At 46.8% G+C, this 102,168-nt stretch overlaps 1 protein-coding gene across 4 annotated transcripts; it reads left to right on the top strand.

Annotated features, from left to right (window-relative positions):
- The first annotated feature begins 6,185 nt into the window (after window positions 1-6,185).
- NRTN (neurturin) lies at window positions 6,186-69,092 on the top strand. Of its 4 annotated transcripts, none has more exons than XM_058163729.1 (4): window positions 6,186-6,946; window positions 13,931-14,009; window positions 54,811-55,066; window positions 67,426-69,092. In XM_058163729.1, the coding sequence occupies exons 3-4, from the start codon at window positions 54,838-54,840 to the stop codon at window positions 67,872-67,874; spliced, it is 678 nt and encodes a 225-aa protein (XP_058019712.1). In that variant the 5' UTR covers window positions 6,186-6,946; window positions 13,931-14,009; window positions 54,811-54,837; the 3' UTR covers window positions 67,875-69,092. The 4 variants fall into 4 exon arrangements, 3 of the variants coding, with proteins under 3 accessions (XP_058019712.1, XP_058019714.1, XP_058019713.1); XM_058163731.1 differs by having other exon boundaries at window positions 54,966-55,066; XM_058163730.1 differs by lacking the exon at window positions 13,931-14,009.
- Window positions 69,093-102,168: the final 33,076 nt, after the last annotated feature.

Below are 102,168 nucleotides of genomic sequence, written 5' to 3' on the forward strand. Positions count from 1 at the left end.
GAATTGCCTCTCTGGGCCTCCTCCCGCAATAAAAACAAACAAACAAACCAGGAAGTTTGAATCCAGTTCTAACTACTCAAAGCGGTTCTTTCTTCCCCTAAATTCCATGGAAGAGCCAGAGGGGGGTTTCCCCACCGGCTTTTTCTCACTTCCCTTTCCACTAAGGTGACCTCGAGGGTGGAGACAGGCGAGCCCTCTACAAGCTGAGACCCATTCACCGATGGGTCTGTGGAGCCTGCATTGGGAGGAGCAGTCTACCTCTCAACGTTGGCCTGCTTGCCTTTAACTCCTAAAGGAGAGGGATGTTTTACCTGTGGGAGAAAGAGGCTGGCATCTCAAGGATTTATGCCAGAGGGCATCTGGGCACGTGCAGAGAGCCAGGCTTTACAAGTCCGCTGCCCACCCCTCCCTCCCGGCTTGATTCACCCTTCGTTCCCCACCTTTGCCTGCAGCCCGATCAGCATGTTGAAATCTGTTTTAAGGCCGATGAGTCAAGGACTGGAGCCAACCAGGGTCCGTAAATTTTTATTAATTAATTTTAAATGGGGTTTTAAGTTTATTGTATATTTTTACTTCTCAGGCTAATTTTAAAATAAGTTTTTTAATTGCATTTTAAATTGTACATTGTATTATCTGTTTTATTTTTGCCTGTACACCGCCCTGAGACCTTCGGGAGAAGGGCGGTATAAAAATCAAATAAATAAATAAATAAATAAAAAAGCCACGGTGGCACAGTGGTCAGAATGCAGCATTGCAGGCTAACTCACTGCTCTCTGCCAGCAGTTCAAATCTCACCAGGCTCAAAGCTGGCTCAGCCTTCCATCCTTCCGAGGTGGGTAAAAGGAGGAGCCAGATTGTTAGGACTTATAAGCTGACTCTCTAAACCAGGGGTCTCCAACCTTGATCCCTTTAAGAGTTGTGGACTTCAACTCCTAGAGTTCCTCAGCCAGCTTTGCTGGCTGAGGGACTCTGGGAGTTGAAGTCCACAAGTCTTAAAGGGACCAAGGTTGGAGACCCCTGCTCTCAACCGCTTAGTAAAATGAGGAGCCAAACTGAAGTCTTAGTACCGCATTACTTCAACGCTCTCTACATGGGGCTCCCCTTGAAGGGCATCCGGAGGCTGCAGTTGGTTCAGAATGCAGCTGCGCGGGTGATAGAGGGAGCCCCTCGTGGCTCCCATGTTACACCAATCCTGCGCAGACTGCAATGGCTACCTGTGGCCTTTCGGGTGCGCTTCAAGGTTTTGGTTACCGTCTTTAAAGCGCTCCATGGCATAGGGCCGGGCTATTTAGGGGACCGCCTACTGCCACCGATTGCCTCCCACCGACCCGTACACTCTCACAGAGAGGGACTCCTTAGGGTGCCGTCCGCCAGACAGTGCCGGCTGGCGACTCCCAGGGGAAGGGCCTTCTCTGTGGGGGCTCCCACTCTCTGGAACGAGCTTCCCCCAGGGCTGCGCCAATTTCCCGACCTCCGAACTTTCTGCCGTGAGCTTAAGACACATCTATTTATTTGCGCAGGGCTAGCCTAGGGTTTTAGTTTTAAATTTAGTTTTAATGGGGTTTTATATTATTTTAGCGATGTTTTAATTTCGGCCTATTTAATAAGTTTTTTAATTGTTGTTTTTACTTGTATTTTTCTATGTTTTTATTTGGCTGTACACCACCCTGAGTCCTTTGGGAGATAGGGCGGTATAAAAATTCGAATAAATAAATAAATAAATAAATAAATTATAAAATCCTTAGTAAGGCCACAGCTGGAATACAACATCCAGTTTTGGTCACCACGTTACAAAAAAAAGATGCTGAGACTTTGGAAAAGTGCGAAGAAGAAAGATGATGAGGGGGCCTGGAGGCTAAGATATATAAAGAAGGGTTGCAGGAATTGGGTATGTCGAGAAAAGAAGGACTGGGGGTGGGTGGGAGATGATAGCAGTCTTCCAGTATTTGAGGGGCTGCCACAAAGAGGGGTATGTGTGTGTGTGTGTGTTGTGTGTGTTGTGTGTGTGTGTGTGTCAAGTTTCCTCCCAAGCACCTGAAGGCAGGAGAAGAAGCAATGAGTGGAAACTAATCAAGGAGAGAAGCAACCTGGAATTAAGAGGAAACTTCCTAACAGTGAGGAAAATCAACCATTGCTTATACCTTTATATACTATATAACCTATCTGTATGATAGTTACATATATTGTTGTGACAAAATAAATAAATAAATAAATAAATAAATAAATAAATAAACCAATGCAGGAGTCTGCAAACTTGTCTCTTTTAAGACTTGTGGACTTCAACTTTGGGAGTTGAAGTCCACAAGTCTTAAAAGAGCCAAGTTTGCAGACCCCCTGAACCAGTGGAACAGCTTGCCACCAGATGTTGTAGGTGCTTCATCACTGAAGAGACTGGACAGCCACCTGTCTGAAATGGTCTTGGAGAACCTTCTCGGCACTGAGTGGCCAACCCGGAATGCGCGTGCATGTGTGTGCATGTGAATGCGCCGGAGCGCTGGAAACCTGCAGACCAGCTGGCTGTTGCACATGCGCACCGGCCAGCTGGTCTTTGGGTTTCTGGCACACGCATGTGTGCTGGCCAGCTGGTCTTTGCACGTGCTGGAAATCCAAAGACCAGCTGGTCGGCGCATACATGCCTGTTTTGGGGCCATTTTCAGGCCATTTTTTCAGCCGTTTTCAGGCAGTTTTTCGGGCCAAAAACGATTTGAAAAAATGGCCTAGAAAATGGCCCAAAACCTGCCTGCTCTTTGGCCTTTTTAGCCATTTTTCGAGCCATTTTCAGGCCCTTTTCTGGTGCTCCAGTGCCCGAGAAAACCAGCTGGCAATGGCACATGTATCCGCAGAGAGGGCTCTGTGTGCGATCTCTGGCACATGTGGCATCAAGGGTATAGGGTCTCCTGCTTGAGCAGGGGGTTGGACTAGAACAGGGGTCACCAACTGGTGGTCCATGGACCACCGGTGGTCCGTGAGAAAATTTTGGTGGTCCGCAGAAAAATTATTTGCATTTTTTATACGGCACTAAATCAGGGGTCCTCAAACTATGGCTCCTGGACCGGATATGTGCAATGAATGTTTGTGTTGCTGCAGAGAGTCTCCTCCTTTTTGTGTGGGTCGGGGGGGGTGGGGTAGAAATCCCAATTTGGAGTCTGCTTCAGCCTCCTGGTGCGGAGCTTTGGGCGAAGGCTGGAACGAAGAGCCGCTGATGGCAAGGAGCCGGAGAATCATGGCCTGGAACTGGCTGACCATCTCAGCCCGCTGAGCCTTCAGGAGACAGTATCTGGCCTTGCACAGGTCTTCCCTCTGCTTGGAAAGCCTATGCTCCTAGTCCTCAGTGAGGTGCTTCTGCTGAGCCTCCTTCTCAGTCAGATCCAATTTGAACTGAGCTGTTTTGCCAACTCTTTCTTGTGGTGGCGGCTTAGCTCCAACAATTGGTTCTTGTTGGGGCCCTAAGGAGCCCGGGTGGGGAGGCAAGGAGTGGCCGGGAGGGGAGGGACGAGTAGAAACTGGTGAGGTGTCCCTCGACGTGAGTGACATCAAGTTGACCCTGCCCACCCAGTCACATGACCATCTTGCCACGCCCACCCAGCCGGTCATTAGGCAGATCATATTAGTGGTCCACGGGATTTAAAATTATGAATTTAGTGGTCCCTGAGGTCCGAAAAGTTGATGACTCCTGGGCTAGAAGACCTCCTTTCCAGCTCTGTTCTGATTCTGATTTCTGATTTTGATTCTGATTCTGCATTCGATCCTGACCGGCTTAAGGTTGACTCAGCCTTCCATCCTTCGTTATTAAAATGAAGATCCAGATTGTTGGGGATTCTGTCAAACCTCTTAGAGAGGTCTATAAAGCCGTATATAAGTCTTAAGTTTTAAATTTAAATTTTAATATAGTTTTTAACTTGGGTTTTATTATTGTTTTATTAATTGTTTTAATGGAATTCGGCCTTAATTGGATTAGATTTTAATAACTACTTTTTAATTTATTGATGAATTTGTTTTATGATGGCTGTAAACCGCCTTGAGTCCTTCGGGAGAATGGCGGTATAGAAATTTGAATAAACTTATTGGGCCTCTGTGGCTCAGACTGGTAAGACACTCTGTTATTAACACAGCTGCCTGCAATTACTGCAGGTTCAAGCCCCACCAGGCCCAAGGTTGACTCAGCCTTCCATCCTTTATAAGGTAGGTAAAATGAGGACCCAGACTGTTGGGGGGGCAATAAGTTGACTTTGTATATAAATATATAGGATGAAGACTATTGCTAACATAGTGTAAGCCGCCCTGAGTCTTCGGAGAAGGGTGGGATATAAATGCAAATAAAAAAAATAAAAATAAACTAAACTATAAACTAAAACTAAACTAAGTGCTATTGCTATAAGGCGGAGCTAAAAGTCCTTAATATTACTCCGGGATGTTTCACACACACCCAGCTGAGTGCCGGCACCACCAAAGCAAAGCCCTTGGCACACACCTGGCGTGCGCAAAGTGGAAAGTCCAGTTTTGTGGGCGATTCGGGAGGCCCGCGTTCGAAGCTTCCCGATTAGCGGGCGAGAGTCACGCAGCAGCCATAAAAAGGCTACATGAACTGACTCGGTAAGGGGTGTTGAGTGGCACCACCCACCAGGCCATGCCAATTGCTGGCTCTGGCTCTTTAATAAAATGTGTTCCTTGGAAAAGATGTTGAATCTCCTGTTTATTTGTTTATTTTTTTCCCCAGGAAACAAGGCAAGTCCTGGAAGAGCCTGCAAAAAATCCGGCTCCTCCCAAGCACATTAGCGACCGTTCTTGATGCTGGGCACAGGCTGGCATCTCCAGCTCGTAGGCCTCACACCTCCTGCGCCTTTATCAGTGGCATTTCTAGCGTGCCGTGACTTCACCGCCATATATATTGATTTATTAGTCATCTTCATGTGGCCGCAAAGTTAAAAGCCATAGATATCCTCATCAAAGATTAATTTGGGATTATAACCCAGGACAAGAGCTGAAGGTCTCCAGTTTGCTCCAGACAGCACAGCAAAACGGCAAAACGGGAGAAGTCTGCTGCCCACTCCCCAATTATTGTCACTGATTTAGGGTCCCCCCCCACTTTTTCCTTCTTGCAAATCACTTCTGCGCACATCCCAAGTGCCATGTTTTTCAATGCAACATGAACATATATTGCAATTGCAATGAAGAGCAACGAAGAAGATGATTAAGGGGCTGGAGACCAAAACATACGAAGAACGGTTGCAGGATTTGGGGTTTGGCCAGTCCAGAGAAAGGAAGAATTAGGGAGAGTGTGTATGTGTGTGTGAGACATGATGGCGGTATTTCAAGTATTTGAGGGGCTGCCCCAAAGAAAAGGGCAGGTCAGCTTATTTTCCAAAGCACCTGAAGACAGGACAAGAAGTGGAAACTCACCAAGGAGAGAAGCAACCAGGAACTGAGGAGGAATTTCCCGAAGAAGCAGTGGTGGGATTCAGCCAGTTCGCACCACTTCGGGAGAACCGGTTGTTAACTTTCTGAGCAGTTTGGCAAACTGTTTGTTGGAAGAAATCATCAGGCCAGAGAACCGGTTGTTAAATTACTTGAATCCCACCACTGGTGAGAAGTATTAACCAGTGGAATGACTCGCCACCAGAAGTTGTGGGTGCTCCCATCACTGGAGGTTTTTAAGGAGAGCCTGGACAGTCACATGTGTAAAATGCTAAGGTCTCCTGCCTGAGCAGGGGGTTGGGCTGGATGACCTCCAAGTTTCCTTCCGACTCTGTTATTCTCTTTACTCTGCATTGCCAGGAAAGGCGTGTGGATACATTTATAAAGCGCAGCAGCTCCCAAAGCCCCCTCTTTATCATCTACGCCCCCCCTTCCCCGCATGCCGCCTCCCCAAAGCACCCATTTTGGGGTGGAGGGTGGGGTGGGGTGGGGGCTTTCTCCCGCCTAGCCTCCGATCCCTGGAACTGCTCCGGCCGCACTGCCCCCCCTATTCCCCTCCCCACCCGAGAGGGGAAGAGCCCTGAGACCTAGTCGAATCAGAGAAGGCGTTCCTATACAGGAGTCCTGGGCGGAAGGGACTCTAGAGGTCATCTAGCCCAGCCCCGGCAATTCCGGCCGAACTGAGACCAGCCTTCGCTTTTGCCGGCTGGGTGGGATTGGGGAACGGGCTGCGTGTGTGTTTCAGGCTGCGACTCCTCGGAGACTTTTTCCTAACCTTCCCAGCGAATCGGATCTGGAGAGCCCCCCTCCATTTGCGGGGGCTGCGAAGGGCCGAGATGGAGCCTAGTGGGGTGGGAGGGAGAAGGGGCATCCCGGGACCCTCCCAACCCTTCTCGCAGGGCGCTTCCCGGAGCCTCCGCTCGGGCGAAACCCGACACCCGCAGCCCAGCGGTGGGACGGAGGTGGGGCCTTCAAAACCCCCCCCCAGCGCACAAGCCCCCCCCTCCCGTCGCATCTCGGCTGGCAGCGGACCCTGCCCCGCGGCTCCCGACGCCGCCTGCAGGGCGCAGAAGCTTCCTCCGCCTCGCTCTTTTCCCAGCGCCAGCAAAGAGAAAAGCGGGCAAGGGGCGATCCAGAGCCGAGCAGCGCAAAGCCCGCCGGGGGTGAGGTTGGGGGGGCTTGGCCGGGGCTGGGGCGGCGGAGAGCCGGCTCGGAGATTCCCCCCCCCAACACCCCCGCACTCCTCGTTTATCGCCTGGCCGGTCGCAGAAAAGAGAAACCCATCCCAAGGAGAAGATGCCCGGGCTCCGAGGCGCTTTGGATCCCGCGCGGCGACGGCGGAGGCGACGGCGGCTAAGCGCCCGGATCGGGTCCCCCGGGGGGGACATCTGAAGGCGGCCCGCCCGCCGAGCCATGACGCCCCCCGCCTGGGCGTGAGCCTGGCTGGCGCTCCTGGCGGGAAGCGATCCTAAGCGCTCGGGGGTCTGCCCGGGCGGAGGTGCGCGCCTCGAACAGCCGCCGGTGGGAGAAGGTAAGGGCGCGATCTTGCTCCAGCTCCGGGGAAGCAAGCAAGCAAGCAAGCGGGCGGAGGTCGTGGCCGCTGCTTTGGGAGGGAGACCCCAGCCGCCACCCGGCACATTTAGGGGCTGGGGACACTGGGCTCGCCCTCTGCTAGGTGGTCCAAATTGAGCGGAAAAGAGTCGGGGTGGGTAGGTGGGTTACACACACGAAACTTCTACGCAACGCCCCCTCCCCAAAAGGCATTTCCAGGAGGCTGTGGCTGCGTTCACACAAGATGCGGGTTGCAGGTCCTTTCCAAAAAGTGGGTTGGTTGTCTGGTCGACTTGCCTTGCGGATGGATCGCGATGGATGTGGGGGCCGAGCCAGGATTGGGGTGGTGGGTGGTGGGTGGGTGAACTGATCAGTTGGGGACGTGGTTTGCCCGTCCCTCCGACCTGGCTCTGGTGGGTGAGCTCCTCCTGGGGTCCTCCCGGGACTTCACACTCTCCCCCGGGGTGAAGTCCCAGCTTGACAGATGACCAAAGGGTTCCGAGACGTGGGGGGGGGGAGAGGAGGAGGAGGAAGGGGTTGCGGCTCCCCACTCCCAACTGCCCGCTTCCACGCGCGCCCCTCTTTCTCCCGGTCCCAAATAAAAAAAAAAGTTTTGCAAGAGCTCGTCAAATCTCACCTTGGCATTTTCCCCCACTCGCCTTTTCCTTTCCTTTCCTAGAAAATTGGGGTGGGGGGCGATGTGGGGATGGGGAGGAAGGCACAGCCGCTTTGGATCTGGGGAGGGGGGGAATCACTCTTGGATCTCCGGGTTTCTCTGCTGGCCAGACGTGGCTGGGTATAAACTGTTCCAGCGAAGATTCCCGACCGCAAATTCTTCCGGTATTAAAATGAATTCACTAATTACAAGGGTCCCCAAACTTGGCAGCTTTTAAGACCTGCGGACTTCAAATCCCAGAATTTCTCTGGAGAATTCTGGGAGTTGAAGTCCACAAGTCTTAAAAGCTGCCAAGTTTGGGGACCCCTGCACTAATTGAACTCAAACCCCGGATATTCCCCATCTGCGCAAGAGAGCAGGCTTGCAAGAGCAGGAATGAATGACGTTGCCCGCATACTTTCGCAAGATTAAACACACATGCAGGCGAAACCGCAGGCGTAAAATTGTCAGCGTTAAGGCTAATTTTTGTTTTGTGTGGTGGTGGTGTTGTTGTTGTTAAAGAGCTTCGGGGCCCCGAGGATAGAGGTGCTGCTGGAGCTTAGAACTTGCCTCCCTAAATTAAAAGAACCCAGTTTACCAATCAAAATAGAATAGAATAGAATTTTTTATTGGCTAAGTGTGATTGGACATACAAGGAATTTGTCTTGGTGCGTTTGTCTTGGTGTGGAGCTGGAAGGGACCTTGGAAGGTCTTTTAGTCCAACACCCTGCCCAAGCAGGAGGCACTGTACCATTTCAGACAGGTGGCTGTCTAATCTCTTTTTTAAAAAAAACCTCCAGCAAATGAAGCACCTACAACTTCTAGTGGCAAGCTGTTCCACTGGTGAATTGACCTCAGGGTTAAGAAGCTTCTCCTTAATTCCAAGTTGCTTCTCTCCCTGATTAGTTTCCACCCGTTGCTTCTTGTCCTGCCTTCAAGTGCTTTGGAAAATAAATTGACCTCCCCCCCTTTTCTTTGGGGCAGCCCCTCAAATACCAGAATAGTGCTGTCTTGTCACCCCTAATTCTTCTTTTCTCTAGACCAGCCAAACCCAAATCCTGCAACCGTCCTTCATGTGTTTTAGTCTCCAGGTCTTTAATAGTTGCTTTTCTCTGCACTTTTTCCAAAGTCTCAACATCTTTTCTGGAACGTGGTGACCAAAACCCGATGCAGTTTTTACTAAGGCTTTATAAATTTTATTTATAATATATCACTCAATTTTCTGGACTTTTGTTTTCCTTCTGTTTCTCCGGAACGATGGATTTTTTTCCCTGGAAGGCTACTGGCTTTCTGTTTATAACAAAGGAGTTGTGATTACAAAAGGAAACTAAAAATATTTGGGTTTTCGGAAATCCACTTTACAGTGGTTCTTTGGAACTTACAATTCCTGTGCGGTATATTAGTTGGGAGGGATGGGACTGGAAGGCCACTGAGTTCAGAATTCAGGTCGTCCATGACTTACGACCAACAACGGAGCACAGAATTTATGTTGCTAAGTGAGACACTTTGTTGAGTGAGTTTTGGCCCCTTTCACGGCCCTTTCTTGCCCCATTCGTTAAGTGAATCACTGCGGGTGTTCCATTAGTCACACGGTGGTTAAGTGAATCTGGTTTTTCCGGGGACTTCGCTTGAACCCCGTCGTAAGTGTGAGTCAGTCGCCATGCATCTGAATGCTGATCACGTGACCGTGGGGATGCTACAATGGTCATAAGTGTGAAACATGGTCCTAAGTGACTTTTTGCAGTCCCGTTGTAACTTTGAAATGTCACTAAATGAACTGTGGAGTGGAGGTCTACCAGTAATGCAGTTCTGGAGTAGCTTCTCTCCACCCCCCCCCACCTATGCCGCGTAAAATAGGGGAATGTTTTTCCATTTTAAGACCTGTGGACTTCAACTCCCAGAATTCCCCAGGCTGGCTAGGGAATTCTGGGAGTTGAAGTCCATAGGTCTTAAAAGTTCCTTAGGTTGAGCAACACCTGGTTGGCAGAGGGAAGTCGGGATTCCCTCGCCCCAAAATGCCCGCCAAACCCCAAATCCAGCCCCCCCCCTCCCCTCCAACCCACCGGTAGAATCAGGTCAGATGGAGTCTGCAGATGAGCCTTTGCAGCCCAGCTCCAGCCGTTGGAAAACAAAACTATTCAAATTGTTTAAGGTTTTGTCTCCCAGGGAGAGGAGAGGAGGGCAGCCAGCGAAGGTTTTGTGAATCGGAAGATTCTCCTTTTCAAGCCTTTCTCCCTCCCTCCCCCTCCCTCCCTCCCCCTCCTCCGTCCCTCTCCCTCCCTTCCTCCTTCCCTCTCTCCCCCTCTCTCTACCTTTCTCCCTCCCTCTCTCCCTCCTCCTCTCCTCTCCCTCCCCTCCTCCCTGTCTCCGTCCTCTCCTCCCTCTTTCTCCCTCCCTCTCCCTCCTTCCTCCCTCTCCTTTCCTCCTCCTCTCCTCCCCTCTCTCCCTTCCTCCTCCCTCTCCTTTCCTCCCTTTCTCTTTCTCTCTCTCCTCTCCTCCTTCCTCTCCTCCCTTTCTCTATGTCTCGCCTCCTCCTCCTTCTCTCTCCTTCCTCCCTCCTCCTCCCTCCTCCCTCTCCCTCCCCTCTCTCCCCTTCCTCCTCCCTCTCCTTTCCTCCTTCCCTCTCTCTCTCTCTCCACTCCCTCCTTCCCTCTCCTCCTTTTCTCTACGTCTTGCTCCCTCTCCCTCCTTCTCGCTCTCCTTTCCTCCCTCCCTCTCCCTCCCCCTCTCTCCCCCTTCCTCCTCCCTCTCCTTTCCTCCCTCCCTCTCTCTCTCTCTCCTCTCCCTCCTTCCCTCTCCTCCCTTTCTCTATGTCTCGCTCCCCCTCCCTCCTTCTCTCTCTCCTTTCCTCCCTCCCTCCCTCCCTCCTTCCCCCTCCCTCCCCCTCCCTCCCTCTTTCTCGTGGATGGGGCTTCAGCTGTAAATAGCAGCCATTGCTCACTCAGTTCTCACTCTTGGGCACTGCTGATGTTTATGTCTGTGTATCATATAAACTTTTACTGCATTACGGTTTCAAGGGCCTCACAAAACGTTGGTGGACTCTTTGCCCAGCTAAAAGCTTTGCTGGGGGTGGGGTGTGTGTGTGTGAAGGGTCGGGGTCCCTGCTCCCACCGGGGGCCTGAATGCTCTTTACCCTCCTGGATGGGGCAGTTCTGAACTGCAGGGGGAGCCGGGCAAAATGAAGGAAAGGGGAAGAGCCAGCATCTGGCTGAATGTCCAGTCCTGCCTGCTTGGCCTCAGCTAAGCTCCGGAGATGAGTCTCTGCCCCACCGTAGAACAACGGCAGAATAACAGAAGCATTGGAAGGGACCTTGGAGGTCACCTAGTCCAGCCCCCTGCTCAAGCAAGACACCCTTTTACCCAGGGGCGAAATGCTCCCGGTTCGGACCAGATTGCCCGATCCGGTAGCGATGGCGGCGGGTGGTTTGGAGAAGCGGTAGCAAAAATCCCTGCCCGCCCCCCTCTGCAGCTGAGCTGCGCGATCATCAGAGTTTTTTGTTGTTGTTTTTTTTACTTTTAAAAGCATTTTTTCTTCGGCCAAAAAAATCTTTTAAAAGTTTTTAAAAAAAGCCTCTGATGATCATGCGGGCTTAGCTGGGAACGTCAGAACCCTTTAAAAGCCTTTTTCCCTCTGGCGATCCCAGCCGAGTTGCGTGATCATCACGGGCTTTTAAAAGCATTTTTTTTTACAACCTCTTCGGCCGAAGAGGGTTGTAGAAAAAATGCTTTTAAAAGTAAAAAAAGAAAGAAAAAAAGTTGGCCACGCCCACCCAGTCACATTACTCCCCCCCCACCAAGCCACGCCCACAGAACTGGTAGTAACAGATTTTACATTTCATTCCTGCTTTCACCATTCCAGACAAATGACCGTCCAGTCCCTTCGTAAAATCTTCTAGTGTTGGAGCACCCACAAACTTCTGGAGGCAGGCAGTTCCACTGGCTAATTGTTCTCAGGGCTGTCTTAACAGCATTGTGCCCCCCCCCCCCCAAAGCAGTCTGCTGGGGCCCCTATGACAACTACTCACAGGAACAAAAATGTAGAATAGAATAGAATAGAATAGAATAGAATTTTTTATTGGCCAAGTGTGATTGGACACACAAGGAATTTGTCTTTGGTGCATAAGCTCTCAGTGTACATAAAAGGCAACATATGTTGGTCAAGAATCATAAGGTACAACACTTAATGATAGTCATAGAATATAGAATAGAATAGAATAGAATAGAATAGAATAGAATAGAATAGAATAGAATAGAATTTTTTATTGGCCAAGTGTGATTGGACACACAAGGAATTTGTCTTTGGTGCATAGCTCTCAGTGTACATAAAAGACAACATATATTGGTCAAGAATCATAAGGTACAACACTTAATGATAGTCATAGAATATAGAATAGAATAGAATAGAATAGACTAGAATAGGAATATAGGAGAGGAATAGAATAGAATAGAATAGAATAGAATAGAATAGAATAGAATAGAATAGAATAGAATAGAATAGAATAGAATTTTTTATTGGCCAAGTGTGATTGGACACACAAGGAATTTGTCTTGGTGCATCTGCTCTCAGTGTACATAAAAGAAAAGATACGTTCATCAAGGTACAACATTTACAACACAATTGATGGTCAATATATCAATATAAATCATAAGGATTGCCAGCAACAAAGTCACAGTCATACAGTCATAAGTGGAAGGAGATGGGTGACGGGAACTATGAGAAGATTAATAGTAGTGCAGATTTAGTAAATAGTTTGACAGTGTTGATGTAAATGGTAAATGGTCGATAAAATTAAACATATATTTATTTAATTGGCACTTCCATGGTGTTGAAACATTAAAAACGTGCAGGCTTGTCTCATCATCTATGGGGGAAAAAAAATCAGTGTTAATTTATATGAATGCATGTTAGTAATTAATAAAAAAACATGCAGTCAAATGTTTTGTTCTCTTCCCTGCTGTGTTAAGAGAAGTGGGGCGTCACTTCCACTGTTCCCTTTTTGGGGAGGGGGGAAGTCTCCTCTTTTATCCACCATTGAGCCATTTCATCCCGAGCACCAGAAACCAAAATCAAAAACCAAAAGGACAACTACAGATTAGGCAAAACCCGACTTAAAAACAGGAGAGGGAGTCCCAATGGACGACTAGGTGGCTCAATGGCTAAGACACTGAGCTCGTTGATCAAGAGTCGATCAAGAGTCGATCAAGGTTTTATGTTAGTTTTTAATTTGATTTGGCCAAATTTTTAAATCGGTTCTTTAATAAGCTTTTAATGTTTGTTTATGTTTATGTTTTTATCTTTGGCTGTAAGTCGTTCGGGAGAAGGGCGGTATAAAAATCCAATAAATAAAATAAAATAAATAAATAAATAAGAAAGGTCGGCAGTTCGCCGGTTCGAATCCAGAGTCCAGGTCTCCTGCGGGAGCTGGGGGGTTGAACTAGATGACCTCTAAGGTCCCTTCCAACTCTGTCATTACTGTCAACATGAGCAAGCCGTGTGCGGCAGCAGCCATTAAAAAAGCTAATACGATCCTGGGTTGTATAAACCAAGGCATAGAATTAAAACCAGGGGGAGTATTAGTACTGCTTTATAAGGCCTTAGTAAAACCACACCTGGAATACTGTATTCAATTTTGGTCGCTATACTGCAAAAAAAAGATGAGACTTTGGAAAAAATGTGCAGAGAAGAGCAACTAAGATGATCAAAGGCCTGGAGGCTAAATATATATGATGGATGGTTGCAGGATTTGGGTCTGTCTAGTCTTGAGAAAATAAGGACTAGTGGGGGACATGATAACAGTTTTCCAGTATCTTGGGGGCTGCCCCAAAAAAGAGGGAGTCAAGCTATTCTCCAAAGCACCTGAGGGCAGGACAAGAAACAATGGATGGAAAATTAATCGAGGCGGAGAAGCCACCTGGAATTAAGGAGAAACTTCCTAATAGTGAGGACAATTAACCGGTGGAACAGCCTGCCACCAGAAGCTTCGTCACTGAGGGTTTTTAAGAAGAGACTGGACAGCCACCTGTCTGACATGGTAGAGGGTCTCCAGCCTGAGCAGGGGGATGGACTAGAAGACCTCCAAGGTCCCTTCCAGCTCTGTTCTGATTCTGATTCGCTTCACGATGTTTCCAGATCATGAGGACGCAGAAGGGGGCTCCTAAACCTTCCACGGTCACTTAGGGGAGGTGGGCGGCAGAGGGATCTAAATAAAATGGCATTATTTGGGCAGGGATGCCAGCGTGAACTGTTTCTTCTCCTTCCTTCCTTCCTTCCTTCCTTCCTTCCTTCCTTCCTTCCTTCCTTCCTTCCAGGAAATCCTTCGAGGCCTGGATTAGTCACACCCTTCACTCGCCTATCGCCCCAAAAGTGCCTATCTATGCATCGACCCAGGTAAGAAAACGGGGTTCAGACGTGGGGAGCAAGCTGCCAGGGGAGGGGGCTGCAGAGGGGAGGGGGCTGGAACCCCAGGGGTTGATTTGGAGGAAGTGGTTTTGCGTCGTTTTGGAGGGGTTGACAGCCCCCCCCACCCACAAGGCCTCACAAGAGGAGGAGGAGGAGGAGGATGTGTAAGTTTGGTTCTTAATGGACATTCAGCCTTTCCAATATCTTGTGCCCTTGTTTGGCTTTTTGGTTTATTAATGGGATTAGGAAGGAAGTTGTGCCTCTGACAGCAGCAATTTTCTTGGACTGAAAAAAAATATTCTCTCTCTCTTTATTTTCCTATCTATCTATCTATCAATCATCTATCTATCTATCTATCATCTATCTATCTATCTCTATATCATCTCCATCCATCCATCCATCCATCCATCCATCCATCCATCCATCCATCCATCCATCCATCCATCCATCCATCTATCTATCTATCTATCTATCTATCTATCTATCTATCTATCTATCTCTATATCATCTCCATCCATCCATCCATCCATCCATCCATCCATCCATCCATCCATCCATCCATCTATCTATCTATCTATCTATCTATCTATCTATCTATCTATCTATCTATCTATCTATATCATCTCCATCCATCCATCCATACATCCATCTTCTATATCATATCTATCTATCTATCTATCTATCTATCTATCTATCTATCTATCTATCTATCTATCTATCTATCTATCTATCTATCTGCTATCTGTCATATCCATCCATCCATCCATCCATTCATCCATCATCTCTGTCTGTCTGTCTGTCTGTCTGTCTGTCTGTCTGTCTGTCTGTCTGTCTGTCTGTCTATCTATCTATCTATCTATCTATCTATCTATCTATCTATCTATCTATCTATCTATCTATCTATCTATCTATATATCATCTCCATCCATCCATCTATCTTCTATATCATATCCATCTATCTATCTATCCATCTTATCTATCTATCTATCTATCTATCTATCTATCTATCTATCTATCTATCTATCTATCTATCTATCTATCTATCTATCTATCTATCTATCTACCTACCTACCTACCTACCTACCTACCTACCTACCTACCTACCTATCTATCTATCTATCTATCTATCTATCTATCTATCTATCTATCTATCTATCTATCTTTCTATCTCTCTATCAGCTATCTATCATATCCATCCATCCATCCATCCATCCATCCATCCATCCATCCATCCATCCATCCATCCATCCATCTATCTATGTATCTATCTATCTATCTATCTATCTATCTATCTATCTATCTATCTATCTATCTATCTATCTATCTATCTATCTATCTATCACCTATCTATCATGTCTGCCTCTCTCTTTCTAATCATCTACCTTGTCTGTCTGTCTCGCTTTCTCTCATGTGTCATTATCTATCTATCAAATTTAGAAACCGGCTGCCTCCCTCACTGTGCACAAATGTTAAAAACCTAAAAACTGAATATCAAAGTTTAAAATAGAGGCAAGGGGGGGTAAAAATCCCATGTTAAAAGTCAGGCAGCCTGCATGTGACCGTGATGTTAAAGGGGGCACCAGGTTGGGAAAGGCTGTGGGGGCCGGGTGGGGAGTCCCCCCCCTCTCCCTTCCCTTCCTCGCCAGATGCGGAGGGCCCTGACCTCCGAGAAGGAACAATTGGCAATCCGAATTAAGACGAAATCACGGAAGGAGCTAATTCAAACAAGAAGGGACAGAGGAATTTCATTTATGCCTCAAAGAGGAATCCAGACAGAGCTTCCAGGACATTGTTTGGGGAAACTGAAAGGGGGGGAACATGGACGACCAGCAGGCAATTGCTGTGGGGCTTAAAATATTGTGTGTGTGTAATAACTGCAGCGAGGATAGTATTTGTGCAGAGATGGAAAGCAGAGAAAATCCCTTCAGAGGGGGATGTAATTAACAATTATTTAGATGGTGCAGAAATGAATAGATTGACTTTGATAATTAAATAAATATGAGTCAGTTGCCCAGAGTTTGATCACGTGTCACAGGGGATGCTGCATCCGTCATAAGTGTGAAAAACTGTCGTAAGTCACCTTTTTTCCAGCCCCGTTGTAACTTCGAATCATCTCTAAATGAATGGTTATAAGTTGAGGACCGGCATCTATAACGGGCCTGAGATTTCAATGAATAGAGTCTCATCTAGGAAACCGACACAGTTTGCAAAGCCCCAAAAAAGCGTTCTCACAACCTATTCAGCCTGAATCAGCTCCTGAAGCAACAAGCTATTTTATCATGGCTTAGCAGCTGGCGCAAACCGGCTTTTGCTGCAGCTGAGGGTTTCCGGGTCCCCTGGGGTCTCAGCTGGGCCCCCTTTGGCCTTTGGGGGGGGGTGTTCTCCGTGGGGCAGATGACTCTGGGCATCCCGGTACCGGATGCCTGTAATGCCTTTTTGGCAGCAGCCAAAAAAGATAACGTGTAGTCCTCAACGGAACTACATCCACCTGGAGGGAAGTAAGCAGTGGAGTACCCCAAGACTCTGTTTTAGGCCCAGTACTCTTCAACATCTTCATCAATGACTTGGATGAGGGGATAGATGGGGAACTCATCAAATTTGCAGATGACACCAAGCTGGCAGGAATAGCCAACACTCCAGAAGATAGGCTCAAGTTACAGAAAGATCTTGACAGACTTGAACATTGGGCGCTATCTAACAAAATGAAATTCAACAGTGAAAAAAGTAAGGTTCTACATTTAGGCAAAAAAACCCCAAAATGCACCGGTACCATATATGTGGCACCTTGCTCAATAGTAGTAACTGTGAGAGGGATCTTGGAGTCTTAGTGGACAATCATTTAGATATGAGCCAGCAGTGTGCAGCAGCTGCTTTAAAAGCCAACACAGTTTTGGGCTGCATAAACAGAGGGATAGAATCAAGATCATGTGAAGTGTTAGTGCCACTTTATAATGCCTTGGTAAGGCCACACTTGGAATATTGCATCCAGTTTTGGTCGCCACGATGTAAAAAGGATGTTGAGACTCTAGAAAGAGTGCAGAGAAGAGCAACCAAGATGATTAGGGGACCTAGGGCTAAAACATATGGAGAACGGTTGCAGGAACTCGGTATGTCTAGTTTAATAAAAAGAAGGACTAGGGGAGACATGATAGCTGTGTTCCAATATCTCAGGGGTTGCCACAAAGAAGAGGGAGTCGGGCTGTTCTCCAAAGCACCTGAGGGCAGAACAAGAAGCAATGGGTGGAAACTGATCAAAGAAAGAAGCAATTTAGAACTAAAGAGAAATTTCCTGACAGTTAGAACAATTAATCAATGGAACAACTTGCCTTCAGAAGTTCCGAATGCTCCAACACTGGAAATTTTTAAGAAAATGTTGGATAACCATCTGACTGAGATGATGTAGGGTTTCCTGCCTGGGCAGGGGGTTGGACTCGAAGGCCTCCAAGGTCCCTTCCAACTCTGTTGTTATATAATACAATCCTGGGTTGTATAAACAGAGGCTTAGAATCAAAATCCCATGGAGTCTTAATACCGCTTTGTAAATCCTGAGTAAGGCCAACCTGGAATTCTGCACCCAATTTTGGTCACCGCATTACGAAAAAGGATGTTGAGACTTTGGAAAAAGTGCAGAGAAGAGCAACAAAGATGATCAAAGGCCTGGAGACTAAAACATATGAAGGACGGCTGCAGGATTTGGGGTTTGGCCAGTCTAGCGAAGAGAAGGACCCGGGGGGGACATGATAGCAGTCTTCCGGTATTTGAGGGGCTGCCCCAAAGAGGAGGGGGTTAATTTATTCTCCAAAGCACCAGAGGGCAGGACAAGAAGCAATGGATGGAAACTAATCAAGGAGAAGAAGCAACCTGGAATTAAGGAGAAACTTCCTGACAGTGAGGACAATTAACCAGTGGAACAGCTTGCCACCAGAAGCTACAAGGTGCTTCATCACTGGAGGTTTTCAATAGAGTAGAGTAGAGTAGAGTAGAGTAGAATAGAATAGAATAGAATAGAATAGAATAGAATAGAATAGAATAGAATAGAATAGAATTCTTTATTGGCCAAGTGTGATTGGACACACAAGGAATTTGTCTTTGGTGCATAAGCTCTCAGTGTACATAAAAGACAACATATGTTGGCCAAGAATCATAAGGTACAACACTTAATGACAGTCATAGAATATAGAATAGAATAGAATAGAATAGAATAGAATTCTTTATTGGCCAAGTGTGATTGGACACCCAAGAAAAATAGAATAGAATAGAATAGAATAGAATAGAATTCTTTATTGGCCAAGTGTGATTGGACACCCAAGAAATTTGTCTTTGGTGCATATGCTCTCAGTGTACATAAAAGAAAAGATACCTTCATCAAGAATCATAGGGTACAACACAGAATAGAATAGAATAGAATAGAATAGAATAGAATAGAATTCTTTATTGGCCAAGTGTGATTGGACACACAAGAAATTTGTCTTTGGTGCATATGCTCTCAGTGTACATAAAAGAAAAGATACCTTCATCAAGAATCATAGGGTACAACACAGAATAGAATAGAATAGAATAGAATAGAATAGAATAGAATAGAATTCTTTATTGGCCAAGTGTGATTGGACACACAAGAAATTTGTCTTTGGTGCATATGCTCTCAGTGTACATAAAAAGTCAAGATACAGTCCTCAAGAATCACAAGGCACTGGCACAGCCACCTTTCTGAAATGGTATAGGTTCTCCTGCTTGAGCAGGGGGCTGGACTAGAAGACCTCCAAGGTCCCTTCCAGCTCTATTCTATTCTAAATTCTAAACCTCCTCGGGGCCCAAATATCAGGCGATGCACTGCCACGGCTGGGCTGAGCCGGGGGAGGGGAGGGGGCTCTTGGTGGAGAACATCTGGAAGCAGCCCTTCCTCATTTGTTCAACAGATGTTTGAAACCTTCACGGTTCCTGTTTGCTTTGCCTCGTTATTGCTGTGAAACCAGCCATCTTTAGAGCAGGCCTGGGTGCAATTGGTGCTTGGGGGTGCGTAAAAAAATGCCGGGGAGGGGGAATGGGAATGGGGGGGCGGGCTAGTAGAAATAGGAAGAAGCAGCCAAGAGGGGACGGGCCGCAAGCAAATCCAGCTGCAGGGGTGGGGCACTGTTTTTTGGGAGAATAGAATAGAATAGAATTTTTATTGGCCAAGTGTGATTGGACACACAAGGAATTTGTCTTGGTGCATATGCTCTCAGTATACATAAAAGAAAAGATACCTTCATCAAGGTACAACATTTACAACACAATTGATGATCAAGGGCCCAAGGTAGGGGTGGGGGGGGTGGCGGTTGTCATTAAGGAGGATCTAGAGCCGAGGGAGACCACTGTTCCTCAGATTGCCGGCTGTGAATCCCTTTATGTACGGTGGGGCTATAGGAATCAGTTGGGCTTGGTGATCGCGTACCTGGCTCCTTGCTGCGTGACCACAGCCCTGCCTGAGCTGTTGGAGGTACTTGCCGCTGTGGCGGTTGAGACCCCCAGACTTATAGTCATGGGGGATTTCAACCTACCATCAGCTGGCTTGTTATCGACTGCAGCTCGGGAGCTCCAGGCTTCCATGACGGCCTTGGACTTGATTCGAGTAAATGATGGCCCTACGCACAAGGGGGGAGGCACGCTGGATCTGATTTATATCTCTGGACAGTGGTTAAATGATCTGGAACTAGATGCTTTAGTAACAGAACCAATGTCATGGTCCGATCATTTTCTCCTTCGCCTAGACTTCCGAACCGCCACTCACCATCGCGGGAGGCGGAACCTATCGTTGGTTCCGTCCCAGGCGCCTGATGGACCCGAGAGGTTCCTGATGGAGCTTGGGCCATTCCTGAGGATCTGGCCCACGGCACGACTGAGGAACTAGTCGTGGCCTGGGAACAGGCGCGGCTGGGGCCTTGGACCGTGTCGCGCCTTTGCGGCCTCTGACCCGGCGCAGATCTCGTCCGGCCCTTGGTTCTCCGAGGGGCTGAGGAGATGAAACGCCGGAGAAGGCGCCTAGAGAGCACCTGGAGGTCAGTCGTTCCGAGCTGATCGGACACTAGTTGGGTCCTATTCTAGGACCTACCTAGTGGCAATGAGGAGGCGGCGTTCTCGCCTCCACCCTCATTGCGTCGGCAGATAACCGCCCGGCCGCCCTGTTTGGTGACCGCTCCCTCCTTCATCAGGAGGTGCGGGATGACCCTTTGCAGGGGCAGCCGAGGAGTTTAGTGGTTATCTATACGATAAAATCGCTCAGCTGAGGGACGGTCTGGACCGAAATTGGGATGATCAAGCGAGGAGAGAGGCACGTCTTGTTGAGCCGGTTTGGGATGAGTTTGACCCTGTGGCTCCGAGGGCGTGGACAGGTTGTTGGGGAGGCTTCACGCCACGACATGTTTACTGGACCGTGTCCTTCCTGGCTGGTACTGGCCACTCAGGAGGTGACACGAGGCTGGCTCAGAGGATTATCAACGCTTCTTTGTTGGAAGGGTTTTCCTGCCGCCTTGAAAGAGGCGGTGGTGAGACCCTCCTCAAGAAGCCCTCCTGGACCCAGCTATTTTGGGTAATTATCGTCCAGTCTCCAACCTTCGCTTTGTTGCGAAGGTTGTAGAGAGTGCTGTGCGACAGCTACCCCAATACCTGGATGAAGCCGTCTATCTAGACCCGTTCCAGTCCGGCTTCCGACCGGATACAGCACGGAGACAGCTTTGGTCGCATTGGTGGATGATCTCTGGAGGGCCAGGGACAGGGTTACTCCTCTGCCCTGGTCCTATTAGACCTCTCAGCGGCTTTTGATACCATCGACCATGGTATCTTGCTGCGCCGGTTGGGGGGATTGGGAGTGGGAGGCACCGTGTATCGGTGGTTCTCCTCCTATCTCTCCGACCGGTCGCAGACGGTGTTGACAGGGGGGCAGAGGTCGGCCGCGAGGTGCCTCACTTGTGGGGTGCCGCAGGGGTCGATTCTCTCGCCCCTTCTGTTCAACATCTATATGAAGCCGTTGGGTGAGATCATCAGTGGCTTCGGGGTGAGATACCAGCTGTACGCTGATGACACCCAGCTGTACTTTTCCACCCCGGGCCACCCCAATGAAGTTGTTGAAGTGCTGTCCCGGTGTTTGGAAGCCGTACGGGTCTGGATGGGGAGAAACAGGCTCAAGCTTAATCCCTCCAAGACGGAGTGGCTGTGGATGCCGGCACCCCGATTCAGTCAGCTGCAGCCGCAGCTGACTGTTGGAGGCGAGTTATTGGCCCCAAAGGATAGGGTGCGCAACTTAGGTGTCCTCCTGGATGAACGGCTGTCGTTTGAAGATCATTTGACGGCCGTCTCCAGGAGGGCCTTCCACCAGGTTCGCCTGGTTCGGCAGTTGCGCCCCTTCCTTGATCGGGATGCCTTGTGCACAGTCACTCATGCGCTCGTTACCTCTCGCTTGGATTATTGTAATGCTCTCTACATGGGGCTCCCCTTGAGGTGCACTCGGAGGCTTCAGTTAGTCCAGAATGCAGCTGCGCGGGTGATAGAGGGGGCCACACGTAGCTCCCACGCAACACCGCCTCCCGCGCAGACTGCACTGGCTACCTGTGGCCTTCGAGTGCACTTTAAGGTTTTGGTTACGACCTTTAAAGCGCTCCATGGCTTAGGGCCTGGGTACTTACGGGACCGCCTGCTGTTACCACATGCCTCCCACCGACCCGCACGCCTCACAGAGAGGGACTTCTCAGGGTGCCGTCCGCCAAACAATGTCGGCTGGCGGCCCCAGGAAGGTCCTTCTCTGTGGGGCTCCCACACTCTGGAACGAGCTTCCCCGGTTTACGCCAAATACCTGACCTTGGACCTTCCGTGAACTGAAGACACATCTTTTCATTCGCGGGCTGGCTTAAATTTTATTGATTTTAAATTTTCTATTAATAATTTTAAATGGGGTTTTAGTTTATTATATATTTTAAATTTTTAGGCTAATTTATAAAATAAGTTTTTTAATTTGCATTTTAAATTGTATATTGTATTGCCTGTTTTTACTTTGCCTGTACACCGCCCTGAGTCCTTCAGGAGAAGGGCGGTATAAAAATCAAATAAATAAATAAATAAATAAATAAATAAATAAATAAATAAATAAATAAATAAATAAATAAATAAATAAATAAATAAATAAATAAATACAATATATCAATATAAATCATAAGGATTGCCAGCAACAAGTTATAGTCATACAGTCATAAGTGGAAAGAGATTGGTGATGGGAACTATGAAACGATTAATAGTAGTGCAGATTCAGTAAATAGTCTGACAGTGTTGAGGGAATTATTTGTTTAGCAGAGTGATGGCCTTCGGGAAAAAACTGTTCTTGTGTCTAGTTGTTCTGGTGTGCAGTGCTCTATAGCGTCGTTTTGGGGGTAGGAGTTGAAACAGTTTATGTCCAGGATGCGAGGGGTCTGCAAATATTTTCACGGCCCTCTTCTTGATTCGTGCAGTATACAGGTCCTCAATGGAAGGCAGGTTGGTAGCAATTATTTTTCCTGCAGAGAGCTGAGAAGAGAATATAAGAAGAATTGGAAGGGACCTTGGAGGTCTTCTAGTCCAACCCCCGGCTCAAGCAGGAAACCCTATCCTTTTCCAGACAAATGGCTGTCCATTCTTTTCTTGAAGACATCCAGTGTTGGAGTATCCACAACTTCTGGTGGCAAGTTGTTCCACTGATTAATTGTTCTCCCTGTCTCCTTAATTCCAGATTGCTTCTTTCTTTGATTAGTTTCCCTCCATTGCTTCTTGTCCTGCCTTCGGGTGCTTTGGAGAATAGGTCGATCCCCTTTTCTTTGGGGCAGCCCCTCAAGTAATGGAATTCTGCTATCATGTCCCCCCTAGTCCTCCTTTTCTCTAGACTAGCCGTACCCCAAATCCTGCAACCGTCCTTCATATGTTTTAGTCTCCAGGCCTTTGATCATCCTAGTTGCTCTTCTCTGCACTTTTTCCAAAGTCTCAACATCTTTTTTTGTAGTGCAGTGACCAAAATTGGTTGCCGTATTCCAGGTGTGGCCTTACTAGGGTTTTATAAAGCGGTACTAAGACTCCACGTGATCTTCAGTCTATCCCCGTTTATACAACCCAGGATCGAATTAGCCTTTTTTGGCTGCCGCCGCACACGGCTGGCTCATATTTAAGGGATCGTCCACTAGGAGTCCGAGGTTCCTCTCACCGTTCCTGTTTTTGGAGCCAGGTTTCGCCTAATCTGGATTTATACCTTTGGCTGTTCCTCCTAAAATGTAAAAAAACATTGCTTTTCTCCACATTAAAATTCACCTTGTTGGATAGGATCCATTGTTCGAGAGTGACAAGATCTTTTTCGGATCCTGACTTTGCCTTCTGGGGTTTTGGCTATTCCTGCCAGCGTAGTGTCATATGGGAAAAAACTCACAATGCTGCTGGATGAAGCGGTATGTTTTAGTTTAGTTTAGTTTTAGTTTTATTAGATTTTTTATACCGCCCTTCTCCCGAAGGACTCAGGGCGGTGTACAGCCAAATGGTAAAACCACACAATATACACATTAAAACAAAAACTTAAAAACAAGCATATACATTAATGGCCAAAATTTAAAACAATCAATTTAAAACCCTAAAATTCATAAATAACCCCAATTAAAATGAAATAAAACTTTTAAGCCAGTCCCGCTTGAATGAATAGATGAGTTTTCAGCTCACGGCGAAAGGTGTGTTTGTGTGTGTATGTGTGGAGGTGGACTGTCAGAATGTCAGACGTAAAGACCTTTGGGGCGGGGGGGGGCCCTCCGTCGTAACTTCGAACACCAAGCCACCTGTTGTATGCTGAGGATTAGCTGCTAACATCTGGAGGCCCACAGCGTGTCAGAAAAGCTTTGCAGCTTAGTTCTCATGGCCCTGGAGCAGGATGATGGGTCCTGGAGCAGGATGATGGGTCTTGGGATCCAAGAAGGGGGGGGATTGGAATGGCTGGGAATGCTGAGCCTTGCGTAGAGATGATATTAAAGGTTGAGGATATCTCTTGTTTGCAGAGGGTAGGAGAGGGAGTTTCGTCCTTACGTTGCAAAACGATCCAGAGCGCTCAGAAAACGTTGGGGAGTTTATTCCTGAAAGGACCTTGAGTTCCCCCTTTTTTTTTTTGAAGGGGGGGGTTTCAGTTTCAATTGGTGGCTGGACACCCCCCCCCACATTGTCCAGTCCCTGTCGTCCCCCCCTCACCCCGAATCACAACGGCTTTTCCGGCTCCAGGGTGAGAGAATCCATCCGTTCCAAGGGATTTTCTAATTTCCCACTTTTGCAAAAACGTCCATTTCCGTTTGTTGGATCCGAGGTGTTTTTTTTTAAAAAAAGGTTTGCAGTAAACATTGTGTGCTTTTTCTGGGCACGACACTCCGCCATCGGGTTTTTTTTCCCACACACCCCCCCCTTCTACTTTTCTTTGCGGCGTTCCCTTATATAGTGTGGTTTTTGTGCGTTGCGTCTCAGAAATTGGGTGCATTGTTGGCTGTTTCTTCGGTCGGTGCCCTGCCTGATTTTCCGACGCCTGGCCTGGTCATCGTAGGGACCTGCAGGGAAAGTGTCGGTGGAAGCAGCAGGAAATTAGAATATAAGCCACTTTCTGCTCGCCTCTGGGGCGGGAAAGGCTGCGCAGGAGAGGATTAAGTGGTTTATAAAAAGCATTTCGTTCCCCACCTCAAATCCTCAGTCACCGGGCAGGAAAAGCCCATCAGGAGAGCGATGGCTCAATCCGAGGAGATGAGATCTGGCCTGGGTCTGGGGGCTTCAGGGGTCCCTTGCCATGTGTCTTACTCCCTTCCACAGGGGTTGCTCCTGAAAGGTTGAAACCCCCAGTAATTAATTCCTTCTTCCCTTCCTCCCGCCCCCATTCTCTCTCTCCTTTCTTCCCTCCATCCCATCCATTCTCTCTCTTTCCTTCCTTCCTTCCTTCCTTCCTTCCCTCCCTCCCATTCTCTTGCTCTCTCCTCCCTCCCTCCCTCCCTCTCATTCTCTCGCCTGCCTGCCTGCCTGCCTGCCTGCCTTCCTTCCTTCCTTCCTTCCCTCCCATTCTCTCCTTCCATCCTTTCTTCCTCCTCCCTCCTCCCCATTCTCTTGCTCTCTCCTCCTCCTCCCTCTCATTCTCTCGCCTTCCTTCCTTCCTTCCTTCCTTCCTTCCTTCCTTCCTTCCTTCCTTCCTTCCTTCCTTCCTTCCTTCCTTCCCTTGCTCCCTCCCTCCCTCCCCATTCTCTCTCTCCTGCCCTCCTTCCCTTTCCCATTCTTTCTCTCCTTCCTTCCCTCCATCTCTTCCATTCTCTCTCTCCTTCCTTCCTTCCCTCCCTCCCTCCCTCCCATTCTCTCGCCTGCCTGCCTGCCTGCCTGCCTGCCTTCCTTCCTTCCTTCCTTCCTCCCTCCTCCTCCCTCCCTCCCCATTCTCTCTCTCCTTCCCTTTCCCATTCTTTCTCTCCTTCCTTCCCTCGGTCTCTTCCATTCTCTCTCTCTCTCCTTCCTTCCTTCCTTCTCTCCCTCCCTCCCTCCCTCCCCAAACCACAGCAAAGGCCTGTTTGCCACATAACATGAGGGATACAGCCAATTTCGACATACAGTCCTTGACTTACAACTGTCATGGAAAACTGTTGTAAACTAACTGCAACTTTTTTGCATATTGCTGTGGTCATTAAGTGAACCTCTGGTCATTAAATGATTCCATTGTTCGCCAGGATGCATTTTTGCTGAAAACCAGAAGTCAATGCTGGTTTTCTCCAAATATGTCACCAATTGTGGTCATGTGACAGGGGGACGCTGCAAAAGGTTTTCAATGTGAGTATCCTAAATGCAGTCGCATGTTGTGGGGGGGGGGAGCAGCTGACGGAACTTCAAAACTGGATTGTGAGTAACTTTTGGGGAGGCATCGGTCACTAAGCAACCAGTCATAAGTCGAGGACCTCACGTAAAGCAGGTTCTTAAGTTTCAATTTGAATCTGTTGGCTAGGCAGAATCTTGAGGACTAGAACCTTACCTGTTTCTAGAAGGGAGCATAACACGGCGGCCACTGTTTCCACTTGTCGAGCTGGACCATCAGCTCAATTCCTACCCGTTGGGTTGGGAGACCACAAGACCCAGAAGCCCCAACCAGAAGCCTGGCCGACCCTAAGGGAGCACTGGCTGATGGGTATCCGATTGGAGCGCCCACAGCAATCTCCACACCTACCTTCCTTCAATTTTATTTCTCCCTTCAATTTCTTTCTCCCTTTTTATTTTAATTATCCCCACCTTTGCCCCGCCGCCCATAAACACAGATTCCCTGGCAGAAGAACGGACGTGGTCTATGCGTGAGGCAGGGTTTAAAATATGACAATTATTTTTTCTTCGGGGGGGGAGAAGAAGAAAACAGACTGTGGATCGTTTTAAAAATGCAAGTTATTTCAAGCCCAGTGGAGGACGGAGGTGCCGGGAAGGTGATCAAAGCGAGATTTCACTCGGTTGGCTACAGCAGGCCTTGCAAAGACTTGGATCCGGCTTTGGAAAAGAAAAGAAAAAAAGAGATTATTCAAGTTCAAATAGGTGCCTTGAAAAGGGACAAACATTAAACGGAGAACCTGGACAGAGGACCCAGACTGGGGTAAATCCCAAAATTTTCTTTTTTCCCCTTGGATTAATTTTCCCATCAGGGAAAATGGTTTTTTGTTTTTTGTTTATATCCCGCCCTTCTCCGAAGACTCAGGGTGGCTTACACTATGTTAAGCAACAATCTTCATCCTATTTGTATATTATATACAAAGTCAACTTATTGCTCCCAACAATCTGGGTCCTCATTTTACCTACCTTATAAAGGATGGAAGGCTGAGTCAACCTTGGGCCTGGTGGGACTTGAACCTGCAGTAATTGCAAGTAGCTGTGTTAATAACAGACTATCTTAGCAGTCTGAGCCACCAGACATGTTATTTTTTAAAAAAAATAAATTGTGTGAGAATAAACGCAGGGAAGAACAAATCCGTTAAACTTTAACCGCAGACTCTGGTGGTGTCAGATTTTAAAGTTGCAATTAATTTTAACGGATCGATCCGGTGCCACGAAGTCACCGCTGTCCCTTGGGGACCACGTAGACATAAGTAAATCCTCAATCTACAACGTTCATTCAGTGACTGTTCGAAGTTTACAGTGGCACTGAAAAAAGGGACTTGCTTACAACTGTTTTTCGCATTGATGACCCTTTTTTTTTTTTATAAAAAAGTTTTATTTTTACAATCTTATCAAATAATTCATCCAATGTACAGTTATATACAATTAGTCGGGCCTGCCCAGTCACCACCCCCCTTTTTAACCTTCTTCCCTCTTCTACCTTCTTTTACTTTCCAAACCTTCCTCCTTCCTTCCTTCCTTCCTTCCTTCCTTCCTTCCTTCCTTCCTTCCTTCCTTCCTTCCTTCCTTCCTTCCTTCCTTCCTCTTCTCCTCTTTCCTACCTCCTACTCTCTCTTTTTTCCCTCCCCACCGTTCTAAAATGGCAACTGGTTAGACCCGACCCTACATTAATTATATTTATACATCTTCAATAATCCCTGTACATTAACCATCACTCCATCACTAACCTCAACCCCCCAATTCCTTCCCTTTACCCCCACCCCCACCCGACTACCCAGAACAAAATGCATTGATGACCCTTACGGCGTTCCCCGCGTGATCCAAATTCGGACGCTCGGCCACCGTTGGAAGGAAAACCCATCTGGTTCAGGTCCAAGCCGGGAATAAAATAAAAAGGAGGCTGTTTGGAAAGTTTCGTTTCGTTTACTTTCTTGTCATTGCACCTCCTACAACAAAAATAAATGCGTCTTCAGCGTACGTTATAATTATAAAAATAAAACACAAACACACCTCCTTCGCATGCTGTACAATTGAATTGAAACTTAATTGAATTAATATTGAATTAATATTGCACTATACAGTAGAATTCAAAATGGTTACTGCCCTGGGAAAGAAGCTGTTTTTCAGCCTATTTGTCCTTGTTCTTATTTATTTATTTATTCGTATTTGTATATATTATTGCCCTGTACCGTCTGCCAGATGGTAATAGTTCAACAAAAAGACTGCCCAGAAAACTGAATGATGAACAGAACCAACAGCAGTTCTGGAGCAGCTGACAAATTAGCTTGATGAGTGCAAGGATTTTCATAGTTTCTGCAAGGCTTTTGGGGATCGTGCGATGTCTGAAACGCCCTTAGCACCCAGGGGTGTCAAGTTCAAGGCCCGTGGGCTGGATCCGACTCGCGCTGTGGTTGTCCTGGTGCATTCAATGCGAAGAGGAAAGATTGGGCCAGCATGGCTTCGGCCAGGGGTGAAATGTAAAATTTGTTACTACCGGTTCTGTGGATGTGGTTTGGTGGCGGTGGCGGGGTAATGTGACTGGGTGGGCGTGGCCAACTTTTTTTTTTTTTTTTACTTTTAAAAGCAATTTTTTCTACAACCTCTTCGGCTGAAAAAAGAATTCTTTTAAAAGGCTCCTCTGATGATCCCAGCTGGGTTGCCTGATCGTCAGAGCCTTTTAAAGCCAAAGAGGTTGTAGAAAAAACACTTTTTTCTGTAGAGCCGCGTGATCATCAGAGGCTTTTTTAAAAAACTTTTAAAAGCATTTTTTTAGCCGAAGAAAAAATGCTTTTAAAAGTAAAAAACAAAACAAAAAACCACCTCTGATGATTGTGCGGCTCAGCTGGGCATGGAGGCGCCATGCCGCCATTGTTACCGGATCAGTCCGAACCGGGAGCATTTCACCCCTGGCTTCGGCCCGGTCTCCCCAATGCGAAGAGGAAACATGGCAGCAGTTTGGGGAGTGGCATCAAGCTGGCCACGCCCACCCAATTGTCGACGCCCACCCAATGGGGCCCCCTAAGGTCAACCACAGCCCTGATGCGTCTTTCAGTGAAATAGAATTTGACTCCTCTGCCTTAGGGAATAGTACAATGTAGTGAACTCTTATGCCTTCTGCTAAATGGTCGTGGGTTAATTCTATTGGGGCTAATGGCTTTCGTCCTGTGCTGGCGCTTGGGTGAGAGGCCGCTTGTTCTAATCCTACCATTCTGCTTTTGTTAGCTGTCGAACTTTAGCTGCAGGGAGTTTTGAGCGATCCTGTCTTGAATGGATTTTTGCCGGCAGTATTTGCTTTGCTTATTGTCGTGTCCCACTCCTCCTCTGATGGCCGGGTCTGGAAAGTCTGTATCAAGCATGGCCACGAAGCCCCTGCAGTTTTGCCAAATTCCTGTCAGAGTTCTCAGGGCAGGCAGGAATCCAAGGCGTGACTTCAGCAACCAGATGAGACTTTGCCTGACTCAGAGACTGCCAGAAAGCAGATCCTTTATATAGGCCGTGGGGTGTGGCTCCATGACTCCGCACTCATCCAGGCCTGCCCCTCCCTTCCTTTTGCTGACGTCGCCTCTCCATTCTCTGGAAGCGTGGATCTGTCCATCCTCCAGCTGCCGGCAATTCTAGCTCGTGACTGGCTTCATGCTCCTCATGCTCACACGCTGTGGGGGGGGGGTGTTTATTTGCTCAGTCTGTCCGGGCATGGTGCCAGGGCTGGAGGCATGCCAGGCCATTGGTCTGCACTATCAGTCTCTGGCTGAGATAACAGGAGATGAGAGGGGCCCTGCTGCGGAGAGGGGGGCGGGCGAGGCACAGCAGCTTATGAATGGAGCAGTGGTGGGATTCAAATAATTGAACAACCGGTTCTCTGCCCTAATGGCCGGCTGGTTGGGCGTGGCCACAGTGGGCATGGACAGGGGGTGTGACAGACAGCACTCAGCCTCCTGCACCCCCCCGCCGGGAGCAAAAATAGGCTGCGGGGATGGGGCACACCTCCCTGTGCTCCATTTTGGGCCTAGTAGGCCTCCCTGCAGCCTCCTGAGAGAAAAAACAGGGCGCTTGGGGACTTCTGGAAGGGGCGGGGCCAGAAATTTAACAACCGGTTTGGCCGAAGTGGTGAGAACCGGTTGAATCTCACCACTGGAATGGAGCCATCTAGATATTATAGACCAGTGTTGGCGAACCTTTGGCATTCTTGCATGCTCGAACCGGCACCCAAACACCCGACAAACAGCTGGCCATTGCGCATTGTTCATGCTCGAACCGGCACCCAAACACCCGACAAACAGCTGGCCATTGCGCATGCGTGCAACGTCAACCCGGAAGGTTGGGTGCCGGCTCGCACACGCGCGATGAACCGCCGCTCTTTCGGGGTCTGCTGCCCCCGCGCGTGCGCCACCCAGTTGACCAGCACACGTTTGAGCACAGGACCGTGGAAGAAGAGTCGGTGCGGCTGCGCATTCATCGTGGGATGGTTTCTGCACACATGCTATAGGTTCGCCGACACTGTTCTAGACAGGGCCTCTGGTGGCTCAACAGACTAATACAGTCTGTTATTAACAGCAGCTGCCTGCAATTACTGCAGGTTCAAGTCCCACCAGGCCCAAGGTTGACTCAGCCTTCCATCCTTTATAAGGTAGGTAAAATGAGGACCCAGATTGTTGGGGGGGCAATAAGTTGACTTTGTATATAATATACAAATGGATGAAGACTATTGCTAACATTGTGTAAGCCGCCCTGAGTCTTCGGAGAAGGGCGGGATATAAATGCAAATAAAAAAAAAATTCTCCTTTGGGGAAGGGAAGGGCTTCCCACATGACGGTTGCGTGTGATCATCTTCTACAATCCCACACCAGTGGGGAAAGTCAGATTCACTTAACAACCGAGTTGCCCACTTAACAATGGCAGCAATTTACTTAGCGACCGCGGCACAGAAGGATTGTGAAACAGGCACAGGGCGCTTCACAGCTGTCTGGTGCAGTGACGGAAGCTGTGGTCGTTATGTGGAGGACTGCCCTTAGAGGTCTCTGGGAAAGAGACATGAAAGTCAAGATGGCGGCTGGGATGGCATAATTTTGCATGCCTAATAAGGGGGCGGGGCTCAGCTCCTGCCACGTGGGGTCACCCTCTGGATTTCGGGATGCAGTTGGATCAGCTCAGCGGGGTGTGGCAGGTAGAATGAGGTTGTGTTGTGTTATGTTTTGTGTGGGGTTGGCTGCGGGCCTCTGCACAGCCTCCTTGGAGATTTATTGCTGACTCAGCTCTGCCCCAATAAATATAGGTAGTCCTTGACTTATGACCACAATTGAGCCCAAAATTTATGTTGCTAAGTGAGTTTTGCCCCCTTTTACAATCTGTAGAGATTCTCCGTCATCCACGTCACGGTTGTTCCAAAGCTCCTCCCCCCCCCCCAAGAGCTACTTGGACTTTCTGGTTTTTTTCTTTGAAGACGTTTTGCTTCTCATCCAAGAAGCTTCCTCAGCTCTGACTGGATGGTGGGAAGGAAAGATCAATATACAGATTAAAATAGTCATTAAAAACTTATTCTAATGCCCCAATTATTAAAATGGAAATATAAATATTAAAACCAATTTAAAACCCTATAAATTTAAAATCTAAGCCAGTCCTGCACAGATGAATAAATGTGTCTTGAGCTCATGACGGAAGGTTCTATCTATTCTATTCTATTCTTTCTATTTCCTATTCCATTCCATTCTATTGTGAGACTCATGTGGGGAAGGGCGAACAAATAGAGCTGTGAAGACACATAGCCACAGGTGCATGCATAATGTACATAGGTATATTAGAACTACTCATTATTATTATTTTTTAAAAAATGGAACAATCTAGAACTAAGGAGAAATTTTCTGACAGGGAGAGCAATCAACCAATGGAACAGAAGTTGCCTTCAGAAGCTGTGGGAGCTTCATCCCTGGAAGCTTTCAAGAAGGGACTGGACTGCCACCTGTCTGAAATGGTTTAAGTTTAGGGTTTCCTGCATGAGCAGGGGGTTGGACTAGAAGACCTCCAAGGTCCCTTCCAACTCTTCTGTTCTGTTCTATTCTATTCCATTCTATTGTGAGACTCATGTGGGAAGGAAAGATTTATACTCCCTACAGACAGCTGGTCATTTGCATCCTTTTTAGAGATACGTTGAGGCCACTTGGAGGTTTATTTGCGTCCTCAGGTTCTGTTCTGTTCTATTCTCTATTCTCTATTCTCTATTTTTCTATTTTCTATTTTCTTCTATTTTTTCTATTTTCTATTCTATTTTTCTATTTTCTAATTTTTATTTTCTATTTTCTATTCTATTCTATTTTCTATTTTCTATTTTCTATTCTCTTTTTCTATTTTCTATTCTATTCTATTTTCTATTTTCTATTTTCTATTCTCTTTTTCTATTTTCTATTCTATTCTATTTTCTATTGTCTATTGTCTATTGTCTATTTTCTATTCTATTTTTCTATTTTCTTTTTTCTATTCTATTCTATTTTATTCTATTCTATTCTATTCTATTCTATTCTATTCTATTCTATTCTATTCTATTCTATTCTATTCTATTCTATTCTATTCTATTTTCTATTCTCCTTTTCTATTTTCTATTCTATTCTATTCTATTTTTCTATTTTCTATTCTATTTTATTATTGTCTATTGTCTATTGTCTATTTTATTTTTCTATTTTCTATTCTATTCTATTCTTTCTATTTTCTATTCTATTTTTCTATTTTCTATTCTATTCTATTTTCTATTGTCTATTGTCTATTTTCTATTCTATTTTTCTATTTTCTTTTTTCTATTCTATTCTATTCTATTCTATTCTATTCTATTCTATTCTATTCTATTCTATTCTATTCTATTTTCTATTCTCTTTTCCTATTTTCTATTCTATTTTCTATTCTATTTTCTATTTTCTTTTTCTATTTTTTATTTCCTATTCCATTCCATTCTATTGTGAGACTCATGTGGGGAAGGGCGAACAAATAGAGCTGTGAAGACACATAGCCACAGGTGCATGCATAATGTACATAGGTATATTAGAACTACTCATTATTATTATTTTTTAAAAAATGGAACAATCTAGAACTAAAGAGAAATTTTCTGACAAGGAGAGCAATCAACCAATGGAACAGAAGTTGCCTTCAGAAGCTGTGGGAGCTTCATTCCCGGAGGTCTTTAAGAAGGGACTGGACTGCCACCTATCTGAAATGGTTTAAGTTTAGGGTTTCCTGCATGAGCAGGGGGTTGGACTAGAAGACCTCCAAGGTCCCTTCCAACTCTTCTGTTCTGTTAAATAGTTGCCTTCAAAATAAAAGTAATCCACGTGGGCCAGACAGAGATGGCTAAATGGCCAGATGTGGCCAAGGGCCATAAAATGCCCAGATCTATTTATAAGCAGATGGTTCTTAAGAGAAGTGTACAAATTGTCCTTTAATTTGTATGTTGAGGAGATATTTTTCCCCAATCAGTCTCTTGATTGATCAGTTGGTGGGTCGGCTTGTTTAGGGATATGGTACTTTTAACCCATCCTGATCCACCGACAGCCCCCCCCCTTCTTAAGTCCAAACCGAAACCATAATAATGAAAGAAGTAAATCAGAATAATTTTCAAAACAAAGAACCATGAGCACCAAAGCAACCAGCCAGGACCAGAAGTACCTTGAAATAAAACAGTTTTAACCTATTTCTGGAATTGCTGGGGCTACAGAACAGGAAGCCCTCACTTTCATTATTCTGTGAGTAACTCAAGGCAGCAAACATACACAACAATCTTACCTCCTCTTTTTTCCTGCCGCGACAACAACCTTCTGAGGTGGGTTGGGCTGAGAGAGAAGGACTGGCCCAAAGCTGGCTTTTGTGCCTAAGGTGGGACTAGAATTCACCGTCTCCTGGTGATTGGCCCAAAGTCGCTCAGCTGGCTTTCATTCTGAAGGTGGGACTAGAACTCACCGTCTCCTGGTGATTGGCCCACAGTCACCCAGCTCGCTTACATGTCTAAGACAGGACTAGAATTCACCTTCTCCTGGTTTTGGCTCAACGTCACCCAGCTGGCTTTCATTCTGAAGGTGGGACTAGAACTCACCGTCTCCTGGCGATTGGCCCAAAGTCACCCACCTGGCTTTCATGCCTAAGGCGGGACTAGAATTCAGGGTCTCCTGGTTTGATTGTGTCCACTTTCAGGACAAAAAAAAGAGATTTTTTTTCCTTGGTGTTGGGGCCAGGATGAAGAGGGCACGAGTGCAAATCCTGACGCCTCTTTGGGAGTCTCTGAATTCTAATGAGAAGTGTTTCCGCCCTCCCCCCCGTGGCTTGTGACCAGCCATCCCGGAGTCACTGTGTTCGAATTGGGCATCAATCACATCAATTGATAAACCAGAATGTGCAGCTCCCAGGAACAGCTCCCTTCTCCCTCCACTGCCCCGAGAGCCATTGGCGGGGTGGGGGTGGGAGGAGGGCAGCCCGGGCTGTGCCCTCTGGATGCCAGGGGTGCCATTCAGCTTGTGCAAGCTTGGCGGGTCTGGCTGAGACCTGTGTTGACAAGCCACACCTGGCACTATGTTTTGGCGCCCCGCCGGTGTGCCCAGGACCCTGCCAGGTGTCCTTGAAGCTGAACCCTCAACCTTCAAGGCTCTTCGTCAATATCCTGCAAGGGAGCGTCAACAGAAAGGAATTTCCCGACAAGGAGTCTTGAAGGAAGACGCCCCCCCACCTTGGAAAGAGGGGGTGGGAGCTGGGCAGTGCCAGCTGGAAAGCCCCTTCCTGCTTCTGCCTGGGAGCAGAGAGGTCTCCTTGCCAGCCCTTGGCGATGTTCTTCAGGCCACCGAGTCCTTCTGGGTCACAACCTTGCACGGTGCCAAGGACGTCAAGACAATGCAGGGTACTGCTCCCCTTGGCGCTCACCCTGGCAGTGCCCCAACCCTGAGCGGTGTCTCTTGCATCTGGTCCCAGGCCGGGCTTAGGGTGGCACCGAAGGGCGACGGGTCCTAAAGCCATCCCGAGTTAGCTCGACCTCCCAAATCAGGTGCCCTTCAAATGTGCAAGCTTGTGATGTTCCAGGAGACCCAAAGACCAGTCTGGCTGAGGATTATGGGTGGGCTGCTGTCCCAGATGGACCGGTAGAGAAAAGGGAGCTGGATTCACCCACAGCTGTCCAGGCACTTCAATAATAATAATAATAATAATAATAATAATAATAATAATAATAATAATAATAATAATAATAATAATAATAATAATAATAATAATAATAATAATAATAATAATAATAATATCAGAGTTGGAAGGGACCTTGGAGGTCTTCTAGTCCAACCCCCTGCCCAGGCAGGAAACCCGACACCATCTCAGTCAGATGGTTATCCAACATTTTCTTAAAAATTCCAGTGTTGGAGCATTCACAATTTCTACAGGCAAGTCGTTCCAATTATTAATTGTTCTAACTGTCAGGAAATTTCTCCTTAGTTCTAAGTTGCTTCTCTCCTTGATGAGTTTCCACCCATTGCTTCTTGTTCTACCCTCAGGTGCTTTGGAGAATAGTTTGACTCCCTCTTCTTTGGGGCAGCCCCTGAGATATTGGAACACAGCTATCATGTCTGCCCTGGTCCTTCTTTTCATTAAACTAGACATACCCAGTTCCTGCACTTCTCTTCCACTCTGACCATTTGCAAGCCAGGTTTCTGCTCTCCACATCCATGCTGGCTTGTTGGGGGCGTGGGGGCTCCCAAGCAAGACTCTACGGATGCCGAGACCCTAAACTTGTGATGCCTTTGGGGGTAGGTGGGAAATTTCTCTGCAAGTGGTGTACCAGAGGAGTGTCTTTGGGGGAGGGGGCTTCCTGTCCGTTTCCATCCCTGGAAATGGGGGTCCCTCCTCCCCAATTGGGTGAGGCTTCCTGATGCCCATCCTCTGAGCCAGCCACATTCCCCTCGTCTGGGCAGGAGAGCTGGGGGCGATGGAGGGGTCTTCAGGGACCCCTGGATGGCAATTGGATGGCGGCTTACACTATGTTAGCAATAGTCTTCATTCTATTTGTATATTTATATACAAAGTCACCTTATTGCCCCCAACAATCTGGGTCCTCATTTTACCTACCTTATAAAGGATGGAAGGCTGAGTCAACTTTGGGCCTGGTGGGACTTGAACTTGCAGTAATTGCAGGCAGCTGCTGTTAATAACAGACTGCATTAGCAGCCTGAGCCACAGAGGCTGTAATTTCCAGCTGATGCGAACTGCACCCCGTTGTTCTGCTTCCTCAAGCTTGCATTGTGCTGATGCTCGCTCCCCTCACCTTGCAAAACTGACTTCATCCAGATTATTATTATTATTATTATTATTTGCTGCGTTTGCTTGATTTAGTTCCTGGGACTTTGCAATTTTTGTTTTTTTAATTTTTATCACTGACCATTTATAACATTTGGGAGGTTTTGCCTGGGGTGGTGGTGGGGCTGGCTTGGCTCGCTTTCTCTGGCACGCCTACCTTTGCTTGCTCACTTGTTGGCCAGGGAGGGTCCCCGGAGGAGGAGAGGTGGGGGGATATGGGGGTGTGTGTCTCCTCCTCGGTCGGTGAACCTGGATGCGAGAAGTTTTATATCCAAATATGTTTTATTCCTTATACTGTCTCCATCTTCCCTTAAAGCATGAACAGACTCCACAATGGACTGCGAATTGGGGTCTCTGCTGGATAATGGACAGTCAAGCTGAAATGAACTTCGGTTAATCAGTTAAAATTAGCACACTACCCTTGTGGTGAAATGTAAAATTTTTTTTTACTACCGGTTCTGTGGGTGTGGCTTGGTGATGGTGGGGTAATGTGACTGAATTTTAAGAAGGTTTTAAAAGCCTCTGACGATCCCAGCTGAGCCGCGCGATCATCAGAGGCTTTTTTAAAAAAACCTCTAAAAGCATTTTTTCGGCCGAAGAAAAAATGCTTTTAAAAGTAAAAAAAAAAAAATTTCTGATGTTCGCGCGGCTCAGTTGGCCATGGGGGGAGGGGGAGCAGGGATTTTTGCTACCGGTTCTCCGAAGCACCCGCTGCCATCGCTACCGGATCGGACAATCCAGTCTGAACCGGGAACATTTCACCCCTGACACTACCCCAAACCCCTTACCCAGACCTAATCTACATATCAAAGGATAAGGTCTGCAAACACAGTTAATCAAATTAAGTCTCCCAGAGGAACTGCATGCTCACAAGAATAAACATCATAGACATACCTACACACACACACACACACACACATACACACACACACACACACACACACACACACACACACACACACACCCCTCAAGTGACACTCTAGACACTTCCAGAATAAGCTCCCTTACCAAAGTCTGTGGCTTTACTCCCATTTCTCTGCAGCCTGCAGTTTTTGCTTTTAGGAATAAATATATATATATATTTATTTGCATTTATATCCCGCCCTTCTCCGAAGACTCAGGGCGGCTTACACTATGTTTCTTCTTTTCCTCGCAGTCCTCTGGATCTCATTTGTATTTATTCCTGCGACATCCCCGGCTTGAGTCGGAACCCCAAATTCGGGGTTGGAGGTGTGGGGAACGGGATCTGGACTGGATTGAAGGGAAGGGGACGGTTCAGCGTGATCCGAGGAGGATTCAGGAGCCTCCTAGAACAGGGGTCTCCAACCTTGGCCACTTTAAGCCTGGCGGACTTAAAGCTGGCTGGGGAATTCTGGGAGTTGAAGTCCGCCAGGCTTAAAGTGGCCAAGGTTGGAGACCCCTATCCTAGAACCTTACTCTGGTGATACGTTGGTCCCAGAGCTGGTATTCAGCTGGTTCAGACCGGTTTGCCCGAACCGGTAGTGGAAATCTCTATGCCATCCTATTTAGGCACGTTTTTGAGGCCGGGCGCCTGCACAGAAGGCGCGCACGCCAGCAAAGCACATGAACGGAAGACCGGGCACATGCGCGGATGGGATGCCAGTGGTGGCCGCGTAGGCTCACATTTGTGAACCGGTAGGGAAAGTACGTGAATACCACCCCTGGTTCGGCCTGGATTGACGTCCATGAGAATCTGTTCTTCATCATTTCCTAAAAGTCTACTCTCTCAATCCTCACCCAGGAATGAATGGGAAAGAGGCACGGGGAGTGGATAAGAAGGCGAGATACACACACACACACACACACACACACACACACAAACACACACCACTTTTCCTGGCTGGGAGAAACTCCCCCGGTTGCAATTCTGCCTGCTCATTCCAGGGATGGCTGGGTGGGATTTTTAAGGGACTACATGCAGGGGTGGGTTCTACTTACCTTTGCTACCGGTTTGCAACAGGAGAGCGTGCAGCGCTTCTGCGCATGGGCAGAGCGTCCGTGATGACATCCGGGCAGGTGGGCGGAGCCTCCTGCCTCCGTTACTGCCGGTTCGCAAGATCCGGACCGAACCGGTAGCAACCCACCACTGACAACATGTGGATGATACAAAGGCATGCTAGGAATCCTGCATCCAATTTTGGTCGCCGCGATGTAAAAAAGATGTGGAGACTCTAGAAAAAGTGCAGAGAGGAGCAACGAAGATGATCAGGGGACTGGAGGCTAAAACATAGGAAGAATAGTTGTAGGAATTAGATCAGGGGTGAAATTCAGCAGGTTCTGACAGGTTCTGGAGAACCGGTAGCGGAAATTTTGAGCAGTTCGGAGAACCGGCAAATACCACCTCTGGCTGGCCCCAGAGTGGGGTGGGAATGGAGATTTTGCAATATCCTTCCCCTGCCTCGCCCACTAAGCCACACCCATCAAGCCACACCATGCCCACCAAGCCACGTCCACAGAACCGGTAGTAAAAAAATTTGGATTTCACCGCTGAACTAGATATGTCTAGTCTTATGAAAAGAAGGAGTAGGGGAGACATGATAGCAGTCTTCCAATATCTCAGGGGTTGCCACAAAGAAGAGGGAGTCAAGCTATTCTCCAAAGCACCTGAGGGCAGGACAAGAAGCAACCTAGAACTAAGGAGAAATTTCCTGACAGGAGAACAATTAACCGGTGGAACAGCTTGCCACTGGAAGTTGTGGTTGCTCCATCGCATGAGTTGTTTAGGAATAGATTGGACAATCATTTGTCTGGAACGGAGTAGGGTCTCCTGCTTGAAGAGGGGGATGTACATTAGACTAAAAAGATGCCTTCCAACTCTGTTATTCTCTTAAGGATTAGGGGTGATGTCATGACAGTATTTGAGGGGCTACCACAAAGAAGAGCGAGTCAAATTATTTTCCAAAGCACCAGAAGGCAGGACAAGGAGCAATGGATGGAAACTCAGCAAAAAGAGAAGCAACCTCGAATTGAGAAACTTCCTAACTTTCTCAAGGGGGGGGAATTTTTTTTGTAAAACTTTTTGAATAAAAAAAAGAAAGAAACTTCCTAACTGTAAGGACAATTAAGCAGTGGAACAGCTTGCCACCAGATATTGTAGGCGCTCCATCGCTGGAGGTACTGTATTTAAGAAGAGACGGGAAAGTCACTTTTCTGATATGGTATAGGTTCTCCTGCTTGAGCAGGGGGCTGGACTAGAAGACCTCCAAGGTCCCTTCCAGCTCTATTCTATTCTATCAGCTCTTCTAATTGCTGGGTTGGGTGTGGCAGACAGGTGGCTGGATTTACCTGGGATCCTGCAACTCAGCCTGGGGTCTTCTGCATCTAGACCAGGGGTCTCCAACCTTGGCAACTTTCAAACTTGTGGACTTCAACTCCCAGAACTCCCAGAACTCGGTTCTGCAACCCAACAAGAAAGACACAGACTTCAGAGGATAATTAGAACTGCAGAAAAAATAATTGCTACCAACCTGCCTTCCATTGAGGACCTGTATACTGCACGAGTCAAAAAGAGGGATGTGAAAATATTTACAGACCCCACGTATCTTGGACATAAACTGTTTCAACTCCTACCCTCAAAACAACGCTATAGAGCACTGCATAACAGAACAACTAGACACAAGAACAGTTTTTTCCCGAAGGCCATCACTCTGCTAAACAAATAATTCCCTCAACACTGTCAAACTATTTACTGAATCTACACTACTATTAATCTTCTCATCGTTCCCATCACCCATCTCTTTCCACTTATGACTCTATGACTGTAACTTTGTTGCTGGCAATTCTCATGATTTATATTGATATATTGACCATCAATTGTGTTGTAAATGTTGTACCTTGATGAACGTATCTTTTCTTTTATGTACACAGAGCCTATGCACCAAGACTAATTCCTTGTGTGTCCAATCACACTTGGCCAATAAAAATTCTATTCTACTCTATTCTATTCAGAGTTCCACAGCCAGCAAAGCTGAAATCAAGGTGCAAGCCAGTTGGATTTTGATCGTGTGACCTGCAGGGATGTTGCCATGGTCATAAGTGCGAGAACCAGGCACCAGTCTCTTTTTTCCAGTGCTGCTGGTTATAAGTCGAGGCATATAAGTACCTGGGTACACTGCCCATGAGTAATGCTTTCCCTTCCATTTTTCCCTTCGGCTGCTAAAGAAATTCTCCAACCGACAAAGCAGTCGTAGGGGGAAATCATAAACCAGAATAAGAATTTGGCGTGGATTTGGGAGCGGAAAAAAAAAGGGATTTATTGTATTGAAACGTATTTGGAAAATTGGATTTATTCTGTATCCTTCTCAGGTGTCTTTCTTGGCCAGGCCCGGGAACAGGACGAGTCTGTTCCTTCTTCTTCCCTTTGGGACATGCCTGCAAGATTTTTGGGGTGCAGGGGGACCCTGTCTCCTTTGGGGGGACCCCCTCTCTCCCCCTCCAAGAAATAAAGGGCTACCGGGGAGGAGTGGGGAGAGCAGGAGGGGTTTTGGCCAAGTTCCTTGGCCCAGATCTGCTCACCAACTTTGGGCCAGCTGAAGGGAGAATCAATCCCCATTTCTCTCCCTGCCGAATCCTCTTGGGTTGGCCAAGATCAACGCAGGGAAGGGGGCCTGGCTGGCTCTCCCACGTCTTCGGGGCGGGATGGGACGTGCCTCTTCAAGGTTTGGCCTCCGAAGACAATCTCCTTGAAGGGGGAATCGCCCGCCAAATGATCCATCACGCAGACAACCGGGGCTTTCTTTCGCTCCGTTTTTGCTGGAGAAGATTCAGAGCTAGGAAATAATTATCTTCCTTCCTCATCAGGACACAAAAAAAGAAGAAGAAGAAGAAGAAGCAATGTGTATCTTGGCGTAATTGGACAAAGACGCGAGTGTCTTGTTTTGCATGCTCCACTCCAACCAAAAGCCAAGCCCAGACAAGTCATAACATAACATAATAACAGACTTGGAAAGGACCTTGGAGGTCTTCTAGTCTAACCCCCTGCCAGGCAGGAAACTACACCAGACAAATGGCTATCCAACATTTTCTTTAAAATTTCCAGTGTTGGAACATTCACAACTTCTGCAGGCAAGTCGTTCCACTTGTTGATTGTTCTAACTGTCAGGAAATTTCTCTTTAGTTCTAAGTTGCTTCTCTCCTGGATGAGTTTCCTCCCATTGCTTCTTGTTCTACCCTCAGGTGCTTTGGTGAACAGCCCGACTCCCTCTTCTTTGTGGCAACCCCTGAGATATTGGAACACTGCTATCATGTCTCCCCTAGTCCTTCTTTTCATTAAACTAGACATGCCCAGTTCCTGCAACCGTTCTTCATATGTTTTAGCCTCCAGTCCCCTAATCATCTTTGTTGCTCTTCCCTGCACTCTTTCTAGAGTCTCAGCATCTTTTTTACATCGTGGCGACCAAAACTGGATGCAATATTCCAAGTGTGGCCTTACCAAGGCATTATAAAGTGGTATTAACACTTCACGTGATCTTGATTCTATCCCTGTTTACACAGCCCAGAACTGTGTTGGCTTTTTTGGCAGCTGCTGCACACGGATGGCTCATCTCTAAATGGTTGTCGATTTACAACCATTCGAACGGCCCGTTCACCCCCCTCTCCTCTTGTATAGCCACAGCAGCTTCCTCTGCACTCAGCTGGACTACTGCCATGCGCTGGAGGTGGGGCTGCCTTTGAAGGCGTCCTGGGAGCGTGTCAATTGATCGGAATAGAACTGGAAGGAAAGGCCTTCTAATCCAGCCCCCTGCTCAAGCTGGAGACACTATATCTGTGATGGCGAACCTATGAAACGTGTACCACAGGTGGCATGCAGTACCCTGTCTGTGGGCACGCGAGCCCCAGTTCAGCTCCGCCATGCATGCATTCATGTCTCCCACCAGCCAGCTGGTCATTGGGTCTCTGCCACATATGTGTGGGGCACAGGGCACATGCGGTGGGGCCGCATGTGCATTGCATTTTAGGGTGCGCACACGAGCATTTTGGGCCCTCGGTCCAGGAAAGGTTAGCCATCACTGCCCTATACCATTCTAGACAGATGGTTGTCCAGTGTCTTCTTAAAAACGTCCAGTGATGAAGCACCAACAACTTCTGGTGGCGAGCTGTTCCACCGGTTAATTGTCCTCACTGTCAGGAAGTTTCTCCTGAATTCCAACTCTTTGTTTAGTTTCCATCCGTTGCTTCTTGTCCTGCCATCGGGTGCTTTGGAAAAATAAGCTGACCCCCACCCTGCTATCATGTCCCCCCTAGTCCTTCTCTTCGTTAGACTGGCCAAACCCCAAATCCTGTCCTTCCTATGTTTTAATCTCCAAGCCTTTAATCGTCTTCCTTGCTCTTCTCTGCACTTTTTCCAAAGTCTCAACATCTTTTCTGTAACTTGGTGACCAAAACTGGATGCAGCATTCCAGATGTGATCTTACCAAATGTCTGTCCGTCTATATCTACCTACCTACCTATCATCCATCCATCCATCCGTCCATCTACCTACCTACCTACCTGCCTACCTACCTACCTTTCTATCTCTCTCTCTCTTTCTCTCTCTCTCTCTCTCTCCCTAACTTTCTATATATCTATCTATCTCTACTTACCTACCTACCTAACTACCTTTTTCTGTCTCTGTCTCTCTCCCTACCTACCTTTCTCTATTTATCTAACCTATATTTCTCTCTCTGTCTCTGTCTCTCTCTCTCTGTCTCTCTGTCTCTCTCTACCTACTAACCTACCTATCTACTTTCTCTAGCTAACCTACCTACCTACTTACCTATCTTTCTCTCTCCTTGGGATTAAAAGTTCACCCGCCTTTAAGCTGTCTGGGGGATTCTGGGAGTTCAAGTTGAGAAACACAGCTTTTAAGAGATCGTTTGTTGTGTACTTTCCTCATTTGGAAATTCTTTGATAAGCGGACGTGAGAAAGTGAGGGTTCTGTGCAGACACTGGTTAATATTTAACTACAAGGAACTGAATTAACTTCTGTTAAATAGCCTTAAAATGGTTTGTCGGAAGCTTCTCTTAATAAAACAACCCATCTATCAATTCTGGGTCCTTGCCTTGTCCAGGAGTAAATCGATACTCCCAGCCCCCCTGGTGGGGATTTCCTAGACCTATTGCACCATCCCTCTTCCCTCCAGCCCTCCAATTCCCCTCTTTTCATTCCCCTGCTTTCCTGGAAGATAAAATGGAAGATGGGGCCCTCTGGCCAATCAACACAGATCTTAGGGTTGTGATCTCCTTGTGGTTTTCTATTCAAGAATCAACCCAGCCTAATCCTGTTTTGTTTCTCAGACCAGGTGAAGTTGGATGAGCCTACATCTCTCTCTCTCTCTCTCTTTCTCTCTCTCTCATTCCCTGTCTATTTCTCTCTCATTCCCTCTCTCTTTCTCAGTTTCCCTCTCTCTCTCATTCTCTCTCTCTCTCATTCTCTCTCTCTCTCTCTTCACTTATCATTCTTTCTCTCTTCATTTCTGTCTTCACCAAAACATCATGTGAAGTCTTAGTACCACTTTATAATGCCTCGGTAAGGCCACATTTGGAACACTGCATCCAGTTTTGGTTACTATGATATTTAAAAAAACAACAACGTTGAGACTCTGGAAAGAGTGCAGAGAAGAGCAACAAAAATGATTCAGGGACTGAAGGCTAAAATATACGAAGAACAGTTGCAGGAATTGGGGATGACTAGTTTAATGAAAAGAAGGACCAGGGATGACATGATAGCAGTATTGCAACATTTGAGGGGCTGCCAGAAAGAAGAGGGGTTCAAACTATTCTCCAAAGAACCTGAAGGCAGGACAAGAAGCAGTGGATGGAAAATAATCAAGGAGAGAAGCAACCTGGAATTAAGGCAAAATTTCCTAACAGTGAGGACAATTACGGTGGTCAGCGGAACTCCTTGCCTCCAGAAGTTGTGGATGCTCCATCACAGGAGTTTTTTAAAGAAGAGACTGGACAACCGTTTGTCTGGAATGGTACAGGGTTTCCTACTTGAGCAAGGGGTTGGACTAGAAGATCTCCAAGGCACCTTGCAGTCCTGTTGTTCTGTTTTTCTATGAAGGGCCCAATGCAGAAAGGGAAATTTCTGCATGGGAATAAACCCATCCTTTTTCATTCTGAGTTGGAAGGCGAACGCTACACGGGAGGGGGCTTATGTTGAAAGACTCGGGAGAACCGTCGGAGTATGATGGAGAAACTTCGCAGGGGTTCGGTGGTGCCCACAGAACAACTGTTTTTACTTAAGAGTCTGGAAATTAAAGGTGGGGTGGGGGGTGGTGGAGGGTCTTGGAGAGAGAGCCAGTGGGGCTGTTCTGTTTTTCTGCCAGAGATCCTGGTCTTCTCTCTCCCCCCCCCCCCCCACCACCACTCTCCCCCGTTTTTTGCAAAATGTCTTCAAGCTTTCTAATCCTGGCCTTTTCCTAAACATCTTGACAATGTCTCCTTAACAGACAGATGGGTGGGGGACGAGGGGGGGGGAGAAACGGGACTTAATTGGAAAAACAGATCCGTCAACACTTCCCTCCTGCTTCCAGACTCAGCCGCCTTCCTTGAGTTTCGGAAAGTTTTAAATCAAAACGAAGGGTTAGCTAAAGTGAACTGGCTTGGTTGCTCGCCTGGTTGTAAAGGTTGACCTCGCTTACCGATCGCCTTGTTTAGCGACGGTTTGAAGTTAGGACGGCGCGGGTCAGGGGCTGGCTTGGACCCTGGGATATGGTGAGTTCTAATCCCGCCCTCAGGCATGAAATCACCAGGCGATTGGAGCTCTAGTCTTGTCTTCGGCAGGAAAGCTGGTTAAGGGATTTTGGGCCAATCACTGGGAGATGGTGAGTTCTAGTGCTGCCTTAGGCATGAAAGCCAGCTGGGTGTTATCAGGCCAATTACCAGGAGACAATGAATTACAGTCCCACTTGAGATATGACTATGGGACAGTAACCAGGAGCCAGTTAATTATAGTCCCACCTTAGATATGACTTTGGGACAGTAACCAGGAGCCAGTGAGTTCTAGTCCCACCTTAGACATGACTTTGGGACAATCACCAGGAGACGGTGAGTTCTAGTCTGATCTTAACCCTGGAAGCCAGCTGGGTAATTTTGGGACAATCACCAGGAGACAGTGAATTGTAGTCCCATCTTTTTCATAAAAGCCAGCTGGCTGACTTTGGGCCGATCACCAGGAGATTGTGAGTTCTAGTCCTACCTTAGGCACAAAAGTGAATTTAGACCAGTCCCTCTCAGCCCAGCCCATCTCGCGAGGTTATTTTTGTGGGAGAAAGAGGAGCAAGGAAAGAAGTCCAGAGGCGAGAACCATCTCCTGAGGCTGTGTGTGTGTGTGTGTGTGTAGGGGGGCTCTTGTCTTACAACCGTTCATTTAGTGACCATTCGAAGTTACAACGGGACTGAAAAAAAAGGGGACTTATCCCCGATTTTCACACTTACGACCCTTGCAGCTTCCCTGAAGTTATGCCGTTGAAATTCAGGCGTTTGGCAGCTGAGTCACATTTATGACGGTTGCAGGATTCCTGGGGTTACGTGATCCCCTTTTGACCGGCAAAATCCATGGGGATGCCAGATTCACGTTACTAACGCAGCAGCTGCAGTGATTCACTTAGCAACGGTGACAAGAACTCTATAGATAAATTAAGAAATAAGAAAGGAAGGTCATAAAATTTATTTATTTATTTATTTATTAATTAAATTTTTATACCGCTCTTCTCCCGAAGGACTCAGGGCGGTTTACAGCCATAATAAAAAAAAAACAGCAATATACGCATAAAACCATAATTTAAAAAACTTATTATACAAATGGCCGAATTAAAACATTTAAAATAAAACCCCGAATTATAGAATGTTAAAACATTAAAACTAATTAAAATCCTATTAAAATCCTATGCCAGACCTGCGCGAACAAACAAATAGGTCTTCAGCTCGCGGCGGAAAGTCCGAAGGTCTGGCAGTTGCCGGAGTCCAGGGGGAAGTTCGTTCCAAAGGGTGGGAGCCCCCACAGAGAAGGCCCTCCCCCTGGGGGCCGCCAGCCGACATTGCTTGGCGGACGGCACCCTGAGGAGACCCTCTCTGTGAGAGCGTACAGGTCGGTGGGAGGTATTCGGTAACAGCAGGCGGTCCCGTAAGTACCCTGGCCCTAAGCCATGGAGCGCTTTAAAGGTAGTCACCAAAACCTTGAAGTGCACCCGAAAGACCACAGGTAGCCAGTGCAGACTGTGCAGGAGTGGTGTCACATGGGAGCCACGAGCGGCTCCCTCTATCACCCGCGCAGCTGCATTCTGAACCAACTGGAGCCTCCGGGTACTCTTCAAGGGGAGCCCCATGTAGAGAGCATTACAGTTGTCCAAGCGAGAGGTAACCAGAGCATGAGTGACCGTGCATAAGGCATCCCGGTCAAGGAAGGGGCGCAACTGGCGGACCAGGCGAACCTGGTAAAAAGCCCTCCTGGCGACGGTCGTCAAATGATCTTAGAAAGACAACTGTCCATCCAGGAGGACGCCCAAGTTGCGCACCCTTTCCACTGGGGCCAATGATTCACCCCCAACAGTCAGCCGCGGCTGCAGCTGACTGTACCGGGGTGCCGGCATCCACAGCCACTCCGTCTTGGAGGGATTGAGTTTGAGCCTGTTTCTCCCCATCCAGACCCGTACGGCTTCCAAACACCGGGACAGTACTTCGATGGCTTCGTTGGGATGGCCTGGGGTGGAAAAGTACAGCTGCGTATTGTCAGCGTACAGTTGGTACCTCACCCCAAAGCCATTGATGATCTCACCCAGCGGCTTCATATAGATGTTGAACAGGAGAGGCGAGAGAATTGAGCAAAGTTCCATTTTAACAATTGTCTTGCTTAGGAACCGAAATTTTGGGCTCAGTTATGGCCTTACGTTGGGTTCCACAATCAGCACTGAGAGAAAACCAGTCCCAGCCTTCTCAGAATCCCAGTGTTGGGAAGGACCCCTGAGGTCATCCAGCCCAGCCCCTGCTCTAAACGGGATTTCAAATTCAGGGGTCTGCAAAGGGGTGCTTGGTCATTTTCTGTGGGAGGGGAGTGAAGAAACCCACCATCTCTGGTGACCTCCTGAAGTTCTTTCTCTCTTAGCGAGGGATCAGAAGGAAGGAAGGAGAAAGAAACTTCCTAACAGTGAGGACAATCAACCTGTGGAACAGCTTGCCACCAGAAGCTGTGGGCGCTCCATCCTTGAAGCTTTTTAAGAAAAGACTGGACAGCCACTTGTCTGAAATGGTAGAGGGTCTCTTGCTTGAGCTGGGGGTTGGACTAGAAGACCTCCAAGGTCCCTTCCAGCTCTATTCTGATAGATTAATAGATTCCCTAGTCCATCTGTCTGGTAAACTTGCAAGATTCATTTTTCCCGCCATGTATATGTATACATGCAAACTAGACTGGGTTGTTTCTCTGTGTTATATAATATATGTGGGTATATACATATTTTTTTATTTTTTTATTTAATTTTTTATTTACTTATCAAAGTGACAATCAAGTTCTTCTCTTCTCTTCTCTTCTCTTCTCTTCTCTTCTCTTCTCTTCTCTTCCCTTCTCTTCTCTCCTTTCTTCTATACTATTCTATTCTATTCTATTCTATTCTATTCTATTCTATTCTATTCTATTCTAATTCTCCTCTTCTCTTCTCTTCTCTTCTCTTCTCTTCTCTTCTCTTCTCTTCTCTTCTCTTCTCTTCTCTTCCCTTCCCTTCCCTTCCCTTCCCTTCCCTTCCCTTCCCTTCCCTTCTCTTCCTCTTCTCTCCTATATTCTATTCTATTCTATTCTATTCTATTCTATTCTATTCTATTCTATTCTATTCTATTCTATTCTATTCTATTCTATTCTATTCTATTCTAATTCTCTCTCCTCTCCTCTCCTCTCTTCTCTTCTTCACCTTCAGTTCGAATCCGCCTTCCTGGGATTTGAATTCTGTACTCGGAGGAAGATCTGGCCAGAAAAGGAGCCGCTCAGCTTCCCTCCATTTTTTCTCCTCAAGGCTAAATCGGGGTGGGGGTGGGGGGGCTGAGCTCATGTATTCTTAGCAACTGAAGCACATCAAAATACTTCCTTAAATAACCCCTAGGGCAGGAAACAATATGTCAGAGCCCATTAAAATTGAAAAACCATTTCCCCTCAAAGTGGCAGATTGGGGAAGAAAGGAACCAGAGCACTCGTTTTTTTTTTAAAAGGGGGGGGGAAGAAGAAGAAGAAAAGCAACAAGAAGCCGAAACAAAGTCCTTTCCGAGTGTTTTTTCCGTCAGTGAACAATATCCTCTCTTACATCTTTGCGACGGGCCTACAAGGTAGGACAGTTGGATTACAGGGAGTCCGCCACCTAACGACTGTAATAGAGGTCAGAATTTCCATCCTAAATCATGACCCTCACCCAGGACTCGATTAATAGAAATAGAATAACAGAGTTGGAAGGGACCTTGGAGGTCTTCTAGTCCAACCCCCTGCTTAGGCAGGAAACCCTACATCTGGGTTGCTACAGGTTCACTCCGGTTCGGTTGAACCGGTAGCGGTGGTGGTGGGAGGCTCCGCCCACTTGCCCGGATGCTTTTATGCATTCGCAAAAGCATTGCATGCGTGAGTGTGTGTGTGCTCACGAGCAAACCGGTAGCAACGGGTTTTGAAACCCGCCCCTGCCCTACACCGCTTCAGACAACTGGTTCTCCAACATCTTCTTAAAAACTTCCAGTGTTGGAGTCTTCGCAACTTCTGGAGGCAAGTTGTTCCACTGACTTATTTGTTCTAAATCTAACTTGTTTATGATTTCAACCACGGTGAAAAAGTCATTATAAAATCAGGCCGAATTCACTTCAGAACTGCCTTGCTTTCAAAATACGATCAAAACTAATTTGGTCAACTGATATAAACCTGAAAACTGAAAACTGCTGCCTTGCTTAGCAGCGGAAATCCTGTTTTCGATGGTCGGCGTAATTTGAGGACTACCTATACCGCGAAGACGGTCCCTTCCTCTTCCCTCACCGTGGATAATTTTCATTACAATCGCCAGGATGATGGAAACCAGGTTTTTATTTTTATACGGCATCTTCAAACTTTCCATTGTGGCCCAAGCTACGCCAGGCTTAATCCTCTCCTGAATTTTATGCTGGGGTTTGAAACGGGGTAGGCAAAAAGAATGCATTTCTGTCTGGAAAATTACAAAACTGCATTTTTGTTGGGAAAATGGCATTTTTGCTGGGTACAAAGACGCCATAAAATTCTAGGAATAGTCACAATAAAAATCATGTATTAAATTTCTACACTGCCCTGCTCCCCGCGACTCGGAGGGGCATAGAAGCAAGGTCTGGTGCTGTCAGATTGTTGCAGGACAAGTCAACATGGGCAATTCGTTGTGGGGACAACTCACTGCGGGTGCCTGGATGGAGATCTGGGTAGGCAAGTGAGCGAGCAGGTGAGCTATCAACTCTGAAGCTGACCTGGCTGAAGCCATCTTTTCCTGCCTCATAGTTGCCACAAACTTTGAAAGGGGGAAGGGAGGGGGGGAAGCTGGGAGGGGGCCGTGGTAGCTCAGGCTGTAAGTAGCCTGTTATTAAAACACAGCAGCCTGCAATTACTGCAGGTTCAAGCCCGGCCCAAGGTTGACTCAGCCTTCCATCCTTTATAAGGTAGGTAAAATGAGGACCCAGATTGTTGGGGGGGCAATAAGTTGACTTTGTAAAAAATATACAAATAGAATGAAGACTATTGCCTTATACACTGTAAGCCGCCCTGAGTCTTCGGAGAAGGGCGGGATATAAATGTAAATAAATAAATAAATAAAAAAAGGCTACCGGTCAAAACAAAAAGTTTTCTCGTGGGAACCAAGGTCATCATCCCAAGAGATGGCAAGTGAAGGAGAGGAGTGACCAAGCAGCCTCCCAGCTACCTTCATTGGACAATGGGATCGGTGACACCTGGGGAAGGAAATATTTGCTCTTTTAATGAGGGGAAATTAAACTTTAGTTTTGCGGGAAATGTTAGAGTTGGTTTTCGCTAGCTATGCTGATATGATGTGTCCAATAAACATGTCCTTGCCTTGGAGTTCTGCTTTGGGTGGATGCGTTACTCGGAACCCTGACATGGGCACAGTGACTGTGGCGGCCGGGGGCTTCCCATTTTCACTTCCCCCACAGGAAGCTCCCATCTGCCACTTCCTCCCTGCTGCCTGCCCTGCCCTCGGCCACCACTGCCGAATAGTCCGAACTTGGAACGCCCTGGAACTCAGCATGGGAGGCAATGGTGGCAGTGGCGAGGAATGTAAAAATGCAGGATTCAATCTGGGTCGGTCACTGGGACCAGTCTTCTGAGCTTTCAGATTCATTTGGGGAACTCTCTCTAGCAGAATGTGTGCTGTTCAAGGTGTGGTATTTATATGGTGCCTGTCGTGTCCCCCTTCCCCTCCGACGACCGGGTTTAGGAAGTCCGTATCAAGCGTGGCAACGAAGCCTCTGCAGCTTTGCCAAATTCCTTTCAGATTTCTCAGGGCAGGCGGGAATCCAAGTTGTGACTTCAGCAAACGAAAGGAGACTTTGCTTGACTCAAAGTTGCTTGACTCAAGCTGATCCTTTATATAGGCTGTGGGGTGTAGCTCTATGACTCAGCACTTATCCAGGCCTGCCTCTCCCTTCCTTCTGCTGACGTCGCCTCTCAGATCTCCGGAAGCGGGGATCCGTCCACTGTGAATTCTCTTCCTCTGGATCTGCTGCCAGAAATTCTAGCACGTGGCTGGCTCCCTGCTCACACGCTGTAGGAGTGAGGTTTGTTTGTTCATTCCTGACATTCTGTCCAGGCATGGGGCCAGGGCTGGGGGCTGGAGGCATGCCAGGCCATTCCTCTTCATTATCAGACTCTGAATCTGATAGCAGGCCCAGGAGGCGACAGGAGGGGCCCGGCTGAGGAGAGGAGGGAGGACGAGGCACAACAGTGCCTGTTGTATGTGGCTTTTTAGATGCTGATTGGTGCCTGTTGATGGCTGGCTTTTAAGTTGTTGGCGGTCATTTGCTTGTGCTGCCCAGTGTTGTGGTTCGCTAGCAGCCTGCGGAGCTGGCAGCAGAGTTGGACAGTGAGGAGGCTGGGGAGGAACATGGGCCAGTCCTGGAGTCTGGGGAAGGCTCGGACGAAGGCTCTGCATCGAAGCCAGAGATGGGGCCAGGGCCGGATGACAGGTATCAGCTGCCTTCGGAGTCAGACATCAGTGAGGCAGATGAACTGCTGGAGCCTGTTCCCAGTGTGCACATGCGCAGAGCTGCCAGAGGCAAGAACAGTTAAGACAAAAAAGGCGACTTGGGAGTAAGACTTGGAGATTATTGGCCCCGCCCCAATAAGACATAAAGGAGGAGCAAAGGCACATGAGCTTTTGCAGGAAGCAGCTTTGTTCATGCTGGTTGGTTTAACTTCTGAAGCTCCATTTTGACTCCGTGCTCCGTGTGGCCTTGCAAAGGAAATTGCCAATTAGGTCTTTGGCAGCCTCTCAAGGGAGATAAAGGTGGGTGCTTATCAGCCTTATCCCAAAGGACTGTGGCAGACGTCTGTCGGACTGTTTACAAACTATTTGTGACTCATCACGGGCTGCGAATGAACAGAATTCACAGCCGTTGAAATAAAAAGAGGGTTTTTGGGACTAATCGTGTGCGTTTTATTGTCTCAGGAAGTCTAGGTGAGAACACCGAGCCCTCACCTTCTAAATACTTGATAGGCTAAGCAAATCGACCTCCTGTTGACTGACGAAGGGTCCGTTTCCCAGGCTCCAATAGCTTCCCTGGCTGTTTTTGTGCCTGCTCATCCAACAATCTTAATAGCTGCAAAGTTGATATACATTGCAGTGTGAAAATGGAAAGCCCCCAGCTGCAGCCACTGTTCACTCTGCTCACCCACCCAATCCCTTGCCTACAGTACCTGCCCAACTGGCTCTCCATCCGGGCACCCGCAGAGAGTTGTCCTCACAACAAATTGCCTATGTTGAATTGTCCTGCAATGACTCGGTGGAAGTGAGTTGGCAGAGGCAACTTGGCTGTAGCGAGGGGGCCGCCCCTGGTTGCGTGCCTCCAGATGGCCACCCCGAGTTGTCCCAATGTCCCATGAAGCATCCCCATGGACACATGATCAAAATTTGGGAGCTTAGCAACAGGCATGTATTTACGACGGTTGGAATATCCCAGGGTCACCAGTTGTAACCTTCACAACTGGCTTAAGCAAAGACAACGGGTGAAACTGGATTAGCTTAATAAACCCACGAGCCACTTAATAACTGCATGTTTCACTTAACAAACATGGCGGCAAAGGTCATAAAATGAAGCCAAACTCTCTTAACAACTCCCTTGCCTAACAAGCAGGCTGCACTGGCTACCTGTGGCCTTCCGGGTGCGCTTCAAGGTGTTGGTGAACGTCTTTAAAGCGCTCCATGGCATAGGGCCGGGTTACTTACGGGACCGCCTGCTGCTACCGAATACCTCTCACCGACCCGTGCGCTCTCACAGAGAGGGACTCCTCAGGGTGCCGTCGGCGCGACAGTGTCGTCTGGCGACACCCAGGGGAAGGGCCTTCTCTGTGGGGGCTCCCGCCCTCTGGAACGAACTCCCCCCAGGACTTCGTCAACTTCCGGACCTCCGAACCTTTCGCCGCGAGCTTAAAACTTACTTATTTATCTGCGCTGGACTGGGTTAGTTTTTTAAGTTATGGGTTTTTTTAATGGGTTTTATCTCCAAATTTTAATTGTGGCCAATTTAAATAAGTTTTTTAATTGTATTTTAATTGTATTTATAGTGTATTGTGTATTTTTACTTGGCTGTGAACCGCCCTGAGTCCTTCGGGAGAAGGACGGTATACAAATTTAAATAATAAATAAATAAATAAATAAAACAACAGAAATTTTGGTTCTCCATTGTGATTGTAAGTCAAGAACTGCCTGTCCATAAATCATTTTATTTATTCATTTTTCTTTTATTGGCCTTTGTAGAAGCTTTTGCAGGAGGAGTAAAAATAAAGTCAGAATGGAAGCCTGTGATTAAAACCTTACACTTTTTTTTTTTTTTACAAGTGTTATGACTTTTTGGAAACACGCACACACACACCCTGTATAACCTGGGTAAAAATCTTTCCTTGATAGTTTTCAATAGTTTAATAAACCCCGTAGCAAGCAAGCCAGAGAAAGCCATGTGCAATGACTGAGGGCAAGAAATAAATGAATTTATTCATTCATATGCTGCTGTTGTGAAAGGCAGAATCTAACATTCAGCGGGGTGAAAGAATATACAGCAGGTGCTGGAAATCCAGCAGGTTCTGACAGATTCTGGAGAACCGGTAGCGGAAATCTTGAGTAGTTCGGAGGACCAGCAAATACCCCCTTTGGCTGGCCCCAGAGTGGGGTGAGAATGGAGATTTTGCAGTATCCTTCCCCTGCCAAGCCCACCAAGCCACGCCCACAGAACTGGTAGTAAAAAAATTTGAATTCCGCCACAGATACACAGCCCGGGAAAATGAAACAAGTTCCTTTGTAGTCAGGTGTTTCTGCAAATGTGACGCCGTTTTCTAGCAGGGGAGGCGGCTGGCTCTCCCCACCACAGACTCTAAGCCAGTGGTCACCAACTGGTGGTCCGTGAGAAAATTTTGGTGGTCCCCAGAAAAATTATTTGCATTTTTTATATTGACTAAATAAAGGGTCATCAAACTACGGCCCCTGGGCCAGATACGTGCAATGAACGTTTGTGTTGCTGCAGAGAGTCTCCCCCTTTGGGGTCTTTTTGTGTGGGTCGGAGGGAGACAGAAATTCCGACTTGGGGTCTGCTTCAGCCTCCTGGTTCAGGGCTTTGGGCAGAGGCTGGAGGGAAGCGCCGCTGGTGGCGAAGAACCGGAGGGCCTCGTTCCAGTGGGACTGCCTCATGGCCTGGAACTGGCTGACCATCTCAGCCCGCTGAGCCTCCAGGCGCCAGCACCTGGCCTTGCACTCCCTCAGGTCTTCCCTCTGCTTGGAAAGCCTATGCTCCTAGTCCTCAGTGAGGTGCTTCTGCTGAGCCTCCTTCTCAGTCAGATCAAATTTGAAATGAGCTGTTTTGCCAACTTTTTCTTGTGGTGGCTGCTTAGCTCTAACAACCGCTTTCCGTTGGGGCCCTAAAGAGCCCAGGCGGGCAGGCAGGTGAGGAGTGGCGAGTAGAGGCTGGCAAGGTGCCCCTCGACATGAGTGACATTGAGTTGGCCACGCCCAGTGGTGGGATTCAGCCGGTTCGCACCACTTCGGGAGAACCGGTTGTTAACTTCCTGAGCAGTTTGGTGAACTGGTTGTTGGAAGAAATCATTAGGGCAGAGAACCGGTTGTTAAATTATTTGAATCCCACCACTGGCCACGCCCACCCAGTCACATGACCATCTTGCCACGCCCACCCAGCCGGTCATTAAGCAGATCATATTAGTGGTCCACAGAATTTAAAATTATGAATTTAGTGGTCCCTGAGATCCGAAAGGTTGGTGACCCCTGCTCTAAGCAAGTTTGCATTCGACAGGATGGAGTGGTGGTGGAGAAAAAGTCGACGCTGGGTGCAACTTCTTTGGATTTTGCCGATGTGGCATCCTCCGGGAGGACAGGTGGAATTAAGCCTGTTGCTTTTGACTGTCTTCCAGATTTCCAATGTCCTGACTGGGTCTAAGATGAAGGTATGGAAGTTTGCAGCCATAGGCACTATGGTTTTCGGCTCCATGCTCTCCGTTTTGGTTTGTAGAGACATGCTCAGCCGGAGCCTCAAATCCGCTGCCTTCCCTTTGTCGCTGTTCTCCAGAACTGCTGCCACTGACGCCTCCTCCTCCTCTCCTTCGTTGGCCCAGGGATCCAGAAGATTTCCGCGGGAGCTGGGACGCCGCAGGTCGCTGATCTCCCAGTGTAAGTCATTGTGTCTGATCCTCCTTTTTTCTCTCTGGTGCAACGGGTGTGTCCAGGAATGGGGGACATTGCTTCCGAGGGGTTTTATCCCACTCCGAGGGTCTGCAGCTGGCTGATCTCAGCTGATCTTCTACAGGGAGTCCCCGACTTACAACCGTTCGTCGAATGACCGTTTGAAGTTACAACATCACTGAAAAAAAATGACTTAGAATTCATTTCACACTTACAACCCTTACAGCATCATCATGTGATCAAAATTCAGATGTTTGGCAACTGACTTGTATTTATGGCGGTGGCAACGTCCTGGGGTCACCTGATCCCCTTTTACAACCTTCTGACATGCAAAGTCAATGGGAAAGCCAGGCTCTCTTGATTACTGTGTTACTAATTTAACAACTGCAGTGATTCACTTAACAGCTGTGTCAAGAAAGGTCGTAAAATGAGGCAAAACTCACTTAACAAATGTCTCACTTAGCAACAGAGATTTTGGGCTCAATTATGGTCGTAAGTTGAAGACTACATGTACTCTTAAATGCCAGTTGCCCTCAGGCTGTTGGTCTGTGTTAGGCTATTTAATTTAGAAGCTGGAGCAGTATACGTTGGGCCACAACACACAGTTGTAATTGATTGGTTGGAGAGTGCTGGTTCATGCAGAAGGCAATCTAAGCTGTGATTGGTGGCTGTGGGTGTAAAAAGGGGAGCTTCCCTTTTTTCCCGCCTTTTTCTTCTGTTTATACTTTTTGATTTACCTCACGATGTTCCTGTGTTTCCGATTATCTAGTCTGCTCATGCATGAGGCAATCTATGCTATGATTGGTTGCTGTGGGTGTAAAAAGGGGAGCTTCCCTTTTTTCCCGCCTTTTTCTTCTGTTTATACTTTTTGATTTACCTCACGATGTTCCTGTGTTTCCGATTATCTAGTCTGCTCATGCATGAGGCAATCTATGCTATGATTGGTTGCTGTGGGTGTAAAAAGGGGAGCTTCCCTTTTTCCCCGCCTTTTTCTTCTGTTTATACTTTTTGATTTACCTCACGATGTTCCTGTGTTTCCGATTATCTAGTCTGCTCATGCATGAGGCAATCTATGCTATGATTGGTTGCTGTGGGTGTAAAAGGGTTCCCCCCCTTTTTTCCTCGCCCTTTTCTTCTGTGTGTTCTGTATATCATTTAGATTTACCTCATGATTTTTCTATGTTCTATGTTTTTTCTATTTAGTCTGATCATGCATGAAGTAATCTATGCTATGATTGGTTGATGTGGGAGTTTCTTTTTTCCCCGCCTTTTTTCTTCTGTGTATCCTTTTTGATTTACCTCATGATGTTTCTGTGTTCCTGATTAACTTGTCTGCTCATGCATGAGGCAATCTACACTGTGATTGGTTGCTGTGGGTGTTAAGGGGGAGTTTCCCTATTTTTCCCTGCATTTTTCTTCTGTGTGCTCTGTATATCTTTTGATTTTATTTATTTATTTATTTATTTATTTGTTTGCTTGTTTATATTTCTATACCGCCCTTCTCCCGAAGGACTCAGGGCGGTTTACAGCCATATTAAAACAATATTTACAAACACTAAAATGATTTAAAAAGAAATATTTAAAATTAGGCTGATTCCTTAAAACCCATTTAAAATTCCCAATTAAAACTATCAGGCCAGTCCTGCACGATGAAACAGCCATGTTTTCAGCTCACGTCTGAAAGTCCGGAGATCAGGTAGTTGGCGAATACCAGGTGGTAATTCGTTCCAGAGGGTTGGAGCCCCCACAGAGAAGGTCCTTTCCCTGGGGGTCGCCAGCCGACATTGTCTAGCCGACGGCACCCCAAGGAGGCCCACTCTGTGGGAGCACACTGGTCTCTGGGAGGCCGTCGGTCGCAGTAGGCGGTCCCGTAAATAGCCAGGTCCCATGCCATGAAGCACTTTAAAGGTGGTAACCAGTACCTTGAATTGCACCCGGAAGATCATCGGAAGCCAGTGCAGTCTATGCAGGAGTGGTGTTATATCACGCCAATTGCCTGACCTTCGGACTTTTCGCCGGGAACTGAAAACTTATTTATTTATCCAAGCAGGACTGGCCTGATTTTTAAATGCTAAATTTTTTAAATTCTTAAATTTTAAATTTTAATTGTATTTTATTGGGTATTTTATATGGTCAATTGGACGGTTTTAATTTCGGCCTTTTTGGAATAAGTTTTTTAATTGTTATTTTAGTGTGTATATAAATTGTTTTAATGCAGGCTGTACACCGCCCTGAGTCCTTCGGGAGAAGGGCGGTATAAAAGTTTAATTAATTAATTAATAATAATAATAATAATAATAATAATAATAATAATAATAATAATAATAATAATAATAATAATAATAATAATAATATGGGAGCCTCGATTAGCTCCCTCTATCACCCGCGCGGCTGCATTCTGGACCAGCTGAAGCCTCCGGGTGCCCCATGTAGAGAGCGTTACAGTAGTCCAGACAGGAGGTGACAAGGGCATGGATGACTGTGCATAGGGCATCCCGGTCAAAGAAGGGATGCAACTGGCGGATCAGGTGGACCTGATAGAAAGCTCCTCTGTCGACGGCCGCCGTTTGATCTTCCAATGACAGCCGTGCATCCAGAAGAACGCCCAGATTTTGGACCTTCGCTGTGGGGGCCAATGAGTCGCCTCCCACAGTCAGCGATGGAATCAGCTGATTATACCGGGATGCCGGCATCCATAGCCACTCGGTCTCGGAAGGGTTGAGCCGGAGCCTGTTTCTCCCCATCCAGACCCGCACGGCCTCCAGACACATGGACATCACTTCGACGGCTTCGTTGGGGTGGTTTGGGGTGGAAATGTACAGCTGCATATCATCAGCGTACAGATGACACTGCACCCCCAAACCACGATCATGATTTACCTCATGATGTCCCTGTGTTCCTGACTATCATTTCCGCTGTGAATATAGATGATAAATACATTTGTTTATATAAAACTACAAGTTTGTGTCAGTGTCTCTGACTTCATCTGGACACCTGATGCGCAATTCCCTGATATTCTGGCGTTGTGGGGCTTGTGGTTTGTCTGAACTGGCTTCTGGATCCTGCTAACAACATGGCTGCACACATGAATGTCACTACAAGTAGTCTTCATCTTACAACCATTCGTTTAATGACTCTTCAACGTTAAAATGGCACTGAAAAAAGTGACTCAGGACCAGTTATCACACTTTCGACCGTCGCAGCATCCCTTACAGTCACATGATCAAAATTAAAGTGCTTGGCAACCCGCGTGTATTTATGATGGTTGCGCTATCCTGGGGTCACGTGACCACCATTTATAACCTTCCCAGCTGGCTTCTGACAAGCAAAGTCCATGAGGGAAGCTAGATTCGCTGAATAATCCCATGGTTCACTTAACAACACTGATCTGCTTAACAATTACGGCAAAAAAAGATCGCAAAATGGGACGCAACTCACTTAAGAACTGTCTTCATTAGGAATGGAAATTTTTGCCTCCATTGTTGCTGTAAATTGATTAGCAGTTTCCTGATATTTCAGCTGATTTTTTTTAAAAAAAGATTTCTCTTAAAGGTGGACATTTAGAACAGAACAAAATAACAAGAGTTGGAAGGGACCTTGAAGGTCTTCTAATCCAACCCGCTACACAAGCAGGAGAGCCTATACCATTTGTGACAAATGGCTGTCCAGTCTCTTCTTAAAAACCTCCGGTGTTGAAGCACCTACAACTTCTGGTAGCAAGCAGTTCCACCGGTTAATTGTCCTCACTGTTAAGGAGGTTTCTCCTTAATTCCAGATTGCTTGTCTCTTTGATTAGTTTCCGTCTGTTGCTTCTCGTCCTGCCTTCAGGGGCTTTGGAGAATAGCTTGACCCCCTCTTCTTTTGGGGCAGCCCCTCAAATATGAGAAGATGCTATCATACCCCCCCCCCGACCTTCTTTTCATTAAAATAGACAGACCCACTTTTCCGAAAGAAACAGACATCTAAAACAGAGATAATCAGTTAATCACACCAAGATTGCCGCAAGGAAAGACCCAAATCTAGTCCAATTAACTGCTTTGCAGAAGGGTAACCCACATAACCCTTTTTGCAATTAAATCCAGATCCTGCCTCCCGAATCAGTGGAAACAAAGGATCAACTGAAATTCGGGCTGTTTGAGCAGAAAACAAAAGGCTGGGATACATTTGGCTTTTTTTCTGCGATTTGTGGTGGGCTTTTATTTGGATTTAATTGTACGCTTGCAAAGGAATGAGACTCGTACGAGAAGCAGCCGATTAGGGTGGATCTGCGTAGGTAATTAAATCAAACTTCGAAGGATTAAAGAGCGCTTTTGAAAGGCTGTAAGTGCAGCAGAACAATTCAATTCAGAATAGAGCCAGAAGGGACCTTGGAGGTCTTCTAGTCCAGCCCCCTGCTCAAGAAGTAGATCCTATGCTATTTCAGACAAGTGGTTGTCCAGTCTCTTCTTGGAAATGTCCAATGATGGAGCACCCACAACTTCTGAAGGCAAGTCATCCCACTGACTAATTGCTAGGAATTCCTAACAGTTAGGAAATTTCTCTGTAATTCCAGGTTGCTTCTCTCTTTGATTAGTTTCTGTCTGTTTTTTCTTGTCCTGCCTTCTGGTGCTTTGGAGAATAATTTTACTCCCCTCTTCTTTGGGGCAGCCCCTCAAATACTGGGAGACTGCTATCGTGTACCCCCGGTCCTTTTTTCCTCTAGACTAGCCAAACCCCAAATCCTGCAACCGTTCTTTATATGTTTTAGTCTCCAGGCCTTTAATCATCTTAGTTGCTCTTTTCTGCACTTTTTCCAAAGTCTCAACATCTTTTTTGTAACGTGGTGATCCAAACTGGATGAAGTAGTCCAGCTGCTGTCTTACCAAGTTTTTACAAAGCAGTACTAATACTTCTAATACTAATACTTCTAATACTCTAATGGCAGAAAGTGAAGAGGAACTAAAGAGCCTCTTTATGCGGGTGAAGGAGGAGAGTGCAAAAGTTGGCTTGAAACTCAACATTAACAAAACTAAAATCATGGCATCTGGCGCTCTCAATTCCTGGCAAATAGATGGGGAAGAAATGGAGGTAGAGACAGATTTTATTTTCCGGGGCTCCAAGATCACCGCACATGGGGACTGCAGCCAAGAAATTAAAAGACGCTTGCTCCTGGGGAGGAAAGCTATGGCAAATCTAGACAGCGTACTAAAAAGCAGAGACATCACCCTGCCAACAAAAGTGCGTACAGTCAAGGCTCTGGTTTTCCCAGTTGCAATGGATGGCTGTGAAGGTTGGACCATAAGAAAGGCTGAGCACCGAAGAATTGAGACCTTTGAACTCTGGTGCTGGAGAAGACTCCTGCAAGTCCCTTGGACTGCAAGGCGACCCAACCGGTCAGTCCTAGAGGAAATCAACCCTGATTGCTCTTTAGAAGACCAGATCCTGAAGGGGAAACTCAAATACTTTGGCCACCTAATTAGAAAGAAGAACTCACTGGAGAAGAGCCTAATGCTGGGAACGATGGAGGGCAAAAGAAGAAAGGGACGACAGAGAACGAGATGGCTGGATGGAGTCACTGAAGCAGTTGGTGTGAGTTTAAATGGACTCCTGGGGATGATAGAGCACAGGAAGGCCTGGAGGAATGTTGCCCATGGGGTCGCAATGGGTCAGACATGACTTCGCAACTAACAACAACAACAAAGATAGATAGATAGATAGATAGATAGATAGATAGATAGATAGATAGATAGATAGATAGATAGACCGACCGACCCAAGGGACTCCTGCGAGTCCCTTGGACTGCAAGGCGATCCAACCGGTCAGTCCTAGAGGAGATCAACCCTGACTGCTCTTTAGAAGGTCAGATCCTTAAGATAAATACTTTGGCCCCCTAATGAGAAGGAAGGACTCACTGGAAAAGAGCCTAATGCTGGGAACAATGCAAAAGAAGCGGGGATGACAGAACGACGTGGTTGGATGGAGTCACTGAAGCAGTAGGCAGGAGTTTAAATGGACTCCAGAGGATGGTAGAGGACAGGAAGGCCTGGAGGAATGTGGTCCATGGGGTTATGATGGGTCGGACACGACTTTGCAACTAACAGCAACATTAAAAACTTCCCCTGATTTTCATTGTGTATATAGTAACCCGCCCTCCAGACATGTAAGGCTTGGAAACAGGACCCTGGGCTGGATGAGGTGTCCAACAAGCTGGGTAGAAATTTTTTCCTTCTTGACATTATCTACATTGACTCATTTCATGGGAATTTGAGTCCGAGGGGACGTCTGCCTTTGAGTAAGCAGTTCCTGTCTTCCTGTCTCAGATTCCAGAGTCATAACTGTCTTCACGGCACGAGCTGAGCTGGCCTTTAAAATGGGATTAGTCAAATGTTTATTCATGCTTCTTACGAACCCTCATATATTGCAGCGGCTCTCTTGTGGCCGGATGGGGGGGAGTTCTTTGCAGAACATCAGTAGAATTTATGGATTTCGAGGAGCAAAACAACTGCAGGGTCTTAAGTCTCAGTACCTCTTTATAATGCCTTGGTAAGAGCACGTTTGGAATACTGCATCCAGTTTTGGCTGCCATGATATTAAAAAAGATGTGGAGACTCTAGAAAGAATGCAGAGAAGAGCAACCAAGATGATTAGGGGCCTGGAGGCTAAAATACATTAAGGTTGCAGGAATTGGATATTTCTAGTCTGATGACAAGAAGGACCAGGGGTGACATGACAACAATCTTCTGGTACTTGAAGAGGGGGTCTTCTGCCCCAAAGAAGAAGGGGTCAACTTATTCTCCAAAGCACCAGAAGGCAGGACAAGAAGCAATGGATGGAAACTAATCCAGAAGAGAAGCAACTGGAATTAAGGAGAAACTCCCTGACAGTGAGAACAATTAATCAGTGGAACAGCTTGCTACCAGAAGTTGTGGTTGCTCCATCACTGCAAATTTTTAACAAGAGATTGGACAACCGTGTGTCTGAAATGATAAGCCACATTTTCTAAGCCGCGCACATGCTTGTGTAGGGGGTTCGACTAGAAGACCTCCAAGGTCCCTTCCAATTCTGTTAATCCGTTATTCTTTTATTCAAAGAACCCGAAGAAAGGGCAAGAAGCAACGGATGGAAACTAATCAAGGAGAGAAGCAACCTAGAACTAGAAGAGAAATTTCCTGACAGGGACAATGATTCACCAGCGGAATAGTTCGCCTTCTGGAGTTGTGGGAAATCTCCACCATTGGAGGTTTTCGAGAAGAGATTGGACAACCATTTGTGGGAAACGGGATAGGGTCTCCTGCTTGAGCTAGTCCTCAAAGCAAAGCATGACATGACCGTGACGGATCTATGGCCTCCCTTTCACTGTGGTCTGTAAGTGAACCGTCTGCAGTTGAGAAATGAGACATCACAGGACCAAAAGTACACAATAATCCAACAACCGGCTCACCCAGCATTGAAAATGGGAGTGTGTGCCTTTCACGCATGCGTGTGGCCTTCCGCACATGGGCTTTGCTCTTGTGTGCGGCTTGCACGCATGTGCGCCGCTTAGAAAACGTGGCTAAATAGGACGGGATAGCGCCAGGGCGGGTGGGCAGACCCACTGCTGCCCATGACCAAAACTTGTGATTTTACTGCGGGCTTCTCCATGTACTTTTGTGGGAAGTCGATTGGGAAACGCAGAAATGATGTTTACGTGATCCACAGGATGCTGCATTGGTTATAAAAACCTGGTGGTTGCAGAGCTCCTATTTCAATCACCTGACTGCGGGGATGCTGGTGTTCTGTCCTCCTTCGCCTCCATCCGAGCGATGGCTTAATTAGCCGGCACTATCAGCTCTGGCAGCAAAATAGCGAGCGTCTGCCAAGTGTCTCTGTTATCTCCCTCAACGCCGGTGAGTCACCCAGGAACAAACTTCAGCTCTTAGTTAATCAGTTGATTTGCCTGCTACGAAGAGGTACAGCAGTTCTTGCTGCCTTTATATCCTGTGGGGTGTGGCTCCATAACTCAGCACTCCCTAGGCCTGCCCCACCCCTGCTTCTGTTGTTCCCGCCTCTCCTGCCTACGAAACCTAGGGTCCAGCCAGGCCTGATTGCCATCAGCTGGTTCTGGAGGCATGGCCTGGGGGGCGGGAAAGAGTCAGGGGACGGAGGCCTCGTTATCTCCTCCACCTGGCCTGTTTCTGGCTCCTGGAGCTGAGCCAGGGAAGCCGGTGCTCCCGAGGTAAGTCCTGACGGCCCTTCCCCCTCACTTTCCAAGTCACTTTCTGGCAGGAGGCCCGGCTCGGGGGGTGCAGACACAACAGCTGGGATAGTTATAATGGTATTTTCTTTTCTTTTTTTCTTCTTTTCTTATTACATTTATACCCCGCCCTTCTCCGAAGACTCAGGGCGGCTTACAATGTATAAGGCAATAGTCTCATTCTATTTGTATTTTTTTTTTAATACAAAGTCAACTTATTGCCCCCCCAACAATCTGGGTCCTCATTTTACCTACCTTATAAAGGGTGGAAGGCTGAGTCAACCTTGGGCCGGGCTCGAACCTGCAGTAATTGCAGGCTCTGTGTTCTAATAACAGGCTTCTCTACTGCCTGAGCTATATTTCTTCAGTGCCATCATCATTTTGAACGGTCATTAAACATTGCGGACGTTATGCAAGGACGATCTGTAATGCCTACATGCATGTATGTTTACATGCTCCAGAGAACTGGCCAGCCTGCACACATGTAAAGAAATCTTCACTCCAGCTTCATAGATGCGGATAGTCCTTGACCTACGACCACGACTGAACCCAAAATTTACCTCGCTAAGCGAGACAGTTGCTAAGTGAGTTTTGTTCCGTTTTGCAATCTTTTTTTTGCCACATCTGTTAAGCAAGTCCGTTGTGAACTGAGTGACACGGTCATTAAAGTGAATCCGGCTTTCCCATGGATTTGGCTTGTCAGAAGATCGCAAAAGGGGATTGTGTGACCCCCCCCTCCAGGAACTCTGCAACCGTCGTAACTATGAGTCGGTGGCCGAGTGTTTGAATTTGGATCACGTGACCATGGAGGGGGGATGACGCAATGGTCGTAAGTGTGGAAAACGGCCATAAATCCCTTTTTTGGGGGGGGGGCGTTGTAACTTTGAACGGCCACTAAACGAACGGTTGAAAGTCAAGGTTTACTCATCATCAAAATTCTTTCATTTTCTTCCTGAGGCCTGGTTGGGACACGAATGAATATTTTTAGGATTAGGTAATGAATAGATTAGGATCTATTCATTCATTTAAAACATTAATACAGCCGCCCACCTTAGCAGCAACTCTGGGCAGCTCCCAGTGAAAAGTTAAGGCACCGTAAAAGCCATATTACAACTATAAAACTAAGCCCATTAAAAAGTTAAAGGCAACAAAATCCTGGCACAAAGTCAGACTTCTGATCTGCAGTCGGCGCACCTCATCCCAGCACTTGGCGGGGAAAAGACTTTCACATGCTTCATCATGCGTGGGATAAACACATGACCATCAGCTCATAATTTTTTTTAAAAATAATAATAATAATAATAATTTTTTTAAAACCACCCCTTAATTAACAAGGAAAACAGAGCGGTGGTGGCGCAGTGGTTAAGATGCAGCATTGCAAGCTAATTCTGCTGACTGCCGACTGCCAGCAGTTTGAGTCTCACCAGGCTCAAGGTTGACTCAGACTTCCATCCTTCCGAGGTGGGTAAAATGAGGACCCAGATTGTTGGGGGCAAGAGGCTGACTCTGCAAACCGCTTAGAGAGGGCTGTAAATTGCTATGAAGTGGTATATAAGTCTAAGCGCGAAGGAAGGAAGGAAGGAAGGAGAGGAGGGAGGGAAGGAAGGAGAGGAGAGGAGAGGAGAGAGGGAGGGAAGGAAAGAGACAAGAGGAAAGGAGGGAGGGAGGGAGAGAAGGAAGGAAGGAGAGGAAAGGAGGGAGGGAGGGAAGTAAGGAAGGAAGAAAGGAAGGAAAGAAAGAAGGAAGGAAGGAGAGGAGGGAGGGAAGGAAGGAGAGGAGAGAAGAGGAGAGAGGGAGGGAAGGAAGGAAGGAGAGAAGAGGAAAGGAGGGAGGGAGGGAGAGAAGGAAGGAAGGAGAGGAAAGGAGGGAGGGAGGGAAGTAAGGAAGGAAGGAAGGAAAGAAAGAAGGAAAGGAAGGAAGGAGAGGAGGGAGGGAAGGAAGGAGGGGAGAGAAGAGGAGAGGAGGAAGGAAGGAAGGAGAGAAGAGGAAAGGAGGGAGGGAGGGAGAGAAGGAAGGAAGGAGAGGAAAGGAGGGAGGGAAGTAAGGAAGGAAGGAAGGAAGAAGGAAAGGAATTGAAGGAAGGAAGGAGAGGAGGGAGGGAAGGAAGGAGAGGAGAGGAGAGGGAGGGAAGGAAAGAGACAAGAGGAAAGGAGGGAGGGAGGGAGAGAAGGAAGGAAGGAGAGGAAAGGAGGGAGGGACGGAAGGAAGGAAGGAAGAAAGGAAGGAAAGAAGGAAGGAAAGGAAGGAAGGAGAGGAGGGAGGGAAGGAAGGAGAGGAAAGGAGAGAGGGAGGGAAGGAAGGAGACAAGAGGAAAGGAGGGAAGGAGGGAGGGGGAGAAGGAAGGAAGGAGATGAAAGGAGGGAGGGAGAGAAGGAAGGAGAGGAGACGGAGGGAGAGAGGGAGGGAGGGAAGGAAGGAAGGAAGGAAAGAAGGAAGGAAAGGAAGGTGGTGGCGCAGCGGTCAAATGCAGTAGGGCAGGCTAACTCACTAATTACCGCCAACAAGTTCAATCCTGACCAGCTCAAGGTTGACTCAGCCTACCGTCCTTCCGAGGTTGGTAAAAGGAGGACCCAGATAGTTGGGGGCGATAGGCTGACTCTGTAAACTGCTTAGAGAGGGCTGTACAGATTGTGAAGCGGTATACAAGTCTACGTGCTATTGCTAAACAAAAATCAAAATTCAAAGGACAAAATCACTGGACCACTAGGTCTTTTTCTGCTGTTAGTTTCTATGTTTTTATGTTTCCTGGAAGGTGCGGGTAGGGGGTGGGGGGTGGGGAGGAGGCCTGCCAAACCTCAGGGGGCAGAGTTTTCCATGGGGCAGGGGCTGCCACGGAAAAAAAGCTGACTTCCTAGATGACACAAAATGGTAGGGACTAGGAGCATGTCCACTTATCTGACCTGGTAGGATGTCATGTACCCTGGTAGGAACCAGAAAGGTATCCATAGGGAGAGAGGGGGGCCCTCAGATAACCTGGCCTCTGGACCAAATAGGGTTTTAAAGGTGAGGTCTAGCACCTTGAATTGTACCTGAAAGAAAATCGGGCGCCAGTGCAGCTGAGGCCCCATTACTGTTTGCGCTGCTGTAGTCTGGACCAGTTGAAGTTTCCGGCTGATCTCCACGGGCAGCCCCATATAGAGTGGGTTGCAGTACCCTAGACGGGAGATGACCAAGGCATGAGTGACCGTGAGTAAGGCCTCCTGGTTCCAGGAAAGCTGACAGCCCTTCTTTGGCATTGCACAGTAGCTTTATGCAACAGTTTAATTCAAATAATTTATATAGTCACCCATCTCACTCCGAGTGATGTCGGGTAGCGTACAAAGATAAAAATCCAATATAAAAGCAAGGAGCAAGAGCCCCTCACTTGACTGGCGATAAGAATCAGGTGAGACATTTGATGGTCTCTGTCCCACTCTGGGGGCCCCTGGTCCTTTGGCAGAACTGGGTCTTCAGGGCCTTGCGAAAGAGTGTCGAAGCGGCGGCCAGTCTTATCTCTGCAGGGATGATGTTCCACAACAAGGAGGGAGCCACCACAGAGAAGGCCCTGCTTCTTGGTCCCGCTTAGGAGGGGGGTGGGACCTATTACATCCCCTGCCTCCCTGTGCTGCTAGGTTGGGTGGATATAACTCGGGAAAGATGGTCCTTCAAATCACACGGCGGGAGCCACCACAGTGAAGGCCCTTCTTGTTCCTGCTGGATGGATATCCTTGGGAGAGGGGACTCACAGCGTTCCCTGCCTCCCCGCTCTGGTGGGTCAGGTGGATGTAACCGAGAAGAGAGAGTCCTTAAGATAACCTGGTCCCAGTGGTGGGTTGCTACCGGTTCACACCGATTCGGGTGAACCTGTAATGGTGGTGGTGGTAGGCTCTGCCCATCTGCCCAGACGTCATCAAAAATGCTCTGCGCATGTGCAGAGGCGCTGTGCACTCGCACTCCCTAGAGCGAACCGGTAGTGAAGAAAATTGAAACCCACTACTGCCTGGTCCCAAGCCATGTAGGGTTTTAAAGGTGACCAACAACACCTTGAATTGGACCTGGAAGCAAATTGGCAGCCAATGTAGCCCCCACAGGAGCGATGTCCCCTATGCACATGTTTCTCTCCCCTTGCTGACCTCTGTCCCTCTTCTGATTTCAGACAGCACTTTGTTTGAGAGCTACACGGAAGGGGAAATCCACCAACTGATCTCCACCCTGATTGAGCGCTACAGCCAATCCATGAATTCGGGAGGACACGAGCTGCCACTCTTTGCCAAAGCCGGCAACCGGATGAAGCGCGCCAAGGCCCGCCACAAACCCTGCTCCCTCAAGGAGCTAGAGGTGACCATCAGCGAGCTAGGCCTGGGCTACAATTCGGACGAGACGGTCCTCTTCCGCTACTGCAGCGGGACCTGTGACTCGGCCGTGCGGAACTACGACATCTCCCTGAAACATGTACGAAGCATGAGGAAGATCCGGAAGGAGAAGGTGCGAGCTCGTCCATGCTGCAGACCATTGTCTTACGATGATGACGTCTCGTTCTTGGACACGGGGAACCGATACTACACCGTAAACGAGGTGTCGGCCAAGGAATGCGGCTGCGTGTGACCGGGAGGATGAAACGCCAACGAGAAGGAAGAGAGTCTCCATTTCTCCCTTGGCTTCACCCGTGAGGTACTAGCCAGGGTGCACCTCCAAGCCAAGGAGAGCAGACGAGAGAGGACCAGACGTGGACAACTGCTTGGAAGGTCTACCTCAAGGATGGTGTTGGAGGCATAGGGCCAAAGGACAGCATCTTTGGCAGGATACACCGAGCAGCTGAGGAGCAGAGATGGCTATATTTGGGACGTCCCCTGATAACTTCCACCTTCTGACCAGAGGGGTTATGAGGCACTGGACGGAAGGCTGTTCTTTTGAGTCTTGACCAACATGCATTCTCGGCTTCTCAGGACAGACGTTGTGTGGTTGGGGAGGAAAAACGAGAGCACTTAACTCCTTCCCCGATTTGCGTGCTTGAGGAAAGGGTTTCGTCTGTGATTCTCGACAGATCGCGTCTGCTGACATCTTGGAGCAACCGCCGAGAGTCTGCACGGGTGAAGCCTGGGAGGTCCTCCGTTAAGTGATTCCATTTGGGAACCAAAGCGGGGCCTCAATTCCTGTCTGGCAGGCCAAGAGTTCGTTTCTTTAAAAAAAGACTTGCAGGAAAAGAGGCTGACAGGTTGTGGAATTCTTCCCTTCCGTCGTCAGACAAGGATCGTAATGTTATGTTACTGTACAGGCTCCGTGATCAACAGGACTGATATAAGGAATGTGGATCCAAGTCTAAAATATTGACATATAATGTACAAAACCTTCATTCTTCAGCTGGCATTTCATCAACTTCTTAATGGGGTCTGTTTCAGGCAGGTTCTGTACACGTTGCAGAGCTGAATTTAAGAGGCGAAGGTCGGTGTGCAGTTCAGACACAAGACACCTGTTGAGGAATGGCAGAAGGCCCCGGGTTCAATCTCTGAGGCCTGCTGGGAGGGAGATGCCAAACATCCTGCATCCAGTTGAGTGGGCTTAATACAAGGCAGCTGTTCCCACAATCCCTACGGGGCAGAGAGATCCTGAGGACCAGTAACTTAGTTTGCTTTTAGGGGACAGGTTGTAGACTAAGGAAGACTGGCGTTTCAGGATCCTGGAGGGTATGGGTGATTAGGAGCCACGGGTGTTTTGAGTTCAAGAGTGGGGCTCACTCCCTGTTCTCAAGAGCTGCTATTAATACAAGAGACTCCCTCCCTCTCTCTCCCTCCCTCCCTCTCTCTCTCTCTTTCTCCCTCTCCCTCCCTCTCTCTTTCTCTCTCCTCCTCCCTCTCTCCCTCCTCCCTCTCTCCCTCCTCCTCTCCCTCCCTCCTCCCTCTCTCTCTCTCTCTCTCCTCTCCCTCCCTCTCTCCTCTCTTTCCTCTCCTCCCTCCTCTCTCTCCCTCCTCCCTCTCTCCCTCCTCCTCTCCTCCCTCCTCCTCTCTCTTTCTCCTCTCCTCCTCTCTCTCCTCCTCTCTCTCTCTTTCTCCTCTCTCCCTCCCTCTCTCTCCCTCCTCCTCCCTCCTCCCTCCTCCTCCTCTCCCTCCCTCTCCCTCTCCTCCTCCCTCCTCCCTCCCTCTCTCTCTCCTCCCTCCCTCCTCTCCCTCCCTCCCTCCCTCTCTCTCCTCCTCTCCCTCCTCCTCTCTCTCTTCTCCTCCCTCTCTTCTCTCTCTCCTCCTCCTCTCTCCCTCTCTCCTCCTCCCTCCTCCCTCCCTCCTCCTCTCTTCTCCCTCCCTCCTCTCCCTCCTCTCTCTCTCTCCTCCCTCCTCTCCTCCTCCCTCCCTCTCTCTTTCTCCCTCTCCTCCTCTCCTCTCCTCCCTCCTCCCTCTCTTCTCCTCTCCTCTCCCTCCTCCTCCTCCCTCTCTCTCCCCCTCCTCTCTCTCTCTCTTCCTCCCTCCCTCTCTCTCTCTCCCCCTCTCCCTCCTTCTCTCCCTCCCTCCCTCTCTCTCCCTCCCTCCCTCTCTCTTTCCCTCCCTCCCTCCCTCTCTCTCTTTCTCCCTCTCCCTCTCCCTCTCCTTCTCTCTCTCTCTCTCTCTCTGGAGGCTTCCTACCTTCAGGACATTAGACTGCCGAACCCATCCTCCTCAGCCAGGGGAGTGTAGTCCATGCCTACCTGGGACGTGCCAAGCCAGGCCTGATGGGCAGCTGCTGGCACAAACTGGCTTCTTTTCACTCCAATCGGGAATCCTTCTAAGCCCTCTGGGAAATTCCCAGTCCCGGAAAGTTGGCTGCTGTGCCCCATCCTTTTCTGTGTCCCGTCCAACTGACCTCCCTCTACCCCTCCTCCCTCCCATTGGCAAGGCCCCATTCCTAACACTCCTCCTTGGCAGCCCCGCCCTAGAGCCAGTGGTGGGATTCAGCCGGTTTGCACCACTTCGGGAGAACCGGTTGTTAACTGTCTGAGCAGTTTGGTGAACTGGTTGTTGGAAGAAATCATTAGGGCAGAGAACCGGTTGTTAAAGTATTTGAATCCCACCACTGCCTAGAGCCCCTCGCCCCCTCCCCTTCTCAGGCTCAAGCCCTTCTTTCAAACCTCCGCATCCCCTCCCCACCCCCAGCCCGCTGTCCATCCTCCCCAGAGAGAGGAGGGGACTAAAAAAAAATCCCCACCCCCAATTCCATCTTGATCACCTTGGGACTGGCCAGAGCTCTATGCCCCCCAGGTGAGCCGGCCTTGTAGCCTCCGAAGGGACCCTCTGCCCCAGACTTTGACGGCTCTTCCCCAGCCCACCCCCCAAAAACCTTTTTAGTTTTCTCAACACCCCCTCTCCCCACCTGTCCAGAGATTTTCCTGGGGTGCAGGAACACTCCGCGATGAAAGCTCCTCCCACCGTCAGTGGCTTCCATTCAGCCCCCTAGGGCCCCCCACTCCCCCGGTGACCCCCTTTCTGGGTTCCTGGGGATCGTGGCGTGAAACGGGTGTCAGCAATGATCCTTCCCTGGGCTTGCCCCCTTTTTCCCACTTGACCCACAGGGCGGCCATAGAAACGCAGCTTGGCAAGAGCCCCAGGATGGGGTCTTCCATCTCCTATGGGGCATAGGGGTCTGTTTGACCCTCCCAGGAAAAGGAGGGAGGCATCCTGAGCAGTCAGAGGGCAACTGATCCCCTTCACCCCATAGTCGGGCTCCCCTTGGAAGAATCTATGGGGCAGGTAAGGACAGGGATGAATAGAGCAGCTTCACCCCAGCGAATTCTCTCTGGGGAATTTTGTTCCCCCTGTCCCAGCTCTTCTATGGGTAGTCCTCGATTTGCGACCGAATCGGGGGCCCAGCGTATTTGTTACTTAGCAAGGCGGTTAACTAAGTTGCGCCTCGTTTTAGGACTGTTTTTGCAATGGCCATTAAGCAAATCACAGCAGTGCTTACCGAGTATACCCTCAATTCTGAGTCCTTCGGGAGAAGGGCGGTGTAAAAAATTAATTATAGATAAATAAAATAAATTCTATTAAAGTAACCAAAATACCTTTGCGATCCCCAAGGAATGCCCAAGTTTTTGAGCACGCTTAATGTTTGGGGGACGCGGTGGCTCAGGGGCTAGGACGTTGAGCTTGTCGATCGAAAAGCCGGCAGCTCGGCGGTTCGAATCCCTAGTGCTGCCGTGTAACGGGATGAGCTCCCGTTACTCGTCCCAGCTTCTGCCAACCTAGCAGTTTCGAAAGCACGTAAAAATGCAAGTAGAAAAAATAGGGACCACCTTTGGTGGGAAGGGAAGAGCGTTCCGTGCGCCTTTGGCGTTGAGTCATGCCGGCCACATGACCACGGAGATGTCTTCGGACAGCGCTGGCTCTTCGGCTTTGAAACGGAGATGAGCACCGCCCCCTAGAGTCGGCAACGACTAGCACGTATGTGCGAGGGAAACCTTTACCTTTTACCTTAATGTTTGGAAATTGAACGTTGCAAAATGTGACATGCCCGAAAAGAAGTCGGGAGACGGCTGGGAAGGTCACTCAGGCCAATATATGACCTGAAACACTACCACCGTCCTAAGTACATGCCAGTTGCCAAGCCCCTCACCCCCCCTGCCCAATTTTGATCATGCGACTTCAGGAATGCTGGAACAGTCGTAAGTGACTTTTTGACTGCCGTTGTAACTTCAAACGGTTGCTAAATGGACGATTATAAGTCAAGGACTACCTATAAGGGAGATGTTTTCCCAGCTGGAAGTCCCTATCATCTCTGGCCTTTTGGGGCCCTGGGCCCTTTCTGCCTATGTTAAACGTCTCCCCCTCTTGCAAAATTGACAGCTGTCCCTTAATTATATCCCACCAATCTGGAGCTCTCATTTCGTCCTTGGGCTGCCCTAAACTTTCTCATCAAGTTCGGCTTAAGAAACTGATGCGATAATCTCTGTATTTTATTATAGATGAACTCTATTTATTCAACGTTTAACTTATGATATATTTATTTAGCTATCGTCCAAAGTGCATTCGGAGCTCTCCGGGATTGTTCTATCTTAATTTCCGGCTTTTCCTTGTGGGTTTTTTTGTGGGTTTTTTTTGTTTGTTTGTTGTTGTTTTGTTTTAATTTATTGCACAAAAATGGTACCAAAGTTCACTTGACTTTCGCTTCTTTGCTTTTTAATTATTTTTTACCGTTTCCTTCTGAACAGAAAAAGCACTGTGCGTTCAAAAAGTAAAAATCGCCTTGAGTAAAATGCCTTTAAAAAAACAACAACAACGAGTAGTGTGGTGAATATCCAAAGCGGGCAGGGAGAAGCAATTAATTAAAAAGAACCGGTTCATGAAAACAGGGGGTCCTTTGTGTGGATTCCCCTTTGTGGCACAACTAACACAACCTTCCTGCTGGAGGGGTGTTGCAAGCCATCACTTGCTCCAGACCGGAGGACCGGAGGCAGGATTTTTTTGAACTGCAAGCTAAAATCAATGCTTAGCTTTCCACTGTAGTAAAAACCAGTTAAAAATACATCCGTCAGTCTGCTTGGTCCAGGCACAAAACTGAGGAAGAGAGAGAGAATTTGCCATTAGAGGAAATTAGAAGTTGACATCTTGCTTGAGAATCCAAGAGATGGGTTTTGATGTATCTGCGGTTCGGAGGGCTCAGGGAGGTCAGCTAGCCCAATCCCTTGCCCAGGGCAGAAATCTGTGGTTATAGAATAGAATAGAATAGAATAGAATAGAATAGAATAGAATAGAATAGAATAGAATAGAATAGAATAGAATAGAATTTTATTGGCCAAGTGTAATTGGACACACAAGGAATTTGTCTTTGGTGCATAAGCTCTCAGTGTACATAAAAGACAACATATGTTGGTCAAGAATCATAAGGTACAACACTTAATGATAGTCATAGAATATAGAATAGAATAGAATAGAATAGAATAGAATAGAATTCTTTATTGGCCAAGTGTGATTGGACACACAAGGAATTTGCCTTGGTGCAGATGCTCTCAGTGTACATAAAAGAAAAGATACCTTCATCAAGGTACAACATTTACACAATTGATGGTCAATATATCAATATAAACCATAAGGAAAGGAGAGTCCGTGGCTGTGCGAAGCCGCCAGTTCCTGAACAGCTTTTACAGGCGCAATGTTTGTTTTTTCTGATGTTAAAACCAACATATGCTGCCTTGTGATTTAACCCAGTTGTTCCCTGGATTGTGCTCTAAAGTAATCCTGCCTTTTACTGTCTTGCAGACTCTAGAAGGTTATAGTGACCAGACGTCCCGTTTTTGGCGGGACAGTCCCGCTTTTTAATAATTTGTCCCGCGTCCCGCGGCAATTCCAAAAAGTCCCGATTTTTTTTCTGTTTCACTCCCATTCTGAAAATGGGAGGCGGCAACGCAAGAGGAGGAGGCGGAGAAGGGGGAGTGGCAGAGAAGGGGGCGCGAGAGGGAGGAGAGACGCCGCTTGATTTCACCCGAGAGGAAGAGAAGAGCCGAGAGGAGAGCCGAGGAGAGCCGAGCCTGCCTGGAAGAGCGGAGAAGCAGCAGCCGCTCCTCCTCCTTCAGGCAGGTGGCAAGACTCAGCGCGCATGCGCAGCCCCCCCGACCCCCGGTCAGTGGTGTCCCGCTTTGCCATCGCTGAAATCTGGTCACTTTATAGAAGGTGGATGTTGTGTCCTTCTGCTGTTGTTGTTGTTGTTTTTTCCTGTCCAGACCCATCGTCCCCTGCGCATCATGCCCAGGGGTGGGATTCAGCTGGTTCAGACCGGTTCGGAAGAACCGAATACTGTTTACATCTGGTTCGCCGAACTGGTAGTTGTAAGGACTGGCTGGTCCCGCCTACCCCCACCTCCAGGAGTCTTCATGTGGCCCGTTTTGGAGGCAGGTAAGTGCAGGGCGCGCACGGAGGCTCAGCGAGGGCAAAAAATGGGCCTGCCGGAAGTTTGGGAAGGCTGGAAACCGGGCCCATTTTCAGCCTCCAGAGCCTGGGGGAGGCCGTTTTTAACTTCCCGGAGGCTTGAAGAAAGCCTTCCGGAACATGGGGAGGATGAAAACACTCCCCCACCATGGTGCAGAAGGCTGAGTAGGCCACACCCACCATGGCCACGCCCACCCAGCAACCAGGCAGGGAACTAGCTGCTAAAATTTTTGAACCCCATCCCTGATCATGCCTCAGCTTAATAACGGTGGTTATTTCTGAAGTTCCGTCTTGATGAGATACCAGTCTTAGGTGAACCTCGGCTTCCTGTTTTTCTTCCATTTTCTGTGGTACGTTTAACCTCTGGGGCGGGGGTCTCCAATCTTGGCAGCTTTAAGCCTGGAAGTCCGCCAAGGCTTAAAGCTGCCAAGGTTGGAGACCCCTGCTCTGGGGAATATAAATTTTGTTCTTCTTCCATTAAAGAACCCTGGTCAACATTATGAGTGTACAAAAAAGCGTGAGAGATGGTCTTTATTATTATTATTATTTTTTACACCAACACTTTTTTGGGAGGGACTTTTTCTTTTATCCTCCTGCAGAAACATACCTACAGAAACTTGCTCGGCTCAGGCAGACATAGACTCCAGACCTGGGAACTATTAAGCATGAAAATCACTTAAATCCTTATTTATCCCTTAAAAACCAGCCAGTCATGTGGATCCCTTAAAAACCAGCCAGTCATGTGGAGCAGCAGCCAAAGGAGCTAATACAATCCTTAGTTGTATAAACAGAGGCATAGAATCAAAATCACATGAAGTCTTAGCACAGCTTTATAAATCCTTAGTAAGGCCACACCTGGAGTACTGCATACAGTTTCGGTCCTCACATTACAAAAAAGACGTTGAGACTTTGGAAAAAGTGCAGAGAAGAGCAACTAAGATGATCAAAGGCCTGGAGACTAAAAATAAAATATATGAAGAACGGTTGTGGGATTTGGGTTTGGCCAGTCTAGAGAAAAGAAGGACTAAGGGGGACATGATAGCAGGATTCCAGTATTTGAAGGGCTGCCTCAAAGAAGAGGGGGTCAAATTTCACCGCGAACTTAAAACCTATTTATTCTGCCTTGCTGGACTGGCTTGATTTTTAAAAATTTTAATTTGATTTTATGGGTTTGAAATTTCTGTCAATTTTATAGGGCGTTATTACATTTTAAATTTGGACATTTGAATAAGTTTTTTAAGGGTTGTTTTTTAGTATTGTATGTATTGTTTCTTTTGTATTTTATTTTGGCTGTTCACCGCCCTGAGTCCTTCGGGAGAAGGGCGGTATACAAGTTAAAATATTATTATTATTATTATTATTATTATTATTATTATTATTATTATTATTATTATTATTATTATTATTATTATTATTATTATTACTATTATTAAATTATTTTTCCAAAGCACCAGAAGGCAGGACGAGAAGCAATGGATGGAAACTAATCAAGGAGAGAAGCAACTTGGAATTAAGGAGAAATTTCCTAACAGCGAGAATAATTGACTAGCGGAACAGCTTGCCACCAGAAGTTGTGGGGGCTTCATCACTGGAGGCTTTTAAGCAGAGACTGAACAACAATTTGTCTGAAATGTTATAAGGTTTCCTGCTCCAGGGTTCCTTCCAGTTTCATTCTGGTTTTTTAAAAAACAACACATAAAACGTAAGGACTAGAAGATTGGGTTGCATAGGAAGGCAAGGCAAGAAGAGCTCTGGAAAATGATTTGACAGTCCTTTGAAAGAAAGAAAGAAGAAAGAAAGAAAGACAAAAAGAAAGAAAGAAAAAGAAAAAGAAAGAAAAAGAAAGAAGAAACAAGAAAAAGAAGAAAAGAAGAAAGAGAGAAAAGAAAGAAAAAAGAAACAAGAAAGAAAGAAACAAGAAAGAAAGAAAGAAAGAAAGAAAGAAAGAAAGAAAGAAGAAAAAGAAAGAAAGAAGAAAGAAAGAAAAAGAAATAAAGAAAGAAACAGAAAGAAAGAAACAAGAAAAAGAAAGAAAGAAAGAGAGAAAAGAAAGAAAAGAAGAAAGAGAGAGAAAAGAAAAGAAAAAAGAGAAAAGAAAGAGAAGAAAAGAAAAAAGAGAAAAGAAGAGAAAAGAAGAGAAAGGAAAGAAAGAAAGAAAGAAAGAAAGAAAGAAAGAAAGAAAGAAAATAGACAAAAGAAAGGAAGAAAGAAAGAAAGGAAAGAAAAAGAAAGAAAGAAAGAAGGAAGAAAGGAAAGAAAAAGAAAGAAAGAAAGAAAAAAAGAAAGAAAAAAGAAAGAAAGAAAGAAAAAAGAAAGAAGAAAAACAAGAAAAAGAAAGAAAGAAGAAAGAGAGAGAAAAAAAGAAAGAAACAAGAAAGAAAGAAACAAGAAAAAGAAAGAAAGAAAGAAAGAAAGAAAGAAAGAAAGAAAGAAAGAAAGAAAGAGAAAAGGGGGAAAAAACAGCTTTGCGAAAAGCCCGAAGATTTATCTCGGTTTTGCGGAATGGAAAAATGCTCGGTTTACATTTCTCCGCCTGCCACCCGGCCTCCCTGACAGCAGCAGGAACAAGAGAGCGGAGGGCTGACTGAACTCAAGGACTCAAAGCCACACTCTGTAAATATTTTATTAAGCATCTTTGGAGTCTCATAAATTTACGCGGTCTTTTAAGAACAAAGCAACTGCTATGGAACCGCTGCATAGGCTCTTAGGGAAAAATACTGTTTGGTCTTGGGGAAAGTCAGAAAATAGGGCTTTTGAAGCAGTAAAGAACCTGCTCTCAAGTGATAGCCTGCTCATCCAATATCACGACTCACTACCCCTAGTGCTGGTTTATGCGTCCCTTATGGGGTGGGGCTGTACTCAGCCATAGACTTCAAACGGCACAGAAGCCCCTATAGCGTTCTACTCTAGAACGATGTCCTCCCCAGAGAGGAACTACAGCCAATTAGACAAAGAAGCATTAGCCATTGTATCAGGGGTCAAAAAATTCCATGAGTATGTCTTTGGGCGGAATTTTGAAATCGTGACTGACCACAGACCGTTATTGGGACTACTGGCTGGCGACCGCCAACACCTGTGGCACTTTCGCCACGCTTGACTCGATGGACTATATTTTTAGCCGCTTACTCATACAAGCTGCAGCATCGACCGGAAAAGAAGTGGGGCATGCAGACGCTTTGAGCCGATGCCCACTGCCAGGGCGACCAAGACCCACTCCGGGACACCCATCCTCCTTATTGACTCGTTGGACTCTGGCCCAGTCACATCAAAGGAAGTGGCTCGGCATCATACCGACATTGTGTTAAGGACTGTACTCGGTTGGGTACAGAGAGGGTGTCTGCACCGGGCGAACGGTTCAAAGAATTTGTTAAGAAACGTGATGAGCTCTCGGCTCAAGGGGTGCCTGTTATGGGGTGATCGTGTAATTCCTGTTAAGTTAAGGGAAAGGTATTGGACCTCCTCCACGAGGTCACCCAGGCATCGTGAAGGATGAAGGGGTTAGCTAGGAGCTATGTATGGTGGCCACTCATGGACGCAGAGATTGCTGAGAGGGTAGGGAAATGCCAAGCTTGCCAAGAGTCCAGACCGCTACCCCCAACAGCCCCAGTCAGAGAATGGGAAAAGCCCCAAGGGCCTTGGTCAAGAATCCACATTGACTTTGCTGGCCCCTTTCACGGCCAAACATTCCTAGTGGTGGTGGACGCATTTTCCAAATGGTTAGAGATCATACTTATGAAGTCCACCACAGCCGAAACAGTAATCGCAACCCTGCGCCACCTATTCGCAACTCACGGGTTGCCGGACACTCTGGTGTCCGACAATGGGCCCCAATTCACGGCAGCCCAGTTTGAAGAGTACCTGGCAGAGGAAGGCATCCGACATGCCCTCTCTGCACCTTTCCACCCTGCGTCGAATGGCCTTGCAGAGCGTTCCGTCCGGAGCGCTAAGGAGGCATTGTCCAGGCTCAAGCCAGGTGACTGGCAAACAAAAATAGACTTTTCCTAGCCGTCCAGCACAGAACCCCAAGCACAGCCACTGGGAAAAGCCCAGCCGAATTGCTAATGGGACGAAAACTCCGTGCCCACTTGATCGCTTTGAACCCCATTACACACCCGAGGGTTACAAGGGGAGCTAGAAAAACAAGGAAATGAGCATAGGCGACGGGTGGGCCGAAACTATGGGGACGGCCCTAGTTGGCTCGCAGGACAAGTAACAAGAGTAACAGGGCCAAAATCGTATGTGGTAGAGCTACCAGACAACCGAATGTGGCGGCGCCACATAGATCAGTTAAGGAAACGAATAACTGACCAAACCGAACCAACAGAGACAGGTAATGACCAATACCACTTTGAATCCACAGCTGACAATGACCCGGGGGAGGCGCAAGACTTAGCTGAGGTCCCAGAGTTCCAGCGACGCCATCAGGTCCCCGAGGGAAACAGCAAGGAAAATCCCAAAATTAATCCAAAGCCGGATGGCCAAGAAAAAGAGTCGGCTAATAATCCAGAGCCCGACGGCCCAGAGAAAGAGCTGGGAGGAGAAAACAGCCCCTCCGACCAGCTCAAACACCACCCAGAACTGAACCAGAGGTCAGAAAGAACTAGGAGACGCCCAGGTTATTTGCGTGACTACGTCGAAAAATAACATGTAAATAAATATGTAAATAAGACCAAGTGTTTTCTGGGAGGGGAGGAGTGTTATGTATTAACAGTTGTGCCTTTAAATATTTGAGCGGGAAATCAGCACGTTGCTGATTGAGAAAGCCTCAGCAGAACTGTATAAAAGGAGAGGTTTTTCCCCAGCCTGTTGCTGGGTTCACCATATATTAAAGAGCTGTTGTCACTACCCTGGTCTCCAGCTACTTAACAGAAGTTATAGTGACCAGACGTCCCGTTTTGGCGGGACAGTCCCGCTTTTAATAATTTGTCTCCCCCGCTGCAATTCCAAAAGTCCCGATTTTTCTGTTTCACTCCCATTCTGGAAATGGGAGGCGGCAACGCAAGAGGAGGAGCCGGAGAAGGGCAGTGGCAGAGAAGGAGGCGCGAGAGGGAGGAGAGACGCTGCTTGTCTTCACCCGAGAGGAAGAGAAGAGCCGAGAGGAGAGCCGAGGAGAGCCGAGCCTGCCTGGAAGAGCGAAGAAGCAGCAGCCGGTCCTCCTCCTTTAGGCAGGTGGCAAGACTCAGCACGCATGCACAGCCCTCACCCACCGTCAATGGTGTTCCACTTTGCCATTGCTGAAATCTGGTCACTTTATAGAAGGTGGATGTTGTGTCCTTCTGCTGTTGTTGTTGTTGTTTTTTCCTGTCCAGACCCATCGTCCCCTGCGCATCATGCCCAGGGGTGGGATTCAGCTGGTTCAGACCGGTTCGGAAGAACCGAATACTGTTTACATCTGGTTCGCCGAACTGGTAGTTGTAAGGACTGGCTGGTCCCGCCTACCCCCACCTCCAGGAGTCTTCATGTGGCCCGTTTTGGAGGCAGGTAAGTGCAGGGCGCGCACGGAGGCTCAGCGAGGGCAAAAAATGGGCCTGCCGGAAGTTTGGGAAGGCTGGAAACCGGGCCCATTTTCAGCCTCCAGAGCCTGGGGGAGGCCGTTTTTAACTTCCCGGAGGCTTGAAGAAAGCCTTCCGGAACATGGGGAGGATGAAAACACTCCCCCACCATGGTGCAGAAGGCTGAGTAGGCCACACCCACCATGGCCACGCCCACCCAGCAACCAGGCAGGGAACTAGCTGCTAAAATTTTTGAACCCCATCCCTGATCATGCCTCAGCTTAATAACGGTGGTTATTTCTGAAGTTCCGTCTTGATGAGATACCAGTCTTAGGTGAACCTCGGCTTCCTGTTTTTCTTCCATTTTCTGTGGTACGTTTAACCTCTGGGGCGGGGGTCTCCAATCTTGGCAGCTTTAAGCCTGGAAGTCCGCCAAGGCTTAAAGCTGCCAAGGTTGAGACCCTGCTCTGGGGAATATAAATTTTGTTCTTCTTCCATTAAAGAACCCTGGTCAACATTATGAGTGTACAAAAAAGCGTGAGAGATGGTCTTTATTATTATTATTATTTTTTACACCAACACTTTTTTGGGAGGGACTTTTTCTTTTATCCTCCTGCAGAAACATACCTACAGAAACTTGCTCGGCTCAGGCAGACATAGACTCCAGACCTGGGAACTATTAAGCATGAAAATCACTTAAATCCTTATTTATCCCTTAAAAACCAGCCAGTCATGTGGATCCCTTAAAAACCAGCCAGTCATGTGGAGCAGCAGCCAAAGGAGCTAATACAATCCTTAGTTGTATAAACAGAGGCATAGAATCAAAATCACATGAAGTCTTAGCACAGCTTTATAAATCCTTAGTAAGGCCACACCTGGAGTACTGCATACAGTTTCGGTCCTCACATTACAAAAAAGACGTTGAGACTTTGGAAAAAGTGCAGAGAAGAGCAACTAAGATGATCAAAGGCCTGGAGACTAAAAATAAAATATATGAAGAACGGTTGTGGGATTTGGGTTTGGCCAGTCTAGAGAAAAGAAGGACTAAGGGGGACATGATAGCAGGATTCCAGTATTTGAAGGGCTGCCTCAAAGAAGAGGGGGTCAAATTTCACCGCGAACTTAAAACCTATTTATTCTGCCTTGCTGGACTGGCTTGATTTTTAAAAATTTTAATTTGATTTTATGGGTTTGAAATTTCTGTCAATTTTATAGGGCGTTATTACATTTTAAATTTGGACATTTGAATAAGTTTTTTAAGGGTTGTTTTTTAGTATTGTATGTATTGTTTCTTTTGTATTTTATTTTATTGTTCACCGCCCTGAGTCCTTCGGGAGAAGGGCGGTATACAAGTTAAAATATTATTATTATTATTATTATTATTATTATTATTATTATTATTATTATTATTATTATTATTATTATTATTATTATTATTATTATTATTACTATTATTAAATTATTTTTCCAAAGCACCAGAAGGCAGGACGAGAAGCAATGGATGGAAACTAATCAAGGAGAGAAGCAACTTGGAATTAAGGAGAAATTTCCTAACAGCGAGAATAATTGACTAGCGGAACAGCTTGCCACCAGAAGTTGTGGGGGCTTCATCACTGGAGGCTTTTAAGCAGAGACTGAACAACAATTTGTCTGAAATGTTATAAGGTTTCCTGCCTCCAGGGTTCCTTCCAGCTCTATTCTGGTTTTTTTTTAAAAAAAACAACACATAAAACGTAAGGACTAGAAGATTGGGTTGCATAGGAAGGCAAGGCAAGAAGAGCTCTGGAAAATGATTTGACAGTCCCTTTTTGAAAGAAAGAGAAAAGAAGGACTAAGGGGGACATGATAGCAGGATTCCAGTATTTGAAGGGCTGCCTCAAAGAAGAGGGGGTCAAATTTCACCGCGAACTTAAAACCTATTTATTCTGCCTTGCTGGACTGGCTTGATTTTTAAAAATTTTAATTTGATTTTATGGGTTTGAAATTTCTGTCAATTTTATAGGGCGTTATTACATTTTAAATTTGGACATTTGAATAAGTTTTTTAAGGGTTGTTTTTTAGTATTGTATGTATTGTTTCTTTTGTATTTTATTTTGGCTGTTCACCGCCCTGAGTCCTTCGGGAGAAGGCGGTATACAAGTTAAAATATTATTATTATTATTTTTTTTATTATTATTATTATTATTATTATTATTATTATTATTATTATTATTATTATTATTATTATTACTATTATTAAATTATTTTTCCAAAGCACCAGAAGGCAGGACGAGAAGCAATGGATGGAAACTAATCAAGGAGAGAAGCAACTTGGAATTAAGGAGAAATTTCCTAACAGCGAGAATAATTGACTAGCGGAACAGCTTGCCACCAGAAGTTGTGGGGGCTTCATCACTGGAGGCTTTTAAGCAGAGACTGAACAACAATTTGTCTGAAATGTTATAAGGTTTCCTGCCTCCAGGGTTCCTTCCAGCTCTATTCTGGTTTTTTTTAAAAAAAAACAACACATAAAACGTAAGGACTAGAAGATTGGGTTGCATAGGAAGGCAAGGCAAGAAGAGCTCTGGAAAATGATTTGACAGTCCCTTTTTGAAAGAAAGAGAAAGGAAGAAAGGAAGAAAGAAAGAAAGAAAAAGAAAAAAGAAAAAGAAGAAAAAAAGAAAAAAAGAAAAAAGAAAGAAAGAAAGAAGAGAGAAAAAAGAAAAAAGAAACAAGAAAAAGAAGAAGAAGAAAGAAGAAAAAAGAAAGAAGAAAAAAGAAAGAAGAAAAAAGAAAGAAAAGAAAGAAAAAAGAAAGAAAAGAAAGAAGAAAAAAGAAAGAAAAAAAAGAAAGAAAAAAAAGATGAAAAAAGAAGGAAAAGAAAGAAAAGAAAGAAGAAAAGAAAGAAGGAAAAGAAAGAAAAGAAAAATGAAAAAGAAAGAAAAAGAAAGAAAAAGAAGAAAGAAACAAAAAAGAAAGAAGAAAAAAGAAAAGAAGAAGAAAGAAAAAGAAGAAGAAAGAAGAAAGAAAAAAGAAAGAAAAAGAAAAAAAGAAGAAGAAAGAAGAAACAAGAAAAAGAAGAAAGAAGAAAGAGAGAAAAGAAAAGAAAGAAACAAGAAAGAAAGAAACAAGAAAAGAAGAAGAAGAAAGAGAAAAGAAGAAAGAAGAAGAAAGAAAAGAAAAAGAAAAAGAAAGAAAAAGAAGAAAGAAACAAGAAAAGAAGAAGAAAGAAGAAAAAAAGAAAGAAAAGAAGAAAGAAAAAAGAAAAAAAGAAAGAAAAGAAGAAAGAAACAAGAAAAAGAAGAAAGAAGAAGAAAAGAAGAAAAAAAGAAAGAAAAGAAGAAGAAAGAAAAGAAGAAAGAAACAAAAAAGAAGAAAGAAGAAAAAGAAAAGAAGAAGAAGAAGAAGAAGAAGAAGAAAGACAAAAAGAAGAAAGAAAAAGAAAAGAAGAAGAAGAAGAAGAAAGAAAAAAGAAAGAAGAAAAAAGAAAAGAAGAAAGAAGAAAGAGAAAAGAAAAAGAAAGAAACAAGAAAGAAAGAAACAAGAAAGAAGAAGAAGAAGAAGAAGAAGAAGAAGAAGAAAGAGAAAAGGGGGAAAAAACAGCTTTGCGAAAAGCCCGAAGATTTATCTCGGTTTTGCGGAATGGAAAAATGCTCGGTTTACATTTCTCCGCCTGCCACCCGGCCTCCCTGACAGCAGCAGGAACAAGAGAGCGGAGGGCTGACTGAACTCAAGGACTCAAAGCCACACTCTGTAAATATTTTATTAAGCATCTTTGGAGTCTCATAAATTTCGGTTTCTTGAAAGAGGAATGAACAGCCCGGCTTGGCCCTGCGGTGGGGTTCTTGGGGGGGGGGGGCGGGAAAGCGGAGAGGGAGGGATTTTCAAGGAGGGCCCTTTGGCGCATCCCGAGGGTTGGGCATTTGCAAAAGGTGCCGAGAGAAATGCGGAGGCAAGGAGAGGTGCCAAGAAACATTTGGATGCAAGTGGGGGCAGCGGAAAAACCCCTGGAATGGGAAGAGCACCCACAGAAGGTGCATCCGGGGATCCTCAGCCATTGGCAGGGAGTTGGGGGGGGCACAAAGAACCCCAGCCGTGACACTCAACTGGACCTAAACCACTCAAGCCCGTTTTTTTTTTTTTAAAGCCTTGCGCAGCCGGCGTAAGTTGTGAATGCTCCAACACTGGACGTTTTTAAGAACAGATCGAACAACGCTTTGCCTGAAATGGTTTAGGGCCGTGATGGTGGACCTATGGCACGCGTGTCACAGGTAGCGCACAGCGCCCCCTCTGATATATATTTTTTTTTGTTTACATTTATACCCCGCCCTTCTCCGAAGACTCAGGGCGGCTTACAGTGTATAAGGCAATAGTCTCATTCTATTTGTATATTTTTTACAAAGTCAACTTATTGCCCCCCCAACAATCTGGGTCCTCATTTTACCTACCTTATAAAGGATGGAAGGCTGAGTCAACCTTGGGCCGGGCTCGAACCTGCAGTAATTGCAGGCTACTGTGTTCTTAATAACAGGCTTTTACCAGCGTGAGCTAAACCGGCCCCTGATGACATGCGAGCCGTCGCCCCAGTTCAGCTCCGCTGCGCATGTGTGTGCGCTTCCCGCTGGCCAGCTGGTCTTTGGGTCTGCTGTGCATGCGCAGGGGCGGGGGGCATGGGAGGGTTGCAAATGCATGGGGCATGCAGAGGGCACGCAGCATTGCATTTTGGGGGTTCAGGCACACGGGTGTGCTTTGGGCACTCGGTCTGGAAAAAGTTATAGGGTTTCCTGCCTGAGCAGGGGGTTAGATTAGAAGACCTCCAAGTTCTCTTCTCTTCTCTTCTCTTCTCTTCTCTTCTCTTCTCTTCTCTTCTCTTCTCTTCTCTTCTCTTCTCCTCTCCTCTCCTCCCCTCCCCTCCCCTCTATCCTATCCTATCCTATCCTATCCTATCCTATCCAATCATTGTTTATGCTCCAATACTGGAAGTTTTTAAGAAAAGATTGGACACTCATTTGTCTGAAATGGGATGGGGTTTCCTGCCTGGGCTGGGGGTTGGACTAGAAGACCTCCAAGGTCCCTTTCAACTCTGTTATAGTGCATTCAGTCTAGACTAGGGGTGCCCATTCTTGGCAACTTTAAGACCTGTGTTCTGTTCTATCCCAAAATAAAGGTGTTGGGGTTTTTTTGAGTCAAATAGAAAGCCAAGTCACAGCCCTCATTTCTACACAGAATTTCTAATATTTTCCTTTATGTTGCCAATTTCCAGCTGGCCATGGGCAGAGGAAGAACAAGTTACACAATATTGTGGGGCTACACCATTTTTCAGGTGAGCTGCGAGTCACCTTTAATCTTTCTCCTGGTACAGTTGACAAAGAGAACCTGCGGCTTAGTGGTTAATACATCTGCCTAATATGCCAACAAGTGCAGGTTCGAATCCCAGAAGGGTATGGCTAGCTGATGAGAACTAAATAGCTTAAAATAGATCTATACTAGTCTCCCTTTAGTTCTTCGTCAGTAAATTTAACACAAAATAGTTTGCTGTGAAAGCGACTGCCTGGAGCAGGGGTCTCAAACCGTGCCAACTTTAAGCCTGGAGGACTTCAACTCCCAGAAGTTTTGCTGGCAAGGTCGGAGACCCCTGGCCTGGAGAGCTCCTGGATTGGGGCTGAAAGGCGAAAAGGTAGCAGCAGAATGCTCCCTCCCATATTTGGGTAGACCAGGTTGCTTCGATATATATATATATAATCTCGCAGAAGTGAGTACACCCCCTCAAATTTTGTAAATATTTAAGTATATCTTTTCAAGTGTCAACACTGATGGCTACTTGGGCCCTATTTGGACATAATCACTTAGGGGTGTTCTCACTTTTGTGGCCATCAGTTTAGACATTAATGGCTGTGTGTTGCGTTATTTTGAGGGGACAGCACAATTACACTGTTATACAAGCTGTTTACCCACTACTTAACATTGTAGCCAAGTGTCATTTCTTAGAATAGAATAGAATAGAATAGAATAGAATAGAATAGAATACAATACAATACAATACAATACAATACAATACAATACAATACAATAGAATGCAGAATAGAATAGAATGGAATGGAATAGAATAGAATAGAACAGAATGCAGAATAGAATAGAATAGAAAACATGGAATGAAATAGAATAGAATAGAATAGAATAGAATAGAATAGAATAGAATAGACTACAATCCAATACAATCCAATACAATAGAATGCAGAATAGAATAGAATGGAATAGAATAGAATAGAATAGAATGGAATAGAATAGAATAGAACAGAATGCAGAATAGAATAGAATAGAATAGAATAGAATACAATACAATACAATACAATACAATAGAATGCAGAATAGAATAGAATGGAATAGAATAGAATAGAACAGAATGCAGAATACAATACAATACAATACAATACAATAAAATACAATAGAATGCAGAATAGAATAGAATAGAATATGCTATGGAATAAGAATAGAATAGAATAGAATAGAATAGAATAGAATAGAAAACATGGAATGAAATAGAATAGAATAGAATAGAATAATAGAGTTAGAGGGGACCTTGGAGGCCTTCTAGTCCAACCCCTGCTTAGGTAGGAGACCCTACACCACTTCAGACAAATGGTTATCTAACATCTTCTTAAAAACTTCCAGTGTTGGAGCATTCACAACTTCAGTGTTGTCACATGAAAAGATATACTTAAATATTTACAAAACATTTGTGTGTGTTTGTGTGTGTACTCACTTCTTCGACCTACTGTATATATATTTCGAGGACGCATCTGTGTCATGGTTAAGTATTGGTTAAGGTTAAAAGGCCCATCCCAGGATGTCACACCTCCAATTCAGACAAAGTAGGTGAAAAATAACAAAGGAAGGATTGTAACCCAGAACTGGCCAACCTCAATGAATGGTGCATTGTTGTCGCCTTGAAGCTAAGTTAGCACATCACCGGGGTAATATTTCACAATAGGGCCTCTTGTGGCTCAACAGACTAATGCAGTCTGTTATTAACACAGCTGCCTGCAATTACTGCAGGTTCAAGCCCCACCAGGCCCAAGGTTGACTCAGCCTTCCATCCTTTATAAGGTAGGTAAAATGAGGACCCAGATTGTTGGGGGCAATAAGTTGACTTTGTATATAAATATACAAATAGGATGAAGACTATTGCTAACATAGTGTAAGCCACCCTGAGTCTTCGGAGAAGGGCGGGATATAAATGCAAATAAAAAAAAAATACTGGAAGACCCGCTATCATGTCACCCTTAATTTTTCTTTTCACTAGACCAGCCAGGCCCAATTCCTGCAACCATTCTTCAGATGTTTTAATCTCTAGGCCTTTGATCGTCTTCGTGGCTCTTCTCGGCACTTTTTCCAACCTCCCAACATCTTTCTTGTAATGTGGTGGCCAAACATGGTAAGGTGTGGCCTTACTAAGGTTTTATAAATTGGTCCTAAAAGAAACGTAGGAACCCGTTTTGAAAACCAACCATGGCCTGAAGATTCGTTCCTGAAGGTTCCCAATGTAGCCTAGAGCATCCTTAAGGCATCGCTGGACATCCTGCAATGCATTGTGGGAAAATCCTTCAGCCTGGAACGATCCCGAGCCTTCAGATGGACTGGCTTGGCTTTCCCGAGATGGGGAAAGCCCCCCACCCCCGGCCATTTGCTCCCCCTGCCTGCTCTCTACATAATTCCTGCTCTAGCAGCTTTTTCAGCCTCTGTTCCAAATCATTGCAGGCATCTGGAGCTCATTGGGGCCAGATGTTTCCCGAAGGAGAGGAATGGCATTCATGGGTTGTTTCCATCCCCTGGGCCTCACCAGGATTCCTCAAGTGGGACCTCTGTCAATTTGGGGTGAGGGTTTCCCCTTTTTCAACACAATCTCACCACCTGTTGACGGGTAGGAGAAGGGGAGAGAGGGAGTCCCACGTCTTTCATGGCTTCTGAGTCTCCCGCCAGATGTTCTTAGTTCTCTGCAAAGAGGCAAACAGACAAGGGCACACTCTCTCTTTTCCTCTCTGCTCTTCAACAGCGGATCCATCTCTTTGTGCTTCCTGTAGGGAATGGAATAGAATAGAATAGAACAGAATAAAATAGAAAATAGAACAGGATAGGATAGGATAGGATAGGATAGGATAGGATAGGATAGGATAGGATAGGATAGAAGAGAACAGACGAGAAGAGGGAGGGAAGGGAGGGAGGGAGGGAGGGAGGGAGAGGAGAGGAGAAGAGAAGAGAAGAGGGAGGGAGGGAGAGGAGAGGAGGAGAAGAGAAGAGAAGTGGGGAGGGAGAGAGAGGAGAAGAGAAGAGAGGAGAGGAGAGGAGGAGAGGAGAGGAGAGGAGGGAAAGGAGAGAGGAGGGAGGGAGAGGAGGAGAGGAGAGGAGAGGAGAAGAGAAGAGAAGTGGGGAGGGGAGAAGAGAGGAGAAGAGAAGAGAAGAGAGGAGAGGAGAGGAGAGGAGAGGAGAGGAGAGGAGAGGAGAGGAGAGGAGAATAGAAGAGGAGAGGAGGAGGAGGAGAAGAGAAGAGAAGAGAGGAGAGGAGAGGAGAAGAGAAGAGAAGAGAAGAGAGGAGAGGAGAGGAGAGGAGAGGTGAGGAGGGGAGAGGAGAGGAGGAGAGAGAGAAGAGAAGAGAAGAGAAGAGAGGAGGGAGGGAGGAGAGGAGAGAAGAGAAGTGGGGAGGGAGAGGAGAGGAGAAGAGAAGAGAAGAGAGGAGAGGAGAGAGGAGAGGAGAGGAGGAGGAGGGAGGAGGAGAGGAGAAAAAGAGAGGAGAGGAGAGGAGAGGAGAAGAGAAGAGAAGAGAAGAGAGGAGAGGAGAGGAGAGGAGAGGAGAGGAGAGGAGAGGAGAGGAGAGGAGAAGAGAAGAGAATAGAGGAGAGAGAGGAGGAGGAGAGGAGGAGAGGAGGAGGGAGGGAGGAGGGAGGAGAATAGAAGAGGAGGAGAAGAGAAGAGAGAGAAGGGAAGAGAGAAGAGAGAGAAGAGAGAGAGGAGGAGGAGAGAAGAGAAGGGAAGAGAAGAGAAGAGAAGAGAAGAGAAGAGAGGAGAGGAGAGGAGAGGAGAGGAGAGGAGAGAAGAGGAGAGGAGAAGAGAAGAGAAGAGAAGAGAAAAGGAGAACAAAAAGATTTATTCTCCTATGTTGTGCCATGTGTTTATTGTGCCATGTGTTCACTGACAAATCAAGAAGGGAAGAAATACGTTTGAAGTCCAGAACATTCAGAAGTGGAATGAATCAGACACAGAACAGAACAGAATAGGTTCTGTTCTGTTAGGTTCCACCTATTCTCCAAAGCCCCTGAGGGCAGGACGAGAAGCAACGGGTGGAGGCTAATCAAGGAGCGAAGCAACTTAGAACTAAGGAGGAATTTCCTGACAGTTGGAACGATTAACCAGTGGAACGCCTTGCCACCAGAAGTTGTGGGTACTCCAACGCTGGAGTTTTTTTTAAGACGATGATTGGACAACCGTTTGTCTGAAGTGGCGTAGGGTCTCCTGCCTGAGCAGGGGGTTGGACTAGAAGATCTCCGAGGTCCCTTCCAACTCTGTTATTCTGTTATCTCCGAAAGCTCATGCAGAGGAATACAATATCCTCCCCTCCGCTACCTCCTGGATTGCTGACAGGATTGGGACCATGTTTGGGACGTGCCAGAGCAAAGTCTTGGAGCCAGAAACATGCAGCGTGGCACAGTGCCCAGGAGGGAGGGCAAGCGAGGTCAGGATTATAGACGTTGGCCTGACGGATGGTTTCTAAGCAGGGCGTGTCCTGGTCCTGAGTGGTTAAGCCAGCCTCTTGAAAATCCTCCTTTGGTTATTCTGGATGAGTTTTTATGAGCAGGTTTCTAGACCAGGGGTCTCCAACCTTGGTCCCTTTAAGACTTGCGGACTTCAACTCCCAGAGTTCCTCAGCCAGCTTTGCTGGCTGAGGGACTCTGGGAGTTGAAGTCCGCAAGTCTTAAAGGGACCAAGGTTGGAGACCCCTGGTCTAGACCTCATGACATCTAATCTAAACCTCATGACATCTAATCTATATCTAAGAATGTGATTCACCCACATGTGGGACAGGAGGAAGCCGCAGAAGGGTGCTGAAAAGGAACATAGGAACAAAGCTTTATGACTTCCACTAGAAACTTGGAAGCTCGGAAGGAGATGTGGAGATCATCTAGTCCACCCCCCTGCCAGGCGAGAATCCATCTGGGCAGCAAAGTGCTGTAAGCTCCACGCTGAGCAGCAGCTGTTCTCCTGGGTGTCACACAGAGATGAGCCGCAGGCCAAGCGCATAAGGCTGTGCAAGAGGGGCTATAACTGGCTGCACGGAGTGGCCAGCAGAAGAGCTGGGATGAAGAAAATGAGGCTCTGTGGTGCAGTGGTTAGAGCAGGTAATTCCATAGCTGAGAGGCCTCTGGAAAAGTAGAAGACATCCATGCCCTTTGCCCTGTGTTATTTTCCTTCCTCCCTCCCTCCCTCCCTCCCTCCCTCCCTCCCTTCCTCATTCCCATTTCTGTCCTTCCTTCCTCCCTTCCTTCCCATCTCCTCACTCCCTTCCTTCCTCTCATTCCCATTCCCGTCCTTCCTTCCTCCCTTCCTTCCCATCTCCTCACTCCCTTCCTTCCTCTCATTCCCATTCCCATTCCCGTCCTTCCTTCCTTCCTTCCTCCTTCCTCCTCCTCCTCCTCCTCCTCCTTCCTTCCTCTCATTCCCATTTCCGTCCTCCTTCCTTCCTTCCTCCCTTCCCATCTCCTCCCTCCCTCCCTTCCTCTCATTCCCATTTCCTTCCTTCCTTCCTTCCTTCCTTCCTTCCTTCCTTCCTTCCTTCCTCTCTCCTCCTCCTTCCTTCCTCCCTCCCTCCCTCCTCCCTCCCTTCCTCTCATTCCCATTTCCGTCCTTCCTTCCTTCCTTCTTTCTTCCTTCCTTCCTTCCTCCTCCCTCCCTCCTCCCTCCCTCTCATTCCCATTTCCTTCCTTCCTTCCTTCCTTCCTTCCTCCCTCCCTCCCTCCCTCCCTCCCTCCTTCCTTCCTTCCTTCCTTCCTCTCATTCCCATTTTCTTCCTCCCTCCCTCTCCCTTCGGTCACAAGTCAAAAACTAGCTGCGTAGGAAACTTAACAACTGTCGGGCATCTTTAGAGAAAGGTGAGCAGTGACCGATCCTCAATACAGGTAGTGCTTGCCTTACGACTACAATTGAGGCCAACATTTCTGTTGTTAAGCAAGACCTTTGTTAAGTGAGTTTTGCCCCATTTTATGACTTTCCTTGCCACCATGGTTAAGTGATCCATTGCCGTTGATAAGTTAGTAAGATGGTTATTAAGTGAACCCAGTCACGTGACCCTGGGACACTGTGACCGTCATAACTATGAACCCATTGGCTGAATTTTGATCACGCGACCCGTGGCGATATCACAATGGTTGTAAATGTGAAAAACATTCCCGAGTTCCTTTTTTCAGGCCCGTTGTAGCTTTGAAGGGTTGTAAGTCGAGGACTAACTGCATTTCAGAAGAAGACCCCTTCTCGGGGTGCCTTTAATGACTTGACTGACACCCTGGCCAGAAGAGGCTCTGCTCCCCCAAACAGCCCTTTTCCTTTGCCCTTTCCTCAAATTCCAATTAACAATCTGACATGGTCTGTCCACACGTCATCCTTAGTGAAGCGTGCAAACCAGCGTTTGCATTTCCTGCGTCGGATGAGGAGAGCAGATCTTTCTCCTTCTGTCCCGGCCACTTTTTACAGAGCCACAGCTGAGAGCGTTTTAACAAACTGCATCCCTGTTTGGCAGATAGAAAGTCCCTACAGAGAGTGGTGAGGTCAGTGGAGAAGATTATAGGAAGCTCGTTTCCCGCTATTCAGGATGCTGCTTATAAGCACTCTCTGCTTAGAGCTCAAAGCATTGTTAGAGACCCCACACACCCACTCCAGGGTCTGTTTCTGTCGCTCCCCTCTGGGAGGGGGTTTCAAAGTATTTCAAGCAGGACTATCCAATTCTACAACAGCTTTGCTCCCTAGGCCAGCCATCTGGCAAACTTTTTTATTTATTTGCATTTATATCCCGCCCTTCTCCAAAGACTCAGGGCGGCTTACACTGTGTTAAGCAATAGTCGTCATCCATTTGTATAATATATACAAAGTCAACTTATTGCCCCCCCAACAATCTGGGTCCTCATTTTACCTACCTTATAAAGGATGGAAGGCTGAGTCAACCTTGGGCCTGGTGGGACTTGAACCTGCAGTAATTGCAAGCAGCTGTGTTAATAACAGACGGACTTAGTCTGCTGAGCCACCAGAGGCCCTTGCAAGATTCATTTCTTTCACCATTTACATCCAAAATACATCCGAACGAGACTGTGTTGTTTCTCTGTATCATATAATATAGGTGGGTATATGCATAATTTTGTATTTTTTAATGTTGTCATGTCCATGTAGCATCTGTTGGAGGTGGGGACCCTTTGAGAGCTGCATGCAACGAAATTTCATTTTAATGTGTGCCGATTAGTCGACATTCAAAGTGACAATAAAGTTATTCTAAGAAGCCTAAGTCCTGTCTGGTTGCAGTGAGACAACAGCCGCGGCCCCCCAAGGCGTAAAACTCCACATTCCTGGCTGACAGCTGCAAAGACCGTAATGGGTAGGGGGGCCTGAGATGTTCTTTCTGTTGCTGTGTGGGGGGTTTTGCCATTGGGATGGTGGGGGGAATGTGAGAAGGACTTGGAGGCGAGGGGGTGACGGGAGGGGGCCAGCTGGGCTTAGTCTGTGGGCTTGGATGCAGGACATGGAGTGGGGGTCCCTGCGCTGTCTACCCCTAGACTGGCATCTGTGAAGCCAGATTAGCCGTTGACTCATTTTTGGGGGCTGATTGTGGACAAAAATGCTCCAAAAGCAAGTCAGAAGGTGGGGTAAGGGAACTTAGGGGGCCTGTAGTCTGACCCTCACTTCCTATCGGTGCCAAAAGTGGAAGCAAATAAAATCTAGAGCGGTGTTCCTGATCCTTGGTGACTATATGAGCCGTGGACTACAACTCCCAGAATTCCCCGGCCAGCCTGAGGAAATCTGGGAGTTGAAATCTGGGAGTCCCTTCCAACTCTGTTGTTGTTGTTGTTGTTGTTGTTGTTATTATTATTATTATTATTATTATTATTATTATTATTATTATTATTATTATTATTATTATTATTATTATTACCTCGTATAATTGCCAAGGTTCAGAAACGTTGATCTAGAGCATCTTGGGGCACCATTAAACCCCTGGTGCATTTTCTATTGCTACCACTGAGAGGGGGAGGCAAGAGCGTCTACCAGCTGGGGTCAAAAAAGTCAAGATGGCGAAGATAAGACACAAGCAGAGCCTCATAGACTTCGGCTTAATGACGAGTCACTTCATGAGTGTTCAATTGCTACAATGGACATCAAAAAGCTACCAAGGTCCCATCCTCCAAATTATCTCTCCCTCCTTTTCTTTCCCTCTCTCTTTCTCTCTCTCACACACCCACACACAACCCGAGTGTTTGCATTTGACACCTTTAGATTTGCATTGTTTTCTGCAGTTTTCTGGTGAAACAACTCTTCCCACTGGCTATACTGGATTGGCTCTACGGCTGTGTGATTTCCTTTGCAACCGTGATAAAAATGGTGGTAAAGCTACGTGGCGTCTCGACTTACGACCACACGGTATGGCTGGAATCTTAGGCTTCATCGTACTCATAAGTCAAAGACTTACCCCAAAAAAGCGAACACAATTCTTGGTTGCATAAACAGAGGCATAGCATCAAAATCATGAGGAGTCTTTAAAGGATTTGTAAATCCTTTAGTTAAGGCCACACCTAGAGCAACGCATCCAGTTTTGGTCCACACATTACAAAAAAAGTTGTTGAGACTTGGGAAAAAGGGCAGAGAAGAGCAACTAAGACGATTAAAAGGCCCGGAGACTAAAACATATAAAGAACAGTTGCAGGATTTGGGTTTGGCAGGTCTAGAGAAAAGAAGGACCAGGGGAGACATGATAGCAGTCTCCCAGTATTGGATTTTCCAAAGCTGTTCTCCAAAGCACCTGAGGGTAGAACAAGAAGCAATGTGTGGAAACTAATCAAGGAGAGAAGCAACCTGGAATGAAGGAGAAACGTCCTAACCGTGAGGACAATTAACCAGTGGAACGACTTGCCACCAGAAGTTGTGGGTGCTTCATCACTGGAGGTTTTTAAGAAAAGACTAAACAGCCACTGGTATGGAATGGTATAGGGCAGTGATGGTGAACCTTTTGGGCACATCAGAAACCAGACAACCAGCTGGCTGAGCTGGGGCGACGGCACATGTGCCCACCGAGAGGGCTCTGCGTGCCTTAGGTTCGCCATCATGGGTATAGGGTCCGCTGCTTGAGCAGGGGGTTGGACTAGATGACTTCCAAGGTCCCTTCCAGCTCTATTCTGATGGATCAACATGGAGCACCATTGTGGCTGCCAGCTTGACTCAACTGTGTAAACACACACACAGATGCAACAACAAGTTTAACTCATGGAATCATCTATTGTAATGTCCTTCCTGTCAAAGACTACTTCAGCTTCAATTGCAACAATACAAGAGCAACCAATAGATTTAAACTTAATGTTAACCGCTTTAATCTAGATTGCAGAAAATACGACTTCTGTAACAGAATCATCAGTGCTTGGAATACTTTACCTGACTCTGTGGTCTCTTCCCATAATCCCAAAAGCTTTAACCAAAAACTTTCTACTATTGACCTCACCCCATTCCTAAGAGGACCATAAGGGGCGTGCATAAGCGCACAAACGTGCCTACCTTCCTGTCCTATTGTTTTTCTTTTCTTCTTCCTATATATATATATACAAGAAAACGGCACAGCCCTCCTCCCATATATAAAAGGCACCACAGACAGAATCAGCAAGATCCTCCACAAACACAACATCAAGACAGCATTCTGCACAAACAGAAAAATATCCACCATCCTAAGAAACCCCAAAGACAAAATTGAGTTAGAAAATCAAGGAGTATATGAAATCCCATGCACCGCCTGCCCCACCACATACATTGGACAAACCAACAGAAGAATAAGTGCACGCATTGAAGAACACAAGAACTCATTCAAAAAAGAGGAACCAACTTCTTCCCTGGTCCAACACTTTAAAGTCACAGGACATGATATTGACTTTAAAAAGACCAGAACTATCGCCAAAACTGAACACTTTAACAACAGAATAATCAGAGAAGCCATTGAGATAGAAAAACGCCCACACAGCATGAACAAGCGAGATGATGCCTCCCGCCTACCAGCCATTTGGAAACCCACCCTTATTGACAAACGAGTCCTTAACACGAGGAATGACACTAGACCCACACTCACAAGGTCCACACAGGATGTCACCACCGCACATCCACCCAGAAAGCAGACCCAAACCCACACTGATCATGAAGCACAACCAAGGACCAGAAGCCAGACCGCAGCTGCAACATTAGCCATTTCAAACCCCTCCAATCCATTCATGCAGCAGACTGACACCCACTATGAAGATGTAGCACAACCACAAAGCCAAACAACAGCTATGCAGCTCACCAGCTCAAATCCCCCTGCAGCACAGACTAGACTGAGCACAACCAAGCCCCCACTAACACATGACACCCCCCCAGCCAACCAGAGCACAGAAAAACCCCCATCCAATCAGAGCACAGCCAAGCTCCCACCCAATCAGTTCAAACCCCCACTAGCAGTTAAAAGGAAGAAACAGCTGCGATCACACATTGCTCCCAAAAGCACGAAGCTGAAGCCTGAAGATGACGAATGAGACTTCGTCGAAACGTCGCCAAGACATTTCCAATTTTACACGGGAGAAAACCCGAACAACCAAAGACCTATATATATATATATATATATATATATGCTTATATCTTTATATACTATATAACCTTTCTGTATGATAGTTACATATATTGTTGTGACAAAATAAATAAATAAAATAAATAAATAAATAAACAAGTGATGGAGGGAAGAAGAGGCAAGTCCTTTTAAAAATGGAGAAACAGAGAAATTCCTTGGCCATTGCTCTCTGCTCACACACACACACACACAATTTCTCGAGCCACGGATATTTAGTGACCGGCTACAATCATTTGCACATGTCTGGATGCAAAGTTCGAAGCGGATTGTGAAATTATAGCAGTCCAAAACCTCATTAACGTGTTAAATTCCAGTCCAGTTAGAAATGTCCTACTCCCCCAAAAAGATGGTTTTTATAGTTAGTTAGATTTCTTTTTTGTTTCAAAGAAAAATGGGGGTGGGGTGTTTATTGGCTGTTAGGGTCAAGCCAGGGGTGAAATCCAGAAGGTTCTGTAGAACCGGTAGCGGAAATTTTGGGCAGTTCAGAGATCTGGCAAATACCACCTCTGGCTGACCCCGGGAGTGGGCTGGGAATGGGTATTTTGCAGTATCCTTCCCCTGGAGTGGGGCGGGAGTGGAGATTTTGCAGTATCCTTCCCCTGGAGTGGGGCGGGAGTGGAGATTTTGCATTATCCTTCTCCTGGAGTGGGGCGGGAATGGGGATTTTGCAGTATCCTTCCCCTGGAGTGGGGTGGGAGTGGGGATTTTGCAGTATCCTTCCCCTGGAGTGGGGCGGGAATGGGGATTTTGCAGTATCCTTCCCCTGGAGTGGGGCGGGAGTGGGGATTTTGCAGTATCCTTCCCCTGGAGTGGGGTGGGAGTGGGGATTTTGCAGTATCCTTCCCCTGGAGTGGGGCGGGAATGGGGATTTTGCAGTATCCTTCCCCTGGAGTGGGGCGGGAATGGGAATTTTGCAGTATCCTTCCCCAGGAGTGGGTCAGGAGTGGAGATTTTGCAGTATCCTTCCCCTGAAGTGGGACGGGAGTGGAGATTTTGCAGTATCCTTCCCCTGGAGTGGGGCGGGAGTGGGGATTTTGCAGTATCCTTCCCCTGGAGTGGGGCGGGAGTGGAGATTTTGCAGTATCCTTCCCCTGGAGTGGGGCGGGAGTGGAGATTTTGCAGTATCCTTCCCCTGGAGTGGGGCGGGAGTGGGGATTTTGCAGTATCCTTCCCCTGGAGTGGGGCGGGAATGGGGATTTTGCAGTATCCTTCCCCTGGAGTGGGGCAGGAGTGGAGATTTTGCAGTATCCTTCCCCTGGAGTGGGGCGGGAGTGGAGATTTTGCAGTATCCTTCCCCTGGAGCGGGGCGGGAATGGGGATTTTGCAGTATCCTTCCCCGGCCATGCCCACCAAGGCACGCCCACCAAGCCATGCCACACCCATCAAATTTTGAGCAGTTTGTAGATCTGGCAAATACCACCTCTGGCTGGCCCGAGGGAGGGAGGGAAAGGGAGTCGAACTATTCTCCAAAGCACCTGAGGGCAGAACAAGAAGCAACGGGTGGAAACTCATCAAGGAGAGAAGCAACTTAGAACTAAGGAGAAATTTCCTAACAGTGAGGACAATTAACCTGTGGAACAGCTTTCCACCAGAAATAGTGGGAGCTCCGTCACTGGAGGCTTTTAAAAGAGACTCGACTGCAATTTGTCTGAAAATGGTACAGGATCTCCTGCTCGAGAAGGGGGTTGGACTAGATGACCTCCGAGGTCCCTTCAACTCAGTTATTCTGTTATTTTTCCAGCTGAAAACCAGCTGGCCCTCCCGGCTACGCCAAAAGGAATTGGCCCAGCTGCAAAAGGCAATGTTTATACTTTTCTTTATCTTTATTAAGATGACTTTAGACGGCCACTTGGGGATTTTACAGTGAGTCGCCTGGAGTTGCCTGGGAAGATGAAGTACGCATACAAATATAGGTAATAAATAAATGCATGTGTGCGTTTTATATATAGCTATTCGGAGCAAGGAGATGATGGATCACCAGCTGTTTTCGCACCAGATGTTTCTTTTTTCTACAGAATTTAGGGAATCCTCTTGGCAGGATTGGGATGGACGGGACCTTTCATCATTTTAAAGACTTGTTGTTGTTGTTTTTCCTGGCAGAAGGTTGAAGTTTGTAGCCCTGAGCGCAGCTCTGCTTCTTTTCAATAGGACTGAGCTGTCATTGGGCCTGGTTCTCTGCTCGGAAAACAGAGCCAAAAGGTCATCCAATCTGACCCTCGGGACTCCTAAAACGGAATGGCAGAAGACGGGGGTGGGTGGGCTGGAGGCTTGCAAGCGTGACTGAAGGTAATAGATTCTGGAGTTTACAGATAGATTGCCTCGGGTACTGGAAGTTTCATTAACAATGGTGGCTAGATGCAATTATTTATTTATTTATTTATTAGACCTTTGATCCTGCCTTTATTACCCTGTAAAGTAACTCAAGGCGGCAAGCATACACAACAATCCTTCCTCCTCCTATCTTCCCCGAAACAACAACAATCCTGTGAGGTGTGTGTGTGAGAGAGAAGGACTGGCCCAAAGTTACCAAGTCTGCTTTCGTGCCAAAGGCGGGACTAGAACTCACTGTCTCCTGGTGATTGGCCCAAAGTCACCCAGCCAGCTTTATTATTATTATTATTATTATTATTATTATTATTATTATTATTATTATTATTATTATTATTATTATTATTATTATTATTATTATTATTTCTCGCCTAGAGCGGGACTAGAACTCACCGTCTCCTGGTGATTGGCCCAAAGTCACCCAGCCGGCTTTCTTGCCTAGAGCGGGATTAGAACTCACCGTCTCCTGGTGATTGGCCCAAAGTCACCCAGCCGCTTTCTCGCCTAAGGCGGGACTAGAACTCACAGCCTCCTGGTGATTGGCCCAAAGTCACCCTGATGGCTTTCTCATCTAAGGCGGGACTAGAACTCACAGCCTCCTGGTGTTTGGCCCAAAGTCACCCAGCCGGCTTTCATTTTTCAGCAGGGGGCTGATCTAGATGATCTCCAAGGCCCCCTCCAACACTTCGATTTTCCTTTGAGACTGCTGAAAATGTCAGTGAGAGCTCTGGGTTGTCCTTCAGTTTGTTTGGTAGGGCCGAGCCTTTCCTTCTATCAAGTCCTGGCCAAGACAGTCGGGCCGAGATTCTGACAGACAGGAGAACAGTATAGCCTTTATTGTCATTGTGCATCATGTATACAACGAAATTGGTTTTAGCCTCACTGGTACAATCCATGACAAAAATAATAATAATACAAACAACATAAATAGTATAAAGAATAATCCCTATGCAAGTAATTAGGGGGTGGGGAAATGAAAAAGAAAGAAAAAGAAAAACTACTCATACGTTTCCGTGTGTGCGTGGAGTGATTGTGGTTGTGTTTAAGAGTCTGACAGAGGCACCCTGACACTGCACGTAAAGGACCCTTTGATGTGTTAATCTCCCCTCCTTCTGTGATTTGTGACTTTGCAGAGGGCTGTGGGGAATTAAGACATCTGGCCCCAAGTTTTGCACAGAGCCAGCGAAGACACTATAAATTAGAATATTTAAAGACAGATGCAGTTTTTCCACTGCATCGTTGTTGGTTTTTTTTTTGTTTTTTTGGTAGAGTCCTTCCAATCTTTGCTGGAGACAACAAGTGTGTGTCCCTCTGGCAACATCTGATGCATGTCTAAATAACGAAAGAGAGTTGTGAATCCCTTCGAGCATTCAGCTCCCTTTCCTTCTTGGTTTCCGAGACGCCTAGGGAAAAAATAATTTATTTTTTAAAGTGGGTGGATTAACACATCAAAGAGAGAAAGCTCGAAAGGAGGGAAGAGAGAAAAGGAGAGACGGGGGAAGAGAGAGAGAATGAGAGAGAGAGAGAGAGAATGAGAGAGAGAGGGAGAAAGAAAGAATTAGAGAGAGAGAATGAGAGAGAGAAAGAAAGAGAGAGAGAATTTAGAGAGAAAGAAAGAGATAGAGAATTAGAGAGAGAGAATGAGAGAGCGGGAGAGAGGGAGAGAAAGAGAGAGGGAGAAAGAGAGAGAATTAGAGAGAAAAAGAGAGGGAGGGAGGGAGAAAGAGAGAGAGAGAATTAAAGAGAGAGAGAGAAAGAGAGAGAGGGGAGGGAGGGAGAAAGAGAGAATTAAAGAGAGAGAATGAGAGAGAGAAAGAGAGAGAAAGAAAGAGAGAGAATGAGGGAGAGAGGGAGAGAGAAGAGAGAGAGAGGAGAAAGAGAGTTAGAGAGAGAGAAAGAGAAAGAGAGAGAGACAGAATGAGAGAGAGGAGGAGAAAGAGAGAGAGAATTAAAGAGAGAGAGAGAAAGAGAGAGAGGGGAGGGAGGGAGAAAGAGAGAATTAAAGAGAGAGGATGAGAGAGAGAAAGAGAGAGAAAGAAAGAGAGAGAATGAGGGAGAGAGGGAGAGAGAAAGAGAGAGAGAGGGAGAAAGAGAGAGTTAGAGAGAGAGAAAGAGAAAGAGAGAGAGAGACAGAATGAGAGAGAGGGAGGGAGAAAGAGAGTTAGAGAGAGAATGAGAGAGAGAAAGAGAGAGAGAATTAGAGAGAGAAAGAGAGAGAGCGGGAGAAAGGGAGAGAGAAAGACAGAGAGAGAAAGACAGAGAGAGAGAGGGAGAAAGAGAGAAAATGAGGGAGAGAGGGAGAGAGAAAGAGAGAGAATTAAAGAGAGAGAAAGACAGAGAGAGAGGGAGAGAGAGAAGGAAAGAGAGAGAGAATTAGAGAGGGGGAGAAAGAGAGAATTAGAGAGAGAGAGAGAGAATTGGAGAGAAAGAAAGAGAGAAAGAGAGAGAGAGGATGAGAGAGAGAAAGAAAGAGAGGGAGAGAGAGAGAGAGGGAGATTCTTTTAGGATATCCCTTGGTACAATGACACACCCGGTAGAACCAAGTAGGGAGGTCAAAAAAGTCAAGATGGTGGCTGCCAACCAGGGCACCTAAACCTCACCTCTTTTTATCCGTATGTTGCGCGATGGTGGCGGCCTCCATTTTTAAGGAAACCTCCTTCCCCTCCCCTAAGCAATCCAACGGTTGCTCTTCCCAAATCGATCCCAGCGCCCATCCCATTCATCAAACACCAAGATGGCTTGGGTTTTGTTGTGTGTGTGTGTTGTTGTTGTTTTTTTGTAGTGCTTTTGGCAAATTTGCTGGTGCAGTGTTTTGTTTTGTTTTTTTTGTGAAAAACCGAATGGAAAATTGTGCGAGAGCACGCACCCTTCGCAAAAAAAGAACAACAACAAACCTCACTCCCCGCCCCCCCCAAAAAACTCACGGCAAAACTTTTAGCCAGGCAGATAATCCTGTGTGAAATATTAGAAATAATAGGGAGAATATTGAGAAGGGTTGCAGTTGCTGTGACAAATTGCAGAAGGCTGAGAATCCAGCGTGCGCTACAATAAGATACGTGCCAGCGTCCCACAATCTTAAATTAGATCCAATTCCTTCTTGGGGATAATATTAATTTCCAAACCGTGAAGGATCTTTGGGTTTATTCGATGGCTCCAGACAGCAGGGAACTCCAGGAGGGACGAGAATATATTTTGTGCGTCTCCAGCACAAAAGGGAACAAGATATTTTTTTCCCTTATAAGGCCGGAGAGCTTATAGATATTTATTTTCCCATATTTTCCGCAATTTATTAATCTCTAAGTTGAAGAGATCGGATGGCTGATTCGATTCGAGTTTTTAAAAAGTTTTTTTTTTCTGCCAAAAGTTCGTTGACATTCAGAATACCGGTAATCCTCGATTTGTTTAGTGACCGTTCAGCGTCACTAAACACTAAAACAAGAAGGTTTTCACACCGACGATTATGGTGTGACCATGGGATCAAAATTCGGATGCTTGGACTCCTGTGATCCTCTTTTGCGTCCTTCTGATAAGTCAACAGGGGAGACTAGTTACGCGTTTCTAGTAACAACTGTAGCGTTTCACTTAACAACGGTGGCAAAAAAAGGTCACAAAATGGGACTTTTGTGGTCTGGCTTATCAGCAGAATTTGACTTTGTTTGTCAACGGGTTTTTGGCACCCGCTTGGCAGTTGCTTATGGGACCCTTTTCCAGGGCCATTAAAACTTGAAACGGTCACTAAAGAATGGTCGTAAGTCGAGGACAGCCTGTATAAATAAACGTAAAGTTGAAACTAGAAATAAACAGTCCTTCCTCGTTGTGCCAGGTTTCTGCTGAGCCTTAGAGAAACTCCGTAAACCTGCCACGCCATGCACAACTGAGATGGAGGACAACTTCCCATCTATAAAGCCTTTAGTAAGGCCACACCTGGAATTCTGCCCCCAGTTTTGGGTCACCCCATTACAAAAAAGATGTTGAGACTTTGGAAAAAGTGCAAAGAAGAGCAACTAAGATGATCAAAGGCCTGGAGAGAAAAACATATGAAGAACAGTTGCAGGATTTGGGTCTGGCTAGTCTAGAGAAAAGAAGGACCAGGGGTGACATGATAGCAGTCTTCCAATATTTGAGGGGCTGCCCCAAAGAAGAGGAGCTCAACTTATTCTCCAAAGCACCAGAAGGCAGGAGAAGAAGCAATGGACGGAAATTAATCAAGGAGAGAATCAACCTTGAATTAAAGAGAAACTTCCTAACAATGAGGACAATTCACCAGTGGAACAGCTTGCCACCAGAAGTTGTGGGAGCTTCATCACTGGAAGTTTTTAAGAAGAGAC

Source organism: Ahaetulla prasina, chromosome 1 (assembly GCF_028640845.1).
Source record: "Ahaetulla prasina isolate Xishuangbanna chromosome 1, ASM2864084v1, whole genome shotgun sequence".
Classification (NCBI taxonomy): Eukaryota; Metazoa; Chordata; class Lepidosauria; order Squamata; family Colubridae; genus Ahaetulla; species Ahaetulla prasina.

Coding starts and splice junctions, on each gene's coding strand:
- NRTN (XM_058163729.1), top strand. CDS start 54,838: ATGAAGGTATGGAAGTTTGCAGCCATAGGCACTATGGTTTTCGGCTCC. Junction 55,067..67,425: donor CAGGTCGCTGATCTCCCAGT/GTAAGTCATTGT, acceptor TTCTGATTTCAG/ACAGCACTTTGTTTGAGAGC.